A 144,179-nucleotide genomic window follows, 5' to 3' on the forward strand; every position below is an offset into this window, starting at 1 on the left:
TGTTCCTGTTCTTGTAATATGTTTCTGTTTTTGTAATATTCTGTCACTGCTATGACAAACAATTGTTCTCGTCTGCGGGACATTAAAGGATTTCTGATTCTGATTCTGATTCTGGGAGGCATTGGCTACGAGACAGATGAGCCCTGAACTGAACACTGTGTTGAACGATGTTACTAATGCGGCCAATTTCATCAAGACCAGACCTCTGAAAGCGCGACTGTTTTCTGCACTGTGCGAGGAGATGGTAGCACAACACTCAGCTGTGTTGTTACGCAGCGAAGCCCGGAGGCTCTCGCGGGGTAATGTGCTTTCGCAAGTTTCTACGAGAAGAAATTTGAGTATTTCTGAGGAGGAGCGCATGGAGGAACTTGCAGTCAAGTTTAACGGGCCTATCTGAGTGACATATTTGGAAAGCTGTATGACGTAAATGTAAATCATACCTTCCTCACCTTGCAGACAAGATCAGCTCATTCACTCGAAAGCTGGGCGTGTGGAACAAACGCCTTGAGAGGGGAAATACTGATTCTTTTGAATATGTAAGTGAATTCATTGAAATGAATGATTTGGATGCCAAAACAGTGACTGGGTTTCTGAGGGAGCACATATCCTCACTGGGAGGGTTCTTCCAAAAATACTTCCCATACAGAAGTTTCCAGTATGACTGGGTGAGAGATCCCTTCAGTGCAGCAACACCTGCTGACTTCAGCTCTGCTTAAGAGGACCAGTTCATCGAGGTAACGTCTGACTCCTCCCTGAGACTGAAGTCTGTGTCACAGACACTGAGTGAGTTCTGGATTGGTGTGGAGAGGGAGCATCCTCTTGTTGGTGTGAGGGCTGTGACAATTTTGCTTATTTTTGCCACTTCCCATCTCTGAGAGATAGGATTTTTTGCTGTTGCCTCTATAAAAAGAAAATACAGATCCAAGCTGAACACTGAGCATGAAGGCAGAGTGTCAGTATCTAGCCTGCAGCCCCGCTGAGAGAATTTGCAGTGAAAAACAGGCTCATTGCAGCCACTAGGATAGTTCTGAGTACAGAGACCAGAGCCCAACAACTTGTTTTTGCACAGTTTCCAGCACAAATATAACTGATCTGTTCTTGTTTGTTATTGTTTGGAACATATTTTCAATGCAAATAGAAGGGATTCTTCTTCATCCGAAGAGAGGCGTGTCAGAAAAAGTTTGAGAACCACTGGGCTAAGGGGAAAAGTTGTAGAAAACGAAAACGAAAACGTTGTAGCTCACAAGCAGCAGGGTTTCTGCAGGTTTGAACAAGTCAAATTTAAGACTTTCTAAAACCATTTACAGAGCAACCCAAACAGTGAAGAATGGAGTGAGTGAGTGAGTGAGTGAGTGAGTGTGCCAGTTTTATTATAATTTCATGAGTTTTTATTATAATTTAGTTTTCAGTTTTTTAAAAAAAAATTTTTTATTTCAGTTCAGTTCCCCTCACATCAAACTGGACGCTGTTCCAAATCCAAAGCACCTCTGCTTTTAACGTGGGCGTTGAGCCGAAGATGGTTTGAACGCCGCTTGACTGTGAGATGGCAGAGGCGCTGCAGAGTTAGTTGTAGCAGATTCTGCAGTTGAAGTCTTTCCGGAACTGGTGAAGTGTACCGTGATAAATTCTGACTGGGCTGTTGACAAAATGCCACTTAAGTTCATGGATACTTCAGACAGAAGTACAACACATGGAGTTGACTGTGAATCTCACCAACACATTTCCCCCAAACAAAAACAAAAAAAAAAAGGTGATGACAGAAGCAGTAAATGAATGTACATATTTAAGACCCAACTAAATGTAATTTAAGAACTATATGCAAAATATTGACATATTTAAGACTTTAAAGGCCTAAAATTAAGATTGTCCAATTTTAGACTTGTTAAGAAGTTTTAAGACCCTGCGGAAACCCACGCTATACATGCTAACTTCTAGTATCTGCCCAGACACTACGCCTCACTTGTAGGCACGTTTTCTATAATCCAGCTCACTTCCTCTGCGTTGATTAAAGGCGGTTGCAGCATCCTGTGTTTGCTGTTAAAACAGCGTGGTCGACATGGGCATTGAGAAAACGGGCAAAGTGGGCGTTTACTGAGGGAAAACCCTCCCTCTGCAGGCAGTGAAAGAGGCTGGTTGGACAGCTACTATTGTGGATCCGGAGAGTGCTTGGTGACTTATTGCTGTTCCAGTCCATCCAGTGCGTCTGCTTCACCTATCCTGCTGCTATGACAGCCAGGCGGCGTGTTTACTGATGGAGAAATTACGGTTCACATTTGGCTGTATCAGCTCCACTTCTGGCTGTTGGTTTTTACAAAGCATAAACCCATAAATACAAGACAACCACTGTGTGTCTATGTGTGAGCGCGTCGAAATGTAGTAATGATTCATATGGCTGGTGAAATCCTGCCATGAGCTGGTCCCTAGTTTTACCATTCTAATACCTCAGAAAATGTTCAATATCTTGTGAAAGACAACTGTACTTAGCATTTGAACATGACCCTCATCTATTGCAATAATGAGAGAAAGAAATATGTCCAATAGTCCTACTATTAGCAAGCTGTCCATTGACATATTCTACTCTAACTGGGTGACAGCTAGCTCAAGTCTGTTACACAGTTACACAGTTTGTATTGTCATAAAACAAGACACTGAATGAATATTTTGAATATTTTTAACTGATAAAATCATCTGATTTCAGGGAATGAGTTCATGTCATGACATAAGAAACGAACGTAGGTCATGTCTGAAGCATGGCGGGGTTCAGAGAGCAGCTGCCGGCTCCCGGAAATCACTGCTGAGTGAAATGTGTCAGCCCGCGGCGCGTGCTCCCGTGCGCGTGAGCGTGCGCGTATCTCATTAATCACAGGCGGCACCGTAATGATCAATCAGCCCGCCGCCATCTCAACTCCTCAGGTTACTTATTTGGTGAGCGGGGGCTGTTGGGGAGGGGGTCGGTATAGAGAGTGAGGGACTGCAAGGGAGGGAGAGAGAGAGAGAGAGAGAGAGAGAGAGAGAGAGAGAGAGAGAGAGAGAGAGAGAGAGAGGCGGAGTGAGGACGGGGGGAGACAGGGCAGACGGACCGAGCAGCAGTCCGTCCCCGCTGGTTGATCTTGTCCGTGCTCCATCCTCGGCGCTGGGTGGTAAGTAGCATTGGCTGCTGGCTGACTGTGCCGCCACTACAGCGGTTTCGTAGCACATGAACTGTTCAGATAGCCGTCTAACATTGTATTTACATGCTCGGTGTTGTGTTGTTGTACAGGTCTCCGAGTCTTGACTGTTTAGATGCTTTTCTTGAATGAGATATTATTTGATTTAGTCGTTTGCAGCCCGGCGAGCCCGCGGTGTTGATGGAGGGGCGTTCGGGCACTGAATTGGGTTATTTTATGGTACAAGTGAGGGAATAGTTGCACCAAGCAAGTTAACTACTTTAACTCGTGTTGGGCTTTCAGAAACCGCTTTTCGGGCAGTCTTAAATCATTTGAAGCAGGTCTATTTTTTTTTCTGGGAAAATGGGAGCACAGATTTTCGTTTTACCGTCTACACCAGTGTTAAACGGTAACTTGTATGGAAGTTATCATATTGTGTATGTTAAATATGAAATAGTTGTTTTATTTTTATTTATTTATTTTTTTAAAGGCTACTTAAACTTAAAAAAAATAAATAAATCATTTGTGTGGATAGGTTCAGAGGGCACATATTTCAGTGGAAGGGTCCACATGAATTGTGGTTATCACTGAAATGATGTTAAACATCTTAAAATATGTATGTTTATTGTTGATGAAGTCTTCTGTGTCTGCCAGGGCTGGTGATTTTTCTTCGTAATTGTAATTTTGGGGCTGTGACAATATTACAGTATCTGGTCAACTTGATGCCTAAAGAAATAATGTGGCTAAATGAGTAGAACGTTTTAGACTTTGTCGCTGAACAATGCTTGAAACATTAATGACACAGTGTTGGTGTTCTGTTTTAGTCATTGGTTTCAATACACACACTGTGTGAGAGGGAGAGAGACTGTCGCAGAGTGAAGTGACGCTCATCCTTTCTGATTGATTTTCTTCTTCTCTCTCTCTCTCTGACTCCATCTTGCTCCACACAGTGCATCTCACCAGAGGATATAGTTACAGATGTTTATTGAAACTTTGTTTCCATGTCATCTTATGTAGCATCATTCAGATGAAATATATAAAACATCTATATCTAATATCTATATCTAAAATATATATATATATATATATATATATATATATATATATATATATATATATATATATATATATATATATATATATATATATATATAAAATTCTTAACCCTTATCATATTGTATGGAGCCCCAGATATGACATTGTCAAAAAAAATGTAATTGTGGCCACAATATAGCTCTAACGAGCACACAAAATACTAATTAACGGCCACAAAATACTCATTTGTGTCCAATTGCACAAGAAATACTAATTAATAATGATGATCATTCCTGGACAGCTGGGTGAGCAAATCGAGCGCACCCTCTTTAGAAAATGCAATAGTCGGCGTGATGTCCTTAAGGTAAGTGTCTTTTCTTGTTCTGTTCTAGTCAATATCTTGTTATCCCGCATTTAGACAGCGCCTTTCACTGATCGTCTCCTTTGAAAGCAGCATCATGTGTGTCAGACTCTCAGCTGAGGGAGTACATAGGCTGTATGAGCCACAGCGTTTAATGATAACACCGAACACAGATGTGCAGTTACAGTAGTGCGCACTGTATGTATCATGTTGCCAAAGGAACCTATAGTATATCAGTGATTAGGATCTAGTTTGGATTGATTTGCAGGTCGTTGTTGCTCTGACTGAACTACTGAAGGTGTCTGTGGTGTTCTCTGGACATTTGTCCTTCAACAAAATCACAGAAGGTTAAAAGTTCACTATATTATAGGCCTAATTAAATTACTGCCTAAATGTGTGATAACAAGATATTGACGTAGGCTATTGCAGTTTCTAGATGAGTGTGCTCGATTTGCTTACCCAGCTTTCCAGGAATGATATTAATTTTATTAATTAGTATTTCGGGCGCACATTATACTTACTTCGTGGCCACGAATTAGTATTTCGTATGGACGTTATACGTATTTTGTGGCCACAAATTATTATTTTGTGCGCACGTTATAGCTACATTGTGGCCACAATTTATTTATTTTTTTTATTTATTTTTTTTTTTTGACCAAGTCACATCTGGGGCTCCGTAATATTGCTTTCCTGCTTGGTCTGTGGGAGTTATCAGTCACCTATGTCTGCTGGCTTTAGTGACTGTGGTGCTGTATTTTGTGGCTGATAATGAGAGTCTAGGTCAGATGGAGTCAGACCCAGCAGTAAATTATGTGTGTTGCCTCAGACTGGGCTGCTTGAATGGTCATTGTTGCAGGTTTCGGCCGAGCAGCGGCAGCTATTCAGGCTGTTCAGTGGTGTATAAGAGTGCCAGAGAGGTGGGATGTGCAGCATCGTGGCAGTAGTGTAGTAACAGTACTGATTATAATGTTAATCACTGAAAAAGTTAAAATCATGTCAACAAAAAGTACATTGGCCTTAACTTACGATGAAGATGAGTTTGGACACTTTTTTTGCTGTCCAATGACCATTTTTATTGCAAAATATGTTTTCTGGGATATTGAATTGACCACAAAATTCTACTTCATGTATGGCATGCCAAATTTTTTGTTTCTTTCAGAGGCTTCCACACTAAAAGCAGCATTAATCATTCTAAAAGCCTCCACTGAGAGATTCCTGATGAATAAGTTCAGGTGAGTGCAAGTCAGATATTCTTAAAGCAGGCATGAAGCAGGTGTGATCACAAAATGTACTCAGTGAAAACAGCAGGAATGTATTTTGTGTCTTGAGTGAAAGCTGGATTTTGTGTCAAAAAGCTAAGAAAAACTAAGCAAGAACATTTATTCTTGACCTTGGAAACAGTTTGCCAAAAAAGATATATCATAACTTAGGTTCCACTTACATGTATTTAAAAAAAAATTTGAACCACATATATATTTCATCTGGAAGATTATGAGATGCAGAAATGGTCAAGGAGATACATTGTTTTGTATTGCTTTATAGAAATAGATTAAACATTCCTACATTCCAACATACTAAAGCAGTGATAAAGATAATACAAGATTTAGCAAATTAAAAATGATTAGGATGGCTTTATATTATATTATATTATATTATATTATATTATATTATATTATATTATATTATATTATATTATATTGGTGCTTTTTTCAGATAAACACCACAACTATTTATGTTTGTACAGTATATTGACCAACTTCTCTAAATGAAGTCCTGACACCTTTTCTGTACACTTCCAGCACCAGCAACCAACCCATTATAGTTCTTTCAGTTTGATTTTATGAATTCACTGATTATAAACACAGGTCAGTGTTGGCCAACAGGTCAGGCTGTTGATGTCAGTGCTGCTGCAATCCTCTACTGTTTTGGCAGTGATTGTCCTGTAGAAAGAATTACACAATTACTTATTTGAGAGTAAATACCTTTTCAAGGACCTTGAAAATATTTTCAACTTATTATAATGCCACAACTTTGGATGCATGTTATACAGTGACAAATATTCCTGACATCAACCAGAAATAGCCCCTGTTACATCAGAATTATGCCACTTACAGCCATTTCATATTTGCAAACAAAATTAGCACAATTTCACTTTACTTAATGACTACTACTTTACTACTTAAATTACATGGTTTCATGTTTTTATCACTTTTAATATGCATTCTACTATGACAGTAGTGTGTACAAGCTCTACTTTCTGAACTTTTTGTTGTACACCATGGAGTACTTGGCCTTAGAGAAAGGAGTTCCGCCTTAGTGAAACTTTAATATTTTCAACTTTACCTGTCCAACTCCTCAACTCCTGTGACTGAACAGCCATCATTTCTGCAAAAAATGTAATCATTACAGAAAACTGGATAAGGATGGAGAACTAAATGTATTTGCAGAACATAAAGGTTCATGTCAATGTGTACTGGACATAAAGTTACATGTGATGTTGAACAGCCACTCCAATGTTCACTCTTCCTTCAACTCTTGAGGTCTGCAACTTCTTTTTGTTTGTAGCCTTCTCGAGTTCAGTCTTTCTGGTCTTGTTCTGTTTGGCAGTACAAGCTGCTGTAGGTACAGCTGGTAATCAAAAGAGCGGCTGTACTTTCTTTGCCATTCTTGTCCGTAAACAATGAAGTCACTCCACCACAGCTCAAGTAGTGCCCTGCATACACCACGGTCAAGGTCAGTGAGTTGTTGGCAGAGTGAACCCAAGGTGGGCGGGTATGGACAGATTAATGGACAGGTACGCTGTCCATACAATCTTTGGGCCAGTAAAATTAATTGGAAGAAGATATTACAGCCGTCTCGCTGCCACAGATAACAGATTTTTCCCCCTTTTTTTCCCAAAGCATTTGATATTTTTATTGCTGTCTGGATGTTGAGAAATTTTATACAAATATAATAAAATATGCCTCTGAACAGAATACCAACTCCAGTTAAAGCCTAGATGCAGTCACAGTCTGTGGTCTGGTATGTTAAGGAAACAAAGAGGACACTGCAGCTATTAAGGCAAGAGGAGGTAAAAACATGTAATCCACTGTATTGGTGAAACTCAGGATGGAATTCGTACCACTGGGAGCCCTTGTGGAGGAGAAAGGAAGCTTTTCTTTAAGCATTGCATTCACTGCTGTTGGTGGACATCATTCTACTTTCCATCAGCGGTAGAGGCTTTTTTCAAGTGCAGTTGATGAACACTAAATTAAAACCTTGGATTATTTTGGCTTGTTCACAGCCATTTTAGGTCTTAAAAGCATTCATCTTTTAAATGCGAGATCATGATATGTCTTTGATTAGCTTCTGATTACCTGGAACTTTGTACTTTTAGCTAACTCTGGAAGGCTGTTTTCTCTCAACCTTCAATTGTTTTTCCTCTGAAGAGGATTTGGTACTAGTGTGCGAATATTTCAGATTGAGGAACTGATAATGAGATAGTGTGGCAGAACATGTTGGTTGGTAATAAAATTACAGTTACTTTAAATGTCTTTCTTTGTCTTCCCCACACCTTCCCTTTTTGGTTTTGGTTTACATAGAATGAGAACAAATGTCAGTTGTATACTCTTGTCATGTAGTGTACATGGATAATCCTTATTATTATGACTTACTTTTTTAAAATGTCCACCAAACAAGTATAATATATGAATATTAGAGCTAAATAACTAATGGATTAATTGATATAAATGTGATTAAAATGCAACTATTTTGGTCATCATCTATAGTTTCAGTTATTCTTAAAGCAAAAGATAGTGAAAAAATGTCAAACACTATTTAATACCAATATCTCTAAGAAGAAACTTTGCTCCTCCTTTTTTAGTGAGCCAATATGTATTCCCATAATCAGATGAGTTTTGGATTACGTTAAACATGACGAAACACTTGAGGACATCCCCATGAACATGGAAGTTGTGGCAGTTATTTCCACAATAATTATAGTATAATTTACAATTGATTATAATCTGTACAATATATATTATGTTTATATTGATCTAATGTCTTATAGTACTGTAGCTTTTTAATATGCTACATAATGTTTGTGCCCTGTGGGTGAAACAGTCGGTGGTCAATCATTGAAAATGTGAGATATCACAGGCTGAAACACTTAGCCATCAAGACTGGTTTACCAAGTGGACAAAGGGCCCCGAGATGCATGTCTGTCAAGTGGTTTTGATCTAATTTGGTTAAATGCACATGAGGGTTTTTTTTTTTTTTTTACTATTACAGTATATGATCTAAGTTACACTCTGCATTATTGTGGCTCTTTTATGTCGCTGGGAACTGTTTTGACCCTTCATACTTTCAGATCACGTTGTGATATCATTGAATAAAGTTTTGTTTAAAATTGTAGCATATTCATACAGTAAAAACTAACTAACATGAAAGATCTAGGCCCAGGTACTGCTATCGATGCACAGGATTGCTTTTTATTTTTTCCTGCATCTCATACACAATGACATTGTGGAGGGAGGACAGGAAGTGAAGGGTAGGGGCCCACAAGCAAAACATGTTGGTCAGTGTTTCTCAGAGTTTAAGTTGATCCTGAAATGTCTTGTTTTTTTTTTCCACAACCCAGAGATATTTAGCGCACTGCTCACTGTCATAGAGGTAAAGTAGCGGAATCAGAGAATGATGACTTTATTTTTCATTGAAAATTATTCAAACAAGTAAACAATAAAATATGGGTGGAGACTTCAACCTTGGACTGGGAACGCTTCTCCCTCAAGGGCTTCATGTGTAAATTAAAAAAAATATTTTACAAAAAAGCGGAGTGGCTAGGAACACTGCTAGTTGCAGATGATTATGTACTGTTTATGAAGTCATCTGGGGCTTCACCACATAGTTACTGTATCCACCAAAGAGAGTAAATACTGTTGGTGCAAATGTTGTTCAAAGGTATCAGTTGTAATGGATCGTCTCATTAAAGCAATGACTGTTAAAAACACTCAGTGCATGATGTCATGTGACAGAGCAGCCACTCACATCTAATTATAGAAGCTCTGGATGCTAACGAAGCCCTGAAACTGCTCTGTGTGCTAATTTATGTTGACAACTGCCTGAGAGTAGTCCCTGTGCTCTGTATGCATGTGTGTGAAGTAATCTGTGATTGTGTGTGTAGAGGGTGATAACACTGATTCGGCCCAGGTGTGTGTGTGTGTGTGTGTGTGTTTTGATCATAACTTTTCCATGGAAAGCACATTTCCTGTCGACAAAGTCCCGGAACATCTTCTGATTCTGTTTTTTTTTTCTTTTAGCACAAATTCTTATTTCAATATATGGTCTACATGGTGTAGTGAGTGATAAAATATCCATTATTCAGGCCTTACTGTCAAATGTAAATAGTTTATAAACAATATAAATATGACAATGTCACCAGTCAACTGGAAACTAACAATGAACCACCTCTGAGTTTGAAGGTGGAATCGAGATTGTGATGTCGATTGATATCTGACTCACAAGTGAGATTGTGAAACCCCTAGTTGTGATATAAGACAACCATACTAGTTAGCTATCACCGTCATGTTCATAACTCTGGGTAATAGTAAATAACAAATTGGTTTGCATGTGACTCGCAGCAACATTTAACTCACTGCAGAAAACATTCACATCAAATGAGCAGTTTTCCTCTGACAGGTGTTCAGCTGCATCTTTCTGGAAGGGAGCCGCTAAATTGCTGTTTGAAGACAACCTCAGCTTTCCCCTAGTCTGGCTTGACAGCTCCTCCAATTACAGCTCTTCAGGCCCGGTGTGTTATGTTTCCAAACACAGTAGATTGCTGTTTGTCAGAAAGAATGAAAAGCTGTGGCAGCATCTTGAAATTCTCCAAACCGCTAAACTGTTTTCACTGAAATCAGATGAGAGGCATTTTTTGATCCTAGAGCAACTTGCAAGCTATCAGTTATTAGTGCATGATATATAGCCTAAAGTAACAAACAGGAGAACTGTGTTGAAAATAAAATGGACCAGAAAAAATAAGCAGTGAATTATAGTGGTTAATGATGAGAGCAAAATTTGGAATGTGGCTCAGCGGCTTTAACGAGCTGGACCCTGGCTCAAAGGCTAGTTTCACAGTCGACCACAATAAACCAGGGGTTCTTTTAATGTGTCTAAAATAGTGTCCATGATTCTCTCACTGACCTCCTTTCCTTGGATCTTAATCCTGCCCACTGAGGATTCGGGTAATGATATGTGGAGACTACGGGAGGAGAGAACCAATAAAATATGTTCTGTCAAAAGACAAACCTTCTGTCAGAAGCTTCTGACTTCCAGTTTCCGCCAACAGGGCTGTTCCCTCATCCACACGCTGTCTGTCCCTCCACACCAGTCCTTTAGTTGAATTAACTGCACAGAAAGACATATTATGTGTCTGATATCTGGATTGATATTCCCCAAAAGGCATCAACACTAAAAATACATTTGAGAGATAAAGTTCAGTGACTGGAATTGGCCAAGGTGAAGCTGAGAAAGCTGCTTGTCACTAAAAAGCACCCTATGTATGCACAATTTTAAGCCTTAATATGAATTAAACAGGTGAGTTTGCCCAGCGCCATGCCAGTTTATTTTTGAAATGAAGGCTGATTTTTAAAAATGATGATGTAGATCGATATTCCACTTTGCATTGTTCTTTGCAGTATATAGATCTGATCTGATGGATCAATAGCCCCCAAATGCCCAGCAGGTACAGAAAATTGTCACTTGTAGCTTCAGACCTTTGATTCTGAGCAGTGTAACACAGAGTTTGTGTATTTAGATATGTTCTAGAGAAACATGCTCAATATATAAGAGTTGATAGATAAGATAAGTAGATAGTAGATAAGTAGAAGCCATTGTGACTTTTTGACAAACCTCCTGTCAAGCTCACAGCTGGTCTGAATGTGTCACAATCTACACCCTCTCAATTTGATCTTACACTATCATCACATCCTTTTGGAGACATGAGGAGAATTATCAAGAGGAAAATGACATGATGATCATAGTTTTCCTTGATTCACACACACACTGTACACAGGATAGAAATAAGTTTTTAGGTGTTGAAAGTCAACAAACTTGAAGGTGACAGAACCTGTGATATCTCCCTGACTATAAAGCTTAAAACAACAGGCCTGGCATTCACAGTTAATCCCACACAACATGCTGGAGATGACTGGCTAGGGAGAGCCTTTTGACCCACATATTTACCTACATCTTTTTTCACAGGCTGTAAAGGAAACAAACACACTCACACTCTACATGTGTTTGTCTTACATGTTTGGTGTGAAATTCTCCTCATTGTCGGGCTCTATCTGATGTAATTGGAGGCTAGAGGAGAAGGCAGCATTAGGACAAAGCATACATGTCGGGGAAAAAAGGGAAGTTAAAAACAGAATATTTTATAGACTACCTCACAAACTAACCATTGCAGTTGTTTATTGCAGTTTCCAGCATCTTCAGGGAGTGGGGAGAACACATGGATGGTTTAGCAGTACACAGACAGGTTAAGTTGTTCAATGGTATTCCTTTTTTGATTGTGGCTCACCTTCATTAGATTGGACTGGAGAGGACGTACTGCTGTGATAAAACAGTAACATAAAAGACTGCATTTCAAAGAGAGCTTTAAATAGGTATAAAGAACAGGTTATATTGTATATTGGTTATCATGTAGGACACAGACAGCAGCTGAAATAATGTACTGCTCACTGCAAAATAAATCATATCTTCATTTTTGGCCACATGTGAATCAAGTTCATTGCAATCTTATTTGCAAGTGTAACTTTAATCATGTAAATGTCTGAACTGATAACGCTACACATTGCAGAGACACGTCTGCTTTTTAACACTGTAGTGATGCGCGGATCACAGGAATATCCATGGACACTAGTGAAAATCTGTGGTTTGGGTGGTCCAGATCAAAAAGATAAACACTGTGATTAATATCTGGTGGGTGAAATGCATACAGCTTATTTGTAAGGAAAATATTACATTAGCTGCACTCTAAGAAACTATGTGCTATAAGTTTGTCTCTCCAATGACACAGCTGTGCACTATTATGCAAAAACATATCGGTGCTGACATTTTTTTCCACAAATTCATCAACAGTCTCTATAGCTGAAAAAGTCAACTGACAGCCGATCCCAGCCCTGAAGTATTCAAACCCAGAACCTTCTTTTATATTATATAAATATGTATTTATAACTAAAACAGTACAGTATATCATGAGCCTGTGCCACAAATATATTATGAATGTGTCATTGAGTCAATGTATGTACTGTAGCTTTTTAATATCTTCATATATGTGATCTTCTGCCAAATACTTCCTCTAGATGATATTGGCAAATGTAGGCTGTACAATAATTTTTATCATGCTAATCCTCCTGTTTAAAGGTGCATTACAGGAAGTGATGACATATACTTGAAGACCACAGACACATTTTAAATGTGTCCTATGCTTGAGTCAGCAAACATTTATTTGTGAAATAGTCCATACACATTTGTCAGCTTAACTGCATGACAAGTAGTAAGGATATTATGTCATTATACTGAATATCATTTATATAGGCTGAAAGTTACAAAACAAAAGTAGGCCTACATTAAACAGGAGATATTGCGCCATGATCAGAGTGCAGTTACAGAAGGAGGGTGATACCAGGTGATACTGATGATGGAAGGGAGAGAGAGGCATCAAGCAAAAACTGTCAAAAACAAAGATTTATATATACACCCAGTTTCCAGTTTATATGCCAGTCTTAGACCATTGTTCATTAATTAAAGCAATGTATTAGATATGTTATCCATGAAAACAATACAGATATACCCTATTTTATAAACACCTCTTATACATATGTATGGTGCAATTGAGCACTACCTTAAGCTGCAGCCTCCATAAAGACTGGAGCCATAATGAAGGTTTATTTCGGAACTGTTGTATGAGACTGCATTAGTAGGTGTACTTAATAAACTTGCAACTGAGTGTATATTTATTTGTTATGACCCCGTCAGAATCAAAAGGGTCGTTGGTTGGTTGGTTGGTTGTATATGTGGGTTAATTTGTGAATAAAGTCTTAGATCCCCTCCTCCATCTTTACGAGCTAGTGTGGAGCCTCAATGGGCACACTGTGCTTAATATTGGTCACTTTTGGATGTGACACAGAAACTAGTGGCCTGGAAGCTGGAACTGCTTCAACATAAATATTTGATTGCGGTTTCTGGAACAAGTCAATTTTTCTCACTAGACTCCTAAACTGCTTCCAAATTTGGTCTGTCCCTTGTAGCAGAGATAAAGCAAACTACGTTAATCCCACAGTGAAAGGGGATGATGTTGATCTCCACTCGTCTTGTTTGTGTGTTTTTACACTCTCTTTACCAAATCCTTGCTCCTTCACTGACATGTAAACACACACAGTAGTTTACAAGGGTAGCTTTTTGCTCATTTACATAGTAATGGCCTGCTACATTCCTAAGGAGAGTGACAAGAGCTGTGTCTCTGTGTATGTGTGTTCCTGCTGAGTTTCCTCTCTGTGACAGCCATAAAACACGAGTGATCATGATAAAATGTCCTTGTGACTGAAAGAAGTGCAAACAGGGCACTGCTACAGACCTCTGTAAACACAGTAAAACAATGAGAAAAAAAGTCTGTTCATTTTTTTTTGATTTTTTTTTTAAACCAGCGGTAACGTTAAAGACTTTTCAGCGCAGTGTTTTTGTCTTGGGATGTTTACCACCACTGTTTGACTAGAGCAAGGAAAAAGCAAGATACAAATAAGAAAAGGGCTTATATAAACATTATGTAACACAACCAATAGCAGCAGCAAGAAAAGTTTGACTGGATGTCCCGTAGAAAATGTGATATGCAGTGATAGGGAGAGTATCCTCTGAAAACATTACTCTTGTAATTGTACTCAGCTGTTGACAAAACCAACAATTTTCATTAAGAAATTGGATTGCTGACATTAGTTTATTGTGTTAGTAATTGTAACAAGACATTATTAGATATGTGTGTGGTCAATTACAATCAATGTCTACATAGTTTGTCCCCCAAGGAGCACTAACAATGTATTACTACACTGTAAAATGTCCTTCTCAATACAGATCATGGTCGCAAAGACCAACCTCAAGGGATTCTGAGTAGAAATGTTTGTTGAAGATAATTATTTTGGTTGTGTGATGAAATGTTAAATGCAGTTAAAGTTTCTGCAAACCACTGATATGACACACAAAAGGGGCACCAGCACAGTATTAGGCAGGTGGTCATAATGTTAGGCCTCATCGGTGAACATATGTACCATATGTGACAAAACTGGGTCTTTTTTGCAAGCCCATAGAACACATGAAGTGACCTATACAGGTATTTCAAGCCAAACAGTGATCATAGGGCATATCCTAGAGACTTTGCAGCTTACTTTAACCAGACCTAAGCACAGTGCTTTCTTACAACATAAGACTGAAAATGCAAATGAAAGAAATGTCAAGTTTCAACACACCTGTGGTTTGTAGAAATGTACATTGGCAGCATTTGTTCTGCCAACTGTTTGGAAAAGAGGTAAAATCAGCATATAGCAACAATTTATGTTCCTGTCTCCACCCTCTACTCCCTTAATTTCCCCATTATTCCTGATACTAACAGCCAGTGTTTCTAGACAAATTATAAACAATAGAGAGCTCAAAGAGCAGCCTTGGCGAGTGCCTCTAGACAGGCTGAAAAAGGGTGATATAACTCCATTGATAAATACTGCTGCTTTTGTTTTTTTATATAATGTCTTTACCCATTGAGAGAAATGGAGACTGAACCCGAAATGTGACAAAGCTGAAAAGAGAAAGCTCCATTCCACCTCATCAAAGGCCTTTTTGGCATCTAGGGAAATAGCAGCTATGTGCACAGTTTTGGACTGGGCAAGCCACATTAGATGTATTTAATTTCCTCATGCCCAATGAGGATCTGTTCTTCACAAAGCCTGTTTGGTTGGGATGTATAATATTGGGTAAAACTTGTTGAAGTCGTAGAGCCAGCACTTTTGTCAGTATTTTAAAGTCAAGATTAAGCAGGCTAATAGGTCTGAAATTAGATGGGTCTGTTATATCTCTGTCTTTCTTTGGAATCAGAGAACTTAAAGCTTCATTAAATGTTGGCGGCATGTGGCCTTTTTCAAATGCCTCCTGATACACCTTCACCAAGACTGGGGCAAGAATGTCTATGTACTCTTTATAATATTTCACAGGAAATTCATCATAACCTGGTGATTTCCCAGTGTTCATTAATGACACAGCTTTCCTTAGTTCTGCTACAGTTATAGGTGACTTCAACTTCCCTGCGTGATCAGGGTTAAGTTTAGACAGATTAATGTTAGGGAAGAATGAATTTATTTGGTTGACATCACAAGATACAGATGATGTATATAGTTTCATGTAATATTGTTGAAATGTCTCATTTATATCTTTTATTTATGTTACTAATTTATATCCCTGTTTGATGGCTGAAATTGTATTTGAGGAGTCTTTTTCTTTCACTTGTCTTTCCCAGTTTTTTCCCTACCTTCATAAAAATGTGTTTTTAATCTGTAGAAGGAGTATTCTTCTTTTTTGTTTGATGCAGCTGAAACATAAACGTACAGAGTTCCTGATATTGTGGTTCTGAAAAATATTCTGCTAAGTCATTTTCTTTTAATTTGATTTCACCTTTGAATTCCTTGATTCTGTTTAGGCATTCTTTTTTTTTTTCTTTTGAGCTGAGTGAGCTATTAATTTCCCTCTTATGTATGTATGCTTTAGAAGCCACCCAAACTGTTGCAATTTCCGTAGTGCTGCCAATGCTTAATTCAAAAAAAGATTTCAATCCTCTTCCAACAATGTCCTAAAGCCTCTGTCCTGTAATAATGATGTATTCATTCTCCATCTAGTCCTCTTACCCATTTCCAATTCTGTGTTTATACATAATTCCACCGCTGCATGATCTGTGATCACAATGGTTCTTATACTACAACTAACTACACTGTTTACTAAGGGGCTTGCAATTAGGAAAAAGTAAATTCTGGAGGAATTATAAGGAACTTTTGATTGATAAATGAAAAAAACAGATTTATTGATCATGAAAATAGTGATCAAATGCAGCCTTGGTGAAATTAAAACGTGCAGCTGTGTCCAAAGAAATTGATTTTACTGCCCAATAGGAAAATATTGTGACGTCACTTTACAGGATTTCAGGTCAATGATTTTCCAAACTGTCTCCTGCTGTATTAAATCTCTGCTGGTGTGTGATAAAAGCTGCTTGTGATGTGTCGGTAGGGCTGGGCAATATGGCCAAAACTGTTGTCACGTTATGTTTTTTTATATTGATCAATGTTGATGATTATCATGATATATATTTGATTTAATATTTTATTCAACAATAATAATGTTGAATTTACAGTTTTAAGAGTGTTCTCCTTAGAGAATAACCCAAAACAAACCAGAAGACAAATTATTGTTAATTATGGTTTACAAAATACATGTATTCATTGTCAGATTGATTAGGTGACAAACATTCAACAGAACCAACCAACCAAATGGCTTTGTGTTAAACTCTGCATAAATAAAATGATTATTACGTACAACAAATTACTTGTTTCAGACGTGTCTCAAACATTTTAGAGATAGTATACTAAATATAACATTGATTAAAAAAATTCAATAAAAAGACAAATGTTGAGGATGATTATGATACTGTTTTCTGAGAATATTGCACATTCTTGAGCTTGCAGGTAGTTGTTCAGTTCAGCTTCATTAGCCTCCTGTTCTGTAAGACCTGATGTGGTTCAGACATGCAACCATACCACATATCAGTGGCGGTCACGCAGTGCTTGACATGACTGAGCTGCTCCTCCACCTTGACCCTCCACTCTGTGTACAGCTGAGGGACTGATGTTTGGCAGAGTGTACTTAGACTCCATGACAGTCATTAGCTTCTTGAAGCCCTGTTTATAAACTGTGCTTACAGGCATCATATCTTTAGTGGTACAGTGCGTAAATGCGCTGGTTATGCCTTTATATCACTTTTCCTCTCATATGGGGTAATGGCTGAAAAAAAAGGTGGTTGCTGAAGTAAAGTTCGACTAGTAGAAGCAGTGGGGCAGTGAGGCTGACATTATCATGATAGCACAGACTGATGCTTTCGGGGTACTCTTTGGGACCGAACCTTTTGAGATGATGGAAGAGTTGGTGGTGGTCGCTGACACATTCTGCACCCAGTGCTGGTCTGTCTATTGTCAAACTTCAGGTAGCTGAACTATTTCCATATAAGCAACGTAGTATTACCTTTTTTCGGTATAAGTCCTTTGTCTTCATCAGTTTCCTCGCACTCGGTTTTGCTAGTCAGACCGCTTATTTTCTTGTGTTGGCTAGACACACGGCTGGTCACCATCATTCTGTGTGAGGAGCGAGTGGGAGGGGCTGTTGGTGTAGTGTTTTCTAGGTAGAGGAAAAAAGACTCAAAAAGAACTGTATCGAAAACAAATGTCATACATTCATCATTATCGTATTTTTTTTTATCATAAAAGTGATCTACAAAGTTTTATTGCCCAGCCCTTTGTGTCAGGTCTCTCATCTCCGTTAGTCCTGCTGATCCCCCTCCCAAGCACTCTGTGATTACATAACACTGTAAATCCTAAAGGACCATCTGGTACCAACAACACTATCCATCACTAATTGTTGTTGATGTACGTGGCAACAATCATCAGAGCTCTTGAGCGCGCGCACACACACACACGCGCACACACACACACACACATTGAAATGAATTCTCATTGTCACTGTTACTGCTTAGAAGACAAAATGAGAACACTGTAAACTCTAAAAAGTTGTAAAACTTGAATTGGGGTTGAATGGACACCTTACAACTCTCACACCAAGAGACACATATACACACGCACGCATGCATGCACACACACACACACACACACACACACACACACACACACACACACACACACACACACACACATTTCAGCATCCATAATCTCCCCCTTGTTAAGATAAAAGCATCTTAGGTTACACAGGGGTTTAGGCTGGTTGGGACTTTGTAATTGCTGGGAGTGGGTCACCCAATGTGTGCATTTGTGTGTGTATGTGTGTGTGTGTGTGTTAGGTTCACACATAGGGGGCAGGGATTACATGACCTACAGTATACATGTTGGTGTGCTTTGCTGGCTCCTGTGAACCGTGACACTCAACTGAAAGCCTGCCTGTAAATGTCCTCAGTATAATACAGAGTAGCTTTAGATTAAATGTTTATGTCCCCTTCACCTCAAAGCCTAGCATGCAGTTAAGATATTGATGTCCATTTACTCTGTATTGTCCTGCACTAAATACCATATATGTAGGTCATTTTACGGACACACACACACACACACTTAAAAGCTTTTGCACGTACAGCCTTCAAAACAAGGTATCAGTGTCAGCTAACTGATTCACCAACTCTGCTGTCAAGTTTGTGGATTTCGTAAAACACTGCCTGACCTCAAAACCCAGACTGATCTGGTGTCAGCTTGCAGGAGCTAAATTGGCAGGATGATGATTAAAACCACATCTTCTGATTGTGATCACGGCTTCAGTTATGGAGACCATCTCCAGGTAGTTCATTCACAGGTGGATTGTTTCATGGCAACGATCCAAATGTTTGAACGTCACCTTTATATTTTTATTTGTGCTGTTTGTGATTATGCCAGTGACGGCTTCCTGCTGAAATGCATTCAGTTTAAGGAGACCTGTTCTCTGATCTCATGGGATAATAGTTATATTCAGTGACCCTTCAAACTGAATTCTTGTCTATTTTTGTATAAAAAGTATCTGAAAAAAAATTAAATGTCAATATTGTAAAGTATTCTACAGTATTCTGTAGATCTGTACCATGGAACTATTTTTGTAACGTTATGTCTCATGGGGCGGCTGTAGCTCAGTGGGTAGAGCTGGTGGACTGGTGATCAGAGGGTCGCTAGTAGGCGACCTAGGCGGGACTGAGCTACATGTCGAAGTATCCTTGAGCAAGATACTGAACCCCAAAGTTGCTCCTGATGTGCAGTTGGCATCTTGTGTGGCAGCCACTGCCATCAGTAAGGGTCCTGCGATGAGCTGGCCTATGCCCATCGAGTGAACTGGATTTGGCCCCAGTAAGCCCCGCAACCCCTAAGGGGGAAAAAAGCAGCCACATCCCGCGACGGGACGGATAAGCAGAAAGACAATGGAATGTAACGGAACGTCTCGTGCATAAAGGTCAGCCAGTGATTATAACTAGCCCTCACACAGCGCTGTGGAGAGGGAGATAACTGTGGAGAGGGAGGTAACTATGGTGACAGTAGGAGAGGATGTGCTCTGCTGTAGTCAGCCCAGTCAGAAGTTGTCTGTTTAATTTATCCTTTGGGACTGTCTGTCTCATAAGTGGAGGTATAAAGTAAAGATATTCATTTCCAGCCTGCTCTGATAGAGCCAACAGATAAACACATTACAGCCAATGGAGCTACAGCTTACAGCAGCGCTAAACACAGACGAACTAAAACACTTCAAGAAACTGAATCAAGTCCAGTTGCCTACAATACAGCACTTAGAATTACCATGACCTGGATGACTGAGAACCCTCATCAACAAGCAGAACTGAGAGTTTCTGTTAATGTGACAACACAACTTGTTTACACTAAATAAATAAGTACCTTACAAGTACTTTGGCTGAGTACAGTTTGTGAAAGTATTTTGAGTTTGCAGTTATAGTCACTTTGTATCTGTGTACATATTATCAATCTAAAGTAACCAGCTACAAGCAGTAACCATGTGGTGGTTATGAGTTTTTCCTAAATTCTGTGACCAATTTACTTTTTCCAATTTCTCTTTTATACAATTTAGTGATAACTTTACATTTTGTTTTAATCCCATTTCTTTGAATTAATATTATATAGACAGAACCCCATTCTTCATCATCAGTGACGATTTTACTATGCTACTAATAATTAAAAACTTTAGATGATAACATCTAATTAGAAACAATATTCTGATTGGTATCAGCCAATACTGCTTCCAGTGATCAGTGATTACCACCATTATTCAGTTAGCTGTGCAGTTAGTGATCATGATTGGGAATACTATTGGCTAGCTCGTTAGCGTGATAACCTCACAATATATTTCTGCAACACAGTACAAAATTGGCGTGCCGTAGTTTCTTCACATTCTATTCATAATTTTAGTACATTTTTTGAATGTTTTAAATTAAAATTCTTACATATTATGCTTGTAAGAGAGTCACTTGGATTCAGTAGAAAACTGCTGGATTATTACACAGTAATACATAACAAGAAATAACATGTTTAAGAATGCCGACTACATACAAATCCACATACCACAGTCTGACTTTAAATAGTCTTGTTTTTATATAGCCATGTTTGTGATATGTCAGTGTTGCTCCATCAGTTAGTTGCTCCTTTAGTCCACCACACTGGTCCCAAGTAAAACCCAGATGTGGTATTGTATGGATTTCCATGACATTTGCAACAAACATTAATGGTATCAGGACAAGTCCCCTGACTTTTCATCTAGCACTATGCTAGCATGAATGTGAACCCCTCAGGGGTCAGAAGTGCTTGCCAGAATACAACATCTGTAACCACCTCATCCTCACACCGTGAGGTCATGGGTGGCGCATCACACAATCCAAATGTCATTTTCCAAAACTGGTTATCCAACAGTCATGCCCACATAGCCAGGTATGCTGAGGAGTGAACATGGCAGGATTTGAACGCTTTCCCTTTGTCTTTCAAGCTCTAATTGTAGTGTTAACTAGAGTGACATGATATGATATTTACTGTCAGACAACACGTATTAGTCAACCTTAGCTATAACATTTACACTTACCTATCCCTTTATTGAGACTATTATGGGAAATTTTGTTGAGCAGCTAATGATTATGATTAGTAAATGATTTTACATACGAGAAACATCTCTCAAAAGTACTTGTAAATGTACAAAAACTCTAAGAGAAAGCAGAAAGATGTTTTCATGCAAATGTGACTTCTTAAATGAGAGTTATCTGATTTGTCAGAATCATAAAGGAGATGTTTACATACACCAAGCCAAAAACTGGGTTAGAGACTGACTGCCCTCACTCTGCATTTTCCCTCAGACAGAATATCTAACAAGATGACTGACTGACAGATGGACTGCTAAATGGATTAGGAAGACATACATGTACTGACCCTGACTGACTGGCTGACTGACTGAGTAACTAAATTACATTGTGTCTTGGGTGTCTGGGCTATACTAAAGAGCATGAATCATGTTGATGTCATTTGGATAAGAAAAAGTTGCTAAAAGTTTATTCTTTAAAAACTTGTCAGGTGTCCAAAGTCAAGGTGCAGCTTCTGCACGTATTTATGGTTTATTCATAATGAGTCTTCACACTCCCAAGGACCAGGGACTGGAGTGTGTGTGTGTGTGTGTGTGTGTGTGTGTGTGTGTGTGTGTGTGTGTGTGTGTGTGTGTGTGTGTGTGTGTGTGTGTGTGTGTGTGTGTGTGTGCTTGTGTGTCTGAGGGAGAGACAGCGAGTGTGTGAGTTAAAACTGGACGGCGGTGTGGATGCTGTTGGCTGCCTTCAGATGGCTGGTCTATTCTGATGGAAAGGGGTGGCTGGTTTTGTACTTGTCTCTCTCTTACACACACACATACACACACACACACACACAGTCATACACACAGTCTGCTCAGTGGCTGACATTCTCCTTTTTTCACCTCTAATTGGTCCTCTGGGAGTTGTCAGAGGTCTCAGTGGCTGTCTGGAAGGTGGCAACACATACACACACATACATAGCCTTGCATCAGGAGAAGCAGGAGATGGAGGCAACAGGAGGAGGAGAAATTCTGTGATTGTCACCAGAAGGTCATAAACATTTATCACTTTTTGCAAAGACAAATGTGGGGAGATGGAAGAGGAAATATGATGTTGGCCTGTGCTGCTGTTTTAAACTGGGTGAGACTGCTGTATGAATCCTGACTGCTTTAATAACAGTCTCACTGCTGTTTCAGGCATATCAACTCACACAGACCACCTACAATACAGTGGATGTAGTATGTTGGCTACAGCCTACAGAGTCTTCCATATGATGTGTGGAGTTCTCCTGCAGCTGTGAGTGGGTGATTGTGTAGGAAAGATACACTACTTATAAATTAAATGTATTAATCAGTTCAGATTAATAAAGCACTCCTGAATAGGGGCGCCACCTCTTTCAATCTCATAACTGAAGTAGCAACTTCTACACACAGTTATCATGGGTCCTCCACAGTAAAACAAACCTCCACAGACAAACAGTTAAATATATTTATTTGGCTAAATAATTCGGAGTACATAAGTGAAATGGCAAATTAAACAAATGACAAAATGAACAGGTAACAGAAAGATGCTGACTTTGAAATGACTAATGTAATGAGTCTATGAGTGAAATGTTGCTGATGGTGAAATTGCAGATTGGGTGAAGGTAAATGGATATTCAGGGAATAAATTCATGCTAACAGAGCCCTAACCAAATTTCTCCTAAAATCAAAGATATTAACTTAGAACCAAAGGACACCAACTCATATTTCATAAGCATGAATCAAATAGATGAAGGAATGGATACTTGTCTGAGCTTCATTTGGAGAGTCAGTAAGCACCATTTAGTCATCCTCAGTGGCCTTGGCTGTCCTTTAACTGCAGGGTGGCAGTTTCGATTCAATACCCAGCTGGTGGCACAGCTTGGGTTCACTGGGGGCAGAGCCGGCACAAGAGTCTTTCTTTCATCAGAAACCACCCACATGGTTTCTTAAACAGCAGGTCGCTGTAACATCTTTGTTAATGATGATGGTCTTGATGAAGATCTAGATCTTGATCGTTTGCTTATGAGTGGTGGTTCTTAGGCTCTGACTGATAAAGTAATTTAACTAATTTGCTAAAATAACTGAGGGATGCTTCATTGGCTGATAATTTTTTTAATTAATTATGACTAATTTCAAATTAAAGTTAATCTTCTTTAAGTAAGGTCATGATAACTTGATAAAAGTTAACTTGATAAAACAAACTGAAACAGAACTGTTTTGGAAGAAATTTAACAAAGTTGTAGGTGAAAAATAGAAAAGTTACAAAAATAATGCACGAGCACCTTCTCTAAAGAGTAATGTTTTGAAGAGAGTAAAACTTGAGGTAACAAAAACGAGCCTGTGTAAAGCGTAGCATAAAGAGCTTAAGGGTTAAATTGAAGAGTTTCAAGAAATATGTAAGAAGTGTGTGTGTGTGTGTGTGTGTGTGTGTGTGTGTGTGTGTGTGTGTGTGTGTGTGTGTGTGTGTGTGTGTGTGCGTGTGTGTGTGCGTCAGAATCAATATATATCAGCATTCATATACTTTTTGACTAGTTCAATATATATAAACAAAGGCAGCATAGAGGACGGTGTTAATTGCAGTGAAATTGTCTAATCTCAGTGTCAAAAGGGCAAAAAAAGAGAAACCTTTACACTGCACACCATGCCAGGTGGCATCAGCATGCTGTCTTCTGAAGGTCAATGGTTCTGCAATGTAATTTAAACAATGCCAGGTCCAGAAAGGTCTAGACATTCCTCTATTAACTGTAGTATCAGTCTGCTTTGGTCACACTCACAAACTGCAATGGCTGCATTTTAACCGAAGGATCATAGCAAAGTATTTGTATAGTTTCCAATCTAGAATGGATCCTTGGATGCCTGGAAAGACCGATTCAGACCTCTAAAACACACTGGTATGTAGTTATGTAAAATCATTTTAGTAACTTGGTCTAGCTATACAAAAACAGTTTTGAGGTCCTCTACAGAGATATTGGTATTGTTCTTCGAGATCTTTTACTGCTTGATGACGTGGAGATATCAAATCATTATAGGCAGTACAGCTACAGCTACCTGTTGTTGGCTTACTGAAAATGTAATATACGAACAGAGAAACATCTCATAGGTGGCTGTACCTTCATCTGTGAGTTATGCCCAATGGGACTGAATAATAAACTGATTGGCTTCTTAATGGCTTGGACTTGGGCCAGTACAGCAGTGCTGAGGGCACTGAGGACACACATACTCTAATACACTCTAGAATAACTAGGCAGTTTGGGAAATCCCTTTGAACTGGGAGACTTGAAGGGCTTAGCCTATTGCATTGCACGGTAATGAAGCGCTGAGGCTCGCTAAAAAATTAGTGGAGGCTTCCAGCCAGAATCAATCATTTTCTTGTGTGTTCTCTATCTGATTCAATGAAAGCCTTTTCATAAAGCACCACCATAAGGGGATTAATGCAGCACACGCACAAGACAAGACAAGACAAGAGACCTACAGGGGAAGAATGAGTGAGGATGCTTTGTGATTTGTCACTTCAGGGTTTCAACAACATTGCTAATTAACTTATATAACATTTAATAAAAATGGTTCTATTCAGTCCAATCATGTCATCATTTAATGTCTTTCCATCCATCCATACAAATTGTTGGGTCTGTTTGTGAGATTTAGAGAACCCTCTCTAGAATGGAGTATGTGAATTAAGTTTTCACTTTTTATAGGATGGTTAATTCAAGGTGCTTGGGCTGTTGATTTTCTGCAGAGAGTCAGACACTTTAATTTCAAATGTTGCCTGTCTCGCAAATATATATTATCACATTTTAGTATAATTATCCACTCATTTTCAATTCCCTGCCTTTTGTCTTTATGAATTCAGTACACACATACACATACACCGATCAGTCACAACATCAAAACCACTGACAGGTGAAGCAGATAACACTGATAAACTTATTACAATGCAATGTCCTGCTGGGAAATCTTTGGTCATGTTATTCATGTGGCTGCCACTTGACACAAATCACACTAACTGCAAATGAATGTCCTGAAGAATGTGGAAAAACAGCTCAGGGTATCGAGTCTGGCCTACAAACTTCCCAGGATACACGCAAACTGAACATCCTGAAGACTCCACCTAACATTGCACAAGATTCAAAGGATTTGCCGCCAACACCCAAACAGAATTTGAGTTTATACCTCAGCAAGTCAGAGCCATGTTCAATCCATGGTTGGACCTCCCTGGGCTTTTGCTGAGGAGTTTTTGTGGTGTGCCAGGGTGCATTGCTCTAACAGGACAGTGCACCCTGGTCTAAATCAGGTGTGTTCTTGCTTGGTTGGAATGAAAACCTGCAGCCACGTGGCTCTTTACTGGATCAGTTTGACACCACTGTGTTAGGGGGTTTGTAGAAAGCCATTCCCATAGGGTGGTGTAACTGGTCTGCAGTGCATTCACATGAATACCATAACCCAAAGTTTCCCAGCAGAGCATTGCATTAAAACAAGATGGTCAGTGTTCTTCAATATCGCTTCATCTGTTAGTCATTGTAATGTTATGGCTGATTGTTGCTCATTGGTTTTTGATTTGAAGCATTTGCAGGAATTTTTCACTGCCAGCGATTGAAAAGCAGCAAAAAAGTAGAAGTAGTAGTATTTTAAATGCTCCAAAAAACCTGCAGAGTAGACACAACTGAAATACATTTGTGAAAAGCCATGTATTACACCTCAGGATTGAAGATTGTGACATTTTTTTGTGAAAGAGAATCTTGATAAATTAGCGTATAAATTCGAGTGTGCAATCAGTTGCACTTATTCCATCTGCACTTGTCATTAGTACAGTGCTGTAAAATGATATGCATTAAGAAAAGGAGTGCATTAGCATACATTTCCAAATCAGTAAGATGAGAACTCTGCACTCCAACATCAAGCAGTTCAGGTGCATAAACTGCCCTAGCAATGCCTTCTTATTAAAGCTGGACTTCAGTGTTGCAATGTTTAGCTCAGCCATGCACTCATTGCTCTCTGCTCTCTCTACAGCTCTTTTATCCCGTGATGGACTATGACTGGTAAACTCATCTCCCAATTCAAGGTGGTCCAACTGGGAAGATAAACCATTTGTCATCTGTACATCCTACACCTCGTCCAGAAAAATGAGGACTTTCTTTCTGGGCATTGTATGTGTTCTCTGTCTTGGCCTGTCCTTGGATGCATTGTCTTTGAGTGGATGGAGGACAGAGACACTAGATGGAGAGTTAACTGAAGCTGGGACCACAGGAAACAAGCTTCTCAAAAGAGTGAGACGTGGCTGGATGTGGAACCAGTTTTTCCTGCAAGAGGAGTATACAGGCAGCGACTACCAGTACATCGGCAAAGTAAGAGCACTGCCAATGCCTTCTGATTTTAAGTTTCATTAAACATTTAGATAGTCCCATATGACATTACATACAATTCTGGAATTATATAAAATTCCCTTGATAAGCTAGAAAGACATTCCTCAGTCATGTTTGTTCTTCTTCTTTTGTTAATTGCAGGCTTTATGAATGTAAATGTTTGCTAATATGAATCACTTTTGAACCACTTTGTCCATGGCTTTTGTGCCTGCAAGCATAATTATTTCAATCAAGGCTGATGGTCATTGCTATAGAAGTTTGTTTAAAAAATCAAAATCTGGTGTATGCTTAAGTATTTTTGTTTGTCTTCAGCTTGGTTTAAATTAGTTTTTTAATGCCGTATAAAAGGGTGAAACATTATGATTGACAGCTGAGCCCTGGTCACAATTGAGCAGGCACATGCATTGGCATGAACTCAATACTGCTTCTTGATCACTACAATGCAGGCCCTGACTCCCCTGAATTATGTCTCCATCACAATACCACAGCACTTGTATCTGCAATGTTTTGGCTTAATTCTTTTGTACAGCGGAAGGAAGTTGAGATGTGTCATCCATCTTTATATTAATCAATGATAGGACTATTAGCTTTTGTTACTATTACTATTAGCTCATTATTACCAAAACAACATGACCTTTGTTGTATGGTAGCAGTTTTGTTAGGTTTAGCAACAAAACTACTTATGTTGTAACATGTTATATAAAGTTATGTTTTGTATAGAGATGCTCCGATCAGCATTTCTGGGGGCCGATCTGATCACCGATCCCAGGAATCATAAATCTGCCGATACCGATCACCGATCACCGATCACAGATCACAGAATGGATGGGAGAATAATAATGATAATAACAATCCTCAATGTCCTGTATTTATTACAATCTAGCCTTGCGCACCACTTAAATTGGTAAAACCATTTGTACTAAAATAAATAAATACAATCAAGATCTTATGTAATACAATCAACTTTTTGTGTAAACATTACATACCCTGTCAAGGGCAATAGATGAAATAAAATAAAAATAAATAAAATTTACTTGCCTTACTCCCCAAGTGCCAAAGCCAAAAGGCTTCAAAATCATTTTAAACAAAAAGAGGCATGCAGTTTACTGCCACTGCATCGACATGGGACATGCACTCGAAGACCAAATATCAGTTGTAAAACTGACTGATGTGACATTGTCTTTCAAAAGTCTGTCGATGTGTGTGTATGTGATGTCGTAAAGTTGAGGGAGACGTACATCCGTATCTGTATTTACGTCCAGGGGGGCACAGCGTTTAGGGTCCATGTTGGCCATGTTGGCGGCCGATCGATCGGAGCATCCCTAGTTTTGTACTTAACATAATGTAGTCAGTTAGTCGCTGTTGATTTATGGTCTACTGACAAAAGTGCTGTGTTTGTTGCTTTTGTCGGTTTCATCCACATTTAGTAGCTCAAGGCCACTGTAGGACTAAGGTCCTACCTGAAGCTCACAAAGGCAGCATAAATACAGCAGCACTGTATAACGTATTTTCGGCCACTTTGGATGTATGACACAGTTTCATTGTTGTTGTGGAGCACTGAAAGCAACCGTTGCTCTGATTCTGTTTCCTCAGACTGTCTCATAATCATGGAATCCGAAGTTGTTACAGTGGGATATTTTTACTCTCCCAAACTGTGAGGACATGTTGATGATAATCAGTTTGTGGCACTGTGACTGTGCTGTGCATCACACATTCAGGACAGAAAGGCTGACAGGAAGAGAATAGCAGCATCGGCAAAGAATCTATAATGTGAAGTGAATATATCAGTAAGGTGTAGATTTTCACTGTTCACGTGCACACATGTAATGAATCCTATGGTGGATACAATCCTCTTTTTAGCTCTAAAGTGTTCTATTTCTTGTAAACTTATCGTTATTTTATTCAAACGCGTAATATGCTGCATATTGCATTACGTTTTCGGGTCGACTGCTTGTTCGTCTGTACGTCAACCTTGAGGGAATTTCTTCAAATTTGATTGAAATGTTCCGTTGGACTTGAGGATGGCCATTGTGACCTCATTGCATCTTATTTTGGTAAACATGATATCTCAAAAAGCATTGAGAGAATTTCATCAAATTTATTTCAAATACCCACAATGACTCAGGCATGAACTGATTAGATTTTAGTGGCCAAAGATCAGAAGTCAAAGTCAGTGTGATGTCACGAAACACATTTTTGGCCATATCTCAGGAGTGCATACTATGATTCCAGTAACATTTGACCTACAAATGTTTTATATGATAAAATGATGAAATATCCACTATGACACCAATATTGTACAAAAATATGTTATCATTCAGTGCCACAGTTCTGGAACAGGAACTTGCATTGAGCGTGAAGGCATACAACCACAATACAGTAATTGTAGTTCAGTATGTTTCGCTGCTACTTCTGCACACCCTTTGAAAAACAGAAACACATTTTCATTTATGTGTGTTTCAGTAAGAAGGTAAAATTATGCAAATATACATCGATCAGCCACAACATTAAAAGCACAGGTGACAGGTGAATTGATTAACATTAATCATCTTGTTGTGCAATGTTCTCCTGTGAAACCTTGGGTTCTCGCATTCATATTAATGTCACTTGACGTGCACCACCCACAAATACCGATGTAGAATATGTAAACAACCTCCTGGCAACACCGATGGCAGTACCCCCCACCCCACCCCACCCCCCGCCCCCCCAAAGTAGGTCAATGTGCCCTGCCACACCATAAAAACTGGTCGGGAATAACTCAAGGAATGTGACAAAGAGCCTAAGGCCCTGAGCTGGTCTACAATTTCCCAAGAATTCAATCAGACATGCATCTGTGGGATGTGCAGGAAAATGTTTGATCCATGGAGGCACCAACTTTCCGTACCTGAAGGATTCACTGCCAGTAGCCAAATGCCAGACACCACAGGACAACTCCAGAAGTCTTGTGTCTCTGCCTTGATGTGTCAGAGCTGTTTTGGTGACTCAAGGGGAACCAAGGGGACATTTATATTGCATACACAATACTTTTGCCCCACAGTAGGAACTTAATAGAAAGTGTCATGCAGCTTGAACCTCCAAGGGTTGTACATCTGTGTACGAATATTGTCCTACATGAATATTGCAAATGTTTTGAGAGTAGTATTTCTTCACTATTGAATGATGATGTAATTCATCATCCTTACCAGTGAGATCCAAGTTCAAACAGTAATCTAAAATCCAGGGCACTGTTGGAAGAGAAGGCAGTCTTTGGCCCAAGACCACATTCAGAATGTCATCCTACTTGATGTTTTACAGATTACATATTATACAACATTGATCTTGGGGCCAAGAAAAAGTTTAATCCAGTCGAGTGTGCCATGGCAACCTCCCACAGGAGGCTGTACATTAAACATGCACATGTATTATTGCACTTGTAACAAAGTATATAATGCTCACTCACCTTGTGTACAGATTATGGTGTTATCTAGGGCATTTTCATCTAACTGGCTGCTCTGTTTAATATCAAGAGGAGATTCTCACTCATAGCCCTATTTGTGAAGTTAGTGCACAGTGTGGCGTGATGATAGTTGAAGCTGTGCTGTTTGATCAGAGACTAGATGCCGCGAGGTATTGTGATGCTCTGTATGAAGCCTGCTGTCTGACACCACAAAACAGAGTAGGCTTTGAAACAAATCAAGTTTGCCAAGATTGAGGTAAACACAAAGAGAAGCAAAATGGAGTCAGCAGACTTTACTTCGCTGCTGGGGTGTTGCTTTCACTGTAGGGGGTCTGCTGGGTGCCTCAGATATGGTTTAGCAAAAGATTAGCAGGGATGTAGGTGTGTTGAGCAGGGGCAACAATATGGTTAAGCAAACACTGGTAATGTTTCACTCTTGGTACCATGGAGGCAGACATTTAAGAGAGATTTGAGAATATCCAATACAGAATATATATCCAGTCCTCATCCAGTTCATTTATATTTAGTCACACAGTTGAACAAAAATCATTACCTTCACACGCACTCTGCTTGACATCATCTTTTTTCAACAGTAAAAAACAAATGATAAGCCACTCTAGGCCAAAAGTGATAAAAGGGGGGTCGGGGGGGTGCTGCACTTGATAACTGTAGGCAATAGGTGGCCGCAAAGTTCAAATCCTTATGATGACAGCAAAATCCTGATGGGAGGATTTAACTTTATACCCTGTTTGACCTCAAGGTGATCTGCAATGACAGGGTGGCACTATCCGTATTTCAGCTGGTAGACTCCACATGGAAGCAGATATATGTAATCTAACACTATGTTAATACAACTGCTTTGGTTGATATTTAACTTTAACAGCTCTCCTGTGAACTTAGATAAACTAAAGATATGTAACATTAAGTTGCTGTTTGTACTTGCATAGGCCTATAAGTGAAACATACAGCCTGGGGTATATGTTTACGCCCAGCTGAAAGGCAGTGTGGAGATCGCCGATAATCAGCTGTGGCACAGTGCAGAACAGTCAGATTACCTTGAGATATAACTTAAAGTGGTGGTGTGGATATACCACATATACCTACTTAGTATCAGTCCACACTGCATATACCCACTTCTGAATCCCCTGTGGTGCGCATCTTCGCTACATTGTTTGAGGGAACTATAGGTAACTGCATACTTGTAGACGCAACCATCACTAAGTTAGCTCCTCAGATATCGAATGTTATATTTTTTCTAATTTTGACACTCAAACACTTGACAATATATTAGTTAAGGTTGTAAGGACTATAGCTGTTGGTAGCTGTTGTTCAAGGTTGGTAGCTGTTGTTGTTCAAATATGCCAGATTGGAATTTTATGGTTTATTGCTCTTCAGACGATGGGGCTAAACTAGCCAATGCCACTTGTTGCTATAGCAATGGTAATGTGTAATGTGAATATTGTAGAGTGCAGATTCAGGCTACATTGCAAATACAATCTCAAATACAATCTCCCTGTGACCTTGTGGGCACTGCTAGACCTGTTTACTGTAATGCTAATTAGGTATGTTGTCACAGTAGCCTGGCACTGCTGCTGCTGTTTGCTACACACACACACAGAATGTGAAGAAAAACAACTTTTATTCTTATTTAACCATGTCACTGTACCGGGAAATGGATCGAAACTAGACTCCAAACTCCAAATAGATGTTATTGATATGTTCCTTGTCAAAGATGAATTATTTCACCCACCCACACCCCATCCCATATCAATAGAAGGCCTGCCTTATCAACTCAGAGATTTGAGATCTGCGCACCACATTACACACACAGAGATGAACCATAGCGCTCCTCCTCCTCCAGTTGAATAGAGCTTTTTGCTCATATACAAACAGAGTTGTTGTCATCATTTTTATTTTTTTATGCAAAATTAGCTGGATAAAGTAAAAGTCCCCCTTCCTTTTCTGTCGTGTCGTGACACCTGTAATGCTGTGGCAATGGCGTCCTGTGAAAGGAGAAACATCTGTATGACAATGACATTGTGTCCCCTCAGAGATGTCGTAAGGCAGGATTTGTCTATTAGCACACCACTGTAGCTTCCCACTGTCACTCTGACCTATTGTCTCCTGTCACCAGCTAAGTGAGTCAGATCAACTCTCACAGTCCTGCCTGGTGAGAGTCTGACATACAACCCCCTGCCAGGTTCTAAACAGTCTTCCTCTCTTTAGAGAGAGAGAGAGAGGGGGAGAGAGAGAGAGAGAGAGAGAGAGAGAGAGAGAGAGAGAGAGAGAGAGAGAGTGAGAGCAAGAGGGAGAGAGAGAGAGAGAGAGAGAGAGAGAGAGGGAGAGAGAGAGAGCTGTATTATTAATAATACTTGAACTGTATATACATATATACGTATATATACACATACACATACATACATATATATATATATATATATATATATATATATATATATATATATATATATATATATATATATATATATATATATATATATATATACATATATACATATATACATATATACATATACATATACATATACATGAGTTTATATGCGTGTATACAAGCGTGTACATGACTGCAGGCTTCGTCAGCTTGTGTTAGGTGAAAGCACAGAGGTGCTGCAGCCCTGCAGACTGACAGATGAAATCTGACTGAACACTGCTGGAGAGAAAAGGCAGCAACGGTCAAAACTAGAGAAGGAGGGAGAGATGGAAGAAAGACAGAGAGTGGGGGAGCAGAGAGGAAAGGAAGGAAGCAAAGGAATTGTTGTTTTTTTAATAGAAAAGGATATTCACAGCACAGGTGTTAAAAGAAAACTTGAAAAAAGGAGGACAGGTAGAATAAAAGAACAACAGGAAAGAAACAGACCAAGAATTTGACTCCTGGAAGAGAAGACTGAGATGCATCTTAAAGGGAGAGTAGAGTAGTAGGTCAACTCGAGGAAGAAAAGTAACACATACACTTCCATTCATAGCTAGATAGAAACAGTTTCCACACTCTCTTGCATGAAGCTGGATATTGGATACAGTAAATAGTGATGTCATTTTAAATAAACAAAATATGCTTGATGACGTGCTGAATAAAGTGTTCAGTACTAGCAGTAGTAATGTGAAATGTAGCCTGTGCAATATGGGAGCAGCAGCAATTGATGGCAGTTGTGGATTGTGTCTGGACAACATATTATCATTCCTTAAAGACTAAATTAGTCAACTGCCAATGAATCCCATGACATATATCACTGTTACCAATTTATCAATATACCAATTGTGGTGTAGCTTAAAAAAAAGTGTATTACTTATATAAATTATGTTAATTACGTAAAGTCGTGATTCCAATGTTGAACAATGCTGTTCAACTGTGAAAGTTCTGATGAAAGACTGCAAGTGGAGGAAACTGGTTGCTGCTTAAATTTGCAAGGATAGCAGTTTGGTGCTAATGTTCCTTGGATTGTGTAGTTATCTGGAAAGCTTTGCATTGCAGCTGCTGGCGCCAACTAAGCTGGAATAATAGTAGGACCTCAGTACCTCGAGCTGCTGTGAGGAGAAGTTCTTTGGCCTGCTGGAAATGAATCAAGGAACTCTCAGCAGCTGTTACGCCCAGAGGAATCCAGGAGAAGAGAAGTTAAGGTCACTAGTCAGGGGGGACAGTCTGCCCCTGACTGATAGTAGCTCAAAGCTGGGTCTCTTGACAGTCATCACGCCTAGGTATGAAGACTGGGGAATTCTGGGACACTGAGTTCAGTTCAGTGTCCATTTTGAAATCCACAATCAACAACTTCATCTGTGGGTTGCAAGAACATCCAGCTAGTATTGTATTTTTTTCTGGGGGGGACATGAAGGACAATACTGTGAATTTAAACAAATTACCATTCTATTCACATCTATTGTTTTAGAGTGGCAGAGGAAGTCTCAAATGAAGGTATCTTAAAATCTTGAATTATTTTTTTCCATTTGGGTGGATTTATCCTTTATGGGAGAGGACATACTCTAAGAACTAGACCAAGAGAGAAAGAAATTAAGCGTAGGAAGAAGAGAGAGAAAAGGCATTATGTGGCTTTATGTACTTGAGTTGACATTATCGTGTTTGTCTTTACTGCTCTTGAAACTGATGTGCTGAAATCTAATACAGTGAAATATGTTATCACAAAATGGTTCATTGCATATCACAGGTGGCAAGATGATCTATATATTTGACTCAGTGATACCAACAGGGGACACAGCATCTGTTATATTTCTCTGTGGCCTCAGTGACAAAATTATTCTGTATTATACACCACGAGCAGGCAGATGAAGTGTGATGCATCCCACCACACTTAATGTAATGTTGTCTTTTGTGTGTCTGTGTATATCCGTGTGTTTGTGCATGTGTTTAAGTGGGGAGTTATCAGCAGTAAGCCAGGAAGACCCTGAGGACAATAAAAAGCAGTTTGCTGTCTTTGAAAAGTGGTGCAAGTGTATTGTGCAAATGACAAAATATTGTTAAGAATACTTTAGTTGTTCCCAGAATCATCCATCATCCACTGCAACTGCATGTCCAGCCTAACCAGAGACTAAAGGTATATGAAAATCATTATACTCAACCAGAGGGATCAGTGTGGTGCAACATTCAGATTTTTGACTTGGTCATGCAATTAGAACACTCCCTTGACATAGGACTGTAATGCTTTAGGAGAAGGCTTCATGGCTACTGTTACTAAAATCTACCGTCATTACCATCAACAATCCTTCCTCATTTGAAGGGTAACTACACACATTTTTCTAACCACTGTCAGTCATTGCGGTTCTTTCAGGGCTACAGATTCATAAGAGAATACCTGTGTTACTGTTTGAAAGACAGGGCTATTTACCAGACAAGGTCTTCTTTTTTCACCATGGTCTAAAGACCTGCAAAGATTTGGCAAATTTGTCAGCTGATGGACTAAAAGGTGAAGGCTTTTTTCCCCATATGGTAATCTGCAGCATTGAAGGTCCCAATGAGCACATCAATGAGCCTCCATCATCCATAAATGGGAGAAGATTGGAACCACCAGGACTCTAATCTGGCCACCCAGCCAAACTGAGCAGTCAAGGGAGAAGGGCCGTAGTCTGGGAGGTGACCAAGGACCCAATAGTCACTCTGACAGAGCTCCAACATTTCTCTGTGGAGAGAGGACAACCTTCCCGAAGGACAACAATCTTTGCAGCACTCCTCCAATTACAGATTGCCACTCCTCAGTAAAAGGCACATGACAGCCCATCTGGAGTTTGCCAAAAGTCACTTGAAGGACTCTCAGACCTTAAGAAACAAAATTCTCTGGTCTGATGTAACAAAGATTGAATTCTTAGACCTGAATGGCAGGTGTCATGTCTGGAGGAAACCGGGGCATTGCTCATCACCTGGTCAATACCATCCCTACAGTGAAGCATGGTGGTGACAGCATCATGTTGTGGGGATGTTTTTCAGCAACAGGAACTGGGAGACTAGTCAGGATCAAGGGAAAGATGAATGCATCACTGTACAGTGACATCCTTGATGAAAACCTGCACCAGAGGGCTGGGGAGAAGGTTCATCTTCCCGCAGGACACTAACCCTAAGAAGACATCCAAGATAACAAAGGAGCGGCTACGGGAGAACTCTGTGAATGTCCTCGAGTGGCCGACTGAACTGAGATCTGAAAATTGCTGTTCACTGGCGCTCCCCATCCGACCTGATGGAGCATGAGAGGTCCTGCACAGAAGAATGGGAGACTCAACCCAAAAATAGGTGTGCCAAGCTTGTAGAATCATCGTCAAAAAGACTTGGGGCTATAATTTATGCAAAAAAGTGCTTCAATAAAGTATTGAGCACAGGCTGTGATGTTCATGTTATATTTTCTTTATTTTTAATGAAGTTGCAAAAATGTCAAACAAACTTCTTTCCTGTTGTCAGCAGCTTTCTTGACCGTGGTCCTCAGGAATGTACATCAATCAGGCGTAACATTATGACCACTGACAGGTGAAGTGAATAACACCAATTTTCTCCTCGTCATAATATAGGTGGGTGGGATATATTGGGCAGCATGGAACATTTTGTCCTCAAAGTTGATGTGTTAGAAGCAGGAAAAATGGGCAAGTGTAAAGATTTGAGTGAGTTTCACAAGGGCCAAAGTGTGAAGGCTAGACAACTGGGTCAGAGCATCTCCAAAACTGCAGCTCTTGTGGGGTGTTCCTGGTCTGCAGTGGTCAGAAGTGGTCAAAGAACGGAACAATGGTGAACTGATGACAGGGTCATGGGTGGCCATGGCTCATTGATGAACGTGGGGAGTTAAGGCTGGCCTGTCTGATCCGATCCAACAGACAAGCTACTGCGGCTCAAATTGCAAAGTTAATGCTGGTTCTGATAGAAAGGTGTCAGAATACACAGTGCATGGCAGTTTGTAGCGTATTGGGCTGCATAGTTGCAGACCAGTCAGGGGGCCCATGCTGACACCTGTCCACCACCTTAAGGGCAAACAGTGGCTATGTGAGCATCAGAACTGGACCACAGAACTATGGAAGAAGGTGGTCTGGTCTGATGAATCAAGTTTTCTTTTACATCATGTGGTTGGCTGGGTGTGTGTGCATTGCTTACCTGGAGAAGACATTGCACCAGGATGCACTATGGGAAGAAGGCAAGCCAGCGGAGGCAGTGTGATGCTTTGGGCAATGTTCTGCTGGGAAACTGTGGGTCTTGCCATCCATGTGGATGTTACTTTGACATGTACCACCTACCTAAGCATTGCTGCAGACCATAAACACCCTTTCACCCTTTATTCCCTGATGGCTGTGGCCTCTTTCAGCAGGATAATGCACAGTGTCACTAAGCAAAAATGGTCCAGGAACGGTTTGAGGAGTACAACGACGACTTTGAGGTGTTGCCATGGCCTCCAAATTCCCCAGATCTCAATCCAATCGATCTGTGGAATGTGCTGTCCAATCCATGGAGGTCCCACCTCACAACTTACAGGACTTAAAGGATCCGCTGCTAAGATATTGTTGCCAGATACCACAGCACACCTTTGTGGGTCTAGTGGAGTCCATGTCTCGATAGGTCAGGGCTAGTTTGGCAACAAAAGGGGGACCAACACAATATTAGGCAGGTGGTCATAATGCCTGATAATGTGTAGTTGACCGGTGGGTGGCTGGTTTTATTGCTTTTTCAGAAATATCTGATGGTCATGACAGAAACTAGAGACACATTTTTACCTAACACCAAATAAAAGAATACTGCCATCACTTTAAAGACGGGTTCAACCCTACCTTAACAGTATGCTGTAGTGGAAATAGAGGTATTGAGATATAATGTGTCAACTGAAGCATGTTATGTCACTGTCATTTAGAGGATGATTATTGAATGTTTTTATTTATTTGTCCATCTGCAGCTCCAGTCGGACCAGGATCATGGCAATGGCTTAGTCAAGTACGTTCTGTCGGGCGAGGGGGCCGGCACCATCTTTGTCATTGATGAGAATAACGGTGACCTGCACGCCACTCGCCGCCTGGATCGTGAGGAGAAGGCTTTTTATATCCTAAAAGCCACAGTGGTTAATAAAAGGACGGGTCATAAGCTGGAACCTGAGACCGAGTTCAAGGTCAAACTCCATGACATCAATGATAATGAGCCTCAGTTCAGCAAAGAAGTTTATACCGGCAGTGTACCAGAGAGGTCGGACATTGGTAAGAACAGCTCTCATGAGACTCTGATGTTACAGAAAGAGAGTTAGGATGGTTTTGATTGTTCTTTCTGGATAATTTCATCCAGCCTTGACTGTTCTAACCATTGTTTTGTTTTTGTTGTTTTTTTTATCATTAAAGGGTAACTCCACCAATTGTACCCATTTAAGTGTGTTCACAAATCTTGGGGAATACTACTGCATATTTGAAAAAAGTAGTATAAAGCCTTTGCGTGTCCAGAGGAAGCTGCATGTAATCTGATAACTTGCGTGTAGTGATGTCAATCAGTGGCTAAATTGCATTTTGTGTAATGTAGGCACCAGAGTTTGAGAAGCAGTCCACTGGTCTAGAATTGCATTCCTATAACACTATTGGACTCATTATAAAAAGTATGACTAATGACTAATTGATCAAATTTAACCAGAGTTATTACCTCTTTTTTCCCCTTTTCAAAATATGGGGCCTACATTTCCCACAATGTAACATGTATGTAACCACCAAATGACATCACTGCAGGTAAATAATCAGATTACACTGGAGCCAAAAAAGTTACCTACTTTATTCCTAGCCCCTACTCTACCTTGCGCAAATTATGTGTGCATCTTCTGGTGTGGCACTTACTTGAAACCAGTGTTTTATATACATGTTTATACATATGTATTACCTAGCAAACAATCAAAAACACTGTGTCATCTTATCTTTTATTTTAACTCAATCAACATCAAATTTGCTATACAACATTGTGGCACAGAGACACAATTACATTACAAATGAGAAAGATCAGTCGAAAAGTGTTTCCCCTAACTGTTCCCCCAGTGATATCCTTAGACAACTCATGGGTATTACTTTTTTGACATATGTAGTGGTAATCCCAAGACCTGTATACACACTATAATGTGTACAATTAGTGGAGTTACCCTTTAAAGTATTATAGGGATGAGAGAGATCTTGTGATATTTGTCCATGATCATCATGTCAATGTGTATCTCAGGTACATCAGTGATCCAGGTGACAGCTACAGATGCTGATGACAGTATGTATGGGAATAGTGCCAAACTGATCTACAGCATCAGCCAAGGACACCCATACTTCTCTGTGGACCCAAACACAGGTATGTTTGACATCCTTTAAATGATCATGGCACACACATATGCAAATGATAAAAACCTGGTGGCTGGTAGTTACCAAATAAAAAGCACTTGAAAGGGTTAACCCTCTTGAAACCTCGAGTACCAATGGGGTTCTCTCTTAACTGCAGCCTTGACTGCATGTTTAAATATTAGTACAGTATATGGTAAGATCATATCACTATATTGTTGCCAGCTGGGGCGGCTGTAGGTCAGCGGGTACAGCAGGTTGGCTAGTGATCATAAGATCGCTGGTTCAAATACCAGCCCCGGACTGAGCTGAGCTGCATGTCGAAGTGTCCTTGAGCAAGATACTGAACCCCAAATTGCTTGTGATGTGCAGTTGGCACCTTGCATGGCGGCTTCTGCTATCAGTGTGGGCCCTGCGATGAGCTGGTGAACTGTCCAGGGTGTACCCTGCCCTCGCCCAGCTGGGATTGGCTCCAGCAAAAACCCTGAGACCCCTCAACAGGGATAAAGCAGTTACAGACAATGGATGGATGGACTGTATTGTTGCCTGTCAATATAATGCACTGAAAGCTTTTTAACATTTCTGCTATGTTCTTAGATTTCATAAGTGCTATCTCTTATACCTCCAAAACATGTTTACACCTATGCACTACCTATAGCAATAAGAATAATCATCATCAACCTCTTCCTCAGTAAGGAAAGAAATTATAATAAGTATGTACTGCAGTGAAAAAATATTGGTGCACACTGATGAATGCAGTTTTTCTGGACTATGAAGAGGAATAAATAACAGATTGTTTCTTCATGCAAAAAACACGGTTTGAATTTCAATCAGGCTGCTATATTTTAGGGAATTAGAAAAGTTGGGTCATTATCAATCTGTTGTACAAGGGGAATAAACATAATACAAGGACTTAACAAGGGCTAAAGCAAACTGCGTGTTGCTTTAGTCTTGTATTAAAAAATGCCATAGACCTGTCTCTGCACTGGACACACAGCGCTGGAACTGAAATCAGCTTTACAATCCAAATCTGTAAAAGAGCAAATTAACATATTCCACAATTTCAGACTGCTATCCAAAAGGCCATATTTGCAAGGAAAAACATTTTTAGAGTCTCATTCCCTGCTTGGCAAAATTGCTGAAGAAAAAGAGTAAGTTAAAACACGAGTCACAACCTAAATTAAGGAAGATCAAGCAAATTGTATTCTCATGTTCTGTCAGATTGCTGACAGATTGCTGAATTGCCTCTTATCAGGGGCACTTTTGGATCTCACTCCTATATTTTCATTTTTCATATGAAATGTAACAGACTGTCTATGAAGAAAATGTTACAGTTTAATGTGGTTAGAGCAAATTGACTGTCTCGTTAAGCAGGACTAGTATGCCCTTCCTTCTTTTAGCTCAGTATCTTATTGTAGCTAATACAGGTGTTTCTATCAACATGAAAAGATAGAAAGAACATGCGATGAACAGTAAATACGGGCTTTGTGCACCTTTGCCCTGCATAGTAATGTTCTCACTACGCTGAAAAACAGGCTTGTGGTAAAATGTGCTATGACAGATTAAAACCATAGCTCAGCCCTTGCTTTATCTTACTGCATGTACTTTCTGAAGTTGGCCATCCATTTAGATAATCAGTGCAGTAATCTCCCACTCTCTGCTCATCTGTTTGTCTCCAACATTTAGAGAAGTCAGGGCCATGGTCAGATTACTGGATTATCAATTAATTATGGATTAAGCTGCAATGATAGACCGCATTCTCTGGTTGCTGACAGGGAGTGAGATGCTTTTAATGTGAAGTAGCAGCAGTAGTAGGTATTTCAGTATTTTCTGTTTTCTATTCATATGAAGTTACTATTAACTCTGCTGTGAGCCAACACCACACAGTGAGGTTGATATAAATGATAAAGTCATTCTGGATGCATGCTGTCAAGCCACTGAATCTTCTACTATAGTCTACATAGATACTGTACAGCTCAATGTAAATACATGATTACAATTGCGAAAAGGAATGCTGATCATAGAGATGTAGTATCAAACATGTGGTTTGATTTAATTAAAATCTTAAGTAATATACTGAACAAACACTTGAATGGGTAAAAAAAGCCCACTGAACCCAGGCCCTGTCAAACTGTTTCATGTAATGACTGCAAATGTAATGAACTGTAGGTGGGACAATCTGGTATATTGGTATATACAGGTATATAGGGTTCTATTTTCTGGTAAAGGGGAGGCTGTTGATGAACACAGACCAAGTGCAGAATTTAAACAAAGGCATGTGTTGTTTTTGTTCAGGTGTCATCCATACAGCCTTGGGTCCTGCTGACATGGACCGCGAGCAGAGGGAGCACTACCAGGTGGTTATCGAAGCTAAAGATATGGCCGGACAGAGAGGAGGACTCACTGGAACCACCACGGTTAACATTAGCCTCACTGATGTCAACGACAACCCTCCCCGCTTCACTCAGAGTAAGATCATAGCATTAAAGCAGGACAAATGATGAAACACTGAGTCACACGCTCACATTAATTATACAGGTCACAAACAGAAGAAGGAATATTTTGGAGAAACACAACAATGTTACAATAAAAGACTGTAACATGTTGTTCACTTTGAATTGAACAAACAGAATAAATGTGGAAAATGAAATGTCACAAAATTTATATCCACAAATGTCTCCACAGTAATCGATGTATTGAATTTAAATAACTCTAGAGGCAAAGCTACACAATACAGATAACAAATATTTGATGTCTCACATCATGATTTCAGGGACTTCACAAAGCTAGCAAAATGTGCAGACATTAATGGAAATCTAAATGACTACTTCTTACTTGCTTATTCCTTATGTTAGTAGAGTACATTGCTAAGACAGTGAAAAATGTTGCTTGTTGATTTTAATGGATTCAGAACTATTCAGACTGCCAGCAGCAGACGATGTTTGAAATTGTGTTAGTTCAACCTGAAATGGAGTCAGCTGTCATTTTCAACCAAATCTTAATCTCTCCAGCTTTTAGTGAGGACTGAGCATAGTCCTGCAATAAATAGATATTACCTTGATGTAGATCTGCAAGGGTTAAGTTGTCTATAGAGAGTAGCTCCATTCACACTGTCCTTTCAGTGTGGGAGTCATGTGTTGATTCTCCACATTGTCCTCTGTGTGAAAGTTTCAGATCCAGAGAGGAGGAACAGTTTCGCTGCGGCTCTGATGCGCTGGAGGTAGGATCAGAGCCGCAGCAAAGGCGAGCTGGCTTCTGTGTGAATGGAAAAGCCAGAGGCATGGAGCAAATGTGTGTCAGTGTGATGGTGTTCACAGTGCGACAGCTAAACAGATCCTTCACTCACAATGTCCCACAAAGCAAAGTTACAGGAACAAACAACATTAATGTGGAAACTGGAAGTGTCTTTTGCAACTTATGAGGGAAAAAAAAATTCCATAATTATACATGGAAAAGTGTCTGTCATCCCATCCATCCTACTGATTCTTTGTCATATTTCTGCCCAAAAAAACAACGTCAAAAAAACATTGACTCGCCATGTGCTTCTTCCACTGTTGTGTTGCTCTAGTCACTGTCTGAAAAAAAGAAAATTTAAAAACTGACAGAACGATCAGCCCTTCGGACCGAGACTTTAATGAACTTTCCCCTAATGAAACAGCATCCTCCCCACAAGTGAGAGAGTCAGACAGCATCCACTTTTTACTGATGTAGATTATGTAATTTAGAGCAGAAAACGTGTCTTTGTCACTTTCCAGGATGTGTGGTGGTTCAGGTCTTCAATCACAACACTTTAAAAACAAATCCATATGATTATAAACAGTCGGCCAATACATGTTTAGAAACATGTGGATACCAGAGCAGACATACTGAAGGAAAAAACAGATCTCAACGTCATCATGTGTACCTTCCAGCATTGTTTAACTGCGGCGCCGACATGCTGTTTGAATTGACTCACTGGTGCAGCTTTATGACAAAGCTGCTTGGGTTAGGGTGAACAAAAAAATGCAGTAAATTGGCAAAACTGCACCGCAGGGTAATGCAGAGTCTCTGTGTGAAAAGGGCCGCTGAGCGGTGGCCACCTCTGCCTCCATTGTTTTCGATAGAATAACAATGGTTGGCATCAGCAAGAAGGAGGGAGAAAGCTGCCTCTCTCCCTCTTGAACAAGCACAGTTATTTGCCACTGCAGGTTGTTGATGGTTCAGCTTTTTCAGCTGTGGACAGCTACAGAAGCCACACTGGGAGAAACAATACAGGGACAGATTTTAGTGTTGTTTGAGTTTTCTGAATAATACATCACCTCAACAGCAGTGAAGGAACAAACCAATGAAGATAATCGGTAATTGAGCAACATTTTCAAAAGTTTATTTTTATCCATTCTGGACCAACAGTGTTTATTTAAGTAGCAAAATTTTGGACCCCCATCACTGGAACTGGAGAAGTTTTGGCCAGGACCCCCATCAGTGAGAACCAGTGGGTGGTGAAGGCTCTGGGGCACTGGTCAGCAACGACGAGCAGCTCATCAGAATTAAGTGAAAGTTGCTTCCAACCGCAAGCTTCATCTTGGCTGACTTGGCTTGTCAGCAGTGAAGATGAACAGCGATGACGATGGGCAGCTGGACGGCAGGCCAGCAGGCTGGTGGCTAGTCGATGAGAATCAGATGAGACAATCCGGGGTACTTAGTGGTACTTTAGTCCAAGTAGGTAGCCAAGGTTTGGATGACATCTCCCTGCATGCCATATTGCTGCCTGTCCATACTCCTTCGACTGAGCTGGGCCATTTGTGCATATAAATAACCATGGATGCACAGCAGGGTATATTACAGTTCATAGAGTTCTGCTTTAAACAAACCCTATGCTGAGTTCATGACTGGCCAGTTCATTCTGCCAAAGCTGGTAAGTCAGATACATGGGTGTTGGACCCAAAAGCAGAAGAATGGCAGAGCAGCAGGATACATGGAGATGGTTCCAAAAAAGTCAGGATTACACAAACACATAGGGAATCAAAGAAATTAACTGGTAGTGAGAGTCTTTGAGTCTGGGGTGTATATACTGGGGTAGTATGGAGCAGTGACAGGTACTTGGGACCAGCTGTGAGACCAGGTGAGTGGAGTTGGTTTGATTAGGTGGGAGTGAATGGTTGACTGGGCAGGCAGATGTGAGCAGGTGACTAGAAATGCAGAACTGTGACAGAGTTATCTGCTCATAATGACTGTTAACAGTAAGTCTTTGTGCTCAGCTGAAATGTCACTGTAGCAGTAGCTTTAGTCAAAATCAAACTGTGACTCATCCTGTAGTCAGAGCAGGAGCCCTGTTCACTTGAAGCATGTTGAACGTTTTAATTTCCAGGCCTTTCTGCTGGAGGAATGAAACACTTCTCTGGTAAATTATTTCACCAGCTGTGTGGGTCTGGTGGAATGAGTCCAAGTCAAAAGCCTTCTTAATTAAACTTATTAATCTGTAATCACAATGTTGTACCAAGAGGCACAAACTCTCAAGACTCCTGCTGTGTAATGCTTTAGAAGGAGGCAGGCTACAGATTGAACAACAGCTATTAATAACTGGAGGTGGGACTCACAGGGTCCCTCATGATACGATGACCGATACATGGTCCAAGATATAGATTTGATCACCGTACAGCGATGTGTTGCAAGACTATCATTAGTATGTCATGAAATTTGTATAACTGAAGAAAACAAAATGCCTGTGTTTTTTTTTAAAAAAGTGCAGGATTTCTGTTTATTAACTGCAGTTTGGTGTAAGTTTCACAGAATTTGACACCAACTGAGATGAAGTGCATAAAGTCTTAGCATGGAGCCCAAGAAACACATGGACTAACTCGTCATTGTCTACATAAGCCATCACAAAACTGGCCAAACCATTAGAAAACAGCACAGTTCTGGAGGAGAACAAGTTTTTCAGTCCGTAAATTAAATTCGCAGAACCATTGAACTAATATGAAATCATGTTAGTGTAAAACTTTTCACCGCTGCTGGTTGAGTTACGTTAGCATTAGCCGCTCTCTCAACAAGGAGACCAGGGTGGTGGCATTGCATGTTTGAGCAAGAATCTGATTTGAAATCAGAGAACATGAGCAGCATCAGCGAACAAAATCAAAGTTTTCATGATATTTTGTTCAGGTAAATATTACTATTGTATCATTATTTGTCTCTAGATTACATTTACATATAGCAGCAGACACACCGACTTTGCAGCGGCAAGGCTTCTTATAGCCAACAATAACTTGTAGCCATAAAAATGTATAGGAAAAAGACGCTATTCAAAACACTCCTGATTTCATCAATATCAATTATCAAATCAAAATTTTAGTTAATAAATTAAGGTAAAGCAGACAGTGTGTAACAGGCTGTGTTCAGACCCAATTGCAGTACACAAGATACCAGGAACAGTTGGTCATGGTATTTAATGACAAAACTCAGCAGGAACAGCACAAGAACAAGTAATTATACAGAAAAGTCTTCTCAAGAAGTCTCTGGCGGAACAGCTCATATGGCAGGCTAAATCAGTCAGCGGTGAAATTTATCCCAAACAAACATGCTGATCAGTACAACTTCAGGCTACAGTACCAGGTAGGAGTAGGCCGTCAAGGTGGTTTTGAAGGCAGAAGATCAGAAAGCCAGCAGGTGGATCACAGTCTCAGAGCAACACACAAACTGACTGGAACACACACTCTGTAGCGTTGTGGTGAAAAGGTTATGCCAGGTAGCCACCAGCAAAACAGTTACCAAGGATGCTGCAGAAATTCTCAAAGCCAGGGATAGAGGCCAGGTGTGGTTACCAGGTTGGCAACAGGAAAACAGTCTCAGGAAATGTGCTGGAGAATCTTGCATGAGTGACAAAACAATCTGGCAAAGAGTGTCTGTGAAGCTGGGGGTAGAGATACTGGGTTGATTAGTGAATAGTAGCAGCTGAGGGCAGGTGAGCTGAGCTGGCTGGTTAAGTGAGAATGGCTGGTGACAGGGCAAGCAGAAATGTGCAGGTGACTGTGACACGCAGTTAAGCCAAGTAATACTACTTCTGCTCTAAAACAGAAGTAAGAACACAATTTTACAGAACATGGAAGTGCCCTTAGTCTGGTAAAGTCCAAGACAGTCTTAAAAAAGGGTTCTGGATACACTGCGTAGGTTTTGGCGCAGAGCGAGTTGCAGTCGTCCAGGCGGGAGAGGAGTTCAGTTTTCTGAAGGTTGAGGTTGAGGTGGTGCGCCAGACATTCTGAGATGTGTGTTGCAATGTCGGTGTCGCAGGAGGATGGAGGTATAATGTTGCACAGACCATCATAAAGGGGGGCATGTAACCAACATTACTATGGGGATATTTTGGTTTTGGTTGGTTCAGTTACTCCAAACAAGCCGGCCCATGCTGTAAAACATTTCAGTAGAACTAGAGATGAGTGGTGTCCTTTTGAACAGAAGCTGATGTTAAGTTATTTAAATGTCACTGTGAATACAGACAGCATCAAGGCAAAGCAGACAACCACCCTATGGCCCCAGACCCTCGGGTGTTTCAAAGGTTTACTGTGTGGAAGTTACTTTGGGGTAATCCGATGAATTAAAAATCTGTTTCCCTTAATGCTCAATATACCCTTAAGTGACAGCAAACTTTTGTTTTATCTTTAAAGGTTGTTTGGGTTGTTTGCAGTTCTAAATTAATGCACCAGTAACAAATTTATCAATTAGAATTAGAGCTGCATGATAGTGGAAAACAATTGAAATTGCAATATTATTGCTTTCTGCAATAATTGGCCTACTATGATGTGTAAAAGGTACAGGAATCTTGACCAGATCACTTGAATAGCTCAATAGAAGATATGCAAGTTATCTCACAGTAGGTGGAAGTAACCATGGTTCATACCATTGCTACTATGTATCAAATGCTTGAATGCTGTAAAAACACAAAGAAAGTTAATTTGCCTTACTTGACATTGTGTATCTTGCAATGTAACTATTGCACATGTGAACATTGCGATGTCAATGCTGAAATGATATACATATTGTACAGCCCCATTCCTTTAATGAAACATGCAACTTGTTGGTAATCATACCTTGCCTAACTGATATAGCAAACATGGGGCAGGTTATAGTTCTAGAGGGAGTTCTGAAGAGAGAGAGAGCAAAATAACAGGAGGTCACATGACCTACATTTCAGTTTCGCCCTGAGGCCCCACAGCGGGATAATCCTGCCCTGCTGTGGGTGTCATATATTAGCGATGGAGGAAGTAATTAAAGACAGTGAGAAAATAATGTTTGGGTTTTTTTTCTAATTTTAGGTCAACCAAATTCTAGTTTATGATGTTGGAAAAGGCAGTTGAGAAAGCAGTCTTACCACAAGGCCATTTGATCATTTTAAACGATCTTCATCAGCAGAGGGAGTTTTCAAGTTTAAATGGAATTGCAGGTGTTCAAATTTACATTCTATACTGAACACTTCTCATCATTCTCATTGCATTCAAAGGTTCAAAGTAAGACTGAGCAATACAGCCTAAAAGGGATATTGTTATATTTTAGGCTATATCATAATACAGAATGTATCTTGATATTTTGAAATCTTCTCAAAAGCCCTTAATGAATACCTATACTATAAATTAAATATTACAATATTTCTGGCAGAATTCCTCTATTTGCAACAGTATTGTATAGATTACTATTCTTACTTTGCCAAAATATGAGTGCAATGAGATTTCTGTAAAGTAATCATGAGTAATATGGATATAATAACTAAGTGGGTAAAGGCAGGTATTAGAACAAGTCATTATATCAACAATGATATCCAAAATCAAACACCAGATTGACTCTAATATCATGTTAACCACATAATATCGATATATTTGGCCAGCCATAGTCCAAAGTTAATTATGATGAAGATTTTGTGACATGAACAAAAGCCTCAATAGCACTAGCTGGATTTTCACTACTGCTGTTTCCAAGATCATGATGACTTCACCTCAGTTTTTTAATCCTACATAGACAGGAAGTACTTGAAAAAGAAAATAGTTTCTCTTAGTTGTGAAGACATTAGAATTTCTTTTTTTAAACTCTGTTTATTGAGCTTTTTCCAAAACAGAATGAAGACATACAGAAACACTCAGAAAAGAGTTCCCACCCCAACAAGTACATACAAAAAATAAAATAATAATAATGATAATAATAATAATAATAATAATAATAATGATAATAATAATAATAATAATAATAATAATAATAATAATAATAATAATAATAATTATACACATGATAGAAGAGAGAATCTTTCAAAAGCAACAACAACAAACAAATAAGCAAACAAGCAAAGAAAAACATTGCATACAGTACATACAGTGTAAAATCCAGGCAGGTTGTCACCTAAACGAAGTGAAGCCAGTGGTTGTCCTGATTAGATTGTTTCATGCAGCTCTAATTTCTCTTCCACGTATCTTAAAAAAGGCTGCCAAATCTTATCAAAATTGCCAGATGAACTTCTATGTGTATGGTTTATTTCCAATTTCATATAAAATAAAATACTCCTGATCCATTGCGTGAGGGATGGAGGGATGGCATCTTTCCATTTCAAAAGGATTAGGTGGCGGGCAGGCAACATACAGAAAGCCAGAAAGTCACACTGAGACTTGTTCAAACTGTAAACAACAGAGGGTACTCCAAAAGGGCTATGACAGGGCATGGGGCTATAGACACCTCTCTTAAACACAGAGGTCCAGTAAGTCATCAGCTTGGAGCAGCTCCAAAGAGTGTGCAAATATGAGGATGGGGTCATTTTACAACGATTGCACCCTGGATCTATGTCTTGGAATCTCTCTCATAACTTCTCTTAGGTCCAGTGAGCCCGATGCAATATTTTACATTGTAACAGTCCGTGCCTTGCACAGATAGAGGAGGTGTGTTTCATCATGTAAGATCTCACCCATATCCCGCTCCCATCTGTGTCTAATAGTGGCAAGGGATTGGATTTTTTGGGATGAAAGTGCACTATATTGGTTAGATATTATACCTTTAAATGGCTGGACAGGCGCCAATAAAGAGTCAATGTCAGAGCTTGGGGGAATTTCTGGAAATTGAGGCAGCTGTTTACGCATGAAATCAAGCAACTGTAAGTATCGAAAGAAATGCGTATGTGGGATAAGAAATTTAGTAAGCAACTGCTGAAAAGAGGCAAAGAAACCATCTATAAAAAGGTCATGCTGAGTGCACAGTCTCCTGTTATGCCACTGCAGAAATACACTGTCCTGAAGAGGGGGAACATGTGCTTTGCATGGATTCGGGATTTCAGTGAGAAACTATACCATCCATAGTGCCGCCAAACCTGCTTCCATATTCTAAGTGTTGTTTTGACCAAAATACAGAGGTGGGGGACTCGAGTCACATGACTTGACTCGAGTTGGACTTTGAGGACTTGAGACTTACTTGACTAACACTGATGAAAGACTCAACTTGACTTTGACTTGGCATTCATAACCTGAGACTTGACTAAGACTTGACACAGATAACCTGAAAATCTTGGCTTTTCTTTCTTTCTTTTTTTGCACATATTGAGACGTTGGTTTCGTTTTTGATACTTTGCCCTCTGCCGCTGTATGATGCTGTGGCACTGTGGCAGACAGGATCAGTGGATGAGAGGCAGCATGGAGGGAGCTCCGAAGATCATCAAATTTGGACTCAAAGATTATTTCAAGCCTGGGTGATTTTGGCTACTGTCTTGGTTAAAGCGTGTGTGAGTTTCAGATATTGCGTCTTCAGTGCACACAAAGGCATTATTTTAAATGTAGGCGTGCATTATGTGCACTCACAGCCCAACATGACACCGTACCGGCACACATTCGGTGCGACACACTTGTTTTTCGTGCGCGTCCACGACGGACCTGCTTCTCCCTCAGGTGTTGTGTCTGTGTCTCTCCTGCTGTTTCTCACGGAGCTCTGCCCTGTTTGAAAGGAGAAGGACCCATATGTGTGAAGACGTCACCTCCGAGATGTAGAATGTGTTTTATAGAAGAGAAACTCACATTTCAGGACAGAACAGACACGTCCTGTGATTTTCAGCCTCCTTTTAAAGAGGGGAACAATACCTGAGGGTAATATTCTCAGCTGTCAGAATGTGCAGTATGCTGCAGTTCCAGGGCTGATATTTATCTAATCTTATTCTTGTGTTCATGTGTTTGAAAAAAAAAATTATAAAATGTATCAACTATGCAATTACATCATATTATTGACTAACCACCCTCTTCTGTTTACTGCATCTACAAATATGAAGAATACATTCATACAAACTTCTCGTGACTTGTTTGACCTTAGCAATGACTCGACTTGACTTGCTTGATTTTGATCAGAGTAACTTTGGACTTGCTTGAGGCTTGAAGGTTAAGACTTGAGACTTGCATATGACTTGCATGTATGCGACTTACTCCCACCTCTGCCAAAATATTTCTTGAATACAGGGCAGTGTCTGAGGCTAGAGGTGCATAGACTAATGCTGACAATGTGGACGGGGCACAGGATCTAGCTTCAAGAGTACACCATGAGGGGGCATCAGCACCTGGATCCTCATATAGCCAATGAACAATAGATCGAATATTAGCAGCGCAATAATACAACTGAAAATCGGGCAGAGCCATACCTAGCACCTTTGGACGTTGTAAATAGGCTCTGCTCAAACATAGAATTTTATTATTCCAAATGAAGCTGGATATAAGTGTGTCTAGGCGTTTAAAGAATGACATGGGGATATACACTGGGAGACACTGAAAAAGAATTTGGGCAACAGAGTCATTTTAATAGCATTTATTCTACCTGCAAGTGACAGATGCAGAAGCATCCAACGTTTAAGGATCTGCTCTACCTTAGTTAATAGCGGGTTTAAATTTTCCTTGAAGAGTCTGCCTATACTGTTTGTAATTTGCACCCCTAAATATGTAAACTGATCATGAGTAACCTTAAAGGGAAGTGTGTGAAAAGGATAAGTGCGAGCTAAGGAACTGATAGGAAACACCTCACTTTTCTGAAGGTTTATTTTATACCCTGAGACCGAAATTCTCAAGGATGGAGAGCACCCTGGGCATAGAGATGTTCGGGTGTTAAACATATAGTATCATATCATCCGCATAGAGCAAGATTCTTTGTTCTAGCCCCTCTCTGAATAGGCCAGTCATTATAGTGTCCTGCCTTCTTGCGATTGCTAAAGGCTCTATGGCCAATGCAAAAAGTAATGGTGATGGGGGGCAGCCTTGCCTTGTTCCATGAGAAATTGTAAAATGTTCAGAGTATATCCCATTGGTACAGACTGATGCTAGTGGCATGGTATATAATGGTCTAATCCATTTAATATATGTTTCCCAAAGCAGAATTTATCTAATACATAAAACAAATACCCCCACTCCAGCCCATCAAAAGCTTTTTCAGCATCCATGGATATAATAAGCTCTGGGGTGGTAGGATCTGAATCATGATAAATTAAAGATTCACAATGGCTAGGATCCTTATTCCTAAGGATAAGGATATTCCTAAGGCCTCGCTTAACGATTGGGGAAGTACACCCAACACAAGGGACTCATTGTACATGTTCAGCATGTGAGGAATTAGGTGGGTGGAAAATTTCTTAAAGAACTCAGATGGGAACCCATCCGGCCCCGCACTCTTGCCACTCTGAAGTGTTTTAATTGCCACATTCAATTCTTCAACAGTAATAGGATTTCCTAAAATGTTCTTGGACTTTTCACAAATAGGCATGTTCAAATTTTGAAAGAAACTGTCAAATGTGCAACAAGAAGAATAGACTGAACTATAGAAATCCCTGAACATATAATTTATTATTTTATTATCATATGTATAACCCTCAGCTGTTTCAATCGTGTGAGGCAGCCGCTTGTTTAAGCTGATAGGCAAGAATCTTACTGGCTTTGTCACCAAATTCATAATATGTATATCGGGATCTCCAGAGCATATTCTCTGCTGAACATTAGTACATTAGTATTTCTTTTGCTATTACAGTGACTGTCAGAAGTAGTTTGTGTGGTGGATCTCAGAATTATTCAGCACTAATCTTACATTAGTACTGTAGATGCATTGTAACAGTTGTTTTTCAAATTTAGCAACAGCTGGTGCAGATGTGGCAGCTGTTCATCAAGAGACTGTGCTGGCACATGGTAGCATTTGTGTGTGTGTCCACAAGCAGTGTTTGCCTGTAGCAGTGCAAGAGAAGCAAGTAAATTGCTGCTCTGTTGGCCTCAATCACATCACTCATTCTCTCATCTAATCCTCATGAATTGACATGAAGGCAGCAGAGCTTCCCCTTCATTTTCAAGCTCTCTGGCCTTCTGTATCCATCTCTTTATCTTCTAATTGTTTTTCACTCATCCTCTCCATCTCGTTCCACCTCGTTCAGTCATAGTGTGTGTATCAAAGTGTCAGTTTCTTCCTCCTCTTCTTGACCTAGCATTAACACCATTCAGCCAGTTTCCCTCCTTAAGTGCAAAGCAAGATCACCCTAGGATCTGATGAACAGCTTGCATGTGGCATTATCCCCGCACTTAATACACACACACACACACACACACACACACACACACACACACACACACACACACACACACACACACACACACACACACATTGTATTGCTTGTATTTCTACCAATAGGACAGTTTATCAATTACCAATTATACTGTATGTTTTCTTTCTCCTATCCTAGAACCCTGTTGTCAAGATCAGAAAAAGGTTTCCCATAAAAGTACACACACTCACACACACCTTGGTCCACACATGTCAATTCATTTCACTTCATCAGGACTCCAATTATTGTTGTCAGTGTTAGAGCCGAGAGGAAACAGTCTCCAACCAGCCAAAAAGAAAACTGTGTGGAGATTAAATCTGTTCCTGCTCTCTTTACGTACAGTTTCTCAGGTTTTTTCAGTGTTTTGGTTAGAGGTACATAACTAAATTACCAAAAGTTCAGTACAGTAGAATTACCTTTGGTTGTTTCGTTTGTTGGTTTGGTTTGGTTTGGTTTGGTTTGGGTGACTTGGTTTGGTTTGGTTTGGTTTGGGTTGGGTTGGGTTTGGTTGGGTGCCTTGGTTTGGTTTGGTTTGGGTTGGGTTGGTTGGTTGGTTGGTTTTGGCCAGTTGGTTTAGTTTGGTTTGGTTTGGTTTAATTGGCTAACTGATATGTAAGTAATTGTTTTTTTTGTTTTGTTTTGTTTTGTTTTCAGAAATTCTCCATTCCAGTTCTTTTTTCACTGTTGAGACACAAATAGCTGATTTATTGGCTGATACCACCCTGATGTCCTATCAGCACTGATTAATTCATCAAACCAACTGATCAGTTATTCAAACATTCTGAAAATCAGTAATATCAGGGAGGTAAGGCAGCTGTACAGAACCCAAAGGATACTAAATAACAACAGCAAACTCGGCCACAGTTTGTTCACCCTGCGGCCATCTGGCAAAAATACAGAAGTAATCGCTGCCATACCACAGGACTACATAGCAGATTCTTTCCTCAGGCTGTGAGACTCTTGAACTCATCCTCATCACTTCACCACAAAGAATGAGTATAGCTTAGGGAATTACTTCCATGGAAAATCTTCCATGGAGTGTAACACGGAAGGCCCTGCCGGTTCCTCCGTCTCATCTGCAGCGTCAGACAACCTCACATCACAACTGTGCACCGCATACATATCCCATGTCTCTACCGATCATGAATGCACTTCCACACATTGCCCCACTAACATATTAAACCCAGGCCAGCCCAAAATTAAAGGGTACACCAGGCAGGAGCTAACCGCAGCCTTAATGCTAATTTTCCTCGCATGTCTAATTTCCAATGGCATCACAGGGTAGCTCTGAATATCCCTATGTACACACCTAATATCCACCAAGAATGCCTCCACCAAAGCCCTGAGTCGAATCAGGTTCACGTGGACTATAGACTACATACAGCCCAAATCCACCATTGCCTGATGTATACCCCCTTGAATCCTTACTGGAACCCTGTATGTGCCCGCTGTGAGCAGGCAGAAAGTGTCCGCCCGCAGCTCCAGCACTCCTGCCCTGGCGCTTGAGGAGCCCCCTGCGGGTCGAGAGCAGCACCCGTAGTGGCTGGAACCTGGGATGGAGAGGAAGCATAGGGAGGATTAGAGCGGGGCGGAGGGGAGGGCCGAGTGGGTGTGTGGTGTGTGTCGCCGGAGTGGGGCAGCCAGGAGCTGGATGCTGACCTTCTAGTGACTGGCCCTTGTGGTGGACCGCAAGGTGATCCTCCACGATGGCGACTACGGCCACCTGGTCCGGTGGTCAGTGACACTGCACCCACTCCAAAGTCCCCGTCGGGAGCCCCTCTACAATCATCCACTCCTCCCCAGTAGACTCCCCTGGCTGCAGCCACCTGGGCTGGGCAAAAGTAAAGGGATGGCCAGCGGACCCCTGACGACGGTGATCCTCGGGGGAGAAGCCAATCTGGTCAAGGACGGCTTTCTTCACTGCCTGGAAGCTCCCCTGAGCAGAGGCCGGCAGGCAGAGGGCTGCAGTCTGGGCCTCCCCTGACATTAAGGGGAGCAGCCTCACAGTCCACTCAGCCGCTGGCCAGCCACACGCCACTGCTGTCAACTTAAACATCTCCAGGAAGCTCTGGGGGTCGACCTCCATTGGCAGTTTATGCAGCGTGATGCCCAAGAGCGAGTGAGGAGGGGTAGATGATGACCCTGTTCCTCCGTCTGCGCACAGAGTGCTTCTAACTTCACCGCTGCTTATTCCCAGTGCATCATGGTGATTTCCCCCTAGCATCTAGTCCAGCCTTTTCCGTTCTACTGTGAGTTCTCTTCACACACCAAGCACACAGTTCTGGGTTTCAGCCTCTTTTATTACTCAAAACCACCAAAGACACAATAATACAGACAAGGGGACTAAACGCGGCTTGTGCATCCGTCCTGCGTCTCATCCTGCAGCTCCCTGACTGCTCTCCCATGTATCCTCCATCTAACGTTCAGCACTCTACTGCATATAAAGGGCGACAGTGATTAGTAACCGGGGGCCAGCTCTGTCAATCATTGCTCTCCTGAGCCCTCTCCACCTCCATCTCTCTCCCACAGCTGTACCTTGACCATGCTCACCTCCACAGTGACACTTTTTAACTCTTCTTTTTTTAAAACTTGAAAAGATAAAGTTCACTCTCAGAGGCTCTTATGGGAATTTTTACTCTCACTGGAAACCACTGATTAACTTTGTAAACCAGCTTTCTCCTAGGGAAATGTCACTGTAGTGTCTTATTTAGTACTTGCCTGCAGGGTTCTCACATTGCTATGCCTCACTGTCTGCCCGCCACACACAATCAGATGCATTACAAGTGCGATGGGGCTCTTGTCCTCATAACTCCTGCTGGTTCACAAATTGTGGTAATCTGACGCAGCGTTCTGGGTGTCAGCAACTACAAACCTTTTCCTACAGAACAGGCAGTCCTGTTATTTTATATATTTTGTTCATTTATACCATTTATTTACGTTCTATTTTTTTTTTGTTTTTTATTTTGTTCTATTTATTCATGTTTTAATCAATTTATATATTGTCTAATTTAATTTCTATATATAGATGTTGTATATATGTATTATTATTAACTCATTTTCATATACATTATTAGGGTCATGGGGGAGGGGAACATTGGAACTTTTTAAAGTGTGTTTGGAAGAGCAGTTCGGGTTAAAAATGTAAAATGGAGACTTTTAGTCTGTCATATTTGAAATGCAAACTGAACACTATCTAATAAAATAAATGGAAAAAATAAAATAAGAGGGTGAGTGATAGCATCTGCAGTTGTGTTTCTCCCTCTCTGGGATCATGTATTTGTATTGTGAATACACATGAGCAGCCCCACACACATATAAAACACATAAATATACCAAAACAGAGGCAGGTACAGTACTTTCTAGCTGCCAGGGCAGAGTCAGTGACCTTTGCTGTATCGCAGTATTATATATTTACACACTCAAATGGTTTATACACATCATAAGATCTCTTATCTGGAGCGTATGTACATTCACATTCACACACACACAATACACACACACGCACACACACACACACACACACACACACACAAAGGTGTCCTGCTGTGAATTTGCCTCAGGTCCGTACAGCAGAGGGACTTCGTATCTGTATTAATTTAGTCATGTTTGGAACCCGCTCAGTGACTCAACTGAGCTGCTTTTTCATACAGCCGTTTGTTTCACAGCAGCGAGGAAAATTCTTAGCAACAACCATCTCATCTTTGCAACAAATTGATGGCAAAACACTGTGTTAGCACTTATTCCAAAGAACAAAGGGATACAGCACGCTGACAAAAAATACACTGAAATGCCTTTTTTAATGATCGTCAGCAGTCTGGTGGTGAGTCAGTGTTCCACTGCCTGGCTTCTTTTTTTTGGACTGATGCTTCTTTTCTTTTTGCTGTCTACCTGTCTAACTTTCTTTATGAAGTCCTGAGACAACAGAAAGATGTTTGCTTCAGTACTCAGCATTTATGCTGTCATATGATTTTATTCGGGGAGAGACAAACTCTCTCAAGTCTTTGAGTTTAAGAATTGCATTAATTTTCTCTGGCTGGTACTATGCACATCATAAGAGTCAGCCTACCTGCTTACACCGGCAATTACTGTTTCTGATCAATACCAGTCAGTCGGTCTGTGTTTACTGACTCACATGATGTTCTGGATTTATGATAAGTCCACAGCTCTTAATCCCAGTTTCTTTGGGTCTCGCTGAGGCACATTACACAGTGAACGCAAACAAGTGCAAAATGTAAAGGGGAAAAATCAAAGAAACCCTAAAGGGGATTATGTGTCAAAACCCTCTTTCATGGTTCAAAGCAGCAATGAGCTAATGTTCAGGTAGTGGTTGACAATATGACTGTAGCATCGTCCATCAGCCCAACACAAAAGACACATTGCTTCTATTGGTTTAAGTTATTTTACTAGTCTACTGTCAGTGTGGCTCCAGGAATCACAGCAACACTCCAGCAAAAGCAGAGGAGAAAAAGACTAGAGGCTAGTAACTGCTCGTGTGAATAATGAAAGATATATTGATTTAAAAAGTTAACTTAAGGAAATTAATTCAACACACTCGAGGATGCATGCAATGTGTGTTGGTGGGGAACTGAATCCAAACATTAGTTTTGTTTGTTTACAAGAAATCTCCACAATGCACCTTTAAGGCTGTACAAATGGATCTGTGAGTCAGATGACTACCCATCTACATTGCTGCCTCTACAGTACTACTCATGGTTACAGACATTAAAGCCTCTTACCACATGCAGCTTACTGTTAGTCGTATGTCCTGTGTTTTCAGGTATTTACCAGTTCAGAGTTCCTGAGTCGTCCAAGTCTGGTGTTCCAGTTGGGAAAATTAAAGCCACTGACAGAGACATCGGGAAGAATGCTGAGATGTATTTCACCATTGTCAGCGGAGACGGCATGGACATGTTTGACATCGCCACTGACAAAGACACACAGGAGGGAGTCATCACTGTTAGCAAGGTGAGACAGTGAAGGACTTAACTGTGGGCTCACAGTACTGATCACATTTATGAACTATTTGTGTAGCACTAATGTGAAGCCAGATACTCAAACAAGAATAATAAAACACAGGTAAAGAAAAGCTCAAAGAAGAAGTAAATAAAATTATAAGTGTAACTTTGGAATGTTGCTTTCCTGATGTCCACCTTTAAAAGAAGCTGGCTGTTAATAATCTTAATGTTCTTCTCACGGCATTGGTAAAATCAAATACATTCTAAAGCAATGATTCAGCAGATCCCACACTTTTTACTTATGAGGACTCTGCCCACGTAGTCTGTTTTACACATACTGTTAAGTATGCAAAGCCTGGGCAGGCCTGACAGATGAAAGGAAGCAAATTAAATTTATCATCTCTACCTCCACAACCCCCAGTCATAGCCTTTGCAGCAGGCACTAATACACAGGACTGGAGGTTTTAATGCTGCTTGATTTAAGAAATACATTTCCTCACAGAGTGTGTGTTTACCACATTGTTGTAAAGTCACAATTGTTTTGGTTTTTTTTGTTCAACTTATTTTGTTCCTCTTGCTGACATTACCTAAGAAAGTCTGCAAGCTTGAACAAAGAAGTAATGAAGGTCAGCAGGGTAGAGATGAAGACTTTTAATGTTATTAGGGTTTAAGGACCAAACTGTGGAAGGACCCTCTTGAAATGCAAGGAATTAGTAGGGCCAGAGCACCAAATGGTGCGAGAACCCCATTGTAATCCAAAGGATTATAAGGGCAGTGACCGGTGCAAGCACCCTCTTGAAATGCAAGGAATTTTTCTTCCAGCAAATGAATAGCTTTAATGAGGGTTTTAAAATACTTTAACATAAATAAAACTTTGCACAAAATTAAAAGTAGGTTTTTTTTATAGGTTTCCGTCAGCAAAATGGCTTGTTAGCACTACCCTAAAACAAGGCCCCTGGATGAACAGGATTTAGTCTGTAAAAAAGTGGTAAACAGAAGGGGTGGGGTTCTGCTACCAATGCAATATTTTGTACAGAGGTGGATAAGTTTTCCAGAAATGAGTCGTTGCATAAGTAAGTTGTAAGCTGAAACATTATTTATCCACAGCCAGAAGGGACTGAAATATTCTACCAGGCAAGAAAAGAGGGTTACAATAGCCGATGTGTTGGTCTTAAAGTCAGGTGTGGTCAGGTGCACTGAGGGCGGATTGCTATCTTGAGGCAGCAGAAAGTGACAGTACTATAGACCAACAAAAAGGCTGATCAAAAGTCAAAAGCACAGCCTGTTTTTTGCTATTTTAAGAGCACATTATTAAGATACACTTACACAGGCAGGTTCACACAGTGCAAACACTCTTACATGCACTTAAACAAATCCATGCACGCAGTAATGTCACTGCATCATAAATCTTGGAACATTTTATCTGCTAAACTAAAAGCTGTAGTTATATTACATCCCCCATCCTCCTTCAACACCCACGTTGCAACACGCGTCTCAGAATATTTGGCAGACATCTACACTTGGACAGCTGTGCATCACCTCAAACTCATCCTCAGTAAAGCTGAGCTCCTCTTCATCCTGGGGAGAGACTGCCCTCGCATGGACCTGTCAGTCACTGTCGAGGATGCATGGGAGCCGCAAGGAATTTTGGGCCCCATGACAAAAAAATCTAATTTGGCCCCATCTGTGCAGCTGTTGTCACCACATCTCTAGGACCTAACTGTCCCATCAAATGCATGGGAATGATGCATGATGGGAATAATAAAGTCTGTATCACAGATGTCATTCCATAATTCAATCTAAATGAACATATCAAACTGAATTATTTTAATATTGTTTGTAACGTACATGCAGGCTGAGGTATGCTACTCACTGTTTCCAACTGTGTAGCATCAGACAGTAGACTCCCTGCAATTCTAATGTCATTGAACACAATGCTGCTCAGCTTCTTCACTGGGACAGGAAGGGGACAGTTATGGGGAGACTGACCTGCTGCTGACTCATCAGTTGTTAAGTCTGCTAAAAGGAGCAGTGACAATGATTTAATATGAAAATCTTGCTGAACGATTCCTTGCACTGATTAAATGTTGATGAAATGTAGGCTAACACTAGTCTGTAGCTAGGTAGCGTATTTCACTATGGACATTAAGCCAACAGGTTAATAGCACTCACAGACTGAAGGCTACCCACCTTTCTTGGTGACAAACTGGGTTACAGATTGACACCCTTTCCTTTGTCTTTCCTCTCTTTCCTTTTTTGAAAACCAGATTTTGATTTAGGCAACACTGTGATCACTGCAGTTCTGGCACATCTACTGACTGCAACTAAACACCCTCACTGATAAGTGCGCTAAGGAAGGACCAAACCATTTCATGCAGATACAGGGGGGTGGTCAGTCAGTATGGATGTTTACTTTTAGGTCAATGGGGATATTTAACTTTTACTTACTCAGCAGCTGCGTCGAAACCGTTGCAGCTTATCCAGAACATTGTAGCGCACCTCATTTACAATCTTCCCAAATTCTCCCATGTGACGCCCCTCCCCCATGACCTCTGCTGGCTTCCTGTTGCGGCCCGCATCCAATTCAAGGCGATGGTGCTGGCCTTCAACGGAACTGCACCCATCTACCTCCAAACACTGGTCAGACCACATGCCCAGCAAGAGCACTTCGCTCATCTACATTAGCTGTCTGACTGGTACTGCCATCACTGAGAACAAACAAAGCCTGCTCAGTGAAGTCACGACTCTTCTCTGTTCTGGCACCTCATGTGGAACGAATCCCTGACTAATGTCACGACAGTAGAATCACTCGCCATCTTCCACAAAAGATTCAAGACTCAGTTGTTCAAGATTTCACCTCGACCCCGCATAGCATGACTCCCTCCCAACTGATAAATAATCAATTAAGTTAATCAACTAGGACTCAGGCGCAAATGTACTTTAATGTAGAGATAACCATGTTGTCTCTGCTGCTAGAGGATATTTTCCTTATTAAGGATGTGTTTCACTGCTCTCATCCTCACTGTTGATGATCATGGTGATAATTTTTATGACCCCAACTAAACTTGTTGAGAAGAAGACATCCACTGAAGAGCCAGAGTGAAAGTTTTTGCAAAGTCTTTTATTTGATCTTTTTTTAATATTCACTATTGACATTCTAATGACATTCTTAATTAAAGAGTTCAAAACAAAAGTTTTTGTGAAGTCACTTTTGGAAGACTTTTTAACATCAATAGCAGACATCCAAAGGACAGCTACTTACGGGTCAAAATTAATACTTTAGTAAAGTCTCTAATTGACTCACTTAAAGTTCAATCTAGCAAATGTCATTTCTTCTACTATGGACTTCATTAGTCAGACTATATGGTATTTCAAGTGGGATCCCAACTGCTGACTGCAAGAGATTCTGTTTACAAGGCAGGCATTTCACCTAGAAATCTATCAAGCGAGAAATAGAGAAAAGAGCTATAGAAAAGCCAGTTGTGGGCCTGCTTTTGTATAGCGCTTTTCCAGTCTACAGACTGCTTAGCTTTACAACACTTGTGACATTCACACACACATTCATACACTAATGGCAGAGGCTGCTCATCAGGACCAATTTGAGTATCTTGGTCTAGGATACTTGCTGCTGGGGGCGGCCTGGGATTCGAACCAGGGACCCTCCGCTCAAGCTACAGCTACAGCTACACCCGCCCCTTTTATTACAATCTATAAATCCTGCCTTTTGATGCACAACTACTTAGCCATGGACACGTAGCAGCTAAAAAGTCATATTATCTCAGGATCAAATCAAAATTCACATATGGATAATTAAGATTAATTTCAAGTCATTATGGAAAACAAGTTTGTACAATGACATTTATGTAATTCCCAAGGCCACATGCATACACAAAAAATTACACAGACTTATGAATAAAAACTATTAAGTTGGAAAAAAGTTGAGTTGAGTTTTGATAATGAATCAAAGAGTCACACAGCCTGAGGAAGAAGTTGCTCTGTACTCAGGTGGTACTGCAGCAGTAACTTCTGTATCTTCTGTAAGATGGCAGCAGCGTGACCTGACTGTGGCTGGAGTTTAAGAAGTTACGTTTTTTTTTCTCTGTGCCTTTTTTTCACCGGGGTGGTAAAAACTGCTGCTTGCTAACACATTATAGCAAGTTCATAAAATGTCAATATTATGTGTTCAGCTTGTTCTGCTGCCCCCAGCAGAGCAAAAGGTCAATCAGTGCAGTTTTAATGATGGTTTTATTGTCCCTACTGGCCACAATACACTGTTTTTGTTTTTATTTATTTATTTTTTTAAATTTTAATGGTCTCATGAGAATTAGATTTTGCCAAGAAGTGCTAATGCCATATCTTTACCAACATGATATTACTACAATGATATTATTATTGTTTCTTGTTCTTGTCTCTTTGCCTCTGCAGTCTCTGGATTATGAGAAGAAGCCGTCCTACACAGTAGAGATCCAGGTCCAGAACACCCAGGTGGATACTCGCTTCATGTCTGCAGGCTCCAAAGACATGGCCACAGTTCGGATTGCGGTGGAGGACGTGGACGAGCCGCCACTGTTTGATAAAGCAAGCTATCTGATGGAGGTGAAGGAAGATGCTGCAGTGGGCGTGGCTGTGGGCTCAGTCAGTGCCATTGACCCCGATGGAGCTCGTAGCATTGTCAGGTGAGATAAAACCTGATCAAGATTCATGCATATGGACATTAGTCAATTTTCTACATTTCCGAGATCTTAGATATACTGTGTTTTTATCACATATTCAGATATTTGTTGACATTCCCATCCAGCAGTCCTTCGTCAACTATTTTTTGCACTTTTATGTTTTTTGGTGGATTTTTACTGCCTATTTCCGCTGTCACAGCAGTGGCAGTGACTTTTTTTTAACCTAATCTGAACCAGAACAAACCTGGCTGGCTGTGATGTGAAGTCCAGTCTGGGGGGTAATAACATTAGCATTTGCTAGTGTTAAATTATAAAACACAGTAGGCCATCTAATGAAGCAGTGGTCTTTTCTACTTGATGACTTGATTGATAGCATGCTTTTATATCATTATAAAATAAATGGCAAATTGTGTTTTGATAGTACCAGGAGTGCCACAGTAACACAAAGGAAATCACCACAGCTGAAGACAACATATTGGAAGTGTCCACTCATGTCTGTTTACATAAACACCATCAACGAAAACTGATGATATGTGAGGGTCTTGAAGGGTCATCCCACTTCATGGAGGGAGATTTCAACCACTAACTCTGCTCTGAGGGGCCAGAGGGAACTCAGAAATGTAGGTTAGCCCTTAAAAAAGGAAATTAAATTGAGCAGTGTAGATGCTAAATGATCCTTATTTTTCAGCATCAATGCTGACAAAATCTGATTTGCCCGTGGCTTGTAAGTGACAGTTAACAGCACACATGTGAATGCTTTGACTGGCTTCAGACACAAATACTGACACAACCACTAACCCCTTTATAATATTTTTTTTCTAGTTATTTTGACTTTAGACTCTAAAGTAGTTGTGTCGTATCTACAGTTCAAGGCTGTTGCTCTCCTGTTAGTAACTGTCCATTACTGAAATAGCAATCTTCAGCCTTCTCTGTCACATATACTATGCAACCATAAAACTATCACTTGGCACAAACCATGAGAGGGTTAGGGTTAGACACAATAGACACAGTGTTTTCACTCTTTACACATCTTCTATATACTTATTAAGTGTCATATGCAAGAATAACTTAGCAATTAAACAAAAGGACATTTGGGAATTTCCCTTACAGTAGGCTTAAGAGAAATACCATGATGTGTGGATGAACGGAGGGACGCCAGCAGTATGAGCATGTTAAACTAAGAGGAGATGAACTGTGACAGGCAGGACAGAGCCCAGCTGGAAAATGGGGCACGGCCCTTGTTTCTCTGCATTTAAAGCAGGCTTACTGATGGAGAACATATTCCAATTAAAACAAGCATGGAACCATGGAGAGCTCTAAGAATTGATGTGTTCCAGGGGGCAAATTGTTCCAGTGTTTCTGCCTTTGTGTATGTGACAGTATCATCTATTGAGATTGTGTCAGTGAACTGTTATTTTACTGTTGAGTGCTTTGTAATTTTGATAGAGCCTGGATGTACTGAGGCAGTGTTTCCTTTTAGATTCATATATCTCTCTATGGAAACAATAATTAAGTCTGAGTGGTACATAATAAACAGTTGATAGCTGTTTGATGCTGTACTTTAGAGCTGATCGTAATATCAGGACACTGGAGATGTTCATATACAGTACAATATGAGGTTATTGTTCACAAAGCAGTTTGCCCCCAGTTTGAGAGGCACACAGAGGCAAAGGCATTTCAGTGTTATTATCTATGGAGCGCTGTGAAGCTGTGAATAGCTGCATTCAGCTAGTCAGAGTTAGAGAGTTAGAGTTATTAAAAGAAATAGAGACAGTCCACAGACGGAAGGAAGAGATCCTCAAGTAGCTGTGATGTTTTGATAAGACTTAAGTAAGATTGAATAGGAGGAGGGGGCAGAATGCGGCAGATTTTAATGCAGCACAATACTGGGATTCAACTGCTGTCCACAGTTTACTATCCAACCTTACAGTTCAAAATTTGGAGTCATTTTTTTTTGCTTTCAGAATGCACTACAGAGTTTAAAAGAGAATACATTCTGAGGCCAATTTTCAGTTATCAGGTAATCCTTGTTTTCACCAAAGTGCTATGGGTATAGTGCCTATAGTACCTGGACATATCCCTTTAATCTGTTTTGTGTTTCCACTTGAGACAGTACTTATAAATGTAGGTAGGTTTGTTGCCAGTCAGGTTTCGGGGGTAACTCCTTTCATTTGCCCAATAGTTGGGAAACTGGAGTAACTGATCTCAACCCTTCAGAATCTACTGCATTTATGAACTAAACATTGTAAATATACTGTACATTACTGACACTGTTTCTATATTACTCAGTGGCCTGCATACAATAACGTAGAGAAAAGAGCTACAGAAATGCCAGCTATGGACTAGTAATGGATTTTCCAGTCCACAGACTGCTTAGCTTTACAACACTTGTGACATTCATCCGCTGACACACACATTCATACACTAATGGCAGAAGCTGCTCATCAGGAGCAACTTGACTGTCGAGGGATTCTCAGCATTCACTTTCACTTTTCTTTCACTTTTCTCTTTCTCTCTTCCTCAACCACACTGCTCATTCCCCATGCACAGGACACACAGTTTTCATCACTTTCTTCTTAGTATGTTGTTTATGAAAACAAGCAAACAAGCTTTGCTTGAGAAAAGGCTGCAAGAAGAAAGACAGACGACTGCCGAAAAAGTCTGAGTCAGTGAAATCCTACATCAGAATGCAGGCAACACTACTACTCTTGTCTACGACTGACCATTCAGTATTTTGCAGTGTCTTAACTCTACCTTTTAGTATTGGATCAGTGGGTTAGGTACCTCAACAGAAGGGCAGCAAACAACAGGACAGCATGTAGTTTGGCATCATCTAAATCTTTTGATAATGTAAAGCCAAAAGTAACCGTTCTAATGTGTAACTCACTGGTGGGAAGGAGACATTTGACCAGGAAGTCAAGTTTGAGGGAGAGATCCCAGTGTTCAGCTTTTTCCTGACAGTTCTCTCTCTCTCTCTCCCTCTCCCCCTTTTTGCTAAAGTTGACTTCAGTTTGAACCACCAAAAGCTATTCATAAAAAAATCACTTTTCATCAGTGGAATACAACCTAAAGGTCCAGTTAAGTGTTTGGGCTATACTGCAAACTAGATTCTCTAAAAGACAGTGACAGCTGAGCTGACATGAACAGGTCCAATGCAGATGGTCTGTGTTGACATCGTTTAATAAGCTTCCTGAGGAAAAACTGTGTACTGTTGAATTTGTTCAAAGGCATCTGTCTGCACACCCACTTGGTAGTTGTTATAAAAAAAATGTATATGCTGCATTTTCTTTTTAAATCTGAACTGTTAACTTTCAGGCACATTGGTGAAACCAATGAAAATGTTCTTCCACAGTCGCATAGATTTTTCCAGTGCAACAAAAACATTTGCAAGCTGCCTGTTATGTATTTTTTCAGTGTACTTCATATATATATATATATCTGTAACTATTACATTAAATTTACATTATATTTAATTTGTAATTTCATTTGGATAGAGGCTTTGTTTTATCTGGCTAGTGCCACTAGTATCAATTTAGACTCTATCACCATGTGTGCTCCTTCATCACAGATAATTCTCCCTATTGTGGTGACTCACTGGTGTGTTACTGTAGTTCATCCCACCCACTGGCTTAATTTCGCCCTTTCACATCTTGTGGTTCATTACAGGTACTCTATCGACCGCCGCACTGACATGGACCGCCTTTTCAACGTACATCCAGGGAATGGCTCTGTGTTTCTGCTCAAAAGCCTGGACAGAGAGAAGACTGCCTGGCATAATATTTCCATCATCGCCACTGAGTTCCGTAAGTGTGATGTGGTGTCTTGATGTGGAGGGGCTTATTTAATATGTGGAGTTGAGAGTCTCTGTGACAGGTTTCAGTTTACAAAGAAAACAGCAAGAGAGCTGTGAGGAAATACTTTGCAGCCAAGGCAAATTGACTAGGAAAGGCAAGAATACAAGCATGTCCCTATCTAAGTGATGCTACAGACCAGCTCACATAAGGTGCTGACACAACAAATTTCACACCTGAGGGACAAAAAACCAACCCCTAAAAATAATTTGAGAGGTTGGTGATAACTTTGCCACAGCAATGAGATGCCACGACATGACAGAAAAGTAGGGGGGGACTGTTTTATCCAGCTGATTTTGTATTGGCTGCACTGCACACCAACAACCACCAGGTATCACATGTAAGCAGTCCAGACTATAGAGAACATATCTGGACCCTGAGCTTCTCTCCCCTCCCTCTGGAACCAGATATGCCATTTTATTTCCTCATTGGCTCAGTCCATATCAAAGCGTGTTTCGAAGTGCATTAATTAGCTGTTTACTGTGCGTCAGAATCAAAATCCTTGTCGATATTAGTTTGCCACTCAGGACTATCTAGAGTAAGGGTTAGTTTAATCCACATAATGTGTAATCATGCATCGGCTCCATGCTAAACTGCTGCTGGACAAACTTATATTCTGTTAGCCTACAAACTAAATCTTGGTTTTGTTAATGATATCAGCTATAAAAAGTAAGCAACATCTAAAATTGTCCAGCACACACACACAGGTCTCTGTGAGAGCTTGCCTGCCTTCTTCAGGTTGAACAGTTTTATAAAACACTTATATTTTCATCTTGTGTAAAATGCACATGGCAACAGATAATAAATAAGGCTTATCAATGCACAAATTAAAAAATATATAGGCCTAAAAGCTGTAAATTGGCACAGGACATGGAAAAGGCTGAAGATCCTGCTCTATGCTCTGTGATATGAATACAGAGCTCCCTCAGGGTCTTGCTCATCATTTTCTCTCTCGACTAGTGATGAAAAAAAACATAAATGTAGTGAGTCAAAGTTAAACTGTTTTTGACAGAAGAAGCTGGGTACTGTTTGGTCACGATGTGAGTCTGATGATTTTTCTTGTCATCACTCATGAAACACTGACGCCTGAAAACAAAATCAGTAAACCTTTCTTTTATAGTCCCCTAATTACCAGGTATTTACCTGGTAAATTCATGGTAACACAAAAGTGCTACTTGGTAATTACCAATGGTAATAAGAAAGTAAATACAATGAAACTATGGCCAAAATGCTGGGCATTTACCTGGTAACTATATGGTAAATTATAGTGTGTTATTGGGTAATTACTGCTGGTAATAAGCAGTCAGCTACAGTTCCAGCTATTTACCCAGTAAATATATGGTAATAAAAATGTGTTTCTAGGTATTGTATTTACCAGGTAAATACCTGGTCATTAGGGGACTGTAAAAGAAAGGCTTACCACAAAAGCTATTGAGTTTCAGCTTTCTTTAATATGAGATAACCCCAACTTCCATAAAGAAGAACTGACAGTGTCACAAGTTAAGTCTGATTGGTTGCCTAGCTTGAAGAGAAACATAACAGGCCTCCGCTCAAAATACAATATATCAGATTTTTTTATTATTTTATCTTTACTTAGACATCCACTTTCCTATGTGAGCTGTGTCTTTAATCTCTGGGCTCACGCTAACACATACAAGAGAAAATATGTAAATATTAAACACTAAAATATAAAAACACTAACACTCATACTTTCTGCCTCATTAGATACTTACATGGTGCCTTTAAGCAAGGCACTGGAATCAGTATAATGGTTTAGGCTATACCAGATAGCATTTGTGTACAAATGGAGCAGGATGTTCAGTCTTTTGTGTGTTTGCTTTTTAGATAATCCCCGTCAGAGCAGCCATGTTCCGGTCTACATCCGCCTGCTGGACATCAACGATAACGCTCCCATCTTTGCAACCGTATATGAAACCTTTGTCTGTGAGAGGACCAAGGCTGGTCAGGTATTTAAGCTCAATCACTTCATGCTGTTCAGTAGTAGAAATATTGCACTGTCTGACTTAGATAGAAAGACAAGAGGAGTGACGACGTCACTATGCGCAGGAAGTTCAATTTGTCCTTTCGACAGTTAAGCAACCAAACGTAATCAGGATGGAGCAGCATCAGGACTGACTGTGCACAGAATCAGAGCCTCAGGTTGATGTCCAATAGCATTCATCTTCTGAATCTAGTATGAAATCCACCTATTCATTCCATGTTTTGTTTCACTGGTAAAATGCACTTTAGATAATCATTTAAAAGGTGTTGACCTCTGTTAAAAAATATTCACTTTATACGTGGAGCTAAAAGTGAGAACAGAATCTACATGAGATACTTTCTTCAAACACTGGTGGCCCTGATTCCAAACTATTAAGCTAAGAAACTTTTATAATATGACATTCATGAAGGTTTAACTGGAGAATTCTAACTCCTGGGGATGGTGTGAAGCAATCACCACTTTGCTGGCTGTTGCTGAACTGCAAAATGAATACATTACCATCTGTATTACGCTGGACTTACATCATGCAATGTGGAGACAACAAGATACAGAAAGTGTCCCTTAGAAGACATTAACAATCTTTTATAGTGATTTTCAGACAAAGAACCAGTCCCCAGATTTTCAGCTGTAGCTCTCTTTTGCTGTGAAGCTCAGGAAATGGTTTGAGGATTATAAAACTTAAAAATCTGACCCACCAGCTTTTGGGTGGGCAGATTATATTTGAATTTTTAGGATAACTATTCATTTGAGAAGGAAAGCAGCACTTCACACAACCACAACCAACTTTTGAAAATTGAGACTCCTGACCAAAAACAACGCTTTTTATTTTTAGGAATGATTTAAGTGTTTCACATTCTATAGTCACAGTCAGTTAACTTTTCATTTTTGCGTGTAATTTGTGTTTGGAGCAGGTGGTGCAGTAGTTACAGTGCAGTGTTATGCTCAATGACTCGATTATGGGACATGCCATGTGGGAGAGGCTAAAGTGGGGGACTAATCCCTTCTTATGAATAGAAATACAACATTTGCATGGAATCAGCCATTACTACTACACTGGCCATTGTACTGGGCTGGAAGAATATAGGCCAACATGTATCCTGTTGGAGACTGTTGGAGATCTTCCTTTTTGTAAATGCGGAACTATCTTTTCATGCCAGCCTATTAATGTGAGTCAATGAAAGTACTGAGAAAGATCATTTTAAAGTAATAGTAAAAGTCAATATTTCATCAGTCAAAACTTAATATTACATTCTCTATGGGATGCAACTAATGTGATTCAAGTATGTATGATTAAACATGTGCACATACACACACAAACACACTCTTGCAGCTGTGAAGCTGATAACTGTGCTCCTGGAGACCACTTTTTCTTTTTTTGTGGTGGCTGACAAGCTAATCTGTCAGGTCGCTGACAGGAGCTTTCACACATGGAGTACTGTAAATCTGGTTTTACACACACACACACACATATAGTATACACACACAAATATACCATGCATCTGATCTCATGCACATTTAAAAGAATAGAAACCCACATCTGTGGGTGTAATTACACACACACACGCACACCAATTAAAATATAACACAAAAAACATAAGTAGGTACAACAACCATATGCTGATGCCACACATGCAGACACACATTATCTTGACATTCCTCAGTATGGTGGCTTGCTGCCATTGGTCTCCTCATGTCCCTGTCATCCTGCCATCCTTTCATCCTTTAAGTCCTCTGCCTTTTCATCAGTCCATCAATGTTAATCAACAGTATTTGTTTTCTGGATATCCTTTGCTGCTTCCCACAGGCTCCGGATTTGTTTATTGTACGTGTACGTGTGCATGGGTGTGTTATTGGCAAAAATCTTTGTTGAAGCCTTGAATCACTCAGCTAGTGTCTCCTATTCAATTAAGTAAGACAGCATATAGAGTCAGCAGCTGGGAAATGATAGTAATATACAGCTTTCCAGGGTTCAACTACAGTCACCCTGTGCACCCCAGTGCATTCACAGTCCTAGCTATTTACCCAGTAAATATATGGTAACAAAAATGTGCCTAGTAACACTTTTGTGTTACCATGAATTTACCAGGTAAATACCTGGTAATTAGGGGACTGCACATGAAAAATATTTGCATTAGGCAGCTCTTGATTTATTAATTATGTCAGTATTTTTTTATTTTTTTATTTTTTTTGAAAAGGAAATGGAGGATTAATACGCCTCCATTTTAGAAAGATAGGGTGGAATTTTCTATTGGCGTCTTTACAGCACACAGTGAGGACAGCAGAGTGTCAATGTTTAGCAACCTCTAACCCTGCCATCTCTTTCCACTAACTGACTGCCATATTAGAGTTTTTCTTGATTGCTTTGACCTGCTTAAAGAAAGTGGGATCCACTCAGTTTTCATCATCACTGTCTCAGCAGAGCACAAGACACCTCTTGCAAATGTGTTAACCCTTTCTCATTGGATTGACACATTTTCCCCACCCTTTTGCAGAACAGTTAACACGGATGTCATTCAAGCAGTCCACACTCCATTGTTTTAGCTATGGTAACCAAACAGAAGCCATCTGTTCCAAACTATTAGAAACTACCTACATCAGTATGAAATCACTGAAGCACCTGTTTGACAGTCCTTCGCACAAATCTTCAATGAGCAATCAGTCTGCAGGCCTTAAAAGGTGCAGCGCCTGTGTTGCTCTTTGCCAACATGGATGGAAGAATTCCAAGGCAGATGAGAGTGAGAAATAGGTGCAGAGGAATGTCAAGGTTGGATTAAGGCAAGATTTTTCCCTTGGTGCATTGCAAAGAGAGGATATTGAATTTGATGTGCATGAGGCCATGTGGCCCCATCGTCAAGACAGACGAGACTGAGTATCAATAGTGGCTATTTCACATACTATACAGTAATAGATTTTTATACTTTACTGTAATAGATTTTATCTTTATTTTATTTTCTATGATTTAAAACAAGTCCCCGGCTACGTCAGTTGTTCAGGAAAATGATGCTGTGAAGCTGCAGAAATGTTTTGTGGACTATGAGACTACCAGCTTTCTTCATTTCTTATACTCTAATAGATTTTATTTTGGTTTACATGCGTTTTGTGTAATATTTACAGTATTTGAGTTTTCGGTCACAGTTTGAAAAATAATCAATGGAATCAATAAAATGTGCATCAAAACAAACATGACAACAAATGGCACTGGCATGAAAGCTACGCACAGTAACAGGCTACAATGACAAGCAATGGTGCACTGATTCACACTGAGTGCTGTATTTTGACTTTTGTTGTCCACTGTGTACTGGTTGTCCAGTGGTTGATTGGAAGAGCATTTGTTGCATATTTTAAATGTTTTGGCACGGTTAGAGCTTTTTTGCAAACAAAATGTGTCATTTTAACCATGAGTGCCACTGTTTCAGCCTCTGTGTTAACTGTTTTGAAAATGTGGAGTTTGAGTTGACTGCTGTATCAAAGCTATCAAGAAAAACTGTAATGGATGTTGATGTCTCTGACAGCGGATCCAGACAGTGAGTGCCGTCGATGCCGATGAGCCGTCAGCAGGACACAAGTTTTTCTTTAGCCTGGCTCCTGAGGGGACCCACCGCAGCAACTTCACTGTCCGTGACAATGGAGGTAAGCAACAATTGACCAGGCACAGTGCCTCAAACTGAGTTTTTAAATTATATGGAACAGGTTCCCCCTTTCTTTTGGTTTGTGAGGCACAAAAAGGGAAATCCACTTTCGCCTCTTCTATTTATATTATTTCTTGAACCACTAGCAATAACTATAAGCAAGGAAGCAAGAATTAATGGAATATAGGCCAATGGGAGAAAGCATTTTTATATGCGGTTGATATTTCCTGCCTGGTTTCTGATACAGCATCCTCTACCCAAGCCCTTCTTGATAGAAATGAAACATTTTCTCTGATTTCCGGCTATAAAATCATCTGGAATAAATTGGAGGTTATGTCTATATCTAATTTATGCCATTCAGCTACAGTTGGGGGTGGCCAATTTCAGTGGATTATTATATCATATTTAGTAGTCAAATTCTGTGCAAATATGGCAGATATAATACATATTAATATGGACCCCCTACTTATGAAGATGAAGCAGTAATAACCACTTAGGGTGGACAGGAATAGAAGAAGAGCTTACCGCCCCCTTCAGTCCACTAGAGGTTTTTTCATAAAACACCCCATCTCTGGAAAAAAACTAAGTAAATTTTTTAACATTCATGTCAGGTTGAATGAAGTTCCTGGCTGAAAGCATGAATGAGCAGTTAAGTTTTAGAAATGCTTGAAAAAAATGGATTTCTGTCCATTCACTTGAATGGGGGAAAGTGGCCAAAAAATGTAGCGTATTAGTGAAGGTATGAATTATATGAATGAGAAAAGTAATAGCACAGCATTCCTAATGAAGCTTAATATTTTGCTGTTTGAATGGGGTTAAAATGGGTTCATGCACTCAGCTGTGAGTCCATCTAATCCCCCTCCCTCTTGTCCAGTGGACTAGAAGGGCCACAAAAATCTCTGTCAGTGTAACTGACACATATATTGTTATTTTTTTAAGACCTGCAGAAAACAGACATTATTAGAGCTACTGTGTATGATTAAACAGTTTGAGTTAAGCAAAGACGAGGCAAGTACTGAAGAACTTGGGGTTGTGAATGCTGGCTGTTGAAATGCTGATGCCAAATGGACAATGCTGGCAGTAATACATTGTAAAAATATATGGAATATATGGAAAATGTGGAATACTGGCTGTAAATTCATGGCTGGCTATAGATTCAAAATATACTATAGGCTGTGCAGATCTGTGATGCTGGTCAAATACTATGGATGGGACTGAATAGTTGAATAAATCTCCTGGTGTATCAAAGTTGGGGAACACTGAAATATTTAAATGGAGTTTCTGGCTTCAACATTGAATGTGCAGATAAAAAGTGTGTGTGTGTGTGTGTGTGTGTGTGTGTGTGTGTGTGTGTGTGTGTGTGTGTGTGTGTGTGTGTGTGTGTGTGTGTGTGTGTGTGTGCATGCTTTGACTTAATTTGTGCACTCACTGGCAAATCTGTCGCAGCTCCCCAGTTATATCTAAGTTGGTAGTGGGTCAGTTTAATGGGACTTAATGCAACAGTTGGTCAGTGCGCCTGTCATTTTAAAAGCACACTGAGCCAAAGGTTTTGGTCTGACTGCTTTCATAGGCACATGTGTGCGACCAAATGAAAAATAATGAATTTTCAACTGTGACTGTGTAAAAAAAAGTATGAATGATATCAAAATATGAGAAAATCCTAACTGAATGGAGTTTCTATGTGAATGTGTGAAGGACCGGGAAGAGTTTTTAGTATAAGTGAGTTTGAAGGGATTTATAATTGACTTCTAACCTAGCTTCAAGGAATGTTGAATATTTTGAAAGGTTTAATGGGATTTGAAGGATAAATAACACCTTTAAATGTAGACAAGGTGTGGAATATTAGAAGTACAGTGATGAATATTTCTAAAAGTTTGAAAGATATCAAAGGTCTGAAGCTGGCTGTTGAAAAGCTAATGTCAAATGCACATTACTGGCTGTAACAAATTTGGAATCATTCCAAGAATATATGAATGATGTGGAATATTTTAGGATTTGTTAAAAAGCTGGCATTAAATGCACATTGTTGGCTGTAAAAACTGTAATAAGGCCAATAATGAGTGGATGATATAGAACATTTTATGGTTTGTTGAAAAGCTAACGCCAAACAGAATAGGTGGCTTTAACATATTTGAAGTTGCATGTGAAGAGTATTAATAGTCCTAATAGTGGGGAGAAATTCAAACTGCAGTGCTGGCTTGAAGTTGTGTAGAGAAGCAGCTCATGGAGTATGAAGACATTTTACAGTGGGAAAGAGTCATATTATATGAATGGTACTGAACATTTAAATCAATCCTATAATGTATGAGAGATTGGCAACATTCAAATATTTAATTATTATTTTATTTATGGTGATTAGTAATAAAAGTGATTGATGTCAGCATCCACACTATTGTAGTAGTAGTAATATTAGTAAGTAGTAGTATTAGTAAAAGTAGTAGTAGTGGTGGTAGTTGTTGTGACAGCAGCCATAGGACAGTAATATTACAATAACCAATAATAATAGTAAAAAGTAGACTTATATATACATATATCTATAATATTGTACAATATGAATAGTGTTTTGTTATTTACAAATAATAAATATGGGTATTAAAAAAATGTCCAGATATTGCAAACCAAAAATGAAAAATGAGTTATGTACAGAAGTGAGGTAGTGGTGGTAGCAATAAAGAAGTACTAGTAAAACTACCAGTAGGATACAGACAAAGCATATATAACACTGGCTGTGTCACTGAGCTCAGTTACCTCAATAGAAACTTTTTTGAAACTTTTTTGCTTTTTTGAATGCTATTGCATATATTTTACATCATGAGTGGCAGGAGAAGAAGCCAAACACATGCATGTAGTACTTGTTGCTTGAAAGCCCACAGATCCAAAAGTGTTAGTCCTATTGCTGAAATAATCTTCTGAAAGAAGAGAAGATTTCCCATATGTATGGCTAGTTCCTGTTTAATTTGTCAATGAGGACTGAAAATTGTGGAATAAACAGGGCAAAAAGTAAAAAAAAATATTTTTTTAAGAAAGTGAAAATAGCAGAAGGATGGAAGAGATTCAACGTGCAGCATCGAAGGTGCTGTCAATCACCTTAATGAGCTCAGTACATAGAGGAGTTTATAAAAACATACAACTCAAACTGTACGATTTCATAAAGAAGAAAATATTTTCTTAATGAAAAAACTTTAATCTTTAGTCTTGTCAGTTGTTTGGATGAAGAAGAGTTTATAGGTGGGTAGGTTTGAAGATAATATGAACATTTTTCAATTTATATAAACAGGACAAATTTTGCAGAAAAAGCTGCATATTTCAAAAGGTATTGTAAGCAGAAAAATGACCTATAATAGCCATCATGTCCTTGAACCTGAGCATTTAGATAGGTGAATGGTTTATGTTGCACAATGGATGTGGAAGTAGTTGAAGATCAAAACATTTACAGATGTAAAAACTCAGTTAAATTCCAGAAGAACAATTTTTGAATGGTGTGTCAGCATTCAGGAAAATTAAGAAATTCCAGAATTACACTAATGTGAATAGTGTTATACAGGTAGTGCTATTGGTGAAGAACTCAGACAGGGAGATGTTTCTGAAAAGCTTTTATTAATCAAAATAAATCAGGAACCACATTGGACCTAAAGAGATTATGACTTCCTGTTGGGTTGTGTCTAAAACATTTATAACATTAATATAATAAGTATGAACATTAATAAAACAGTATTGATCTTGAACTTAATGAACTGCATTTGCAAAGCTCTCCATTATTCATTAAAGACATTAGTCGGACCCCATGTTTTTCCAGGGAAAGGGAGCAAGGACTTGCAAAAGATGATAAAAGATATAATCAAAATGAATACATTTGATGCATGGTGAACTGCAGGTGTGTTAACACAATAGTCTAACTGAACCTTCTCCCACTCAGATAACACTGCTGGCATCCTGACACGTCGAGCCAGCTACAGCCGCCGTCAGCAGAGTGTCTATCTTGTTTCTGTGGTGATCACCGACGGCGACTACCCCATGCAGAGCAGCACCGGCACCCTCACTGTGAGGGTGTGTACCTGCGACCGTGATGGCAACATGGAACTGTGCAATGCTGAGGCCCTGAGCAGCTCTCCTGGTCTCAGTACCGGCGCGATCATTGCCATCCTGCTGTGTGCCATCATACTGTTGAGTAAGTGTGTTTGTAATGTATCGACTTCCACCAGAGTTTTCAGTTGAATGATTACAGCATTACAGTTACAACCTTCTCAGTTTTCCCATAACATGCAGCTGCTAGCCAGTTCCCAGTTGATCACAAGTTACTGGGAGTCCCCCATCCTGGAGAAGTGTCTATATTCCACTGTAAACATGCCAGTTTATTCAATTGAGGGCGTCACCATGAGATGGTGGTTCTCTCACCCAAAAAAAAAACCCCACACACTGCACATTTCTAAACCATATTTTTCTACCCCATTACATCAAGGTTACACTTTTCTCCCACTACATTTATTTATATTTCAAAGTTGTAGCTAGGTCATATTATTAGAGCTTGAGACACCCAGCAGTATATATAGTTATTACAATTATTTCATCATTTGCCTGCTGCAGCCCTAAAGTTATGAACACATTAATGCATCAATAGTTCTAATCAACTAATAAATAATATAATACACATTAATAAACATTATTTTGAAAAGAACCATTTTTTTATTCAATTTATTCTGTCATAAAAACCCTGTGTTAATTTAGATCGTTTAAGCACATAAAATCTGTCAATGCTGATCTTTCTCCTCTGCATTCTCTGATTAAAATGTCTTCTCCTGGGTCACCCCAACAGCTCAGCTGGTAGAACTTGTGACTCAGGTACAAAGACCCTGCAGAAGACCAGGGCCAGAAAAGCTAAACTAAAAAAGTGCATTGTAACAAGAAAACAAATGTGGTAACAGTTACAGGAGATACAGCTTAATCCCCACAGTGATGTTCAGTAAAAGTGATTCAAGTAAAAGTGATGCAAGACAGTTAGGCACAGTATCACATAGCACAGTACAACAGTGCAACACAATAGAATACGCACGTATACGCACATATATATATATATATATATACACTATATTACCAAAAGTATTCGCTCACCCATTCAAATGATCAGAATCAGGTGTTCTAATCACTTGGCCTGGCCCCAGGTGTATAAATTCAAGCACTCAGGCATGCAGACTGTGAAACAAGACATTTGTGAAAGAATGGGCCGCTCTCAGGAGCTCAGTGAATTCCAGCGTGGAACTGTCATAGGATGCCACTTGTGCAACAAATCCAGTCGTGAAATTTCCTCGCTCCTAAATATTCCACAGTCAACTGTCAGCTCTATTATAACAAAATGGAAGCGTTTGGGAACAACAGCAACTCAGCCACGAAGTGGTAGGCCACGTAAAGTGACGGAGAGGGGTCAGCGGATGCTGAAGCGCATAGTGCAAAGAGGTCGCCGACTTTCTGCACAGTCAATTGCTAGAGAGCTACAAACTTCATGTGAACTTCAGATTAGCCCAAGTACAGTACGCAGAGAGCTTCATGGAATGGGTTTCCATGGCCGAGCAGCTGCAGCCAAGCCACACATCACCAAGTGCAATGCAAGGCGTCGGATGCAATGGTGTAAAGCACGCCGTCACTGGCCTCTAGAGCAGTGGAGACGCGTTCTCTGGAGTGATGAATCACGCTTTTCCATCTGGCAATCTGATGGACGAGTCTGGGTTTGGAGGTTGCCAGGAGAACGGTACATTTCAGATTGCATTGTGCCAACTGTGAAATTTGGTGGAGGAGGAATTATGGTATGGGGTTGTTTTTCAGGAGCTGGGCTTGGCCCCTTAGTTCCAGTGAAAGGAACATTGAATGCTTCAGGATACCAAAACATTTTGGACAATTCCATGCTCCCAACCTTGTGGGAACAGTTTGGAGCGGGCCCCTTCCTCTTCCAACATGACTGTGCACCAGTGCACAAAGCAAGGTCCATAAAGACGTGGATGACAGAGTCTGGTGTGGATGAACTTGACTGGCCTGCACAGAGTCCTGACCTGAACCCGATAGAACACCTTTGGGATGAATTAGAGCGGAGACTGAGAGCCAGGCCTTCTCGACCAACATCAGTGTGTGACCTCACCAATGCGCTTTTGGAAGAATGGTCAAAAATTCCTATAAACACTCTCCTCAACCTTGTGGACAGTCTTCCCAGAAGAGTTGAAGCTGTAATAGCTGCAAAAGGTGGACCGACATCATATTGAATTCTATGAGTTAGGAATGGGATGGCACTTCAGTTCATAGAATGAGTAAAGGCAGGTGAGCGAATACTTTTGGTAATATAGTGTATATATATATATATATATATATATATATATATATATATATATATATATATATATGCACACACATAGGTCTATGCAATATGATCTATGCAATGGTGCAATGGAAACTACAACTTGACATAAGGAGATCAACTAGTCCGCCCAGCTGTTAGAACCCTTTGGGCAAAGGGGTCCATAGTTAACTCAGGTTTGATTGCAATTTTATCACACATTTTTTATCTTTTCTAAAAGTACTATAAAAGATATTTTATGTTTTTAATACAAAATGGGACTAATATTCTTGCTTTATGCAATTGTATGTTTATTCTTATTGCAACATTCCAAAACAATGAAAAATACTGTCCAGAATATTCCTCAGAAAAGCCCTGCATGCTCAAAAATATGCTGAAAGCATAACATGACAAACTCAAGCCCAACAAGCAAAAACAGCTGGACATACTGACTTGAATGTCACATTCCTTAGAAACACTAAAACAATGTAGTGTCCAACCTTACACTTGTAAAGGTGAACTAAACACTGTTAATCAGCCTTCAGGCTGTAGCCGCCCATTTAGCTATACACAAGGTTTGTCTCATGTAGAGTTGTCAGGCATCTCTGTGGCAAACTATCCAGCACAGTCTGCCTTTGGCAAGGGGGAAGAGAGCTCTCTGCACTGTGTGCAGTGGTATTTGAGATTCAACGTACTTCAGTGGTAACCCAAATCACATCATCAGTAAATGCAAATATCTTTATTCTTTTGTTTGGAGAGCCATCTGGCAGGGCTTTAAAGCTGAACTTGCCATACAGAAGACCCTCTCTTTTTCCATTTTTGCTAAGGATGTTGTTTCTGCTTGCCATTCACAACACTACTGCTGCATCGCCTCCTGATTTCCCAAACTACAGGGCGGGCCGAGGGGAATAACGTGCATGCGTATGTTAATCTGGCATCAAAATTACAAAATTAACTCAGACATCACTGGCTCTCTCTTTCCTCTGCACACATTCTACAGTAACTGTACACTTTATCTATACAAATCTTTGTCTTTCTGAACTTCAGCTCCTGAACCTCTTTATTTACATTAACTTTTTCTCTCACTAAATAAGATTGTCATTCGCACCACACTCCTCTCCTGTTCATTTGCAGACATTTCATGCTGTGATTTTTGGTTCTACTGTGTATGCATTATCAGTTATTTCAGCTCCCTGACCTGAACTCCGCCTCTGCTCTTTCTTGTTGCCGCTGTGCTCTTACTTGATATAAATTCAAACTGGCCTGCATGAGCTTAGCCAATCAAGTTTTCTGCACAATTACTTATGGCTGAGCCCTCTCTGAAATCGAACGCTGTGATACTTTCTGTCTGCCATAACCGGCCTGGCAGCCGTCGTCCCATCAGTTGGTCTGAATCAAGAAGCGGTGCACATCTTCACGCTAAATCTTACTCTGTTATTAACTGTGCATCTGTGTATCATATAATACTATGATACAGTCAGCAATATGAAATTAAAATATCATCTGGGATTATTATAGATTACAATTACAATTTCAAAAGCCCCACCTCTAACCCAGCATCCACCAGTAGGATCTACATTTACATTTGCCTAAAGGGGAAGTTATTATTGTCACTCCCTGCTCCCGGATGTGCTAGTATTGGGAGTATTTGTTGGGAGTGATAGGTCAGAGCTAACACTGAATATCTGTACATGTTATATATGCATACAATCATTTCATTGTAGCTGACTGCATTGGGTCTTATTTTCATAGTTTTATCCATAATTACTGCACATTTTCCTTTGATTTCTTATCTGACCTCACTGGTTGTGTATTGTGATCACTAATCTCAAACTACTCTTATATCTTCCTGCTGTGTTCTTTTGCAGTGATTGTGGTTCTGTTCACAGCATTGAAGCGCCAAAGAAAGCAGGAACCTCTCATCATCTCCAAGGAAGATGTACGGGACAATGTGGTGAGCTACAATGACGAGGGTGGAGGAGAGGAGGATACTCAGGCTTTTGACATTGGTGCACTGCGACACCTGGATACTGTTGCCACCTTGGAGGAATCCTCTAAACACAGGCGCGATATCGTCCCCACTGACACCCTGCTTTACCCACCACACCGCCGACCTCCCCCCGCCACATCTGGTCTCATGATGCCGCCAATGTGCACGGCGTCACGGGATAATGGGAAAGTACGTGAGTTCATCAATCAAAGAGTATTAGAGAACAACTGTAACCCAACAGCACCGCCCTATGACTCGCTCGCCACCTACGCCTACGAGGGTGCAGGCTCAGTGGCCGAGTCACTGAGCTCACTGGCCTCAGCTTCATCGGACACTGAGCAGGACTACCACTACCTGAGTGACTGGGGGCCCAGGTTCAGGAAACTAGCTGACCTGTATGGGGCTGAAGACAGTGACTTCTCCTAACAAAAGCATCACAAATGCACACACACACGCATGCACACACACACACACACATACACACTCACTTAAAGTCAAAGACAATACAGGGCCAAAGACAGTATGTCTAACTACTAGAGATTCAATTTTGGATCTTGTGATCACTGCTGAAGAGCTTTAACAAAAGGTGAAATCTCCACATGATGGACTAACAGATGTTCTAGCAGATGCAGAATGCCACATGATCCTTGACCTGCCTTCAGTGTACATGGAGCCAAGTCTTCCAGACACCCTAAATATTTGATTGTGGGAATGCAAACTAATGGATGTCTAAATGTAAATTAACCAGGACAACAGTAGAGCCCATCAGTCTTCAGTTCCACAGTGTGAACCTCTTCAAAGACTCAGGTCTGAATGGAGTTTTGAATCTAAAATGGACTGTATTTTGTATTGAGAATTGGACTTTTAATACTTACCAAATAACCTTTTTGCAGAGTATTTCTTGTGGCTTAAAAGTGAATGGAGGAATGTGTTGGGAAGCAGGTCAGTCACCAACAACACCACTTACCTCTGCAAACAGGAAATGATGAGTGTGAGTCTTGTTTTTCGTTAGTGTGTTTTTGTTTGACTAAGTGCCCTTCTGCTGCCCTTCAAGCTGAACTGTGATGCCTGGCAGTTGGCTGAGACTGGAGGGGGCTAATGACTCTTATATGATTACTTATTGTCTTTTTTGCTGTCTTTTCCAAATGGACCATTCAAAGAGGGGCTGTTTCGGAGGATCTTCGCTTAAAAAAAACTGCCTTCTTCGGGACACAGAGTAAAAAAGGGGACCGTTTATATTGACTTAATGCACTGATATCTTTATGTTGATGCAGGTATTTAGATCTTCTTTTTTTTTTTTTTAGCTCCTGACTGAGTATCTGTTGTGTCAGAAATGTGGTTGAACTGAGTTCTAAGTGCTGTATCATAGGCAACTGGACGTGTTTCAGTCTTTGAAGACCTTTCACCTCTCATCCAAGTGGCTTCTTTAGCCTCCTTACAGAGTTGAAACTCAGGGCTCACACATGTCCTTAATGACTCTGTCAGGATACTCCTACACAGAGTTCACAAGCCTGCAACTCACCTTCTCCAGTTAGTTAGAACTGAAGAAGCCTCTTGGATGAGAGGTGAAACATCTTCAACAAACTGAAACATACCGTAGTTGCCCATGATACAGCACTTAGAATTACCATGACCTGGATGACTGAGAATCTTCATCAACTTCAACTGAGTTGTACTGGTGTTATACTGAGTTCAAAATTCTGACTTAAATCTCTGGATTCTGAGTAAAAAGTGAGATCTCAAATACATTTTTTACAGTAGCCCTAATACTGTTCTGTATAGGTTTTTACCATGACAACACATTCAAGTTATCTATCAGCTTGTCAAGGATGAACGCGACCATGTCAATCTTAGAGCATAACATTGGCTTAACATTTTCATCTGTAGAGTGCATTCAGATTGATTTGAACTGATCACCAGTTAGGCATGTCATACCAACATGACCTTTTGAAAAAGACACAGCCCTACTTGACAGCGAGCACTGCAGCTTGAATGTGTTTCACTGAGTGGGGAACACATTTTAAACTTCATATTATTTCATGCTTGTAAGATGATGGTTTTTTTTGTATTTGATAATAAGTAACATACTCTGGAAACCAAGTTGGTCCGTGTCATTGTTACAGCTGTCTCTTCTGCTAAGCTCTCTCATTAAAAGAGCTTGTTCTAAGGAGTCACTCAACATTGGAAAATTAATTCTTCTAATTCTCCACAGGAAACGTACAGGAAATATGCTCTGCTGCCGCTCACGTTACTCATTTGTTCAACACAAGAAAAAACTAGGCTGGCCCTTTTACTAGTTTATTTGCTTGGTTTATTCAGCCCACCCTTGTTTCTCATTCAGAGATCTGAGGTCCTGTTGTTAATTGTTGTAATTTAAAGAAACCAGAAGGCAGAGCAATCATCATTTGCTTTTATGTACTAGTAGTTACTGAAGCATAAACTCGAATATCACAATAATCAAACTCATGTCAGTGCAATGTTAAGATTAAGTTTGTTTCTAAAGGAAGAAAGATGAAAAATCATTTACCAATTTGACTTTGTGATCCTCATTTGCTCCAAGAGTTTGTATAATGTGTTTTGGCAGTTCTAATAACAGTAGCAGTTTGCTCCAGTTGTGTTTTGTCAATGTAGTCTGCTCTGAAGGCATAAAACAAAAGTATCAGCATATTTTTCTTTAAACTGTAATTCATTTTATTTGTACCTTAAAGGTCACACTGATGATATTCTTGGAGGGGAAAGATTAACAAGACTTTTTAATGTAATTTTGGGGGTGTGAAACTCACTGTGGGCAGTCTATCATTGTTATATGATGTATTATCTAGTTGTCTGAGTTTATCAAAATAAATTTTTGCAGTCAGTGTTGTTTTTTTCTCTATTTGATAATAATTAGTATACTCTGGAAACCAAGTTAGTCCATGTCGTTGTTACAGCTGTCTCTTCAGCTGAGCTCCCTCGTTAAAAGAGCTTGTCCTAAGAAGTCACTCAACAGTGGAAAAATAATTCTCCACAGAGTAGGAAAAGTTCAGGAAATACGCTTTGCTGCCTGTCACTTCATTTCTTCCAATTCCAACAGCAGAAGAAAAGCTCAGTTCTGAAGTACAGATAAGAGGTATTTCTCCTCCATCTCCTTACAGCTTTGAAGTGAAGTTGGAACCAAAAAGGTAAGTAATTAAAACTTGCACATCAAAACCACCCAGAACATCATTGGTATCATCTACAGAGCATCAGTGATATCAGTGAAGGGAGATGTCTGCACAAAGCCTGAAGAATTGTGAAAGACAACAGTTACCTCAGCCTCAGTGTGTTCCCCCTGCTGCCACCTGGCAAAAGATACAGAAGGATTTACCACAAACCTGCAGAGCAGCTCCTATCATCAGGTTGTGAGTCTCCTCAGCTCACCCTCCCTTTTATACAGATACCAGTTTTCCTAAATGATTAGTATATCATGCTATTTTCTAATGCTTACCCTGATGTGAACTTAATGACTTGAATCAAAGTTCCATTCCCTGTTCCTCTTTTTCTTAGGACTCCTTTGACTCACTATAAGGATAAAATATGATTGATAAAATTTCATTGTCCTTGTTTCATTTCAAAACTTAATATTTAAGAAAATATTCAAATCTTTTTGACTTAATAGGTAACTTGGTTAAATAGCCAGAACGAGTCTATGTTCTCTATCAATGGCTATATTTCCACAAGAAGACATTTTCAGATTCTCAGAAAGATATGAAATCTCTTTGGAAGATCATTAATGAAACTAGAAAGCCAGAATCAGAATCAGTGTACCTTTATCGTCCCATGAACAGGGAAATGTGTTTGCCATAGCAGCAAAAGGACGGTAGTGCTTTAAAAAACAATTGCAATAGTGAAAAATAAACAACGTAATTAAAAAGGTAAGAAATAGAATAAAAAGAATAAACTCCTATGTACATTTGAACATATTTAGTGTACAAAAATGAAAAAAAAACAGTGTTGCAATGTATTTACAACTGATAATAAATATGGGTACTTAGTAAAACTATGCAGATGTAGGCTACTGGGAGCAGTGCTGGTTGTAAAGTCTGACAGCAGCAGGAAGGAAGGACCTGTGATACCTCTCCTTCACAGTTAGGGTGTATCAGTCTGTTGTTGAAGGAGCTGTGATAGTGTCCTGCAGGGGGCGGGACTCCTGCACCAGCAGTGATGACAGCTTGTCCATCATCCTGCTCTCTCCCACCACCTGCACTGAGTCAAGAGGGCATCCCAGGACTGAGCTGGCCTTCTTGATAAGTTTATCCAGTCTCTTACTTCCTGCTGTTGAGATGCTGCTGGATTTTTAAATGGCCACAATGCTGTGGCCATTTACATGCTGTAATTACATGTTGCAATATGCTGTGCACATGGTCATGGAGAACTTGTGTCAAGATTAATTTTCATTAAGGCAACAGAAATATCATGTTTTGTTGTTACTGTTGCATCCCCTACAGGTAGATTTCGACACACTCTATGAAATGTCTATGTTTCGTATCATGCATTGCTGCAATGTGTTGCAATCTCTCTTCCACATCTCTTCTATGATCTGCTCATACCAGTTGCTGTCATGTACTCTTGCTTTCTTTGTTTTTTCAAAAATTCCATAAAATATTGTAAACAAAAAAAAGAAAAGGAAGACTCTGAACTAATTATTTAACCCTAAAATATGTTAACTCATATATTTCAGCATTAACTTACATTTTTAAGTTGAAACACAAGACCACATGACCAGGTTTTTGTGGGTTAATGAAACAGAGATACAAAGTACATAGATGAAACAGAATTTCATAAAAATGTGCACTATTTATTCTAGGCTTAGGTCATATAGAAATGTGTGATAATGCTGCTGATAGATTCCCTGTGGGCTCATGTTCTTTTTTGTTGTTGTTGTTTTGTTTAGATTGGTCAAATGTACTGATTTAAACCTTTAAAACTCTTCCACTCTATGTAGCAGCCCTTCTTCACATTCTGTGTGTGTGTGTGTGTGTGTGTGTGTGTGTGTGTGTGTGTGTGTGTGTGCGTGTGCGTGCATGCGCACGTGTGTGTGTGAGGGGCCATCAGGGACATTATTCAGGATTACCTCTCACAAACACATGTGAAATGCTCTTATACACCCTATTGTAACACTCTCACATAAACAGCTGAAAAATTATTCCCTCACACACACACTACTAAAACACTGTCATACACCCAAACACTCTCATACACACTACTGAAACACTTAAGAACTAAGAACTAAGAACTAAGAAGAGAAGATCTGAAATCTACAATTTTTTTTAAAAAAAATGTGTTTGTTTTTGGTGAAATGCGTTTTATAAATAAAATTTCAAAGAAAATGGTCAAGCACATCCCAGCAAACCAATTAGGCCAGGTGCATTCTTCAAAAATGCAATACAAATACACTTAAATAAATAAAATTCAGAAATAAAATAAGGCTGAGTCTCAAATAGGCACTTAAGCAGACTCTCAATTCCAAATGAGCACTAAAGCTGACTCAATACAGCAATTCAGTAGAAAGTATAAGGCTGTGAACAGTGACATAGAATTTGTCTTCAAAATAAGAGCTTTACATTGCATCCGATTGGAGTTTAGAACTGGGTTCTTAGCGGGGGGCTTTTAATTTGAAAGTAGTGACCGTCCTTAACTTGACAACTCAACAACAAGCTAACACAACCAAACAGCTACAGAGATCGAGGAGACGCTGCATCTCCTGGATCTCTGCAGCTGTCCAGTTGTTCATCTTAACGTTTGTGGATGAAGTGATGGTCTGACTGCTGTGATCAGCTGTTTCTTGGTTTTAAAACTCCCCGGCTGTGGGTCACACAACAGTGCAGGTCATTGACACCTCCACTCATCTCACTCAGAGGCCGGCACATTTCCGCCTCGTTTTTAGATAGTAGGCGAGGCTGAAATAAGTGTTCCCTCCGAGGAGGAAAATCAGCGGACCAAAACAGACCCCCAATTTGCTGGTCTCTGTCTAAAACCACAGACCAAGCCGCCTAAAGGACGGGCAAATTGGCGGCTTGGTGTCTAAAAACGGCTCATGTCTGTTGTCACCCTGCTGTGACTAGCGACGCAGGTGGTAGTGTTGTGTCAGTCGCGAAAGTGTCGTTCGAACAAACGGATCTTTTCAGTGAACAAAGTGAACGGGATCACTTCATGGACTGATTCGTTCCTTTCTCAGTTCAGTTGATTCACATTCTGTAACTGTACTGCTAAAATTAGCGCTGTGTTGCTAACATCTGTGTAGCATCATCTTAAGTGATTTTACTGCACAGTAAAAGTCACTCACATTTACAAACGTGATTCTCAGCAGCTGTCGTCACTCAAGTTTGCGAACGTGATTCACGTTCACGCTAATTCAGTGACAGCACAAACGTGATTCACGTCCTCAGCAGGTCGCTCGCTAACGAGGGACGCCAGGATGTGAATCACATTCGCCCAGTGATTCATTCATGATTCGCGAACCTACTGCAGGCAGAGAACTGCTCCACTAATGACCTGATGACTTGAATTGTGTGTGTTATTGCAACTCTAGTGTCGACTAAAAATTACATTCCCAGACAGCTAAACTGCATTCTCAATTTACAGTTTGTTTGTGACGTATCACAGATACGTTTATAAGCAACATATCTTTGCCGTTTATTGTCTTGCTTTTCTACAATGCGCTTGCCCACGTGTTTGTTTATGCAAAAGTATTTAACTTCAGTTAGGCTACTGTACTGATGATTTATTTGAATGTTAGACTAATTTGTTTCTGATTTGTCTGATATTGGAGCTTAAATGTTATCTATTCCTCGAGTGAACAATGATATTCTATTCTTTTTCAGTACACTTCAGAAGGTTTCTTCGGCTTTGTTCCAAAGTAACCGTGGGGGAATCCCTACGTCCCTCATGAGGTACGCATGACGTCACTTGGAAATTCCCATTGACACAAGTATGGGATTTCTTTATTTTTTCAGTCCCTTTGCCATATAATGTGTAGACTAGAGGTTAAACAACTGTGACCACAAAATTTGACATCTAAACATTTTTTTCTCTTTTTATGAACGAATAGTTCTTCACAGCAGATGTCTATTCAAAAAATGGCCATTATGCTCAAAACATTGGAAAGCTTGAAACATATTTGTAATAGCCTACGTCACAAACAAACGTAATGCGAGAGAAAACTGAGAATGCAGTTTAGCTGTATGGAAACATAATTTTAGGAGACATGGTTGGTTATTGGGATATAGCCATCTGATGATGTTTTGGAACTTCATTACAGAAAAGAAAAAAGTGGCACATATTTATCAACTCTATATAAAGGATAGGTGTATATCCTAAATACCAGATGGCACAAAGTTAAAACAGTCCACCAAATTAGGATTGCAAGCTTCATCGGAAACTTCACGGCAAAAGTTGTCTACTTGATTTTCTGTTTATCAAAAGTTGGCAACTTACCACAACTCATTAGGTCCCGCTATATGGTAGATTCTATGATGGATGGCTCAAGAACGACGAAAGCATCATCCGATTGGGTCTATTTCTTGCAGAATTTGACGGACCCTCCGATGCTGAATACGTATTCTTCTGGAGCGAAGACTGCCGCGGACATAAGTTTCGGCGGCATTAGGTGTGTTGGCTAAAATTTGCCTAACGATTGACATCAAATGTTCATCTGACAATGGTGTGTAATCCTGTGATGAGATACCAAGACGTTGTCTGTGACGAAATAAGGTTCGCTGGTTGATCCCAAACAGTGAAGCAATTCCTTGCCAATTCAATCCTTTTAGTTGCCCGTGTAATGACTCTAAAAGAGTGGTACAGTCTCTTGACTCTTTCACCACGACGAACCACATAAATCATAGAATGAATAGTCCTTTTATGGTGCCACAGCTCAGTGAAGTGTCTGGCTACTGAGTTATCTTGTATAGATTGGATGCAGTGCATGACGCGGACGAAAAAATCATAAATTTCGTAAGTATTTGCAGAAACACATGTCTTATCACAGGCTAAATGGCCAACTACAATTAATAGTAATAACTGCATCTTCTCTTTGAAAGGACAACACTGCACAGCTACGTAGCCTAGGTCCAGGTCGTGAACGTGATGGTTCCGGGTCGTCCGCGGTCAAAACCCACTACTTCCTGTCCTCATTTTCAAAATAAAATCAGGGTGAATGGTTAATTAAGATTTATGAGCAGATGATGTGCCCCCCCCCCCCCCCCCCCCCACCACACACACACACACACACACACACACAAGTAGCCCATATTCCGTTGTGTGAGAAGGGGGTAGGGTGTGGAAATTTTCAGTGCGTGTGTGAACATCACGTCAATGTATGTGTGCACGTTTTCAATGGGTACGTGCACATTGTCATTGTGTGTGTGAACATTTTCAGTGTGTATGTGCATGTTTTCACCCTAAACAGCCTCCCATATAAAAAATGTCGAACCAACTTACCCCATCCCTGCTCAAAGAGCACCACACGCACACATACCTTGGTCTCACAAATGCTCACAAAGACTATTCATTCCTCAAGGCATGGATTGAGCAGTGCACAGAGTGGAGGTCGACCGATTAATTGGTTTGGTCAATTACTTGTCACCGATAGGACCTTTTACGAGCTTGTTATCTGCTGAACTTGGCTCTATCATCATTTGAGGGCCACTTCTGATAAAAATACCTGAATCCTTAATCTCTCTCTCCCTATTAATCTAAACTAAACAAACTGTCACAGATAGGTAACTGCTGCACGTTAACGTTGGCTATGCAGCAGCTATACATAATCAATGAAATACATTGTATTCATGTAGCCCATAATCACAATCACATTGCCTCAATGGGCGTTACAATCTGTACAGTGAACAACATCCTCTGTCCTTAGACCCTCGATTTGAGTGAGGAAAAACTTGACATGATGACGGAAAAAAAGACCCTTTTAACAGGGTAAAAAACAATGGAAGAAACCTCAGGAAGAGCCACAGAGGAGGGATCCCTCTTCCAGGACGGACAGACAAGATGTCGCGTGTACAGAAAGGTCAACAAAATCACTTCACAAGTTTCAATGACAGAATGTGTGATACACATCAAACTATATGTAAAGTGAGTGGATCCTGGAGACGCAGGACGAGGCATCACCAAGTGGTGCCCAAGTCACATGACCTCCTGTCCACCCTGCTGACCTGGAAGAGGGCAGGACACATAAGATAATTGGTAATAGAGAGATGAGAGTGAAGAGGCGTCACGTTTGACTGATAGTGAAAACAGAGGAGAGCAATGATCCAGCGGAGCCCAGGGTGTAGTGATCTGGATCTGTCAGTATGTGAGGCAGCAGGAGCCAGGAGAGGTAAATCCCAGGGGCCCCTGGTCCATCGGAAGGGAGCCTGAATGAAAGAGGGAGAAGGAGGAGGAAGAGGAGAAGCAGGAGGAAGCTATAGAGGGTGTACAGAGTGACACAGCTTGCAGCTTGTGGGAACAGAAAACAAAAACAAAGGTTAGAGAAATGCGATATCAGAATAAACAGATTGATTCTTGTCAGCAGCACAATGTAAAATCTAATACTAAAGGAACTCATTGAGACTGACACCTACCCACTGAAGAAGCTAACAATCAAAGTCAAAGACATGAGTTTTGAGTTTAGCTTTAAAGGCGTCAGTAAAGCCAGATTGTCTGATGTGTACTGGGAGGTTATTCCATGTGGACAAAATTGTTGGAACCCTTCAATTAAAGAAAGAAAAACCTAAAATGCTCACTGAAATAATTTGAAACTGACAAAAGTAATAATAAATAAATATGAACTAATGAAAATCAGACATTGTGGTTCAACAGAATCTTTTTAAAAAACAAACTAATCTAACTGGCCTGGACAAAACTGGAGCCTGCTCAACATTCAGTCGTCACCTCTTTGTTTTGACACACAAAACGTGTGTGTGTGTGTGTGTGTGTGTGTGTGTGTGTATGTATACACACACACACTATATTGCCAACAGTATTCACTCACCCATCCAAATAATTGAAATCAGTTCTTCTGATCACTTCCATGGCCACAGGTGTAGAAAAGCAGCACCTGGGCATGCAGACTGTTTCTACAAACATTTGTGAAAGAATGGGTCTCTCTCAGGAGCTCAGTGAATTCCAGCATGGTACTGTGATAGGATGCCACCTGTGCAACAAGTCCAGTTGTGAAATTTCAACAGCAGCTCAGCCATAAAGTGGTAGGCCAAGTAAAATGACAGAGCGAGGTCAGCGAATGCTGAGGCACGTAGTGCGCAGAGGTCGCCATCTTTCTGCTGAGGCAATCACTACAGACCTCCAAACTTCATGTGGTCTTCAGATTAGCCCAAGAACAGTGCATAGAGAGCTCCAATGGGTTTCCATGGCCATGCAGCTGCATCCAAGCCATACATCAGCAAGTGCAATGGAAAGCGTTGGATGCAGTGGTGTAAAGCACGCCGCTACTGGACTCTGAGCAGTGGAGACGCGTTCTCTGGAGTGAGGAATCATGCTTCTCCATGGGGCTGTCTGATGGACAAGTCTGGGTTTGGTGGTTGCCTGGAGAACAGTACCTGTCTGACTGTATTGTGTCGAGTGTAAAGTTTGGTGGGTTAGGGTTAGGGTCAACCTCAACCCGATAGAATACCTTTAGGATGAATTAGAGTGGAGACTGAGAGCCAGGCCTTCCTGTCCAACATCACTGTGTGACCTCACAAATGAGCTTCTGGAAGAATGGTCAAAAATTCCCATAAACACTTCTAAACCTTGTGGAAAGCCTCCCAGAAGAGTTGAAGGTGTTATAGTTGCAAATGGTGAACCGATGTCATATTAAACCCTACTGATTAAGAATGGGATTTCACTAAATTTCATATGCGAGTCAAAGCAGGTGAGTGAATACTTTTGGCAATATGTGGAAATGCCTTGTCTTTTATGGATCCACAGCGCTCTCCAGTGGTGAGCCCTGGTAAGATTTGAAGCCAATGTGAAGTCTTTATCCTACTCATTTATGCATATTACCAGTCAATGACGAAGTATATTCCCTGTTATAATACTATTAGGCTAGAACTAAAAGGAAAATGTGCAAGTAATTATTTCTACTGTATAATCAAGGGTGTTAGGGTGTTTAACCAAGTACTGTTATTTTTGAATGTTAGTGATTTAATGACTCATTCACCCTGCTGGATTCCCACTCATGAAATATGAGTTGGTGTCCTTTCACTCTGAAATTAGTGTCTTTGAGGTTAGAAGAAAGTTGGTTAGGGCTCTGCTGCATTCAGTTATTCTCTTAATATTTAGCTGCTTTCACCCTGCATGCAAGTTCACTGACCGCCCACATTTCATTCATAAACTCATTATATTAGTTATGATAGACTCAGCATGTTTCTGTTACCATCTCATTTATTTACTCTGAACTATTTAGCCAAATCAATATATTTTACCATATGTAGTTGTCTGTGGAGGTTTGTTTTAATATGAGGAACCAATGGTGCGTCAAGTCAATACTTCAGTAATGAGATTGAATAAATTGAGTAAATTGTATTGAAATTCATTGAAATGAACGATATTTATCGCGTCAAATTTCATTAAATTCCTCCAGATTAGTCAAAGAGATAAAAGAATGGATGTGGTGCCCCTATTCAAGTGTTTTATTAATCTCAAATGATTAATAGATGTAATGTTTAAGTAGTGTTTCCACTACACTAACGTTACACATTAGAGGTATTTTTTTCATGAAGTAATTCTCCACTTGATGAAATACCTTCCACATATCACTCTGGCAACAGGGTTAGAAAATAAGGACTGACATTAAATCTTTGCAGTCCCGTTAAACGTTTGAAACAGCTGATTTTACAGGAGGCTGACAAGTGTGGCATTAGAATCATATGTAGACTTGCATAGAATTACTGGGAGTTGCTTTGGACAAAAGTGTCTGCCAAATGCCCTAAAATGTAAATGTAAAAATGCATAGCCTGCCCTCTCTTCATCTGATCCGCTTTCAGTTGATTTAGTCAGGAATATATCGCAACACCAGAGGGCCCTAATGTTCTGTTCAACAGTTTTAATAAAGTTATATCAAAGATTTTTCAGTTTCGACATTGTTACATTTAAAGGATAAATAAAAATCCTTAAAATATGAATTATATAACTATGAAGCACCTGTCCAGCTTTCACCAACAAAAAATAATGCTACTAATAATACTGCTCCAAATTAAGAGCACCTCAGATCAGAGCCCAGATGAATGCCACTCAGAGTTCTAGCAGCAGACACATCTCTACATCAGCTGTTCAGAGGAGAATGCACCAATCAGGCCTTTGTGGTCAAACAAACCTTATGAGTCCAAATTTGAGATCTTTGGTTCCACCCGCCGTGTCTTTGTGCGATGCAGAAAAGGTGAACTGATGGTCTCTACACGCCTGGTTCCCACCGTGAAGCATGGAGGAGGAGGTGTGATGTGTGGGGCTGCTTTGCTGGTGACACTACTGGGGATTTATTTAATATTGAAGGCACACTGAACCAGCATCTGATCCACTGCAGTGTTCAGTAAAGCTCTGGCTCTTTAATGACATTGGAGGTCTTTCCTTTCTTTTGAAATGTAATTTTTTACCTAATAGATTACCAATCAACAAATCAAAATTTCATCAACAAACCCTCCTAACATGGAAGCTGTCTTCTGTCCACAATTTCTCACCCCACAAAGCTTTCCTCTGGAATAATAGCAATATTCTTATATGAAGCAAATCCTTATTCTTGCTAAAATGGTTTGAAAGATGTATCATCTATATCCTCGATCTTTTTGGTGATGCTGGTAATTAATTAATGTTGTCTTATGAACATTTTATGTCTGCACACAGTTTTCCTGTTCCCTCCAGAGAATTTATATCTGTAACTCATTAATTTAACTTAGAAAAAGCCACTTGAGTTACAGTGAATATAAAACAAGTCAACCTGTACTGATGCTTCGTGGACTTGAACTAACAGATAGAAGGTGTAATAATAAACATATTTGACAGTGTTTTCAAAGAATGAATAGAGTTGTGCCTAGAGGCAAGTTTTACTGAGGGTCCCAAATAGAGGACATAAACTGGAGAAGAGTTTGGCTTCTACCCCACAAATATTGCATGTCTAACAAGGCTAAAAAAGTACATTTTAAAATACTGCATAATATATACCCAGTTAGTAGTGTTGTTGCTAAGTTTATAGATTCCTGTACAATTTCACATCTGTTTTTTCATTGTGATATATCTAAAACGTTTTGGAGTGATGTTGAATCTCATTTTTTTGATGCTGCTAACTCTCTATACTCTCTTACCCTTAAACATGTTATTTGCTTCTATGTTAACCCAGAATATAATGCTCTTGAACACATGATGAACTTTGCTATCCTAAATGCAAAATGTTATATTCGCAAACAAAAATTTGCAAAATCACCACCTAAATTTGCTCCTTGTCTCCTGGAACTGAGCTCTTTGCTTAAATCTCTGTTTTTGTTAAATAACAAAAAAAAAAAGCAATACATTACTGAGTCATCATGAAAAGTTTTTCCCTGAAGCCCCAGTTTTATCTATTTATTATTTATTTTATTTTTCCTTCTCTTTTTTTCTTTTTTTCATTATTATCAATAAAGTCCTGGCAACCCACATGAGAGAGAGAGTTTAAAAGCTAACAACTCCCCTCCAGGTAGTTAGACCTGAAGAGGCCTATTGGATGATACAAGAAAGTCCAGTCGCCTACAATATGCCATTTAAAATTACCATGACCTGGATTACTGAGGCCTCCATCAACAAAATGAGGGAATCTTACAAGGCTCTCTTCAGTTTTCTGAAAGATACAAGTTTAGATTCTAAGATAAAATAAAAAAAATAAAAAAAATCATTGATGTATGTATTTATTTTATGTATTTATTTTTTGCCCTGGTGCTTATCATGAACTTTTATAATGTAATGTGATATACTTGAAACGCTCCGGTACAGTAGGTGGCAACATGCAGTCGTATACGTTGGTTTGAGCCATCATTAAAGTACAGAAGAAGAAGAAGAAGAAGAAGAAGAAGAAGAAGAGCGTTCTGACCAACGTGATCGTTTATGTGCAGGAGAGCGTGCACGAGACCGTGACATTGATAAGATAAGTTGAGAATTACGTCAACGTTTCCTTCACACAGGGAGTCAGGAAGTTCTACGCAGGTCTCTGTTTAAATGACTTCTGTTCCGCCGAAGAGGTTGTACAAGGAGCTGCCGGTGTGGATAGTAGAGGACCACCATGATGTAAGCCTTTCCTCGGTGTGCTGTGTTATAGCTGTGATGTACAACCCAATATTGCGTGTGGAGGCTTCCACTTACTGTACGTGTAAACAATGAGTATGCGCCGCTAGCCTTCGCTAGCCTAGCTATGAATGGTTTTAATTATTTTTGTTTTGTCTGTACAATCGTCAGAGTGGCATTATTTTTTTCACAGAGATACATTTAATGTTCATGTCAGCCTGTCAGTCGCCTTTCAGCCAATCACCAGCCTCTTCTCTCATTTAATATAAGTGGTGTCTGGCCCCTTCAGTCTATTCTCACTTTTACCATGTGTGCTACAGTACTCATACAAACAAGCACTGTTTTCTTTCTGATCTGTCCAGTAGACCTGAACGCTACAAGTACATTGTCTTGTTTTGTTTGCAGTTTTGTCATTTCATGCGCCATTTTTGAGTCACTAACTCAGAAACAGAGATGGTATCATCCAGATCACTACAACTACCTGGAATTATCGAAAGTGCATCTTTTGGTTATTGGTTAGATGAAAGTGGCCACAGATTTAAGTGGGGTTCAGATTGTACCTGCAATTCCTGATTTGTCTTGCATCTGATGGGATTGTTAAACTGATAAAGACTGAACCTCCAGTCATCTGCGCCCACGTTTATCACCTGCTACCAAACTGTCAACTTCTGCTTTAGTGAATTTCACTATCTCGGATTGTTAAACGTGTTACATTCTGTATCAGCTTTGCTAACAGTGTAGCAATTACTGCTGCCCAAAGACTTACCCAGACATCTTAATTGTGGATGTTGTGTGTGTGTGTGTGTATAACATTACTATTTATTATGTACAAACGTATTTTATGTCTGTCTGATGTGTTAGATAACTGCAAAATGTAATTTGCGCTCTTTCTGATGAAAGTGTTGGTAATTGTTTTGTGAAGTGTCTTATAATTGTGTATAATCAGTAATTTCTAATGTTCGTCTTCTATTTCATGAGTAAAAGGGCTTCATATTGCTGGTTTGATTGTGTCTTTCCCAGGTGGTGTGTCATATCTATCGTGCCATTGCATCAAAACACCTCCCGCTGGAGAACATAAAAATGGTGCATTTAGACTCCCATCCCGATCTGCTGATCCCCGTCAACATGTCTGCCGACACCGTCTTTGACAAGGAGAAACTCTTCAGGTACGTTTGGCTTAGTAACAGAACAGTGTGTTGCCACCCGGACCAACTCATTCTGAGCTTTCCCTTTAGTCTCGGGACAGCCATATCATGAAGCTGTGGCTTTTATTAGTTCAGGCAGAGCTTGTCACTGCGATGTCAATTATCTGTTGGAGTAACTGCTGCAGCATGGCTATCAGTAGGGTTGGTTCACCCAAATGAAAAGTGCTTGGTAGAAAAAATGACTTTTCCCTTACAAACTGCTGACAGTGTGCTCTGTGAACTTTTTAATGACCTCTACAAAAATATTAACTCAGGGTGGTAATTACAGGTTACCTCATGATACGATATGCTACATGGCCCCTGTACTAACTATATCATGATACAGCGATTCTGCCATAATCGATATATTGCAAGATGAATCACTGTATAAGTGACAAAACAAAATGCCTGTAAAAGGGTTAGGCACAGGATTTCTCTTTGGTGTCAGTATGACAGAATCTGACAAAAAACTGAGATGAAACCCTTAAGAAGTGCATGAAGTCTTCGTTTAGTGCCTCTTTTACAAACACACTGACTTTAACTTGTCATTGTCCACATGTGTCATCACATAAAAGTCCAAACTGTGAGAGAACAAAACAGTTTTAACCAGTTTTTCATAGAACAACTATGAAAACAAATCAGTGTTAAAAAACAATACACCTACCTTTATAAGGATATATATCTATGTATATCTGGACACATTTCACTGCTTATCAACTTGTGTTATATAAACCTGGAACATCTAAGAATTTACCAGCTTGCTTAACATAAATCTAAGATCATTTCAGTTTTTTTTTTTAATAACTTGTATTATGTAAACCTGAGCATATTTCAATTCAACCACAAATATGCATGTTCTTCTTCAGGAACAACAACTGATGAGCATGCTCAGAGGTGACAAACTTCTTTGAGCGGTAATTAGCACCAGTTTGAGTCTCCTGCATCCCCTGTGTTCGTAGCCCCTAGAGGGGCATTTCACACTTGGTATCAATAAAATGGGAGGAAGTGAAATCCATCCATCATGGGTGAGTGCAATTCTCTCTGCAGACTGGAGTGCATCGGCCATCTTTCCTTTCACCATGAAGAGCTAGAACAGCTTTTTCATTGGCGGAACTTGGAAGTGCAGAAGTGCAGCACCCGTACAGTTGATGGCGTGTACAAGACACAAGATGGCTGAGAGTGAAATCACTGCCAGGCACTGGAGAAGTAGGTTTGCTGTACTGCCCTCCTCAGAGTGTATCAGTGCCACCATTTAGAAGAAGTGACACAACATATTGACTTTCCTTTTTGCAGATGTTTAACTGCTTAAAGTCTATTTGTGTGAAAGCTGTTCTTGATTGTATTATACAGTGAACTGTTGTGTTTGTTCTTTGGTCTGGGGGATTATATGCTCAGGATTGTGTTTATAGTGAGAAGTCTTGGACTCTATAATTTAATAAGGGTAGCTTTTTATGTTGTTAATTATTCAGAATATGCAACATTATTTTTGTATGAAAGCTGCTGGTATATAATTCTACATTTTTAAATGAAAGCTGTTTGTGATTTTGGTACAGCAAAATGTTTGTTTTTTTGTTTGTTTTTGTCTGAAGAATTATATTGCTCATCGCATGTAACAGGTGACTACATGTGTGTAGCTACAGGCACACCTTTCTTTTCCTGTTGGTTCTTTGCAAAGCTGGGATGTTTGCTGACAAGTGTAACCTTCCAATTGACTTCCATATCTCTTCCATTTGTTTTATTATTAATAGATATTGGAAATAAATTCAGAATTGATCATTGCTACTAATACTTTGCTTTAGAAGTCACACAGTGAGGAAATAAAGAAATCCAGTATATATAAAAAAGAAAATGCATCAAGATGTAGAGATTCAAACCTCTAATGGTTAGGATTGATTAATGATAAAACTGATTGCAGGTCATGTCGCCCAGTTCTGATAACAGATAAAGACATCTGAAACCTGTACAAATCACAACCATCTGCATGGATAACATTACTAGATGTAAGGAAGCTGCCATTGATTGGGCACCGATGTTGTTATTGGCTGATATGTGTTGTAAAAAGTTTGATCGGTGGGCCCTATCAGAAGATCTGATCAGATTAACGAGACAGTTTGTCCGTTTGCCACTTAAATACCACACATAACACGGAACACTGCTGCACGCCTGCTGCCTGCTCCTCCTGGTGTAAACAGCGTGATGTATTTCTCTTGCTCCTGCCAGCTAGCCGTTTGTGAGTGACTGGATAGAAGGACCGGTCCCACAGACCGGATCTCATAATGTTTGGTCACGTGCTGACAGGCCAGACAGTGATTATAACTACCTCTGACACAGTACTGAGGAAAGACATCAGTTTATCATTTGGCATTGTCTGTTCACATTTTCTGTCGCCATTGTTGGTTCAGGCCTTGTACCACGAGAGCAGACAGCTAATGGAGCTAACAGCTGACTGAGCTAACAGCTTACAGCTGAACTAAACACAGCAGAGCTGTCCAGAGGAACAAGAAGTGTTAAACAGTGAACTGAGGTAAAGAGTTCACACCAAACAAATGTGCTGAAGTACTTTAACTAAGTACTGTGTTGTCAGTGTGAAAGTACGAGGTACAAGCAGTGACCAGGTAGTGGAATTGTGGCTTAAACACTGAGACACAGAATCTTTCCCAAATTCTGCAATTTATTTACTTTTCCTGAATTCTGTATTTTACAGTTTACAGTTTTTTTGTTTTTTTTTGTTTGTGTTTTTTTTTTGTTTCAGTGAGTTGAGTATAGAAAACTGGATCATCCCCATGGTGTATGCTGGCCATGTGTCCTGTGTGGCATGGCTGCATCCATACTGGGCCCAGCAGATCAGAGAGGGAGAGCACAGGATGGCTGTAGGAAGAGACTTGTCCACCACCACCATCAGGTAGCATATATGCACTAAAACTTTATTTCATATTATTAAGTCCTCATTTGTTTTACAAAATGTTTGTTTTACTGTTAGGTCCCTCCTGGCTGCCCGATGCTTTCTACACGTACACAAAAAAATGTTCTAACTGTCAAAGGTTACTGCAAATGTGCCCATTCATAATTATTCTAGAATTATAAGAAAGGGAGATTTAATGTAAAAAAAGCTTTAAAAAATATAATAATAGATAGTAGTGAAACATATAAAGTTGGATTCTGTGTTCTTTCAAAAAAAAAATAAAAATCAATATGCAAAAATACATGACAGTTTTATGAAAGCGGCTGTAAATATACATCATCATCATCACCACAGTGTCACCCTCTGTTGGAGAGGTCTCTGTTTTTAAGTTAAATTTTGAAAACATCTAAAAACAAAACTTTGTTTTTCTCTCATTTGGCTCTTCTCTATAAAATGTGTCCATTTCCGTTTGAAACGTGTGTAACTGTGGGGTTAGATCATCATCTCCTAACATCTCAATTTAATTGTAAATGCCATAATTTATTTTTTAAACTATTCCCAATACCTTCCAAATGTATTGTAAGACATGGAACATTTCTAGTTCTTATACTGAATGATTACTGACTAATAATGTTTATTTGGAACTTTGTTAAATTCCTTATTACATAATAAAAACTGTTAAATGATCTTGATTTGAAAGATTTATTTTGAGTAGGATTGTTTTATCATCAGTTATTTATGTCAAAATAACTTTGAACAGACACATAATAACCTTCTTTGTCTAATAAGACAATTTTCTCAGCGATGTGTAGAACCAATATGGCAGCCAGTGCTTCCAAACGGGTATTTTTTAACTTTTATTAGACTTCTTCTCTCTTCTTGGGCCCGTCCACATTGGGCTTGGTTGACATTTCCCTCATTCTGCTGGTAGTTGCAAGGTTGTCTTATTATCATTCTTGTAGGTACATACAGTAGTTTCTGAGTTTTCAGCATGTACCTCCGGCACAACAAGCCAGAGGAATGGAAAACACCTGAGATGAAGTGCAGCCTTTAAGTATGCAACAGATTTTTTCCCTGTTTTTCCTCATTGGTTCATCATGAACTCCATTTCTTTTTATCTCTATCTGGTTCTCTGCAGGCTGACCAGTACAGACAACTACTTTCTCAGTGATGGTCTGTACGTTTCTGAGGATCAGCTTGAGAACAGTAAACTTCTCAGACTGGATGTGGTCAAGGTCAATCCTGTCAAAGCAAGTCACGGGTCAGCTTCAGGTGTGTACTTTAGCTACTGAGGGCGGGTAGACAGTAGCCATGGAGATGTCTATCGACTACCCCCCAGAAGAATCGCCACCTTAATGTGGTGGAAGGGTTTTTGTGCAGGGGGAGAGAAATGTGGTCGGATGCCAGCCTGTGCTAAATGGGATGGGCTGTCTTGGTTGACACAATTCTTTTGTGGAATTTGGTGATAGTACCTTTGGAGTGGCGTAGTGGGATGGTGGTTACCATCTTTGCGAAGGAGAGTTTAGGGGGGGAACAATTTGTGATGACTCCGCCAGTGTTGTCCTCCATGCCTGGTCCCATGATATTCTTGGCCAGGATCTTAAGGTGCAGTCATTGTGAGGAGACTGTCCAGTTTGGGAACCTCTGAATTTCATCTCTGCTCTTTGCAGATATAGTGGTTCTGCTGGCTTCCTCCGCCCGTGAACTCCAGCAGGCACTGGGGCGAGTGTAAGCTCATGCCCCGAGCAAAGGCATTAACATATCTTGGGTTGTTGTTCACGATTGATGGCAAAATATCTTGTGAGATGGACAGGTGGTTTGGCGCAGCGACAGCAGATGCCTACATGCCTCCCTTTGGAGGTTTTCTTGGCACAACCAACTGAGTGAAGACCCTGTGGCAGACGCAGAGACCACTGGAGAGATTATATAGTACATCTCATCTAACCTGGGTTTGCCTCAGAATCTCCCAGGAGTAGTGAGAAAACCTTGCTTGGGAGAAGGAAGTCTGGAATGTCTGGCAGCAGCTTTTTAAAAAAAGTGTTTCTAGGTTTAAAGCATTTTCGTTGTTTTGCTGTCAGGCTTCCATCAGTTGTATCTTGTTTTAATAACAGCACAGCCTGCTGCTGACTGTTCACTCATGCCAGCACTCAAGTGATTGATCCCTCAGTGCCAGATCAACATGACAGAGTCATTTGGACCAGAGCTGTAAAATTTGAAAGTGCCTTGCTTTTAAGACACTGAGTATACAAAATAATCACATCTCCATTTAGCAGGAGCGAGGCTGCTCTCACTGTTGGACTTAAATGTTGATAAGACAGCAGAGCACGCCCCCTTATTGTTATCCACATACACACATGCTTGCTTTCAAATGAATTAGTGCTGTCAACTTTTGGAAACAGGTAAAACCAATCATGAATCATAGGATGGTATCTGTTAAAAAGAACTGTAGGAGTGTCTTTACTTTTATAGAAAAATATCTGGGGATATTATTTTCAAAACTTGTGAGCTGTTGACTGTTGCTTATTTAGTTATTGATATTTGATCTTATCAAGAGAAACTTTGAAAAACAAAGTTTTCCGAGGCTTAAAGGGTTTTCTACTTAAAATATACTCTATTATACAATGTGACCAGTCACTGATTGTCCCATTGGGTTAGGTTTAAGGATTAGTAGTTAGTAGACATGATGTTATAATTGCAATTGTAATTTAGATAAATAATAAAACTGCTATTGAGCTAAATGTTTTGTGTTGACCTATTCTTTTACTGTATGTCATCATAAAGCATTTTGCTTATGCTTTTTTTTTTTTTTTTTCAAACACCAAAGTTTTGATGGATAAGTTTTACCTTGAATTGTTTAATTGTAGCAGCAGTACAGTCAGTGCAGGTTAGTTTCTTTAGTCACATTACCTGCTGCTCTCCCAGGTTGAACCAAACATCTACAGCAAAAACTACATCTTTTATCATGTCTCCCCTAAAATATGTTGTTACAGAGGTGGTTTGGTCTGCGTTTTTATGTTCAGCAGTATAGAAAATTTAAATAACAGTGATCATAGAATTATTATAGGAGTTCTAAAGTGTGTCTCTGTGATCCTCTTCTACACATTGCTACTTGTCACTCTAAATTTGAAGCGACACCATAACATAGAATTGAGAATTTATAGCATGTAGTTGAGAGAATATTTAAGATCCAAGATGAAACTGACAGAAGGGCTGGACTAAGAAGAAGGCACAATTACAAATGTGGCTGCTACGTCAGCTCCATGGACAGCACCATGGATTTATTAATAAACAGTTACTGATTCTAACTGTCACACTATTTCTAGATGAGAATGTAGAAGGGGATGAAGATTAACATGGGTGATGCTCTTGGTTGATTTGGTCATCCTCTCTCATCCCTCCTCAAATCATCTACTGAATGTAATTCACTCAAAATGGCAGATTAATCTTTAAAAAAAGTATTTATATTGGACTGCATTATATTATTCAAGTAGTGGTGGTAGTTACCTGAATGTATAATTCCATAATTAACTCTCTTGGTTTATTATTTTCCATTTTTGTGTTTTATTTCTTTATCAGGTATTTAATAGGATGTATCACCATTGTTTCCTATTCCATGTTCTATCTTTGGTTATATTCTGTATATTCCTAAATTAGCAATTTAACTTAGTTCAGTAATGGAGCTGACCTCAATCTTACACTGTTCTGTGTGGCATTTCAGAAAAGAAAACAGAAGAGGACACAGAGAGATGGTTTGTCAAGAGAGCACGAACAGAGGAAGATAAAGGTGCACAAGCCAGCTGCTCTCAGTCCCTCTCAAGATGTACAGACACACTGCAGCCAGAAGAGAGCAGCAGTGGGACAAAGTTGGTGGATGATGATGATGATGATGATGATGGTGATGATGACGGATCCACGAGTTATGTTGTTAAGAGAATATCTGCATTTCTGAGTGAGACCGAGCCGTACATCTTGGACATTGATTTGGATTTCTTTACATGTAAGAATCCCTTCAAGGAGTTATATACACAGGTATGTCCCACTGATACACCTCCACCTCACTCTGTGTGTGTGTGTGTGTGTGTGTGTGTGTGTGTGTGTGTGTGTGTGTGTGTGTGTGTGTGTGTGTGTGTGTGTGTGTGTGTGTGTGTGTGTGTGTGTGTGTGTGTGTGTGTGTGTGTGTGTGCGCGTGTGTGTGCGCGTGTGTGAGTGTGATTATTGTAGAAAAAAAATACAATAATGATGTAAAAACTCATTAATCATGTAGTTAAATAGAGCCAACTGATTATTTTTTAACCTGTATTATTGATTAGATCACACTCATCAGTGGAAGATTTTAACTTAATAAAAGAAAACAGGATATCTCCATGAGTCAAGCGTTTGGAATGATCTCTGGTCTGACTCAAGAGGAAATACATCATATCCAGAAAGTAACGAGTCCATGGGGCTTCTAAAGGAAAATAACTGGATTGAAATAGGAACACAATAGTTGTTGTCACCAACATTAGAAAACAGACTAGAGACTGGAAGCTTATACAGTATAACCCTCAAAGACATGGACAGGTCGACAGGTTGATAATTCATGATTTCTGGTGCTGGACCTCCAGTGGTGGGGTAGGTCAGGCATTACTCGTGAAGATGCTAAAGTGAAGCCCGGAGTTCTGCGCTCTGGCGGATTAATGGAATCTAATCGTGGTATACACAGAAGTAAACTAGGCCTTTATTTTCAGTTATGAGTAGTTGAAACCATAAGCAGGTCATCACCTACATACCTGCCATTTATATCTTAAGGAAATTACTGCTTGGAGATTTAAAGATATAAAACATGAATAGTGTATAATAATAATAATAATGTTATGAATGGTGATGGTTTAGGCTTTAACCTTCAACTTCACATTGTTTTTGTGTGGAGAATACAATAATGTAATTTAAAATAAAAGTATATTATAAATATACATCTGTATCATCACAGTGATGAAATGGACTCCCTAAAAATGTAATATTTGGTGAGGGGATGGCACTGTAGGTCCTGCATCACAGTTTCTCTAACTTCAAACAGAACAACAACAACAATCATATCCTGAAGAAAGATGAATGCGCTACTTGCATTTAAAACTATGTGCCTCCACATTAAGATCCCTCTGTAGTTTAAATGCGACATACATGTAAAACATGTTTCCAAGATGTGACCTCAGCTCCATGTTGTCTTTGTGTCAAGGAAGAGTTCACCATCCTTCAGGAGCTCTACAACTTCCAAGGACCCGGCCCTGATGCAGATAAGGTAGTGATGCGTGTGTGGTCGAACACGTGCAAACGATGTATGTGTGAGAGCTTTATTTTACACACAGGGCTGCATAATGGAATGCTATTGTGTTCCTGTGTGTCTGGTCTGTGTGATTGATTGTGTGTGTGTGTGTGTGTGTGTGAGTGTCCAGGAGGAGCTTGATGCGTGTGTGGATCGTCGCATACATCAGCTAGAAGACTTGGAAGCAGCTTTTGCTGACCTGCTAGAGGATGATGGGGAAGAGACAGTTACACGCTGGGCGAGAAACCCTGGGTAACATTTCTTTGTAACAGTTCAGAGAGCTAAACAACACGCCCCCTTAACATTGAAGTCAGTGCAGCTATTAAAGGGCAATTTAAAGGATAACACTACTTTTCATTGGGTCTAGTACTCAACCTATGATGAGGTGTGTTGTTTTTTGAGTGACACATGTCAGCAGTTTCTATCAATACTGATTAATTTCCTTACACTTCAGCAAATGATGCAGGTCAAGGGATGATTAAGGAGTGAAATTGATGCTTAGTCTACTAACTCTATATTAAGCAGTAAACTAAGTTTTCTGAAACTTAATTGTGATCATTTAGCCTCATCACTGACAGATAAAGTCTAGCACTTTTAGAATGTAATTGTTCGTTCTATAAAGTGTACAGTCATGCATTGTGTCATTTGTAGTCCATGTCCATGCCATTGCTCTCTGTTCATGACTGTAAATTTGTAATTTTTTTAAGGAACAGTAAGAGCTCAGTTTCTTCTCTTTTTCCTTTATGTGTTTTCAGCATGGCTTCCTTAACCCAACTGGTTTCCAGTCTGAGGTCGAGAAACCTGTGCCCTGACTATGAAATGGTAAGGATGTTACTGAACCTGTGTACTGTGACTGTACCTACCACATCTGTACAGAAGGGGAATGGGGTGGCAGTTTCGTTCTGCTTCTGATCCACCAGTGGAAGTAGTAACAGAGCCTCAACTGAGGTGGACGATGTCTGTGTTGTACCGCACAGAGACATGCCCAGTGGAATCAATGGTTAAGGGTTAGCTGTCAGCATGTGTTCTGATGCTGGTCACAGTTAGACATCTTAACATAATATCCTTGAGTTATCAGTTAAAAGATAAATGTCCCACAGAGCAATGTTACAAGACCAAACAACAGTAATGTAGTAGCAGGTAGTGTCTTCAACAACTTCTATGAGAAAAAATATGTATAATCTATATATGAAAAAGTCACTGTTATTGTGTTTGTCCTACCAATTAGAAATGACACACTGGAATGGCTGTAACCACTGCTTGGTTCAGTGTGAACATAGAAAAGGCAACGCATAAGCCAGCCTCAGTTGTGGTGATGCAGTTTATGTAAGCTTAGTAACTGTAATATGATGATGCTAAAATAGACTTTTTTTTGTGTGTTGTACTACCAGACTATGACTGCTTCTTTCCTTGGGCTGAATCCCCTCAATATATCCTGGGCCTACCACTAAATAGGATCTTAATTTAATTTCCTATCCAAGGGCATATAGGGGCATCAATATTAAATGGAGACTTCTTCTTTCAAGTGAAAAGTTTCTTGTACTAGTAGAGTAATTATTGACATGGATGATTTTGGTAAGATGGACGTTTTTATTTCTGTCTGTTCGCTGTCCTTTTGTTCACGTGGATGTGTGCCTGACCGAGACTCAGGATGCAACTTAAAATGACTGTTGCATCTTCAACATCTTCAATAATATGAATGAAAGATTCAGAAATGATTCAATGATAATACAGTGCCTTTTCACTTAAAGGCTTAACCCATCTCAAACATCATTCCTTCATTCTGTCTCCATTCTTTTTCCTCCTTTTACCTTTGAGTTTTTCTGTTTCAACCCTTCTCCTCCCCCGTGTGCTCTCTGTCAGGTGCATCAGGCGGGGTTAACCTGTGACTCTGTTGAGCTGCCTCACCACATCAGCACTGATGAAGAGATCGACAGACTTGTCTCAGCTGTACAGCTGCTTCTGAAGGCTCTGCCCAAACCTACACTGGTGACTATGTCGAGGTAAACATACAAAACAGAGTTTAAAGTCTGTGGATGTCAACTTCTGAATATAAATGTTATTTCCAAAAAAGAGGTTAAATGTGTTTAACATGTGTTTTCAGGTCAAGTCTAGATGAGTACTGCCCAGTGGAGCAGGTGGATTCTGTCCAGACGAGAGTGCTGGCTGTACTGGAAAGCCTGTATGGACCACTGGATTTGCACAAAGACTTTGAAAACAACAGCACAGAAACTCTGGTCCCTTAAAGCAGAAGTTCTCCATGTTTTATGTGGATATATCCCAATCAGTGTTAATGGTAAATAAAGTAAATTTGGGTAATAAATTCCCCAGTGTGTGGTGTCTTGACAGGGAAAGTTTGTCTGTTTGCACAGCCTGCCTACATGTACCACGATGTACTGCACATAACCTCCTGACGCGCCTTACCCCGAATACCTCCAAACCTTCCATCTGGATTGTTTGGTCTTGTAATGTTGATTTGTGGGTTGAAGTGTTAGACATAAGTCTCTTTTATTTTCTGAGTGAATTATCTGTTTAGTTGTTCGATAACGGAGACGTGGATCCAGGGTGTCTATCCTACCAAGTCTTTGTGACATTTCTGCCCAAAAAACAGCACCTGCCCCTGACAAAAAACTGGACTGTGTCTCCTTCCACTACTGTGTTGTTGTAGTTGCTGTCTTGAAAAACATCAACGTAATGGTCAGCCCTGCCGACTGAGACTTTACCCTAGAAAACAGCATCCCTTCCCGCTACCGACAGAACAGACCGGGCTGCTCTTTACTTATGCCGGGCCGCTCTTTACTTATGGCGATTGTCATTATGTAACTTAGAGCAAAAACTTAACTTTGCATGATGCATGGTGGGTCGGGAGCTCAATCACAGCGCATTATAACTGCGTCCATATGATTTTAAACAGTCTGCCAATACACGTATAAATGAAAAGGTGGACACTGGGGGAAACATGTTGGAAAAACCACACAGATCTCAACATCATGATGTGTACTGTTACGCCTCTTTTGGATCTGCAACGTCAGACTGCTGTATGAACTAAAACACTGATGCAGATTTACTGGGGCTGCTTGGTTCATTGTGAACAAACAAAGGTGGAGAAATGGTGAGCCATCACTGTGGCGAGAATGTGGAGTCTCTGTCGAAAAAGGGCTATTGATAGGATGCTGCAGCTGATCAGACCAGTCTGATACATCATATCACTGACGTTTCCTTCAGAGTGAAAACGGGTAACAAATTAAACTCAAGTGTGTCAAGATCGATTTTTTTCAATTTTGTTTTTGTTGTGGTTCACCAGTGAGTTAAAATGTGTCAGCCTGAGACAAGGAGAACAAAAGCACCCCAGTCTTTATTTTCTACATTGTAGAGAAATACTGAAGACATGCAAACTATGAAGGAACATATTATGACAAACAAAAATGTGTTAAACAAACCAGAACAATACATATATTGCGTTGATGACAGCTTTGCACACTCTTGGCATTCTCTTAATCAGATTCATGAAGTCAGCACCTTCAGTGGTTTTCCAACCGTTTTATAGGGGTTCCCAAAGGTGCTGAGCACTTGTTGGCTGCTTTGCTTTCACTCTGCGGTCCAACTCATCCCAAACCATCTCACCTGGGTTTAGATGAAGGCCAGCTCATTTGACGCAGCACTCCATCTCTCTTCTTGGTCAGATGGACACCACAAGACCTGGAGGTGTGTTTGGGGTCATTGGCCAGTTGAAGGGATGTAACAATATCAAAAACTCGTGGCCCAATATCATCACGATAAAGAGCCCACAATATGATATTTATCACATTGTTGCATTTTTAAAAAGCTGACTTGAAAAATGTCCAGGACAGGAAGGGTCTACAGTAGACGAGCAAGATACAAGCATTAAGATTACGATAAATGTACCTTCTAACCTTGTATATTTACGTCTCCTTGTATTGCGATCCAACAGAAGTAGTCTCTTTGCCTGCCACTGTTAAATAATAAAGTTGAAAATAAAAAAGTGATCGATGTAAATCTGGTTTGTTTGCAATTATCTTTGAGTTTTCAGTTTTAATATTGTAAACAAGTCAATACTAATAATGAAATATTACATTCTAACAATTGACTATTGGGTAGGTAAAACAAGATAAGGATTCATAAAAGAAGGGTCAGAATGAAAGCAGCAAAGCCAAGGTAGCCCTTTCATTTTGCCCATATAGAGCTCAAGCCTGTTAAACACTGCAACCTACCACTTCTATGATACATCTCAATGTACTTTTAATTTGACCTCCTTCCCTCCTTAGTGACATTCTCTATTTTGAGCTGTTTCTACATTATTATGTAAGCTGAACATATTACAGATTTAGATTTAGATTAATTAGAATAATGACTATAAATAATTAACTTCCAGCTATCCACAAATGTATTATGGATATCTGTTAACAGTTGAGATAATTAAAGCCACACATATTCACTAAAGTTTTAACTAGTAGCCACAGTGAACATTATACAACTGTCACAGGTTGTTTGGTAGCCCACTCCTACAGCCAATGAATAAGCCCAACAAGAGCTAATAAATTAATGTGGACTTGCTGTAAATAAACTCACAGCATGGCCAGAAAAAATGTAAACAAAAAAAACAAAAAAAAAACACGAAGATTTGGAATCTGAGATGAATCTGAGGTTAAATCTGATTTTGAATCTAAGGAGTTATCTTAGTTTGGGGATGTATACATGTATCCTCTGTTAGGTAACTCCTACTGCAAGTGGAACTGGAAATATTATTTCCACATTTTTCCCTATAGAGGACACCATTGCTCCTCAGCGTCCCATGCCAACCCTAAAACACTCCATGACCAGGCACTTTACCAAGTTTAGCTCCGAAAAGTTACAGTATCAAAGCCAGGTGCTGTCATGTATGTATGTAAAGGTTAACTGCTGGTGAAAACGGGGCCAGTTGTGTGTTGTTTTCCAGCTGTTCCGAGGCCCTGGGCGTATACAGAGCGCACGTGAAGGCATCATTTAGCCAACGTGCCGTGTTTGTGTCTCCGCCTTGTCAGTGACAGAACGCCAACAGAGGAGCAGCACAGCCAGCAGCACACAACAGGCAGAGCGGAAAACGAGCTAAAATGAAGGAGAACAGTCTGCCCCGGATAGTTGTTATAATCTTATGTCTGGCCGTTTTCATTGCCGTTTTAGTTATTAACGCTTTGGCTGGAGCGGGCAGAGGTGAGTGAAATATCGTTACTAGCCTAAACTTGAGGTTGTTTCAGTGCGTTTCTCAATGTCGGCTGACTCGCTTCGTGTTTACATTTGACAGAACGTTCTTGTACGAAGCCACATGGTTTTTGTTTCCTCCTGAACTTACACAACAGTGTTTTCTCTAATTACGAAACTGAAAAACCCCTCCCAGTTAGTTAATGATGTTCCTCACGCTCCTGCCCACAAAACTATGTGGGATTATTTCGTCACCGTCCCTAATGTGAATTTAACATTTTAACTAGGAGTTGTGTAATAAGCTGACTTGTTATTTAAAGCGTTTGCTTTTGTCTCAAGATACACAGATGATACGAGATGTGTTGTAACGTGCCGTGTTCATCATGTTAGCAACGGCAACATCTCGGTCAAACTAAGTCACTGAATCTTTGTTAGAGTTAATGGACTTTGTTAGCAAACACATGGCAGGAACCAGCTGAAACGTGTTAACTGGAGCTCTTGTGGTGGCCCCACACACCCTCTGGAGTTGGATGGGGAACAAAGTAATTTTAGAAAAAAAAGGAAGAGGAAAAAGAGAGGAAAAAAAGCTTACGTACATTGTTGGGGTGTGGCATTAAAATCTAATTCGATGCCTTCAGGCAGTTGATGAGACATTCACTTCATGATGGGTGACGCCCATGGTTGCTACACGTTTTATGTATTTGTTTTTTTGTACCAGTCCACATTTAGTCAGACTGGTAACCACCCACTGTAGTAACTAGGATTGTACTTTTTATGGCACACCCAACCAATAGTTATGCATATTGCTGATTCGGAAAAAAAATGCGTTTCTTAAAATGACTCCCAATAAATTGATGACAGTGGACCATTTATCATGATATTTACATACAGAAAAAGACAGCTTCAACAATCTCATATAATAATATATCTAACATGTAATGCATATATTATTTGTATACAATTTGTTTTTCTTTCAACTTGAGGTACTTCTGCTGAGGATAACTGACATGCTATTATTTCATTTCATTTCAATGCAGTCATTGTCTGGTGTTAATGGGCCAACATCATTTTCTCAATGTCTGTCTGTAAAAATAAAAAGCCAGCCGCGGAGCTGATCCAGCAGAATGTGACCTGTTGTTTCCGTGCTGTTATTGCAAAATAACAGGTTAAGTTTCTATATGTGAACACAAATTATTAATTTAATGTTTCACACCAAATACATACCATTGCTAGAGCAAAAATAAAAAAAAATCCTGCTGATTGAGAGATTACATATGTAAAAGAAGACATTTCAGTGTAGCATAAATAGTCCTGTTTTCTTATAGAATGACGCCTTTGTCCGTATACTGTACTTGTTCATGATCTGAGTGAGGCTCCTTAGTCCCAGTTAAAGAAATATTCATCTGACCGCATGCAATCATTTTTTAGGCAAGAGACAACATCCTTGAAGACAAAGTTTGACTTTGGCCCTTTGGTGTCTCTGCTTTCTAGGTCCGTTCCACTCCTCTACAGGTAATGTGTCGGCCCGCTATGAGACGGACATCACTCCAGCTGGCTGGACCTTCTCCATCTGGGGTGTCATCTATACCTGGCTCACGCTCATGGTCCTATACAACACTACATATGTGTTCAGAGGGTAGGCTAACACCACAATGATCAAACTGGATATTTATTTCAGCAGCTGACTTGTCTGACAGGACTCATTGTACAGACCAGCATGCCAAAGACAGCACTGATGCCATCATGTTACAGACGTACTCAAGTTTTGTACTTCAGCCCAGTTTTGAGTTACTCTACTTTAATATTTACCTCATAACTTAAGTTAATAGGTACTTTGCAGATTACATGTTGCATCAGAGCCGAAGTTGCAAATATTTAAATGTTGTTTTTATTTTATTTTTGTCATTTACAACACTGATTATGGTCAGGAGAAAAATACTGAAAATTAGATCAGATTATCACTTCACCCATTGTGTACAGTGTATACATACATGTAAATTAATGTATATATGTCTAAAGTAACTTTTTGCCTTGCCAAAAAAATATTTTGATACAAGTATAAACTATCAAACACAACACTACTTTCAAGTCCTATCTGTATAGGTGACTTTCACTTTTACCAAAGTATTATTTTGTCACAACACTACACAGGATACTTCACCTTTACCTTTCACTCACTATGACTTTTGAGTACTTTATACCACACTGAATGACACTGATATTTGTCTTTCTGTAAATAGGTCCTGGGCTCAGTGTCTGCTGCCCTATGCTTTCTATTTTTGCTGGCTGGCCAGCATGGTGCTGAACATAACATGGCTGCTGCTGTGGGACAGGGAGTATGTCTTCTTCCTCTACTTTTTACATTATAAACACTGACAATTTCAAAAACAACAACACCATGCGAAACACAGGCTAAGTGTAAGTTGGATTTGGCTGGGTGACACTATGGGTAAGGCCTAGGCAGTGAGGAGCACTAGAGGTCCACTGAAATGAACTGTATATAAGAATAACCCATTGTTACATTAAAACAGTGTAATGTGTTACCATAGAGAGGAAGAGGGATTGGGGACAGTGTATTCAGGTATGAAAATAGTGAATTATATTTATCAGTAAAACTGGCTAAAAATCTTCTTAAAGGGTAATCTGTAAGGTGTGCAGTATGGTCAGAATTATTTGTAAGCAGCTTCTTCAATAGTCGGTGAAAACTCTTTAAATTTGAACATGTTTTAAACCTCTGTTCACCAGTGACCACAGACATTTTTTAAATGTGTTTTCATCGCTTGAGTTTATTAAAAAAAAATTCAAAGTGAATTTTGTTTGATTGCAACTGAGAAGTGTTTTGATCAATTATTTTACAGATTGATTTTTTGCCCATTTTTGTAATGCAAATATAGTTCAATTCATCAATATTCAGTATGGTTGCCTCTTTAATAAGCTTTGAGTCAGGTGGGGAAACCCAGTCATCAGTATAATTATGAAATAAGGGGGGGATCTTGTGAAACTGCTCTCAGTATTGTTCTGTGGGTGATCATCACTTAAAAACTGACATTAATACAGCAATTATGATGCGTTAAGGGTCCCTCATTCTTTATCTCTTTGTCTTGCAGGTTGATGCTCGCTGCTCTGGTTGTATTAATCATGATAGCGATTTCCAACTACAGTGCTCTATTCTTCTGTTGCTTTGCCACGGATTACTATGGACTCTGGTTACAGACATACCATCGCAAAGACCTGGCCTGTCTCAGAATACTGGTATGGCTTTGTGTGTGTGTAATATACCTCAGTGTTTTGGTGAACTGTGTTTTCCGTTTGTGCAGTACACTGCTGATGGAAAAAGTCTCTTTTTTAAAACACACCATTGTGAATGATGTCAACCTTGTGCTCTTACACGGCGATGTGTACAGGTCCAGAATGGTTTGGCTCTCTACACCACATGGACAGCCATCGCCTCTCTGATCAACTTCTCTCTCGTTCTGCACCTGTGGGGTGTGGACAGGAGCACAGCAGCAACAGCGTCTCTGTGCATCCTGTTTGGAGAGGTGATGGGATGGTAAGCTCTGATTGGAACTAGGAATCTATATCACATTTTAGATAAGTTACACAAAATAATGAATAGAACTGGGTACCCTAGTAGCTCAGTTGGTAGAGTGGGTACTCCATGTATACATCCTATGTCCTCCCTGCAGTGACCTTCTCTCTGCCATTTTTAATGTATGATGCTGTATCTTAATGGACAAAGAGATGTAAATAAAAACCTTTTTTCCCTTTAGAATATTTGGCATGAAACTTGATAAATTTTACTAAAAACAGTTCTAACTGGAGGGGAGTTTGCTGGCTTTAAACACTGTGTGGGTGTGACCTTACAGAGTCGTTAAGGACATGTGTGAGCTCTGATTCTTTGGGCCACAACTGGCCTTCATGTGGGTTGCTAGGGTTAGGTGTGTTAGGCTGTGAGGGGAGGGAACTCAGTACAGCATTGCAGGTGGGTGATAAGTAATGTCATATCCCACCTCCTCTGTTCAAAGACAGCCATTCCAGTTTGACATAGATGGATGCTTTTACTCCTCTTTCAAACCACCTGTCTTCTCTGGCCAAGACATTTACATTGTTGTCCTCAGAGGAATCATTTTTCGCCTCCAGATGTCCATTGAGTCTTGACCTGAGGAGTTGGGCCTCTGGTGTTGTATGCTATTTGTTTATGGAGAGGTTGTTTTGTTGCCCCAGTGTACAAACCTGTGCAGTCCTGGCAGTATTGAACAGCATAAACTACATTACACTGTTTATGCCTGGTGTTTTGTCCTTAGGATGGACAAGTTTCTGCCTCAGTGTGTAGGTTTGAAATTAACTGGGACATGATGTTTATTGAAGATTTCTCAGATGTTCTGCTACATCAGGAATGAATATGTTGTTAGGTTTTCTCATCTTCTCCTCTCTGTCTGGTTTGGATCTTTTAGAGGTAAGTGACCAAGTGGCACTGACTCTGAAACGCTGAGCTCACGTGTCCTTAACAACTCTGTAATGACACACCCACACAGATGCCAATGATACAGCACTTGGAATTTACCATGACCTGTATGACTGAGAATCTTCATCAACACGTTACTAAACAATTGCTTTGTGTGCAGGTTCATCCTTGAGAACTGGGTGCTGGACCGTTGGGTGCGCAACATCCTTACTGTTTACCCTGTGGTGATCGTGGCTCTGGTCGGGAACATCATGAAACATTTTAACCCAGCGGACCCCACTACAAATTCTGTGTTCATGGGTGAGTTTAACATATTGGCTACTCCAACTGTAACTTCACCAACACCAGCTCTTTTGCTATCTTTCACAATTAACTAAATGAATACATTGAGAATGAGAATGTGTGTGGTTTCCTTTTTAACAGGGCTTTACAAAGTTTTGAAAGTTCACTCAATTGCATTTTTTTTTTTTTACTTCTTTCCTTTTGTGTCGTATCAGTTGTATTGCTGGTGCTAGTGTGTATCCTGCTGATTTTCCGAGTGTGTACCGTCATCTGGAGAAACATCAGGCGGCCACTCCACTCCCCTGGCTCAGCCCGGCTGATGATATCACCACTTGATGGCAGCAAATTTAAGGTCTTTACTTAAACAAAAGTAACTGGTTACAGTCTCTCCAATCCCACTGCTGTCTTTAAACTGTCTGCCCAGACCCACTCTTATTTACAGTTTAAAACAAGCCATTCCAATACTCTAGGGCAATACATAAAGCGTAAAAGAAATGTAAAGTTTTTGCACTTGTGTAGGGGCTAGTCAATAGTCATTGATTTGTATGAAAAACATGGATATGAACTGTATTTCTTTCAGTGGAATGTATGAAATGAACTTGAATGAAAAGGGGGTGTTAAGAGTTTATAATGGTAAGATCGAAAAACTTCTCTCAAACTGCAATAAGGACAATGCCTCTACATCTGAAACACTTGGAAATACTAATACACCACTTCTGTTTTCACTGACTATCATAAATGTTGTGAAGGACTTTATATACAAAGGCGTGCATGTGATTTGATTATCATATTTTGTATCATTATTTTATCACAGTATTATTATTGCATTTATGGTCATTTTTGTCTTGTCTCCATTCAGTGAAAATGGACATGCGCTCAACTCACTGTTTATTTGCTTTTTGACTATATAATTTGAGAAAATTAACTATCATTTGTTTTCAGGACTTTGTTAAAATCATTCTGAATTTCCAATTAAAGCATTCATTTTTAACAACTAATGTTGCCTGGAAAGTTTTATCAAATTAAATGAAAAATGTATGTGGCTGTTAGGTTCAGACGGGATCTATCTCACCATGGAGTGTATTTACTTTTTAAAACTGGGAACCACTTCACTGATTGTACCAGAGCATCACTGCAGCCTCTCCTTCTCCACTGTTCATACCACTTCTTTAATATGATAGCTGTTACTAATCAGACCAACATCACCCCCAAAGTCACTTGTGGTCTGGATCAATACTTGATTTTGACTGGCTGCAGTGTGTCAATGAAATCTTGATGTATGGACACCTACTGAGCTAAACAACAAGTTCCACTGAAACAGTTCACCATTATGACTTGGCCTGTGTCAAAAATGAGTGGCATTCACATAGCTGCCTGCAGACACTGTGATCTTTGAAAATTAATTAAATGAGAAAAATGTGAATATCTAATTGTAGTCCTTCAGTGCATTGTCCTCTAAACACCACAGGATGATGCCCACAACACAGAAGCGCCACTAAGTAACCTACATTGTTCTCTGGACACAAGTGACCGTCTCACTTATCATTCAATAGTCACTACTTCATTTCCCATTTTCTACTTCCTCTTTGTCCATTTTCCCCTTTTTGTTATTGTCTGCTTTCCCCTGGGGGTATTCCAGAAAGTGGGTTTTGTGATAACTCTGAGTGTGTTAACCCTGAGATGAGAGAAACTCTGAGTTTTCAGTTCCAGAAAGAGAGGTAACTTAAACTCTGGGTCTGTTACTGCGGTAACTTACTCTGTGAACCTAACCTCCTAACTAACCTGCTCACTGGCAGGTTTACCTGAACAAACCCTGAGTCTGACGGAGCTGTCTGACAGCGGCTGTCCTCTCCTTCTCAGTCCGATTATGTTGAAGCAGAAATAATTCACAGTTTTACATCAGGAGGAGAGTTTAGATTCATTTAGATGAGCTCTCACTCCCTGACGAGGACTGAACCGAACAGCAGACCGCTTCTCATCAGTCTGTCATTTATATTCTCCAGCTGCACAGCGAATATCAGGCTACACATCATCGCTGACGAAAAAGAGAAATAACTCACATTTCATTTGGCTTTCTTTATTTCTTTATTTGGTGGAGGTGGAGGTGAACACCACTTCATGTTCAACTACTCCGCAGGATGTTCAGACACAGATGTGTGTTAAACATTATCTGTTGGTGGTAAAAGCTACAACAAGTAAAAATATCCACTGAATAAACTTTTACTTTGTTTAATATGTGAAATAAAAGTGAGGAGCCATCGTGAGACACTGCCTGGAAGGACAACCAGACATACCAGAACCAAGCAGGCATGGATGGAAAACAGATGACAAAGGTATGCTCTTAGTAAATTCAATCTTGTTACTGCAATAGTATATGCAATTTCTAAACATTTAGGCTTCTCATTAAAGTAGATGAGAATTAGCCAGGATAGTGATCAATGTGTCATGGATCTTCCACTCCTTCTTTTTAGGTATGCTGATGTTGGACTGGATGCAAGGACTCCAGCACCAATGGCTGTCCTAGAGCTGATGGCCTGCAAGTGTGTTAAGACCTGTAAACTACCAGACTGCTTCTGCCTCACCAACAATCTCAAGTGCATGGAAATGTGCAAACTACAAACATGCACCAATCCGAGAGAGGAAAAGGAGGATGGAGTTGAAGATGAAGTTGCCTTGACCCTGGACTATGATGATGATGATGATGATTAGGATAACACCAAGCTAAACTGAAGAGATGAGTCATCGTTGTGATCGAAGACTGGTTTACTGTGGACTCCTTCACAATAACATGGAGTGAAAACTGTAATGAAAATAAAATACGAAGACAAATCTTGTGTCATTATTTTGCAACTTATCATTGTACTGTATACAAAGCCATGAACTAGCCCTATCTTGTAAATAGTGGGTCAATTTTGACCCATTCATCCAGGTGTGTGTAAATTTGATGTCATAATATAAAATCAATTTTTGTTCATAAAGTATGAAAGGAAAAATGGAAGAAATGATCAGTGGTAATCAAAAACAAGATATTTAAAGAATAATTACAATATTAAATCATAAAATGAATTGATTTCAATAGACAGAGCAAAGAAAAACTCAGCCAGCACAAAGTAACAGGGGAAATGAATGCGGGTCATTTTTGACCCATATGTTTAAATTTGATGTAGTAATATAAAAACATTTTTTGTGCATAAAGTATGAAAGGAAAAATGGAAAAAATGATCAGTGGTAATCAAAAACAAGATATTTAAAGAATATTTGGAATATTAAATCATAAAATGAATGAATTTCAAAAGATGGAGAAAAGAAAACTCAGCCAGCATGAAATAACCTGGGAAATGAATGCGGGTCATATTTGACCCATGCTGTGCATTAGAAGGGGTGTGCATATGTTATGCATCAAAGGGTTAACAACAACTGGAGACTGCGTACAGACTGATTGTTATGTGTCTGATAACATCTCTAAACCAATTGTAATCAGAACTAACATGATCTGAGTGTCTCTGTGACATCCTGTGCAGACTGAAGGCTGCTGGAAAACTGTCTGATTTCAGTGCAGCTTTTTGGCTGACGAGGGTGCCCCCTGCTGCTGCAGCTCGGCTGGATAGCAGATGAGGCGCAGCAGCAGAAGGCATCAGCTCATCTCCATAGCCAACTGTCATCATGTCACGTCTGTGAGTACCAGTGAACAAGGCATATAAAAAAAATAAGCTACTGACAGACAGCCCTCATAATTCTAATCATAAATGCAAACTGACTACCTATACAGTGTATGCTTCAGCTGAGGGCCCTTGTAGACCAGATGAAATGAAAGTCTGCACCTCCATCAAGACTTGGTGACTTCTACAAACACACCCGTAATCTCCGTGAGTCTGCAAGTGTGGGGTGAAATTTGGACATTTGGATGCCACCTAGAAGGAGCAGACTCTATCAGCAACCCAGTACAAACATGGAGAATGGGCATTCACAAAAATGTTCTTCATTTACATTCGATACGGCATCACATTACAGTCAAACAACAACAAAAAACAAAACACAAGTTAGAGGTCTGCTAAATCAAAGAAGCTCATTTTAAATTTCTATATAGTCTAATGGTTTTGGGATCTGGGGGAAGGTCTCTGACAAGATCCTCAAACACATTAACGACAGGTTTAACAAATTGGAGCAGACTCTTCAGATGGTACAAAGCTCCCAAAAAGAACTAATGGAGAAGGTACAATCTATCAAGGAGCAGGTGGTGGAGCAGGAAAGTCATTTTAGCCACTTGGGAAAGTCACTCTCCAGCATGAAGAATGAGGACAGCACACTCAAGTGGTAAGATGGACAACCTCGAGGGCATTTCACGTCACAGTAACATTAAAATCAGGCATACCTAAGCTAGAAGACGGGGGTAAACCAACAGAGTTTGTTGAGGCCCTGATACTGAAACTTCTTGGTGAGGACAACTTCCAGTCTAAGGTGATTATCGACTGGGTGCACTGGACCCAGTGACTGCCACCTCCAGAGGGGACCAAGTCCCACGCATGTCCACTTTTACCAGGAGAAGGAGCTCATCCTGCCACTCCGGAGGGCACGAGAGCTGGAGTACAAAGGCAACAAGGTGCTTATTTTCCTGGTTTATACACCAGATGTGATGCAGCAACCACGAGAATTAAGTGAGGTGCTAAGATGCTAAGATGCATGCGGGAAATGCTTAGAGTGACGGCGGCAAAGTGGTTCGGAAAAATGTTGGCGAAGGATTGCCACAAGTCCGAGAGGAGGAAAGGGGATTCTCCAGAGGTGCAGGGATCTGTATACCTGGCTGAAACACCGCGACGGCGTAATGTATGGCGTAAATAACTATGAACAAGTTCATTTTAAAATTTGTGAACTGAACTTTGAACTAGTTCATGTAGAAAGTAAACTTTCCCAACGCTGTACATCAGCCTTCCAAACTTAAAGGTTTAAGCCCTGCTCTCACCGCTACTAATAAAATTCATTGGTTTTGATTAATAACTTATCACAAATAATCAAAATATCCTGTGAACAGAAATAAACCTAACCTAAAATAAAATAAAAATTAACCTTAAATGCGGCTCTTAACCCAACATGCCAGCTCCAGCTGCCTCTGTCAACTGCACAGAAAGATATATTATGTGTCCAGTATCTGACTTAAAAGCCTCCAAAAGGCATCAACACCACAAATATGGCTGAGGGATCAAGTTAAAGTGAAACTCTCGCCAAAAAGCAACTAAGGCTTTATTTGTGATTGAATATGAGTCAAACCTTCATTTAAAAGCATGATTATGACGAAAGAGGCACTAACCCTAACCCATTTACTGTAGTTTCGTTTTCGGGCAAGCTAATTTTCAGTGGAGTGCTAGGGGCACTGGCATGCTAGCATCAAAATCGCTATTTTTAAAACAGTAAGAAGGCTCGACACAACATGAAACTTTGCTCGTAGTATCACCAGGGTCTCTACACATGAACACCAGCATTGAGTAGTGATGGGAACGGCAGTTCTTTTTACTGAACTGAATCTCTAGAATCCGTTCAGTAAAATGATTCGTTCAAAAGATTTGTTCACTGAATCTTTCAGTGCTCTCCAACTTCCTGAACTGATAACAGCCAAACGATCCATCATTAAGTTAATAATTCAGCCCTGAGGTTCACATTCACTTACTGAAGGACGGTGCGTTCAGGGACTATAGTACACAATCATTCGCGGGAGACGCAGCGCTGCTCTGAGTGGTATACATGCACTAAAATTATTACACGGTGAAAGTGTCCTCTGTGCACAGTAAAATCACTTAACATGATGCTACACAGATGCTAATTTTAGCAGGACGGTTACTGAACATGAATCATCTCCTCTGCCCTGGCTGAGTGAGAGACACAGCGCCATTTTCAGCACAGTACGTGAACAAGAATCACGTCCTCAGCGTCAGTTCTCTGCCTGCAGTAGGTTTGCGAATCATGAATGTATCACAGCGCGAATGTGATTCACGTCCTCACAGTTCTCTGAGTGAGTCGGGGCAGTTCCACTCCCGGCCGGCATGATCGCGGCTGAGCTCAACTGAACTGAGAAAGGAACGAATCAGTCCATGAAGTGATCCCATTCACTTTGTTCACTGAAAAGATCCGTTCGTTCGAACGACACGTTCATGATCGACACAACACTAGCATTGAGAACACTGTGTACACAGGGTTTGCTAAAAAGAAGGTTTTTGAGCAACTCACCATAGGAGCTGGATCTCTGGCGCGCCGCCATCATGGCAGACAAAAAGTGCCAATCCATTCAGGGACTCTGCATACACAAACAATGTTCTCAGTGACATGATTCAACCTTCATTTAACCAGGAAATGGACTCAGTGAGATTAAAAATCTCTTTTCCAAAAGAGTAAGTAGGCCACTTTGTGTACTGTTTTGCATTGGAAACATGCTGGATTGTTTATGGCCAAAGCAAAATTCTTCCTGTTTTGAACTTTTTTGAGTTTGCTTTGCAACAGGAAATAACAAGATTTCTGAGAAATGTACTCTCAACTGTCCATGAACTGCTGATATCATGGCATGAAATACCTTCTTTGTTATCTGCAGACCAGCAGTGTGACCAGTGAAACCCAACACACTGCCAACAACTTACCTGGTGCCAAAACTGAAACCCAGTCCAGCAGTGACATATAGATGCCCCAAATACCTGCTACAAACAACAAAGAGGTCCAAGTCACTGATGTTTAACATCACTTAACAGTTACAGAATAAATGATCCTTTTGGCTGGTTTCCAGAGTCTAGATTTGTTTGTCAACTGCTGTTAGGTCAACAATGAACTTTAAAATAGAAAAGCAAACAGACAAAGAAAAAGCTGCAGGTTCTTCTCGGCATTTTTAATTATAAAAATAATCACACCAGTCATCTTTACCCCCCACCCCCCCCCCCCCCACACACACATAAAAAAAGAGGGAAAAAAGAAAGAAAAAGAAGTGCTTCTTTTAACCTGTATTGTACACCCCCAGTCCATAACATGCATGTAACATGTAAAAACTTTGATATTAACAGTTAGCGTATTTTGCGCTCCAGTGCGGTGGGTGGCCGGCTGGATGTCTTCTCAGGAAGCACCAGCTTCAGCTTCCTCCTTGGGGATGATCCTCCTTGCCCTGACAGGCACTCCTGCTGCAGCAGCGCAGCAGATGCAACTGCATCACCTGTGGAAGATACACTTTGTATGGACATACTGGGTGCAGAGACACCTGATATAGACGCATCTGCTGCCAGCATGTTGTCTCCTGACACCCCTGCTTTAAGTCCTTCAGTTGGAGCTACAACCCCAGCTGATACATTGACTGTCGAGCCAGCAGGTACATGTACAGTTTCTGTCTGACTATTACTGTTTGTCAGATTCTCCACAGTGGTCTCTGGTGTGGGTGCCTGAGGTGCCACCCCTTTGAAACCATCTACATTAGGAGATGCCTCAGAAGGGAGAGAGAGGTCCTTGGTCTGGGGTGTTTGAAATTCAGGAGGCAGCTGAAGTACTCCTTGAGGGCCTGGTCCCTGGGTTGTATCAGACTGTAGTCTTGCTATAAGGGGAGGGTTGTCAGGAGGCTTCTTGCTTTGGAGGAGCTGCCCAGATACAAGATTAACAGCTGGGTTTGCCGTTAAGGTCGAGGCACGTCCTGGAGGCTGGGAGGTATATAGTGCAGAGGTATGGATTAAATGTGAAGGGATGGCATGTTCAGAGCTAGCTAGAACAGAGGTAGATGGGGAAATTAGGCTCATCCCAGCTTGTCTGCTGAGGCTGTCTGGAGCACCACTTGGGGCCATGTTCATGTTGGGCCCAGTTAATGCTATGCTAGGAGAAACTGAATTACCTGAATAGCTATGGAACAGTGCATTAGATTCTGGGGCCATGGTGTTCAGTTGTGAGCCCACTAAGCCATGCAGGGAAAGGTTGGGAGGCTGCAAGGATAGCTTAGCACCCCCCAGAACCAATCCAGTTCCCTGATACTGAGTAGGCCCACCTTGCAAGTTTTGTCTCTGTCCAGTGGCATTAGCAGAGGCTGAATGGCCGGCAGTATTGGTGGTATTATCAAGTCCAGAGTTCTCTGGGTGTTCAGTCTCACCATCATCACCTTCTGTGCCTTTCTTACTGCCTTTTACTTTTTTGGAAGTTCTTGTACTTTTCTGACTTACTTCTTTTCTTTCTTCTTCATTCTCTTCCTCACTATCCGCAGTTGATCTTTTAGTCTTGGTAGATTTTCTGATTTTATCCCTGCTACCCTCAGTCTTTTTAACAGACTTCCCTTTCCCTCTCCTCTCTCCCCTTTCTTTTCCATCCTGCCTTTTATCTGTACTCTTCTTTGAGCTGCTTTTCTCTGAGTAGCCCTGCTCAGTTTTCCTCTTAGGATGGACTTTGCTTTTTCTTAGCGGGTTCAAGTTTAGTTTAACTTTCAGTGATCGGCTTGACTGGACTTTAGCTTTGTGTGTTCTCATTCTCTCTTTCTCCTTGTCTCTAGAGATCATCTTGTCCTCCTCCCTCTTCTCCTTGCTCTGATCTTTTCCTTTCTCCAGAGTTCTCAAACTCTCCAGATCGAATGTTACATTTCTTGTTCCTCTTCTCAAGTCTGTGTCCCTCACCATGTCAAAATGGTTGTGGTTAACATACCTTTCCCTGTCAACCTGTCTGAACTGAGGAGGGAGTCCATCAAACAGAGCAGAGTCTCTTATGTTGGTGTTAATCCTACCATGTCTCATGTTCTGCTCTTGTGCTCTGTATGTCCTGTGGCAGCTCTCGCAGTGTAAAGTCTCACGTCCATTGCTCTGAACTTCCAAGTCAGTCCGGTAGTTCTCTTCAATCTCTCCATAGGCAGCCAAGGTTTCAGGTCTTTGACTGAGTGTTTCTTTTTGTGGATGAGAGAAGGAGTTGTGGTTGCCATGAGAGAGAAGCTTGTTGGGAAAGTCCCTGCCCACGAGCTCCTGCTGAGTCCCAAGCCTCTTCTTTTCTTCCTCTGTCATCATCCTCACTCCCCTCTTCCTTATTTCATCCTCTGCATCCATCCCTCCACTTATCCTGTTGGTCCACCTCATTGGGTCTGGCCCCATCCCTCTCTGTCCTTTGGTTCTACAGTCCAGACACCAAAATTGGATGCCATTTTCATCAGGTCTGGATCTAAGCTGTTGACCATGGCCATTTGTCCTTACATCCAAGGTCATGAATTCCTTCTCCCAAGACTGGCTGCTATTTGCTTGCAAGAATGGGTCCTTTCTCTTCTCACTAATATCTATGTGATTGCGATGGTGATTTTCCATTGTGCTGCTTCCCTCATCTTCCTCTTTCTGTATTTTGCCTTCATTCAGTTTCTTCCTTAAAGACACTTGATAGATGATCAGGACGACCAGCAGGGTCAAGCAAATCCCACCTGTAGCACAGCAGGATAGGTAGGATTTCAAACTGTGATGTAATAAATGGGTATTCACAATGACCTTTAAAATTCTACCTTTAAGTGTTGTGTTGTATTTCTCACATTACAGATAAATTTAGATCAGACAGTTCAATTAACCCAGAATATTTCTCTCTAATATTTTCTAGTTCTAGTGTAGTTTTTCACACCAAGCATAAACATATTTATATACATATATATAACCCATTTTTGTAAATGTTTTGTTTGCTTAATTTGTACTACTGATCTAACCATGCTCTAATGTCAACCTGTTGCCTTACAATATATTCTTGTTTTATTGGTGCAATGTGAAATAGTTTGTTTCACTCATTCCATCACATAAAAATAAGAGCTGTATGCACTGTACAAGTTAAAACTTTTGACTACAAAAAATATAACTATTACACTGAATATTTCTTTAATATATATATATATATATATATATATATATATATATATATATATATATATATATATATATATATATATATATATATATATATATAAACCCTATGGGTATATGACTAAACATGTTGGTTTGAAAGACTGATGTTAATGATGAGATATTGTTTTAAGTGTTTTGAATCTTATTTTCTTCTTCAACTTTGTCTGATTAATCCACTAGTGACACCCTGGCACAGCACAGCATGAACCATCTTGTTATATACCATTCTCACCAATAAAGCAGGTGACTGCTGTGATGGCCAGATCTCGGGCATACAGTTGCGGCATCACACTGCCTCTTGTCTCAATCTGCACTGTAATGTTCTGATTCGGTGGAACACAGTTGGCCTCAGTCAGCTCCAGCACTGTGGTTACAGCTGGATTGTCAGCGCTCACACACACCATCCTACGACCATTATAGATAGTCTGAGAACAGCAGGTGGAAAGATTTCAGTCAACCAGTCTTGTACTGTTTATTTTTGTCCTTAAAATTATATATATGTATATATATATATATATATATATATATATATATATATATATATATATATATATATATATATATATATATATATATATATATATATATATATAGAGAGAGAGAGAGAGAGAGAGAGAGAGAGAGAGAGAGAGAGAGAGAGAGAGAGAGACTAGTAAACTGTTATAATTAAGTCTACCTTTCAAATTACTTATATCCATGTCATCAAACATATAAGTGATGCTGCTCTGGAAATGTGAACAGGTTGAATAAGAAATCCTTCACCTTGTCTGGTTGTTGCATGAAGGTGGACAGGAAGGCAGCCAGCTCTAGCAGCTGACAGGAACAGTTCCATAAGTTGCGATCGAGGTTGAGGTTTGTCAGCCAGTTGAGATAGGAAAAAGCCTCAGCAGGTGCAGAACTCAGATGGTTTCTGGAAAGATCTACACTCTGCAGGCTCATCAACCCACTGAAGCTGAGACCGTAAGACAAAAACATACTTGTACACATGATATTGGAGATTACTGAAACTCCTTTCAGAAAGTGATAGAAATATAGAGGCCATAAGAAAGAACTATGTAATATTCTAAAAATGCTAAAATTGTATGTACTTACCTGTCCCTATCGAGATGGTCTATCAAGTTATCTGACAGATCCAGACTCTCCAGATGTTTGAGATCATTCAGAGAGAAGGAATCAGAGTCCAAACTGGTGAGCAGGTTTCCCTCCAGTTTCAGGCTCCGCAGCGCTCTGCTACCTTTAAGCCAGCCAGCTCGGATCTGCACATCAACACAGAGAATGTCAGAGGAAAAAGCTCTGACTTTATGCAGGTCTCTAGAGTACCCAGAGCTATAATATATGCGGATGCATGTAGTTCTTTCACAAAATATATCAAAATATGGTCTGTTAGTAGTTAATAGAATAATCTTTCATTGAAATTGTGTGTATTTCAGATATTTTCCCAGATATTTCACTGGGATATAGCCCAGATATATTTTATGGGGAGATACCCACCACGCTGATGAGGTTGTGGCCTAGGGCGAGGACTTCCAGCTGGGTTAGATTGGTCAGAGCTCCCCCTTGTAGAGCTTGGCTGGTCAGGAGGTTGTGGTCCAGCAGTAAGGTGTGTAGGAACGGCAGGGTTCTGAAGGACTGTTCACTCAGCACTGAGATATGGTTGTGACTAAGAACTTTAAGACAGATAGACATATGTGTCATTGTTGCAAGACTTTAAATGCACAATGTGTCATTTCTGCCACTAGGGGTGTCTGGCACACCGGGCGGCGTGGTGGGCCGAGCTGCTGCTCAGCTGCTCAGAGCCGGCTGGAGGAGGGAGTCTGGTGCAGAGCCAGACCTTCTGGAGGAATAAACACCCAGAGTCACAGTAGATTCTGCTGTGATCCAGAGCTCTTTACTAATAGGAGGTGATCCTCAAGATTGCTTTCCAATTTTTGGGATAAAAAGATGGACAGCAATATTTATGAACTTTGTGATATTTCCTCCCCTAATAATATATTGTCAATGTTAAATCTTAATAATAAATATATATATATATATATATATATATATATATATATATATATATATATATATATATATATATATATATATATATATATATATATATTTATTATAGATGTCTAAATGTTAAATATTAAATCTAAATGTTAAATATTTAGTTTCACCTGTGACATTTAGATTTAACATTTATATTTACATTTAACATTTATATTTATATTTAACATTAAGATTCAAGATTGAATATTTAATATTCAATATTTAGATTTAGATTTAACATTTTCAACCCCTTAGTGGGTGTATCGAAAAAATTGGTGTAAAAAAACATGTAACAATCAGGGATGTACACATTTACACAGACACACAAACAAAAGTACTTCCTGACCTATAACTGTAATGTTGCTGAGATCAGAGAGTGAGGCAGGCTGGACTGCAGAGATGGAGCCTTCTGTTAGCAGCAAAGCCTGAGTTGTGCCTGGTGCGTCTGGTCTCACACACACACACAGACACACACACACACACACACACACACGAGGTCTACTATCTGTTACCTTTACCTCTACTTTTCTCAGTAATGCAGTAACATAAGAAGTAACTTTTTATGGCAGTTATCTTGTAACATACTGAGTTACTAAATAACAGATTGCTTAAATTACACAACTAATGCATTATATTACTTGTTATGGCAAAAATGTAATCCAATCACTCTATTGGACAACTTTGTTCTATCTTATTTCAGTCAGTGTGAGAGAAAATTACAGCAACATTATGTAGATGTCAAAAGCTGTGTGTGTGTGTGTGTGTGTGTGTGTGTGTGTGTGTGTGTGTGTGTGTGTGTGTGTGTGTGTGTGTGTGTGTGTGTTAAAAAAAAAGTTAGCCAGTTTGTTACAGATGACAGCCTCTTCAGAACAAACCACGCAGGAAGCAGGGCATGATGGGCCAGGGGACATACGCTGAGCTCTGATGACTGACAGCAGCAAAATCAGCAGGATACCTGCAGACAAATTCACATTTTATATTGGAAAAATATTGGAAATTAGCACACCAAAAAAAAAAAAACCCTTTTTGATGCCTGATATATTATGTTGTTAACCTCTATGGTTTCAACTTCCAGTACCTGTAGAAAGGCTACAGTTAATTTCAATGATGGTCTTAATTGTTTGTGCTGTGTATAGTACTTACTGGTCATGTTGTGTTACAGCAGAGGTAACATGGTGATGAGGGAGGATCTCTTCAGCAGGGCTGTAACCAGATACAGCTGCATCACTGACGTGATCATCATCTGTCCATCCAATCAAAATATTTAAATACAATATATCAAATACATTTTTAAAAGTACACTCTCATTAACTGTCTCATCTCTTCAGCTTGAATCTGAACTCTTCTTCACTTTGAGACCTGTGTTCTTGGACCAAAGTCTGTGAACCTCTCCATGAACACCAGTCATGTTATGTTTGTTCACTGTTCTGAGTTTAGAACAGTGATAAATGTGTTGGCAACCTGTGTGTGTGCGTGTGTGTGTTTGTGTGCACGTGTGTGTGTGTGTGTGTGTGTGTGTGTGTGTGTGTGTGTGTGTGTGTGTGTGTGTGTGTGTGTGTGTGTGGTGTCATTAGGGGAGGTGGAAGTCCCCAGAGGTTTCTAACTGATGATGACAGCAAGACAGTGTCATCTACATTGCTTTGAGATCATAATATATGTTTCTTATAATACACATACATATTTTCTGATTGCCCACACTAGGGATGTCACAGTATTGTGATATGCACAATAATGTGATCTTAAAAATTGACATTGTGGTAATAATACACATACTTTATGATAATATCGTGTGAAAAATCCAGCAAAGATTTGCTGAACCCAGCTCCTCCCTGGGGATCCCTAGGCATTCCCAGCCAGATGAAAGTTCTGGGTCTGCCCCGAGGTCACCTCAAGGTTGGATGTGCCTGGAAAACCTCCAGTCGGAGGCGTCCAGAAGGCACCCTGTTCAGATGCCCAGACCACCTCAAATGGTTCCTTTTGACGCGAAGGAGCAGTGGCCATACTCCGAGCTCCCTCTTAATGTCAGAGCTCATCACTCGATCTTTGAAGCTGAGCCTAGCGACCCTACGGAGCCTTTTGGATCGGCTTCCTCCTCACCATGATGGACGCAGCACAGCACACCACCTGTCCATATCACATTGCTCAAAAGTATGGAGTTGTTACTACTCCACCTCCCACACAGGTCTCCACCCTTGCCTGACAGACTGATAACTGATAACTTTTTTTCCTTCAAATTTTTATAGATATCGTGATAACATCGTGCTTATGAATTTGTTTGGCTGTTACAGTTGTCAGGCAGACAGGAACACAACTTCACTGCTTGGTTACAAGTTAGCCAGAAGCACTTGATAAACCTGTAGTATGTCAGCGTCTGTGTCTGGGTTTTTCTGCCCTACAGGAGTAAACATACTGCAGTGACAGATTTGGTAGTGCTGACTGTCTTCTTTGGTTTGTTTATTTATCACACATTTCTTCAGCATTATCAAGATTTGAGAGGGTATTTTTTTGTCTTTTTCTTCTCCATATTTTTTGTTTTGGTCCAATCCAAAAGTGATCTCACACCCAGTACGTCTGGTTCATTGCAGCCTGCTCCTGCCACCAGCATCACCTCATTTTCTTGCATCATCCTGCAAGCTTGTGACTGAACAGTTAATATTTTTAATAGAGGCGCACAGCTCCCCACAGCTGATTCAGGGCACTAAACTTGTTTTCCCTGCAATGCCACTGATATGCTTAATGCTTTCTCTCTGGCTTAAGTTTTCTGAACATCCGTACCTGAACAAAACAAATAGTTTTTAGAGATAATTTAAGAACCCATTACAAACTGCTTACCTGTCGAACAGAACCCAAAGGCCTCCGCTGCAGGAGACTGGTACACTCCACTCAGATATTAATCCACAAGAATGATCTGTAGCTTTCTGTTTACTGTTGGTCGTAGCTGCATCAGTAACTGGTTGCTACAGGGCTGTAGCAGATACTTTGTAAATGTGTGTCTAGCTTATGTTACCTGGACCTCCATGGAGCATGCTCAGTAGAGCCGGCTGTCACCTGAGAGGCACAGGTGTCGTTTCTCACTCAGTTTCCTGAGTCAGAAATGAGCCATTAACTGTATTTGTTCACTTTAACTCTTTAGCCCTAAATGTCAATATAATTAAATAGGACTGCCATGGGAAAAAAAAAAATCAAAAGATATATTTCATATGAATGTTTTATTGTGATTCATAATTTACAGTTAATAAAAATGGAATTCAGTTATTTTGCTTTCTTTGTTTTGGGGAGTCTCAGAATTTAAAGCATATTTAGAAGTTATAATACTAGTAATCATTGGGGTATGAGTGTAACAGTGTGATACAGTTTTGGAATTTACTTCAGGAATATCAGGAATTGAACTGCCCCACAGCATAATACTATTACCCCCACCATGCTGGACAGTAGGGGTGGTGTTCTTGGGGTTAAAGGTCTCGCTGTCTCTCTTCCAAACATTGATGCTCATTGTGACCAGACAACTCAGTTTTTGTTTCACCTGACCAGAGTTTTCCTCCAGAAGTCTGTCCATGTATTAAGTAGCAAACTTCCGTGGATGGTGCAGCGTCTGGAGTAATGGCTTCTTTCTTACACAGCAGCCTCTCAGTTAATGTTGATGCAAACCACACTTGACTGTGGACACTGACAGCTGTCTTCCACCAGCTCTCATTCAGTACAGACTTGCTTTTTAGAGATTTTAGGTTGACTCTTGACCATCCTGACCAGTTTTCTTCCAGCAGCAGGTGATATTTTGTATTTTCTCCCTGATACCCAGCAGATCTGGTCACATTTTTAGAAGACTCATGTATGTATGTGTGCCACTCATTCGGTCACAGAAAAATGAGAGCTGTAAAAAAAATCACTGGAACTTCAGTCTGCCATGATATGTAAGTGTAAGTCTATATACACTTTTGACCTTGAAAAGAAAGACCTAGTTTAGGTGTGTTGCAACTGAAACCAAATACCATTTTTTGCCCATCTAGATCACATACAATGCAAAGTATTTGTATAGCACAATTCAGACACAAGGCAACTCATGCCAGGCAATACAAATTCACGTCATTCATGGTGAAAACTTCCATTTTTAAGCTACTGCTCAGAGGTGAGCTGAGGGCTATCCCAGAAAGGAGGTTCAACAAACTCTGAACTCTGAGTTGACTTACCCTGTTGGGTTTTCAGTTCCAGAACAGCTGATCTGAGTCAGGTAGGTCGACTCTGAGTATGTTAACTCTGAGTTGAGCTCGTGCCTGATGACTAGTAAAAAGCCATAATCAATTGAACTCTGATACTTTGATTCACCATGACAACAGGGGAGAAAACAGGAGGCAGACATTTTCTGTGGGGGGGTAACACATGGCTTAAAATTAAATATAAAAACAGTCTCACGATGGCTCCTCACTTTGGTTTTATTTCACATATTAAGCAAAGTAAAAGTTTATTCAGTGGATATTTTAACTTGTAGTAGCTTTTCCCACCAACAGATAATGTTTAACACACATCTGTGTCTGAACATCCTGCGGAGTAGTTGAACATGAAGTGGTGTTCACCTCCACCTCCACCACGTCCGACAGAGGCTGAGGAGCTGATCCTGAGCCAGGTCGCTGGGTGACCAGAGGAGCTGATCCTGAGTCAGGTCGCTGGGTGACCAGAGGAGCTGATCCTGAGTCAGGTCGCTGGGTGACCAGAGGAGCTGATCCTGAGTCAGGTCGCTGGGTGACCAGAGGAGCTGATCCTGAGTCAGGTCGCTAGGTGACCAGAGGCTGAGGGCATCACTCACGCCCAGGAACCAACATTAGAGGCAGACACACACTTACTGTCTACAGATTGAACTAGAAGTCATTTCATCTTATACTCAATGCAGCAGCAAACTAGAAACACGGACTTTGAAATTACGTTGTTGGGAAAAATAAAATAGGCTCTGCTGATGGTTACTTGTGTAGTTATCTGTGGGAGATACAGAAAGAAAGCCAAATGAAATGTGAGTTATTTCTCTTTTTCTGGCTGCTGGAAGGTGATTGATTAACCTGTGAAGTGATTAAAAAAAACAAAAAAACAAACAAAAAAACAAACCAAGAGGATTGTTGAGATCTGAGAGCACGTCAGCGATGATGTGTAGCCTGATATTCGCTGTGCAGCTGGAGAATATAAATGACGGACTGATGAGAAGCGGTCTGCTGTTCGGTTCAGTCCTCGTCAGGGAGTGAGAGCTCATCTAAATAAATCTAAACTCTCCTCCTGGTGTAAAACTGTGAATTATTTCTGCTTCAACATAATCGGACTGAGAAGGAGAGGACAGCTGCTGCCAGACAGCTCCGTCAGACTCAGGGTTTGTTCAGGTAAACCTGCCAGCGAGCAGGTTAGGTTCACAGAGTAAGTTACCGCAGTAACAGACCCAGAGTTTCTAGAACTGAAAACTCAGTTTCTCTCATCTCAGGGTTAACAAACTCAGAGTTATCACAAAACCTGCTTTCTGGAATACCCCCCAGGCCTTGAGGAGAGTTGGGTGCAGAGCCAGATCTTGTTATGTCATGTTATTGTCCGTAGCTGCTTATCCCTTTCCATGGGGTCACGGGGTGTTGCTGCTGGAGCCAATCCCAGCCTTGTCTCAGGGCGAGGGCAGGGTACTACCTGGACAAGTCGCCAGCTCATCGCAGGGCCCTCACTGATGAGCAATGTGGGGTTCAGTATCTCGCTCTAGGACACTTCAACATGCAGCTCAGCCCTGCCTGGAGCCAGGAGTTTAACCAGCGACCTTCCGATCACTAGTCGACCTGCTCTACCCGCTGAGCTACAGCTGCCCTAGCCAGACCTTCTGGAAGAATAAATGCCCAGAGTCACATCATATTCTGCTCTAACTGCAGCTGTGTACTAATGGTAGGAAAGTTAGATTTTTAATTAAATCTTTGGAATTAAAAAGTGCATTTATTTTTACTCCCTTTTATCAAACTGACTGCAGCAGCTATCTCTATACACGTTGCACATACACAGTGCATATACATTTATGTAGTGTAATGCTGACTGGAGCTGGAATGTACTTTTCTTCATGAACAAAACCCTACAGAGAGGTGAAGGGAAAAGGACGAGAGAGAACCTGGTGAGCCAACACAGAACCTGTGGTGAGTGAATGCCTGGTTGAATATCAGAGGCATCTGCGTTGCGTTCAGCAGCTAAATGCCATTATTTTCTCAGGAGCTGACGAAGACCAAAACAGAGCTTAAAAGAAAGGGAACATATGACTTCCATTCATGAAGTGGCCAGAAACATAACTGTAAGCTAACACTCATGTTGCTCCGTGTCTGCTGGATGTAAATAAGCAGTTTTATTATTCCAACATACCAACTTAATAGAATGTTCTGCTGTCCCCACATTGGCCAAAAAGATCAATTAATCCAGCCTGAATTTTATGGTTTTTTATGCCTTCAGTTACTACAGTGAAAAGATTCAAGATCATTTTCAGTAATCATTTCAGCTTAATGTTAACCATTGTTTGATTGTTGCAAAAAGTCCAAAGATCCTACATGATGACCTTTGACCTTTGATATGATCACATCTTCACATGGTCAGAACTACCTTCCCAGCTGCTCCAGGACACTCAATGATGTCATGGTGGGCCTGGGCAGCCTTGTCGAGTGGGTACTGGGAACCGACGACTGGATGTAGCCAGCCTGATTCCATCCCAGCATAGAGCAGCGCTGCACACTCCTTCTTCTCCTCCTGAGAGACGACAACCAGAGATGTACATTTATTTTAAATAGCTAAGACATTATATCATGATTTGTTTTTCTTGGCTCCATGACAAAAATGTTTTGCTCCCGATCATTATGAATTATGATGTGATGACTGTGAGCATTGGCAGGGTCTTTCTTCAGGCAATATATGGAACAACCAACAAAAACTCTAATTCTTCTCAGTCGCACAGAGGTTTGGTGCATGAAGTGGTTCCATGTGAATCATCGAGTATGTGAAGGCTTTTAAAAATAAGAACAATCTAAACACTATGTGAATGTAAAACATGGCTTATGTTTGTACCGGTGTGCTGAAGAAGAGGACGACTCCCACGACGCGGCTCTCTTTAACCATGATGTCTCTGGGGTTGATCTCTATCGGGCCTCTACAGCCAACGATCTACAAACAAAGACAGATAAACGAGGAGTATATAAAAGTCTACAGGTATTGGCTACACTGGGGTCCAACTACTGCATGGAGCTATAAGCTTTAAGAAACAATTTAAGAGACAAGTGTAATACTGTCAGCACAGCACAGTGATTGGTTGCTGCACCACAGAGCAATAGAAATCTGGGGCCGTATTCACACAATATTCAGAAGCTAAAAATAACTGTTTATTTTCAGCGTTAGACTCCTAAAAAAAATCTTCACAATGCATGTTAGTGTTAAAGGTCATACTGACTGCAACACATCCTCCATAAGCCAACATCTGGAGGTCTTTGCTGAGGTTGACATTTGACAGCATCTCCACTATGACATCTATGCCTTTGCCCTCTGTGGCTTCCTGGAAAAAGACACACAGACACACACACGCACACCTTTGTAACCACATCTAAAACCATAAATAAGAATGAAGCAGTAAAGACGATTAAATTCTTGGTGAGCGTCATTCATGACTTCCTCTCCACCTGCTGCTCCTGTGGCGTGTGTGTGGGAATGTGTGTGTATACCATTATTTTGTCTGTGTAGTCCTCTTCTCTGTGATTAAAAGCCAGGTGAGCTCCACTTCGGAGAGCCAGCTTCATTCCCTCCGGTGTCCCTGCTGTCCCCAACACTTTGAGACCGAGCGCACGGGACAACTGGCACGCTGCCACACCAACCTAAACACACAGACACATGAGGTGCAGATCGCAGATGTAATCACAAAGAAAAAAGAAAGATGGGGGGAAAAAAAAGGCAGCGCACCCCTCCGCTGGCTCCATGGATGAGGACGGTCTGTCCAGCCTTAACTTGGGCTCTGCAAGACACATCACATCAGTTAAAACACAGTTTAGTCACAACATCAGTGAATAATTGGCATGCATGAAGTTAAGTCTCGTGTTGTTTTATAGTATTTATTCTGAACAAAATCTCATAAATACAATCTTTTTGTTAGTTGGTCTCTTAGTACTTCATGACTTCCCCACTAAGCACAGAGACCTTTTATAAAAATCTTTAAAAAAAGGTTCAGTATTTCCCTAAATACCCATATATTTTTTTCTGTGTATCCCTGCTGTCCATACTGTGCTTAATGAAATCCCCTCCCAGAGTGATTTCGATGTGAGTGATGGGGGGATTTAAAGAGTGCAGCTGTTGCACACCTTAGGGTCGACAGGTACGCAGTACACATGATATACGTAAAAAAAAATACTGCTCCCATCGCTGTAGACTTTAATGATGAAAAACATGACATTTCCACCTTACAGTTTTGTGGCATTAAAACAGTTTGTCTGCCACCGAGAGGGAGTGATCTTCACCTGTTTTTTGTTTTTGTTTAAACATGAGGCTTATCAGATCTTCACCTTACAGGTGTTCTGTTGGAACACCCAACTGCACACAAGAGCCCATCTTCTGCTGATGATTTTATGTTTTCCTGAAGAATTTGGAGATAATCCTCCCTCCTCATTATTCCATTTAGTTTCTTTAGAGCAGCAGATCCACTGGCAGCAAAACAGGCCCACAGCATACATACTACTGGCTCCATGCTGGACAGTAGGTGAGGTGTTCTTGGTGTTTAAGGCCTCACCTTCTCTCCTCCAAACACTGATGCTCATTGTGACCAAACAAGTTCATTTTTGTTCCATGTGACCACAGAGTTTTCCTCCAGGAGGTACTTTTATTTGTCCCTTTGATCGGTGGCAAACTTCAGTGGAACTTTAAGGCGCTGCTCCTGGAGCAGGAGCTTCTTTCTTACACAGCAGCCTTTCAGGCCATTTTAATGCAAACCACACTTGACTGTGGACACTGACAGCTGTTTGCCACCAGCTCTCATTCATTACAGACTTGCTTTTTAGTGATTTTAGGTTGACTCTTGACCATCCTGACCAGTTTTCTTCCAGCAGCAGGTGATATTTTGATGTTTCTTCCTGATCATGGCAGTGACACAACTGTGCCATGCACACACAAACAATTGGTTTAACAGTTGATCTTGGAACCGTTTAGTGCTTTGCAATGTTTCCAAGTGATTTTCCTGGCATGTTCAAATCAACAATGTGATCTTTCAGATTAATGCTGAGCTTCTTAGACTTTCCCACTGTAGTGTTTGTAGCTGAGTCTAATGGCTGTTTCAAATAAGGATATTTAAATTGGCCCAGAAAAGTCAGCAGCTGGTATCATTCAGAATCACTCAGAAGAAGTTAAGAGGCCATGCTCCAAAGAACATTTGATTCACACAACTTTCTGTGATCACCAAATTGATCGTTCAACTTACTGTGTGTACAGTTGTGTTCATAAGTTTACATACCCTGGCAGGATGTGTGATTTTTTTTGCCATTTTTCAGAGAATATGAATGATACCACAAAAAAATTTTCTTTCACTCATGGTTAGTGGTTGAGTGAAGCCATTTATTAACAGTTTTGTTTGCACTTTTCAAATCATAATGACAACAGAAACTACCCAAATGACCCTGATCAAAAGTTTACATACCCTGGAGGTTTTGGCCTGATAACATACACACAAGTTGACACACACAGGTTTAAATGGCTAATAAAGGTGTTCATCCTCACCTGTGATCTGTTAGCTCGTAGTCAGAGTGTGTGTATGAAAAGTCAGTGAGTTTCTGGGCTCCTGACAGACCCCTGCATGGTTCATCCTGGTGCTGGGCGGTATACCGGTTCACACTGAATAATGGTGTATATTTTCGTTATGATATTAATTTTTATTATCCTGCCATACCGGTGTATTTGATTACACAACGTTCGGAACGCTAGTGGCCATCTCAGTCTCTCACCTCACTATCATCGAGCCACTTTGTGGAGATCGTGCAGTTCATGCCAGACAGCCCAAGAATTTACAGGAACTAGAGGCCTTTCGGCAGGAAGAATGGGCAGCTTTACTATCTGAGAAAATAAGGTGCCTCATCTACAACTACCACAAAAGACTTCAAGCTGTCCCTGATGTTGAGGAGGGCAGAACATGGTAATAAGAAATAGGGTATGTAAACTTATGAACACAACTGTACACACAGTAACTTGAACCATCAATTTAGTGATTAGCTGGAGCACAACTGTATATTTCTGAGCCAGCAGATCTAGTCACATTTTCAGAAGACCTATAATAAATTCAGATTTGAACCAAATTTCAATAATTTCTTTTGTGACAATGCTGTATGAGTTCCTCTCGCTCCATCACAGAAAAATAAGAGCTGTAAAAATCATTGGAAGTGAAGACTGCACCGATACACATTTTCTTTACAAGTGAATTTAATCTTTTGATCCCGACTGCGCATTAAAAAAAAAGTGTGAATGCAGTCTCTGACCCAGATTCAGACCTGTGACACCTTCTCCTCCACCATGGTGGTCAGGGTTAGGGGTTAACCAAACTGTGGCAGTGTTGGGGTCTTACTTGTGAACCAAAGCTCTGTAGGCAGTGAAGTAGGGGATCCCTAATGCTGCACCCTGGGTGTAGTCTAAGGCAGCGGGTAGTTTGTGGACACAGTCATCGTCTGCTACAGTGTACTCTGCATAACCGCCACTGACGGTGGCTGTGGTGAACACACGGTCACCTGCCTGGAAAACACACACAGAATTACTTACACATTGAATTAATTACTTACATGCAGCAGTCTCCACTAGTTTACATAACAAGGCAGTTTCCCTTGCGTTAGGGTAATCATATTTCTTTAGTACCAAATTAATCCAGTGATAGTTGTCGGTACATCCATGTGTACAGTGCAAACAGGAAGTGATTATGCCAAATTCAACATACTTTTAATTTTGCCTATTTACCAAAATGTAGAGTAAATATAGTCTTAACTCACTATTGGGTCTCCCAAACACAACATGACATCCCAAGAAGCATTACTGGAACCACAGTTTCTAGAGATCACTCCTCCGATGCAAGATTAACCAAAATCATTACAATCAACTTCTCTCATGTTGCACTTTAAATATGTATTTGGTAAATGCAGGGTTTATTAGTCTGACCTTTACTGCAGTGACTCCTTCTCCAATAGTTTCCACCACTCCAGCTACGTCCGTGCCTGGTGTGTATGGCAGGGTGGGCTTGCGGGCATAAGTACCAGCCCGGATGTAGGTTTCAACAGGGTTCACTCCACAGGCATGGACACGGATCAACACCTACAGCAGAAAGAGACATGGATCTAGACTCAGCTTTGAAAGCCATCATGTAAAAACTAGATGCATGCATATGCAAAAGGGTATATAAAATGGAGATACTCTGGACGACATTACTCTAGCCTCCACCACCACTGTAAGGAATCTGAGAGTTATCTTTGACCAGAATTTATTTCCCACATAAAACAAGTTTCAAGGGGTGCCTTCTTCCACCTACGGAGCACTGCAAATATCACCAACATCCTGGCACAAAAGATGAAGAGAAATTAGTCCACGCTTTTGTTACCTTAAGGCTGGATTATCCTAATTACAGATTTATTGGGGATAAAACAGAAAGACTCTCCAGCTGATCCAGAATGCTGCAACACGTGTACTGAAAAAAAGAACTGGTATTAGAGATCATATTTCTCCCATATTAGCCTCGATGGAGAAACAAGCCTCAATGGAGAACACTGGCACTGGCTTCCTGTAAAAGTCAGAATACAATTTAAAACCCTCCTCCTCATGTACAAAGCCCTTAATGACAGGCTCCAGACTGCCACCAAATGGTCACCAAATGGTTTGCGACTAAATTTTACATTTTTTATTTCACTGGTACTTGGAAGGGATTAATCAAAGAATCTGGAATCTGGAATCACAGATGGCAGGCCAATGTGTGAGAGGGGCAGGGAATGGGGAATGGCACTGTAATTGGCTAATGTGTGGAGGGGGAGGGTCCTAAAGTTGTTCCGAATATGAAAGGAAAGGGTTTCACTTTAAGTGAACAAAGGCCAAACGAACTCTTGACGCTTACCCATGATTCCACCAGATACGTGTCCGCTGCGTTACAGCTCCACCATGCCAGCGGAGCCGTTTCACTGAAGTCTGCTGTGTCTCAATTCAGGGTCTGCATCCTTTGAGGTCTTCGAAGGCAACCTTGACCTTGTTAACTGCGTCAATTATTGTTAAATGGGACGGTCTAGCCTTTGAAGCATTTCCTGGTTGCGTCACTAGATGTTTTACCCTTGCGTCACAATTTCTGCTGCCCAGGCCCACGGAAGTGACGGTCTACGCCAGGGGTTCTCAACCTTTGCAAGCTGGGCCCCCTCAAAGCTGGTTCATTGCAGTTGCCCCCCCGCAAGATGCCATCAGGGTCCCATGAAGGAAGAAGAAGAAGAAGAGAAAAAAAAAAAAAAACAGCTGTCCAGAATTGCACGAAATGAAATAGTTGGGGGCGGGTCAGTAAGGTAACGCTGAGTGGCCTTGACGCCTGTCAGTCATGATGAGTCGTGTCTCGTCACCTCTCTGCTGTGTCTGCAGCTGAGCACTGTGGTGCGTCTCTCTCCCCGGGCTGGGAGAGTTATCATACCATAAAATACCAAATAATAGCCAGGCGTTTATTTGCTTCAATCACTTAACAGACCAGGTGGCAATTTGGGACAGGCGTTTAATTCCTTCCTCTCAAAAATCCGGGATGAAAATGTCACAAACTTCGCCAGCTTCTCGGTGAATTCTCTGGCATCCTTCTGCAAGTGAAGCTGCTGCGGCGGAGGAAACAATTCAGCCGACCACTCGCTGCAAACTCCTCATCTCTGCTGTCACTCACGGTGGCGTACATTTGTTTCTCCATCGCCCTGATTTCATTTTGATCACTAGCCTTCTTCCTCCTTCCAGCAGGCAGCCGGGCCCTGTTGCTGTCCTCCTCAGACGGACGCTGAAGCTCAGTTTGATTTTTCATCAATCTCTCACTCTCTTCTGGTTGACAGTGAAACGTCTAGCGGCTGCTTCTCCTGAGTTTTCCTCTGCATATCTTATGACAGAAAGTTTGAATTACTTTTTTTTTTTCTGCACCGGAGCCATGGCGATCATCAATGTGATACTGACTGACAGAAAGCAAGAACAATACGGGAAAAGGCGGTTGAGAACCATTGGTCTACGTCACGAGATGTCGCCATTTTTTTTTGGATGCGCAAAGAATCTTGGGATATGTGAGGCCACTAAGGATAGTAGCGGTGCATCCTCCAAACTGAGGGAAAAGAAGGAGCGTTTGTGGGCTGCATTTGGAGGAGCCTTCGAACTGGGACAGCATTTGCGTGGCGTTGTGACATAACTGGCCTTCAAATGCTCCTCCAAAGGATGCAGACCCTGAACTGAGACACAGCAAGTGTGTTAACTTCCACCACGGCTGCTGTGCTGCATCTATGAAGTCTACAACGCAGCAATTCAGTTGCACTGAGCAGACAGGAAGTCACACACTGACATAAAAATACAACATCCAGTTACTTTTCAAAATAAAATACTACATGTGGACGCCAGTACACAAATCTCAAAAAAAAGAGACAAATACAAGCTCTTCTAATAATCCTTTGGTCACACACACACACACACACACAATAGAAAGTGGTGTGTCTTATTTGACCCACTTAGGAGCACAATCTGATGCTGGTTTGGAGTCAAATGGGGCACATTACATGGAAGCTATTGAGAAAAAAAAAATCATAATTTCTACATATTAATATTCATATATAACAGAGGAAGCACTACAGTGCAACAAAAAAAAGAAAAAAAAAAAAAAAAGAAAAAAACGGGAAGTCTTATTTGCCCAGTTTAGTAATACAATGTGCTGCTGGTTTGGAGTCACTGGGTCACATAACATGGAAGATATTGAAAAAACAGCAGTTGAATTGTATTAATATATTAATGCTAAGTAATTTAATGACGGTCCCTTAATCAGTCTCCGGTGATTCGGTGCGAGGCCCTGGAGGTGAGTTAACCGTCCTGCTGCTGCTCACACTGGGGGAACCTCAGTACAGTCCCGGCTGGACCCGAGGGAATATACCAACCTGAAACTAACTTCACCCCAGTTGATTGGTCAAGGTTAACAAGTGAAACACTGTTCGATGTATGTAAAGCCTGTGATCACTGACACCTGGAAGTTCTGCAGCAAACGTGCTCAGGTTTAAAGTTTAAAGCATGATTGCACAATGTAAAGTGACACATTTTGATCAACTTCATCAGACTGCGTCCCACTTGTGTCTCACCTGTCTGTGTCCAGGCTGCGGGACAGTCACATCTGAGCACAGTGTGAGTACTGACGGCCCTCCGAACTCAGCCACTCTGACGGCTCTCATCAGCCTGCTGGCCGACATGTCTGACGGCCAGTGTCAGCTCAGAGCTGCGGCCCTCTCTTCTTCTCCGCGCTTTAATGGCGATTGGCACACAATTAATTGGTACATTACCGCCACCAGCTGGGTTGGAGTTTGGATCAGAACCTCTATGTGTAATATTAAACACGAAAAGAAAGAAAGAAAGAAAGAAAGAAAGAAAGAAAACCAAATAAAAAAAAAGTATATTCTCTCAGTTCTGTTGGTTACTCTGAGGCACTGAAGGATCTGATAACACTCACTTCTTGAGTTATGTTGTAGAATGTCTATGAGGTTAAAGTGTCTTCTCTCCTCCTCATGTCCACCACATGCTCTCCTGCTGGTCCTCAGACACAGTAGTCAGTATTTGTACTATTTATTTTGCATATTGAACTGTTCAGTCCAATGTGACCAAGTGTAAGTCTGAATATGACGGGCTGATGCTTCCTGCTCCCTCCTGTACTCCTCACTCCTCCTACTTCTGCCCTCAGATCAGCAATGGTTGCCGCTTTTTATTTTTATTTATTTATTTATTTATTTATTTTAAGTTTTGTGGAGTGTGATGGAGTGAAACTACAGCTGTCTGATCAGGTTGAAATCATTATGACACTAGATTAGAGCAATGTCTTTTCATATCCATATTTATCGAGATATAACAAATGTAGGCAAGGTCACATGAAATATTAAAATTTGTGTTTAACGAAATGAATTGTGTTGCACAAAAGTCAGTTGCTAACTTTGTTATTTTGTAACTTGACAGTTTCCCAGCTTGCTTAGACTAATTAATTTGGACAGTGGACATTTGTAGGGGATAACACTGTAAGACAACAATTAGTATTTCAATCAATTTGTCAGTTGAAAGAAAATCAGTATTGGTAGGATGTTAATAATCCTCTTTCAGTCTGTTGTCAAGCAAAACGTCAACATTTCATTCCAGCCTCTGAAATGTGAACATCCACTGCTTTTCTTTGTCACTTATGACATTAAATGAAGAGTCTTGAATCTGGACTGTTGTCTGGACAACAGAACTCATCTTAAAACTGTAAAACTGTTAGTTACACTTTCCCCCCTGAAATTCTATTGTCCATACAACTGATTTATTAAATACTTATCAAATTGATAAACGCACAATTGCTACAATTCTAGATATCATCTGGCCAAAAACTTAATTCAGTATCTTATCCAGGTCCCAGCAGTCTGTTATGCAGGAGGTTTTGCCACCTTTCCTTCCATCACTGATTGATAAAACTCTTCACGTCTGTCTTGCTGAAGCTAACTGTTCAGTCACTCTTAAGTCTTTCTGTAGCATTCATTACAATCTCATCTCGTTTCAGCTGACAGTGATATGAGCTGGTATCCATACAGACATTACTTTCAGGAACACCGTTTTCATTCTGTACTGTGGATCAGCGCCCCTGCTGGACCGAGTTAACTATTTGCCCTGTTTGAAAAAGAAAACTCTCAGAGTAGAAACAAGTCTCGTTTGGCACGTTTCAAATGAAACATGTCTAACGTTACGTCTCTTTAACGTTACTGCTAAAGACATCTAAACAGAGGTCTGAAGCTCTACATCATTCTGTGTTTTAACAGCTTTAACAGCTTTATGTTTCCTTGATTTAAATGTAATAACAACACTCATTAAATATTTTTGACTCACTCATTAATTCTTATTTATTCGTATAATTTGCTATGTTCGGTTGTCAGTGTTATTTAGAAACGTTGGTCACTGTTATATCGACAGTAAATATGTGCGCAAAAAAGTACAGTTGATGGATCGATTTAAATCGACGGTGTAGCAGATCGAGTACTTTGGCCTGAAGACAACCTGACGCAACATCCGCTTCTGCGTCCTCGACTTGTACCCGACACAGTGGAAGTGTGTGTGTCTGGATCAGCGCTGACGACCGACAAGGCGGAAGCAGGAAGACAGGACGTGACAGCGGAGGTTTGCCAGTCAACACAGCGTCTCTGCAGTCTGCCTCTCTGCCAGCACTCTCATGTTGAATAATGGTGTCACTACACCGAGAAACTGTTAATATTAGTCTTCCCTCCGTGTCAGAGGAGCTCCCATATGCTTAATTCAAACAGCGAGAGACAAGGACATAAGGTTACACCAGCCCGGTGTCTCTCACTGTGTTGAGGGAAAATGGCATCAAGAAGCAGATATGTGCTGCAGAGAGTGTTGAGAGGACTCAGCGCTCACACTGCCTGCTACCACAGCTCGGTTCTCCGCTCCTGGCAAAGACGCCCTCTGTGGAAACCTCAGGTCAGACACCTGAGCTGCTCAGACACACTCTGCCTCTCTGACCCTCCCACCACAGGTACTGTAAAGGTTACCAGCTGTGTCAGCGATCATGACTGAATTCACTGATTGTGCCTCTGGACAGGATGTGCACACATAAAAATGAATGTGTTTCCTTGAAGTCCACCCAAGAAGTCCTGGAAGAGAATCATTGTTATTCATTTGTTTTTACCTTCATCCAGTTGTGTATTCACAGTGAATTTACAACCAACAGCTCCATATGCTCACCATTATTATCCACTGAAGCAAATCATCATCACTTATTAGCAGAATGAATGTGTGTATAAAGCAGACTGCAGGTGTGGTATTACAGTTTGATTTGCAGTAATGATAAAGGGTCATTAGGTCACTGAAGTGAACAACAGAACTGTTTCACCGTGTTACTAATCACATTAACAATGGTTGCCACAGGAAGTCCTGACTTTTATTTCTAACAGTTTTACAAAGTGATGGAGTGAAACTAAAGTTTTCTGATAAGGTTGAACAAAGAAGAAGTAATCTTAAAACATAACTTTGAGCTCTGGGTTATTGTGATGAACACTTTTCTTTCCTTTTTCTTTTGAGATATTCTATATACCAAACAATGAATTTAATAAGTAATCATCAAATTAATAGGTAATAAAAATGATTATTAGTTGCAGCCCTAAACGCCATATAAGTATTACAATTCCAGTTATCATCTGGCCATAATCCTAATTGTGTATCTCTTCCAGGTCCCAGCAGTCTGTCACTCAGGAGTCACACCTGTGGTGAACTGACATTACATCATTTGGGAGAGAAAGTCACCTTGTGTGGCTGGGTCCAATACCTCAGGTATTACACTCTTACTGCTGTGTACATACTGAGAACAGTAACCACGTTTGAAATATCAAAAGAAGTATCTGAAGCTATGTTACATATTGACTTCCACCACTGTTGGCTCCTGATAGCAATGAGAGGTAACAGTTACCAGACTACAGTCTACAGCCATGCACCTGTGGTAGGTTGGGTACAGCTGGGGCTGATGGGAAGGTCATTAGTTTGCAAGTATTTGGTCATAAACTAAAGTAATCGACAAATGACATTTAGTCTTAAAAGCCATGGCTGTCAACTAATTGGCACAAGAGGAGATGAACCTATGAATGTAAAAAAACAAAAAAAAAAACCCCACCACATCAAATTGCAGTGTTCTTGATATTCTTGAGATATTTGAGTCTGGATTAAAGTGATTGACAGACTGATAGGCGTTGCTATCATCACTGCCAGATCCAGTGATGTCAGAGAACTCACTGCTCTAGGATCACATTTAATTCTACACATCATGTGAACTCTTTTATTTCTCTCCTCAATGCAACAATTCAGCAAGCGATGAGACGACAAAGTGTGGAGTTACATTTTCTGGGTCTCGTTTTTTGGCAAGCGGAGCTCCAGAACTCCCACAGCTGCTTGTTTTGCTCCCACTGGGCCTCAAATAGAATATATGTCTCTGTCTACAACAGACAGGACCTGTTTGTCATCCTGCGAGATTTCAGCGGCCAGACGCAAATTCTCATTCCTCAGGAAGAGGTAAGGATGAAGACATATCAAATACTATGATATGATTACAACAGATGGTAAAGACAGTAAATGAGAATAGTGATATGTCTTAATAATGACGAGAGGGAATTTACTGAAGTAAACATGAGGAAGACAAGGAACTGAGGCTTGTGCTTGAGTTGTGTTAAGAGACAGAAGATGGCAGCTGTGTTCTATTTGAATTTAACAGATTTCTTTCTGTTTTAAGTCTGCCAGTCATTTGAAAGCAGTGCTGTGTAATCTCGCCGTGGAGTCCGTCATCAAGGTAACAGGAACAGTCATACGACGACCAGTGGGACAGGAGAACAAGGTTAGTGTGTAGCATTGGATTGTGACTGGCTGTCAAAATGTCTTCTTATTCCCATGAGGACAGTCACCACTGCTAAACCATAAAGACACACCTGGACACAGTGAGGAAACGCACTTGTTACAGCAGCTCAAGATGCAAAAAGTA

The 144,179-nt window shown here is 40.3% G+C and overlaps 6 protein-coding genes across 10 annotated transcripts in view; 4 read left to right on the forward strand and 2 right to left on the reverse strand.

The window, feature by feature from the left end:
• The first annotated feature begins 3,008 nt into the window (after positions 1-3,008).
• LOC119011819 (cadherin-6-like) lies at positions 3,009-82,822 on the forward strand. Of its 2 annotated transcripts, XM_037085220.1 has the most exons (13): positions 3,009-3,140; positions 5,702-5,774; positions 26,428-26,762; positions 37,605-37,899; positions 38,888-39,007; positions 41,290-41,463; positions 57,324-57,511; positions 61,927-62,177; positions 65,841-65,977; positions 67,871-67,992; positions 71,540-71,657; positions 75,573-75,824; positions 79,844-82,822. In XM_037085220.1, exons 3-13 carry the CDS (start codon positions 26,541-26,543, stop codon positions 80,389-80,391), a joined length of 2,427 nt encoding a protein of 808 aa, XP_036941115.1. In that variant the 5' UTR covers positions 3,009-3,140; positions 5,702-5,774; positions 26,428-26,540; the 3' UTR covers positions 80,392-82,822. The 2 variants fall into 2 exon arrangements, with proteins under 2 accessions (XP_036941115.1, XP_036941116.1); XM_037085221.1 differs by lacking the exon at positions 5,702-5,774 and having other exon boundaries at positions 3,010-3,140.
• An 11,167-nt stretch (positions 82,823-93,989) lies between these two features.
• Positions 93,990-105,929, forward strand: c21h5orf22 (chromosome 21 C5orf22 homolog). 4 transcript variants are annotated; one of them, XM_037084791.1, is made up of 10 exons: positions 93,990-94,218; positions 95,236-95,381; positions 98,152-98,301; positions 99,440-99,573; positions 102,020-102,330; positions 103,517-103,579; positions 103,734-103,855; positions 104,359-104,425; positions 105,467-105,606; positions 105,708-105,929. In XM_037084791.1, exons 1-10 carry the CDS (start codon positions 94,150-94,152, stop codon positions 105,847-105,849), a joined length of 1,344 nt encoding a protein of 447 aa, XP_036940686.1. In that variant the 5' UTR covers positions 93,990-94,149; the 3' UTR covers positions 105,850-105,929. The 4 variants fall into 4 exon arrangements, with proteins under 4 accessions (XP_036940686.1, XP_036940687.1, XP_036940688.1 ...); XM_037084792.1 differs by having other exon boundaries at positions 94,183-94,294; XM_037084793.1 differs by lacking the exon at positions 93,990-94,218 and adding an exon at positions 96,266-96,424 and having other exon boundaries at positions 95,243-95,381.
• A 2,696-nt stretch (positions 105,930-108,625) lies between these two features.
• On the forward strand, positions 108,626-114,547 carry LOC119011709. The gene is made up of 7 exons (XM_037085044.1): positions 108,626-108,814; positions 110,294-110,438; positions 111,043-111,138; positions 111,910-112,054; positions 112,207-112,352; positions 113,428-113,567; positions 113,765-114,547. The coding sequence occupies exons 1-7, from the start codon at positions 108,715-108,717 to the stop codon at positions 113,911-113,913; spliced, it is 921 nt and encodes a 306-aa protein (XP_036940939.1). The 5' UTR covers positions 108,626-108,714; the 3' UTR covers positions 113,914-114,547.
• Positions 114,548-120,586: 6,039 nt separating this feature from the next.
• lrrc53 (leucine rich repeat containing 53) lies at positions 120,587-128,936 on the reverse strand. The gene is made up of 8 exons (XM_037084096.1): positions 128,864-128,936; positions 125,790-125,999; positions 124,901-125,076; positions 124,502-124,665; positions 124,172-124,361; positions 123,642-123,834; positions 121,804-122,943; positions 120,587-120,732 (listed from the first exon to the last, which is right to left on the reverse strand). The coding sequence occupies exons 1-8, from the start codon at positions 128,934-128,936 to the stop codon at positions 120,587-120,589; spliced, it is 2,292 nt and encodes a 763-aa protein (XP_036939991.1).
• A 2,828-nt stretch (positions 128,937-131,764) lies between these two features.
• cryz (crystallin, zeta (quinone reductase)) lies at positions 131,765-139,943 on the reverse strand. The gene is made up of 8 exons (XM_037084857.1): positions 139,768-139,943; positions 136,598-136,750; positions 136,017-136,180; positions 133,379-133,430; positions 133,144-133,293; positions 132,876-132,977; positions 132,497-132,592; positions 131,765-132,181 (listed from the first exon to the last, which is right to left on the reverse strand). The coding sequence occupies exons 1-8, from the start codon at positions 139,873-139,875 to the stop codon at positions 132,020-132,022; spliced, it is 987 nt and encodes a 328-aa protein (XP_036940752.1). The 5' UTR covers positions 139,876-139,943; the 3' UTR covers positions 131,765-132,019.
• A 1,727-nt stretch (positions 139,944-141,670) lies between these two features.
• The window catches only part of dars2 (aspartyl-tRNA synthetase 2, mitochondrial), a 10,262-nt gene continuing 7,753 nt past the window's right edge, over positions 141,671-144,179 (forward strand). The window contains exons 1-4 of the mRNA XM_037085054.1: positions 141,671-142,190; positions 142,885-142,984; positions 143,650-143,716; positions 143,934-144,035. Coding sequence (XP_036940949.1) covers positions 142,016-142,190; positions 142,885-142,984; positions 143,650-143,716; positions 143,934-144,035 — 444 coding nt within the window. The 5' untranslated portion in view covers positions 141,671-142,015. The remainder of the gene's footprint in view (positions 142,191-142,884; positions 142,985-143,649; positions 143,717-143,933; positions 144,036-144,179) is intronic.

The sequence above is a fragment of the Acanthopagrus latus genome, chromosome 21 (assembly GCF_904848185.1).
Source record: "Acanthopagrus latus isolate v.2019 chromosome 21, fAcaLat1.1, whole genome shotgun sequence".
NCBI lineage: Eukaryota > Metazoa > Chordata > Actinopteri > Spariformes > Sparidae > Acanthopagrus > Acanthopagrus latus.

Excerpts from the sequence above, each read along its gene's own strand:
- c21h5orf22 (XM_037084791.1), top strand. The coding sequence starts at position 94,150 with ATGACTTCTGTTCCGCCGAAGAGGTTGTACAAGGAGCTGCCGGTGTGG. Across the intron at positions 95,382-98,151 it reads GACAAGGAGAAACTCTTCAG|TGAGTTGAGTATAGAAAACT; the intron begins GTACGTTTGGCT and ends TTTTTGTTTCAG. Across the intron at positions 103,856-104,358 it reads CGCTGGGCGAGAAACCCTGG|CATGGCTTCCTTAACCCAAC; the intron begins GTAACATTTCTT and ends ATGTGTTTTCAG.
- LOC119011819 (XM_037085220.1), top strand. The coding sequence starts at position 26,541 with ATGAGGACTTTCTTTCTGGGCATTGTATGTGTTCTCTGTCTTGGCCTG. Across the intron at positions 37,900-38,887 it reads ACCAGAGAGGTCGGACATTG|GTACATCAGTGATCCAGGTG; the intron begins GTAAGAACAGCT and ends TGTGTATCTCAG. Across the intron at positions 57,512-61,926 it reads GAGTCATCACTGTTAGCAAG|TCTCTGGATTATGAGAAGAA; the intron begins GTGAGACAGTGA and ends TTGCCTCTGCAG.
- lrrc53 (XM_037084096.1), bottom strand. The coding sequence starts at position 128,936 with ATGAGCATCAATGTTTGGAAGAGAGACAGCGAGACCTTTAACCCCAAG. Across the intron at positions 126,000-128,863 it reads CACCCCTACTGTCCAGCATG|TTACTTCTTATGTTACTGCA; the intron begins GTGGGGGTAATA and ends TGCCATAAAAAG. Across the intron at positions 120,733-121,803 it reads GTCTGTTAAAAAGACTGAGG|GTGATGCAGTTGCATCTGCT; the intron begins GTAGCAGGGATA and ends TATCTTCCACAG.
- LOC119011709 (XM_037085044.1), top strand. The coding sequence starts at position 108,715 with ATGAAGGAGAACAGTCTGCCCCGGATAGTTGTTATAATCTTATGTCTG. Across the intron at positions 112,055-112,206 it reads TGGCCTGTCTCAGAATACTG|GTCCAGAATGGTTTGGCTCT; the intron begins GTATGGCTTTGT and ends CGATGTGTACAG. Across the intron at positions 113,568-113,764 it reads TACAAATTCTGTGTTCATGG|TTGTATTGCTGGTGCTAGTG; the intron begins GTGAGTTTAACA and ends GTGTCGTATCAG.
- cryz (XM_037084857.1), bottom strand. The coding sequence starts at position 139,875 with ATGTCGGCCAGCAGGCTGATGAGAGCCGTCAGAGTGGCTGAGTTCGGA. Across the intron at positions 133,431-136,016 it reads TACAGAGCTTTGGTTCACAA|AGCCCAAGTTAAGGCTGGAC; the intron begins GTAAGACCCCAA and ends TGTGTCTTGCAG. Across the intron at positions 132,978-133,143 it reads ACTACACAGACAAAATAATG|GAAGCCACAGAGGGCAAAGG; the intron begins GTATACACACAC and ends GTCTTTTTCCAG.